This window comes from Opisthocomus hoazin, chromosome 18 (assembly GCF_030867145.1).
Source record: "Opisthocomus hoazin isolate bOpiHoa1 chromosome 18, bOpiHoa1.hap1, whole genome shotgun sequence".
Taxonomy (NCBI): Eukaryota; Metazoa; Chordata; class Aves; order Opisthocomiformes; family Opisthocomidae; genus Opisthocomus; species Opisthocomus hoazin.
In genome coordinates, this window is record NC_134431.1 from 8836623 (window position 1) to 8962458 (window position 125836).

The 125836-nt window shown below is 52.2% G+C and overlaps 6 protein-coding genes across 6 annotated transcripts; 3 read left to right on the forward strand and 3 right to left on the reverse strand.

Moving 5' to 3' along the window:
* The first annotated feature begins 15913 nt into the window (after positions 1 to 15913).
* FITM2 (fat storage inducing transmembrane protein 2) lies at positions 15914 to 21901 on the forward strand. The gene is made up of 2 exons (XM_075438762.1): positions 15914 to 16095; positions 18775 to 21901. Exons 1-2 carry the CDS (start codon positions 15923 to 15925, stop codon positions 19415 to 19417), a joined length of 816 nt encoding a protein of 271 aa, XP_075294877.1. The 5' UTR covers positions 15914 to 15922; the 3' UTR covers positions 19418 to 21901.
* A 7996-nt stretch (positions 21902 to 29897) lies between these two features.
* GDAP1L1 (ganglioside induced differentiation associated protein 1 like 1) lies at positions 29898 to 43555 on the reverse strand. The gene is made up of 6 exons (XM_009933797.2): positions 43064 to 43555; positions 40045 to 40237; positions 36523 to 36696; positions 34416 to 34513; positions 34148 to 34262; positions 29898 to 31292 (listed from the first exon to the last, which is right to left on the reverse strand). The coding sequence occupies exons 1-6, from the start codon at positions 43241 to 43243 to the stop codon at positions 30949 to 30951; spliced, it is 1104 nt and encodes a 367-aa protein (XP_009932099.1). The 5' UTR covers positions 43244 to 43555; the 3' UTR covers positions 29898 to 30948.
* Positions 43556 to 47734: 4179 nt separating this feature from the next.
* On the reverse strand, positions 47735 to 52065 carry LOC104328830 (oxidative stress-responsive serine-rich protein 1). The gene is made up of 3 exons (XM_075438830.1): positions 51796 to 52065; positions 50029 to 50139; positions 47735 to 49358 (listed from the first exon to the last, which is right to left on the reverse strand). The coding sequence occupies exons 1-3, from the start codon at positions 51870 to 51872 to the stop codon at positions 48674 to 48676; spliced, it is 873 nt and encodes a 290-aa protein (XP_075294945.1). The 5' UTR covers positions 51873 to 52065; the 3' UTR covers positions 47735 to 48673.
* A 269-nt stretch (positions 52066 to 52334) lies between these two features.
* On the forward strand, positions 52335 to 59583 carry LOC104328761 (oxidative stress-responsive serine-rich protein 1). The gene is made up of 4 exons (XM_075438568.1): positions 52335 to 52426; positions 55950 to 56066; positions 57898 to 58011; positions 58774 to 59583. Exons 2-4 carry the CDS (start codon positions 55990 to 55992, stop codon positions 59459 to 59461), a joined length of 879 nt encoding a protein of 292 aa, XP_075294683.1. The 5' UTR covers positions 52335 to 52426; positions 55950 to 55989; the 3' UTR covers positions 59462 to 59583.
* A 3644-nt stretch (positions 59584 to 63227) lies between these two features.
* JPH2 (junctophilin 2) lies at positions 63228 to 96887 on the forward strand. Its single transcript, XM_075438696.1, has 6 exons — positions 63228 to 63744; positions 71077 to 71860; positions 87873 to 87991; positions 91367 to 92157; positions 93223 to 93320; positions 94347 to 96887. The coding sequence occupies exons 1-5, from the start codon at positions 63366 to 63368 to the stop codon at positions 93301 to 93303; spliced, it is 2154 nt and encodes a 717-aa protein (XP_075294811.1). The 5' UTR covers positions 63228 to 63365; the 3' UTR covers positions 93304 to 93320; positions 94347 to 96887.
* Positions 96888 to 104002: 7115 nt separating this feature from the next.
* LOC104328832 (thyrotropin-releasing hormone receptor) lies at positions 104003 to 112735 on the reverse strand. The gene is made up of 2 exons (XM_009933894.2): positions 111956 to 112735; positions 104003 to 104499 (listed from the first exon to the last, which is right to left on the reverse strand). Exons 1-2 carry the CDS (start codon positions 112715 to 112717, stop codon positions 104119 to 104121), a joined length of 1143 nt encoding a protein of 380 aa, XP_009932196.2. The 5' UTR covers positions 112718 to 112735; the 3' UTR covers positions 104003 to 104118.
* Positions 112736 to 125836: the final 13101 nt, after the last annotated feature.

Genomic DNA, 125836 nt, shown 5'->3' on the forward strand with positions numbered 1-125836 from the left:
GAGCATCCCTGCACCTGGAGGAGGTTGATGTGGCTTTCCGTCGAGCCGGAGCTGTCTCTTTACTGGCATAAAATAAAACAAAACTAAAGCCCTCTTGGAGCAAAACTCTTTTCCCAGGTAATGCACAAACTCTGTTTCCCTAGTAGAATATTCCCCTCTTATGAACTGGCAGAAAGGCTCATTTTCCAGCTTTGCTGAAAACTGTTCATTTCCCCTAGTCCTGCCCCAAACACCCTGAATAGCTCCAGCTACCCCGGTGCCCACCCTGGCAGGGAAGGAAAGTGGGGCTTTTGATAGCTTTTTGCATTTCTAGAGCCATGTAGAGGTCCACCACATCCAGAGCTTGGTTCCTCCTCACACATCACGAAAGGAGATCTTCCTTTTGACTTAGAGGTCAGAAGATTTGATCGCCACATCTTGTGACGTGAGAAAACCCAGGCTGAACTCCTGGATGTTTATTTGTGACCTCCCTGGAGTGAAACACCCTGTTGAGCTGTAACCCAGCTGAGATCAGTCCTGAAATCTGAGGACTTCAGAGTCATCCTTCTTGGCTAATTAGGACCAGCTCCTTGTAAATATTGAATCCCTTTCTGAACCAAGCTGAGCCTTGGAGGAAGCAGTGCAGAAAAGTCAAATCTCACACTGAACAGGTGGCCTCCCAGGCTGCAGGAACTGGGGAATGAATTCGTGGCTGCCAGTAGAACTGTGGCCTTCTTGGCCACAACACGGGGGCACCACATTGGGATGGGCTTTTTCAAAGAATTCAGCCTTTTCTCATCAAAATTCAACAAGTTTGATAGGCATCGAACCCCTTCTCCCTGATATCTCAGACATCACAGGAACAGGGCAAGTTTCTCAAAGGATATTTCACAATTTATTGAGAAGTAGATACAATTGTGAATTTTAATCATCTGAACTTTTCCTGTGGTTCACTGTTAAAACCTGGGATGGAGCAGAAAGCCAAGGTGCAATGTGCGTTCACCTCACTTTCCCTCGCTGAGGCCCACCAGGCCACCTTCATGCCCAAGAACCTGCTTTCTCCATGCCAGTGCAGTACAGTCATGCCAGGAAGGAGGCAAAACTGAGCATGGGCTCCTAAGATAACCAGTAAATGAGACAGTCTTGCTGCTTTGGCTTTTAGGTCTACCAAGGAGGTCTCTCGCTCCTGTTGCATGCATTAACAGGATGGACTTGGTGATGGACACAGCACAAGACAAGTGTAGTGGTACACTTCGCACCTATAGCTGTAGGCGCTGGGGATCCAGGCGGTGGGAGCACAGGGGACACACCAGCCAGAGCACACCCTCCGGCTGGAGGCTTGCGTCTCCTCCAACAGCTGTGCCACAAACCGCAGTCAATGCCCTGGTCTTTACAGGAGTCTTTGGAGCAAACCTGAAGCAAGACAGCCCACGTGCGTTTGCCAGAGCTTGCAGGACTGTTTATGAAGGGTTCAGTTATTGATTGCTGCCAGACTTTTTCCTAAACCCAGGCCCACGCCAAATCCTCCTCTTGGACACTGGCTCCTAACCCACCTGGGCAGTGACCGTGTCTCCTGGGCAGCATTTCTGCTGTGCGTGGCCAGCTGGCAGCAGTCGTGCAGCTGAGGCCATACAGTACCAGCCCCTCATGGGGCAAACATTTCACCTCTGCCGGGGCTGTGACTGCGGGCAGGAGGAGGGATGGCGGGGGAAGGACCGCTCGAGCCAGCCGCGGGGCACAGCTCGCACCGGCGCACCACGTGTGTGACGCTGAGTGTGCAGCCATGGGAGCAGGGACCACAGCGGAGAGATCAGCAGGACAGGTTGGAGAGGGCCAGGTTTTCTCCAGCCTTTATCTCAACTCCTCAAGGCGTCATGGCCTGCATACAGCAGCAGGCTGAGGCAGCAGTGTTTAAAGCCTAGCCCAAACTCTGAGGTTTAGAGCATTTCCATTAATACACGTGAGATGCTTCACTACTCCCTCCTGCTTTTTCCAGTCACAAAGAGATTGAACACCTCTCTGATTTGTAGGGCTGTTTGCAATGTTGCTGTAAAATCCATGCACAGGATGGTTCCTGTGCCAGGGGCAGGCTCCTCCATCGGCAGGGACAGGCGGTTGCTCTCTCCGCAGTAGAGCCCATGGTCCTGGAGCCTTTCACGCGATGCCTTGTCACTGCCTCCGCTTCAGGTGCGATGTCCTCTCATAACCCATCATTTCCACTTGCATACTTACTAGGACATGAGAAAAACTAAAAATAAAGGTGAAAAAACAAAAACCCTTTCCCACTTTGTATATAGTGATGCTGCAGGGAGCCGGCAGTCGGGAGCGCGGGCCGGAGCCTGCACATGTGGGTCCAGCCACGCAGGCAGGGCTCGGCCGGGTGGCACAGAGCAGCCGTGCCCACAGCCGGGTACTGACCCACTCTCCAAAGGCCACTGCCCCAGCTCTGAATGCTGCGATTTGCTCCTTTTACTGGTGCAACTGGCAGGTCCAGACACGAGCCTGATCCTGGGAGCCTTCAGTGCTAGCAGTAACCGTGGCTGAAAATGCAGCAGTACTGACACTTCTGTGGCACAAAGTAAAAACCGCTTGTTTCGGGGTATTAACTACGGTGTCATGGCTAACAGGATCCTACATGACCTCCTTGGTCAGTAGGTGGGTGTCAGCCGCGCCACCTCTCCCCCGTCCCCTGTAGCACCGTCGGAGCTGTGGTCCCCACCAGCAGCCCATGCCTGCCTGCGAGGAAGCGGCGAAGGCCGCTGGCTCCAGCCAGCATCAAGATATAATTGGAGCCTTTGAAAGGTGAGAAATTTTTTCCACTGGCTCTAGAAATAAATATCTCTGAAGTTGAGCGCTGCGGACAGTAGTTTCTCGCAAAGGTATTTTTTACAGTAACTGGGCTAAGTTTAGAAATCCGCTTAACAAATAGCACGGAAGCTCCTCTCAGCACAATTCAGAAGATAGTTAATTTGCTGTTGGCTGATGATTTTTTTTTTTTAGCCCAGTGCTGTGGGTTTGTGATGGTCTCGCTGCACTCTGCCGATGTGAGAAGAATCTAACAGGTCAACGGGAAGAGGGGCCCATCACACCACGAGTCAGCTGAGACCGAGATGCTCCCAAACCTGGGAGCCAAGCGTCAGCTGCGACCTCCTCACCAGCCGCACCCAGGCTGGGCACTGGGGCCCCCTGCCCCACAGCAGCGCTGTGCCCACCACCTCGCCCCCCCTGCACACCCGCAGCTCGCCCACGCCGATGCAGCCCACACACACAGACACGCGCCGGAGTCAACAGCCCTGGAAACAGGATGATGGCGGGTTTTTTTTTTTTTTCTGTGCTTGTCGCCTGCTCTTCGCACGGCTGCCTTTGAGGCTCAGTGGTGGGAAACCCCACGGTCCCACCCAGGGGTCCCGGTGGGAGCTCCCCGTCCCGTGGGGCAAAACCAGCCCGCACGAAAGGCATCACTGGGGCAAGCGGAGATCATTTCTTGCCCCGGCATCTGACACAGTAACGCTGCCTTTGTAAGGGCTGGGAATGCTGCAGCTCTGGCAATGGGCTGGATCAGCAGCTGGTCAAGGGCTAGCAGATCACAGCCCCCAAAGCCCAGACCCGGCGAAGTGAAGTCAGGACACCCTGGCAGGCTCACCGTGTAATTTTCTTGCTTGGACGGGTGTGTGCCGCAGCTTGACTGCAACCCCTGTGTACTCAGTCCGTTCTCTTTTTTTTTTCCGAGACCAAAATTGAGATAGAAACTGAGCACCTGGCAGCGGTTCACAGGCGGGTTTGTCATGGCTGCACAGGGAGGTCTTGTTCCCCTTGCTCCTCTGCCCAGGGGTGGCCCCGGTGCTCACCTGCCCGGGCAATCACTGTGGCACCCGCAGACACCCTCCAGCCATCCCCACCACTGCACTGTTCACTGTCTCCAGCTGCAAAATGTATTTTTCTGCAGAAAAATGCTGCTGCTGCTTGTTTGTTTGGCTCAGATTACATAATGGTGGGGCTAAAAGAGGTGCTGCTTTTCCTCCCCGGCTCTGAAGGAAGACGGGGATGTTTGCAGTGGTTTATCCTTCCTTGGTATGTTGGGACGGGGTCTCCTGAAGGTGTTGCTTCTCCCCAGTCTGTCTGGGGTATGTCCAGACATGGGCAGAAGAAAAGACACAGCACAGGAGCTCCTGGGGGGTGCAGAGGAGATGGGGAGGCTTTGGGCAGGAAAGATGCGTCCATACGGGCTCTGGATGCATTAACATCTCTTCACAAGGCAGCGTCTCAGCTCTCCCAGGGCTGCCCAGGGAGGCCAGCAGTGCTGCAGTGGGGAGAGAACCTAACTGGGGAGACAGGGGTGCAATCCTGAAGCTTTTGGTCTCCCGAGTGACACTGGGCAAACCACTTGCCACACTGGCGAGGTTTAACCCGGCAGCTGGCAACTCAGCACCAGCCAGCCGCTCGCTCACCCCTCCCCTTGCCCCTCAGTGGAGTGGGGAGGAGAAACGGACAAAAGGGGAAACTCCTGGGTTGAGATAAAGACAGTTTAATAAGACAATAAAGAAAATACTAATACCAACAATAATAATAATGAATATACAAAATAAGCTGTACGCAATACAATTTCTTCTCACCGCCCGACGCCCAATTGCACAGCCAGTCCCCAAGCAGCGATCGTGGCACACAGAACTTGCGGATTTCACAAATTTCACAGAACTCCCAAAAAAAGACTGAAGTCATGGAGAAGTTTGAGCTCCCAGGAAAAAAGGAATAAAGAGAGGATTCCTGCGCCCCGGCCAGCCTTCATTTATAAACTGAGCAGGACGTCTATGGTATGGAATATTTCCACGGGCCACCTTGGGCTGGCTGCCTGGCTGTGCTCCCTCCCAGCTCCTGCACACCTGCTCAGCAGCTGAACATGGGAAACTGGAAAAGGTCCTTGATTTGTAGCAACAACTAAAAACGTCAGTGTTACCAACACTCTTCTGGTACTAAATCAAAAACACAGCAGCTACTGAGAGGAAAATTAACTCTATCCCAGCCAAAATCAGGACACATACATATTTCTGCATCCATCCTATCATGCTGATCACATCTACCAGAGGGCTTTGAGGGTTGCTGATGACCAGCACCACCTCAACACTGGTCCTGCCCTTCCAGGTGAGCAGGGCAGGACTACACAGGATTTCTGTGACATCTGCTTGTTTCTGGCATTGAAGCTGGAATGACCCTCAAATATTTTTGCTCACTTTTAAAATCTCTCACTGTACCTACATATCTTGGGGCTTGCTAACTTCTGCCCACAGAATGGGAGCAGCTTGACGGACACTTTGTATTTTTACCCCTCCACTCTCCCATAAAGATTTATTGTGACTCTTTGCCAAGAGATCTCCCTTTTCTCATGGGACTTCCAAGCTTTCCCACGTCCAGATGGCTGGATCCAGGCCATCAGATTTCTGTCTGCCTAGACATGAAATTTCTCAGTTTTAACCACGGAGGCTCAGATGTTTGGAAGAACCATTTTGCTCAAAGCTGGACAAAGGCTGGAAAAGCAGAAAATGAGGACCTTGGAGTGCTCTTTTCTGCTTTATTCCTTAACCTTTACCTAAGGAAGACTGTGCTACCCTGCAAACACAGCTCACGAGCCCCTGCTCTGGCACACCAGGCAGGGATTGCAGAGCCTGTAGACATACCATCACTGCTGCCTTGTGCCAGACTTATCGTGGCGTCATCTGCTCCTCCTCTGTCTTGGACTCCACGTTTATTACAGCAAAATGTGCATGTTGGGGTCCTGTATGCGCTTGACCGTCCAAAAAGCAACCTCCTGCTTTTTGGATTGCTAACCCGAGGCTGAGCCAAGCACGTATGTGAGGTATAAAGGAATGGAAATCAAGAGCTCTGACTCCAAAAGCATTTGCCAGATGATATAAAGAACGGAGCTCCCTGGCCTCAGCCTGTGCCAGACGCTGCAAGAAGGAGCTGCAGTCCCCAAACTCACTTAGACACCCTGTCTGTCACAAGTGATGAGTTTTCTTGCTCCAAGAATGTAAAAGCCTGTGAGGAACCGTGCAGCTGGAGGTCCCAGCCAGACATGTTGTGTCGGTGTCACAGCAACCCTGGGGAGCTGTGTTGTGCTGCAGAAGCTGGGAGAGGGTCGGGCTGGGAGATGGGCATGGCCATGCTTTTGGGATGAAGAAGCTCAGCAAGAAGAGCCAAAGGTGCCATGATGAGTGCACTGATGCCTCCTTCCCGTGCTGGGCCATCACACAAGGTTCTGAAGTGGAAAATGGGCAGCAAATAGCACAATATCTTTATGGATAATCTGTGCACAGACAAAAAGGGAAGACCCCATGCTTGCAGTGCAGAGCCCATATCAAATCTTCCTTGTCTTTCAAGTGAAAAAGTCTGCTCTGCCGCCAGCCCCGTGCCCATGACCCACCTTGCCCATGACCTGGTACAAGCGTCGGTGCTCGTTGGTGTGTGTTTAGGGGGTCATCACCCCTCTGCTCCGGGTGTTAAGCAGAGTTCGTGTTGTTTCATGCTGGGATGTATTTCCCTGACTGCTGAGAGGTGATGGAGGGTGGGTCACTGGCCACAGCGGCCGCAGCAAGGGTTAGATGCAAATCCCGCCTTGTGCGAGCTGAATGTCAACAAGAAGTCCGTGAAGTCTCTTAAATGGTGGGCTAACCTGCCTGGCAGTGAATTATTCCTGCCTGAAGAGCTTGAAGCACGGCTGTAAACCCCAGAGAGCTTTCCACTGCCCAGCAGCCCAGCCACAGCACAGCCAAGGCTCGCAGTGCCGGGCAGGATGAGTGGCACTGGGTGCCTCACCAGTGCCACCAGCTGATCCCTGCTCCGGTGGTGGGGAGCCGTCCCGGGGACTCCCACCAGGTTCCCCTTTGCTGGCACTGGGGAAGGGGCTGGTGTGTCAGTGCGTGGTCTGGGTTCCTCAGCCAGGACACGTGTGGTGGGTGGACACCGGGATCACCGTCCCAGCAGGGCATGACTCCCTGATGTGCATGCGCTTTGATCTGCCAGGGACAAATGAGGGTGTTTAAAACACACTGGGAAAAAAACACATCTAGGAAGATATAGAAGGGAATCCAATTCCAATCAAAGCCTTGGAAGGTCCAAACGCACGATCTGAAGTTTAACTGAACACACCCAAAATGGGAGAGATTCTCTCCACATCTCTCCCAGCGTGGACATGTGCTTCGCTGGGGTATTTTCTCCCCTGACCAGGGGATGCACTGACATGTGGGTCCCTGAAAAATCTGGAACTGGGACACCTCGCCCGAAGACAGCTCTGGTCTGTGGGTACTCTGAGTGCTGGCAGCTCCACTGAGCCCCCGATCCCCAGCGTCCACCCTTTGAAGTACAGAGGGAGCTGGATGGGGGATTCCTGCAGCTCAGTAGCAGCAATGTCCGTCACTCGGGCTGTGTCCATGCAGCAACACAAAGCTCTGACCATGGCTGGTGCTGGCACATCTGTGTCAGCCTGACCTTGCCCACGAGCGATGGGGAGGGAATGGCAGTGGAGCTGGACACACGCCGGTACCTGGAGCACATACCTACGGGGACCTGGGCTTGTGGTGGCTGATAAGGACCACGGCTGATAAGGTTCATGCTGTCGTGTCCTCCCCGCTGCTGCCAGCGAGATTCAACCAGCCTGTGCAGGCGAGCATGGTACAACCCAGCCTTCCCCTTGCTAACAGATGTGCCGGTGCCAGCTCCCGCTGAGGCACCTGGCAGGTCGGCGGGAGGTGCTCGGAGAAGGAAAGGACAGAGCCCATCTGCCCCGCGGCCGGCGTCTCGCAGGACAGCAAACACTGAGCTCACCGAGACCGCTGTTGCCTTTGGCACGTCCCTCTCCCCGCTCCACTTCCCTGGCAGACGCGGAGTGCAGTTCTAGCCCGGCGTCCCATCTGCTACCCGTGTGCTCACGTGCTGCTGCCGAACTGAGCCCGCCGGGGCGGCTGGGACCCCTGCACCCGGCCTTCCCTGCCTTGAAACCAGGGGAGGTGAGAGTCGTGCGGGGGCAGCCCCGGAGCCTCCCCCAGCATCTTCCCAGCACGCGTCCCAGAGCCAAGGGGACAGACGTCCCCAGGGGCTGCACACAGTTCCCAGCTGGACCCCTTTACAGCCCCGGTGCTTCCTTTTGGGCTTGTCAACATCCAGCTGCAGGCTCCTGGCTGAGAGAAAGGGAGGGTGGCATTGCCCCGGGGGCCATGTCAGAGCAGGGGGGCTGCTGGGTCAGGTTTGGGCAGGGGGGTGAGGAATGAGCCTAGCCCCATCCTTCTCATCTGGTACTCAGCTCTTTCTAGTTTTTCCCTCCCCTTTTTCTTATTTCAGTATTTTCACCCACTTCTGGCATGGGTGGCTCACAATGTCTGCCATTAAACCTGCGACAGCAGGTGGGAGAGACAAGGAGCCCTCAGGCTCTGTGAACAGCTGACGCCCATCTGGAGTAACTGGGATGAATGAAGGGTTATAAAGCTAGAGTAGCAGTAGTGGGAACAGGGCTGGTCTTCTACCTCAGACAAGAAAAGGACTTTCCTCTCTACCTGCTTTAGTGATGGAAAGGATGAGGTGTCTCTACGAGTTCATAGACCATGCTCAGGGGAAAACCTCCAGGTCTCCTCGCTGCAGTGTTTTTGTGTCTACTCACCTCCCGAAATGGTTCAGTAAATCAACAAGGCTCCCCTCTGTGCCTGTCGAAACCCCTCCAGCCGTCTCGCACAGATGACTGTTGAGGTGATGAGGAGGGTTAATTGCCTCTGACAAATATTTACCTGTTTCTCTGGGTTTACAGAAACCTCACTCCAGACCCCGCTTTGAAGTGGAGTTCAAAGCCCCAGCAATGCTGACGTCTTGGGGAGAGAGAGCTCTCACTGGTGTGCAAAAATGCTGCTCTACAATGAGGGGAACCGTGTCCCTCGTCCTTGGAGAGCACTGAGCACAGCACTGGCATCCTCCATCATCTCACAGGGTCCTGCTCATCTCCCTGCACCAGGGTAAGATCTGCTTTGCCAATTGTTTGGAGCCTACATTAAATAAACAGCCCAAAGAAAGGCCTTTTTTCCAGGAAAGTGGCAGAACATACTTCTCGTGGTTTTTTTTCCTAACCTCTGAATGGTGTCAAGAGATCGGGCTGAGTCGCACATCTGTGGTGGACTCATATTTTTAAAAAAATAGCTTGTTTGAACTGTACAAATAAACACTTGTGAAAATAATCCTGTTTCTTTAAGTGAAGCTGGTAAATGCTCTGATTTAGTTAAAGTGCTAGGATTTGGCTTTAATTTTATTTTTCACTAAATTTAAAGCTAGAGGGGGGGAAAAAATGTTGTTTATTCTCAGAAGAGGTAGAGTCCAGGCAGCAGGAGCACAGCCTTCATCACCCACCTCCTCCTCTGGCTGTTGGTGACACCCCCCCATGCACTGTTGACCACCCTCCATACCTTCCTTCCACTTGGTAAGACGCAGACTGGATCGCTGTATCTGGGGAGATGCTCGGTTCCTGGCAGACTGGGATGTGCTACCTCGGCGAGAGCCGCCAGTCTGGTCTACTTCATGTCGGGAAACTGGGCCAGACCATAATGGACCAGTAATGGTTCTGCCAACCTTTTGTGCCTGACAGTAAAATACCGTGAGATGCCTTGGAGAAGGGGCAGGAGCTCCCTAACAAGCACTTCAGGCTTGATCTGCTGTTCAGGAGCATTTGACGCCAATGGCAGCTCTTCAGCTGCGCCTGGTGGGACCCCGCAGGCACACCCAGCAAAGCGCATGCTCCCAAACTCCTGCAGAAGCTAAAGGGGAGAGAAAAGGGTGGGGGGAAAGGGCGACAAACCAGAGCCCAGGCACCAGCACAGCTCCGTGCTTCTCCTTTAGGCAAATTAATTTCTCCACTGCCCTAAACCCGGCGATGGCTGACGCGGGCGTTGCTCAACACGCTTCGCACTGACGCGTCCTCTCGCCTTGCTTTCTGCCCATCTTGTCTTTCCGTTGCCACCCGAGGTTGGTGACCACACTGATAAACCCTGCGGCCTGGGGCGTCCTTGTTTCTTCTGCAGAAGGCTGAGACGTGGGGCAGCCCTGTGGTGAAAGAGCATTGCAAGGCGAGTGGGAGGTGTCAAGCTTGCTGAGCACATGAAATATGTGGGTAAAAAACTGAACAAATAATTTGCAAACAAAATATTATATTAAACATCCAAATAAGACTGTGACAATTTTGAGTGTGCTGACTATTCAGCATACCCTTTGAACATCTTTCGTAATTATTATTTTTTATCTACAGAGCATTTCAGTAGTCATTATGGTCAGGACAAATCCAAATTGCATTTCCAGCCAATGCTTATATAATTAACCAAGCCAGTAAAGTACAGATTAAATATTATGCATGTGTATTTTTTAATTTTACACTTAGTATTTGTGATTATATATATATTTGACTGAAATAGCCACAGCTTATGTTATGTGGCTGGCTATAGCAGTTAGCCAGTCAAGAAACCAGGACTATTAACTGTCATCCCTGCAGCTAATCAACACAAAGTCACTTCCAAATTTTACACCTGAATATATGACTCTGGTCCTTTCCTGCAAACATATGAGCTAAAAATGCACCAGTAAAGTCAGAAAAGTTCATATTCCTGTATTTGAATGAATAAGCACAGACCATTTCCTTCCTGTATTTGATCAGTTCCAATAAACAGTAGTTTGTCTAAAAAAACCTGCAATATTTTTGTACAGTAGCTCAAGGGCCACCCAGCAAAGGGTTTCGTGGAAATCGTTGTTGTGAATGTTGCATGATGTTTAATCCATGACTGATAATCATTACAGAAAGGGAATAAATGGAAACAGCGAACAACACTTACAGCACATGGCTAACGGATAGGTTACTGGGACTGGGCAGGAGTTCCTTCCCAGTGCCCGTGCTGCTCAGAGCACTGCCCACTCGGCTGGCAGGGAAAAACCTACCCAGCAGCCACCCCTGAAAGATAATGCTGCAAGAATCAAATTCATTCAAATACGCAGGTGTTGGGGCATGAGGATTTTCTTTGGCGAACACAGAAGGTGTGAATTATATACTGTGCAAAAAAAAGGAGAATGTTTCAGCAAGGAGCTGCACACGCAGCCACCACAGCTGCTCAAGGAAGTCAGGCAATTATAGATAAACACGATTAATTATTATGCCCAAGCGCATGTACACTTAGATACATGAATTATATGTTTTTTCCACGTGTAATCTCATCCCTGCTTCATCTGCTAATGGGCTGTTTAATTTGTATTGTAGGAAGAGTAACTATTTTACATCTTTGTGAACTCTGGTTGGTTTTTAAGCTCTTCAGACCGTTATTGTATCCCTCTGCAACCCCACAATTATCTCTGAAAGAAATTTAGGAAGGAGGAGAACAGAACCTCTCTGGTATCCCACTCAGCGTGCGAGGATACAGAGGTTAAGGGACTTGCCTATGGCTGGAGAGGGAGTTTGTCAGAGCCACAAATTAAACCCAGCTCCTCCGAGTCTGTGCTCATCACAAGACCACTCTCTCCTCCAAATTAAAACCTGTCATTAGTCCGCTCTGCTGCAATCTGTCTGTGCGGAACAAGAAATGTAAATATTTTGTAGCAGTAGGTATTAATTTGTAGCATCAAGTTTGCACCACTGAAAACTGAATTGGTTCTTTATTATGCTTTGCCTCGTATCCCAAAATATTTTGATCTTTGGATATAACCACCAAATATGCTGAAAATTCCCTGCAGCTCAGACCATACTCTTCCTATTCATCTGAGGAGAGCTGGAGGGGAAATGTGTGACCTGCAGAGGTTTTTAGGCCGGGTCCAGCGATGGTTCAGTCTGTACAAATTCCCTGGGGTTAATTTCCACACATTTTTCCAAAATTCTTGGGGTTTCAGGACTGGGAAAGACCTTTGCCATTTGTTTGGGCAGCCGCACAGGTGGTGAGTTACCATCTTCTCCCTTCTGTCTCTCGACTCAGCATCTCTGCTGTAAATAACACAGCATCCGCTCACAGGAGCGAGACTTAACCTTGGTTCTGCACAGACCAACGACAAGACCCAGGCTCATAGGAAGAGTATCCCTCTGCATCAGAGACAGGCAGCAAAGATCTAGGCCAGTGTGAAGGGAAGGGTGCTACGCCTCTGCCCCAGGCTGCCTTTCAAAGGCATCACTGACACAGGGCAAAAAAGCACATTTTTTTTTTTCTTTGTTAAGCTGACAGTGACTAGAGAAGGCTGTAGAGCTGAAAGCACTAAAGTTGATGGACAGTGTCTCAGCAAAGGGCCAAAACTATCTTAAACTTTAAGCTTAAGCTCCTATTAGGCAAAGAAAATACAGCACAAATTATGCTTATGTAGCACCTCTCATGCAAACATCCCAGGACGCTCCACAATCAAACTCAAACACAATCAATCATGGAGATGTGAGCAGCACTCACCAAGGAAAACAGAGAGCAGGGGAGGCTCGGCAAGAATGAGCGGCACGGCCGCCACGAGCACCTGGCTTCCAAAGGGAAGGGCTGGGGGCTGGCGAGGGCCCCCCGGGCAGGCAGTGGTGGGTGAGCAGGGGCCAGCGGGGTGTGGGAATCGCTGTGAGGCAGGAGGACAAGCTGGGAAGAGAGGACGTCTCCCAGGGCCAAATGAGCCATGGCTGGTGGGGTAAGCCAGTCCTGCTGGGCAGCATGCTCGGGGGGGCACTGGCTGTGCCCCCAAAGCACTCCTCCCTGCCGTGTCGGCGTGCCTGTGAGACCCCTCCTGCGCCCAGGCACCCGTCAGAAACAAACCATTGCTTGTGGTTTGTAAAAATAAAAAATTGAGTAGCTTTTCTCTTCTCCTCCTCCAGGCATCTTTCCTTGGTTGCAACAGAGAGCAGTGGACCCAGAAATCCCACCAAAAAAAAGATTCCTATTTAGCACAGGCAAGAGACTTAGTTTGACTGTTTGGCCTGGGAATTCAGTTCAAACTTCTCAGTCCTGCTCTACAGCGAACCTCCAAACCTTTGCCAGTTTATTCTTCGGTGCCGGGAGGCTCACCTGCTCATGACAGCTGAAGTTTCTGCAGGGCTGAAGAATTAAACTTCAGTAACTCATCCCGCAAATGGCTTCCAGGCACATTCAACTTTTCAATAACAATCTCGCCTTCTTGTAACGTGCAGTGTTTCTGAGCATGTTTAGCAGGAAGAACTTGTGAATTTGGGTCTCACAGCACTTACACCTGAGGCTGTGATGCTGCTGCAGCACATTCACACACAGCATCATCTTCTCAGCGTCGAGGGGACAGCAGACCACAGTGCAGCACCATGAGCCTGAGCAAAACGCCGCTGTCTTGCAAGAAGGTCTAAATTTCTCCACAGCTCATTTTAAGCACCCAAATTAGGCGTACAGTTGCCCTAGGCTCCTGACAAGGGTTCTAAGGTTGTCTCTCCACTGACGGTATGCTGAGACCAGGGTGACTCTGTTTCCTGATGATGATCCTCAGTTCTGTGGAAGGCATCCATACCATAGTCCCACATCAGCAAGACAAACTTCTTTGCAATCAAAGAGATAAAGAGACAATTAACAGACTCATTGGAATGAGATAAATTAATTTTCTAAGCAACTAAATTATTTTAAATAATTAACAACTCATAGTGTCATTGTTCTTGCTCCAATGAACAGTGAAACACCTGATGCAACTGTATGACCAGGAAAGATTTCCCCCAAACTGCCGCAGCTCGGGAGTAAGGATGCTCTCCCCGGGCGTGTTGGATCTTACTTCCAACCTCTGCTCAGGCAGCTGGGATCTCCACATCGCCTGTCACGGAGTAAGTGCCCTAAGCTCTGGGTGACTGGGCCTGCAGGGACGAGGCTCCCTAACCACTCTTCAGCTCTGAAAGTGGTTCTACACCCCCTAACAAATGTACCCCTGCGTACTTTAAAGGCAAAATGTGATTTCTCAGTGAAAGAGAAACAATTTGTTTCGGGCCTTGCTTCAAATTGAACCAGAAAAAAAAGCCAACCCAATTTTTTTTTGTCAAATAATCTGGAATATTTCAGCTTGAGTCAGGCAGTGGTTTGGTGAGGTTAAGGAAAAAGATATGAAGAAGAGAAGGACAGCCACATCTGCCATACCTGACAAATTAATTTAGTTTAGTGTGGTTTGTACCTGTCGCAGCTCAACCAGGTGTCTGTGAGAGCTCTTTGGGAACCTTCTGCAATCCCCCTAGAACAAACCCTACTCTCTGCTTACGAGTAAAAGCATTTTCTTCAGTTTTAAAAGACCTAAATTCTGCTTCTCTGATTCTTTACAGAGGAGCAGCAATCGGCACCTCAAAAGGACTGTTGGCCTTGGCTGGTGCACATGGCAGCAAATACACGGCCCAAAAGTAGAGATTTACTCTAAATCTGCAGGCCACCTGGACCCAGCTGAGCTTTGCTGACTGCACTTTGGAGAATCGGCGATTTACAGAGATAATCCTCAGACATTTCAAGCTGGGCTGAAGATAGACAGATTTCCAGCCCATGCCATCAACTCCATTCATCTGGAACAGGTGCCAAGCTTATGAAATCCTCCTGCCGTGTGGTAGACTCCACAGCACGCTTCATTAGCAACCAGCCGAGCAGCTCGCCACCTCCCGCTCGCCGGCATTGCAAACAGTCTGGAGATCAGAGACCCAAACCTGGGAAGCAAAGGGGGTGAGGTTTCAAAGGCAGAGGGGGATTTAGGCAGACAATGCCGGACTCTGTCAAACCTGCTCCCAGCCCCTCTTATCCTCACTCGTTTGAGTGAACGCAGCTGTCTGTCTTTTCTAATTCAGGGGTACAACGCTGTGGCTGGAAGTGCTAGACATGGCCGTGGCAGTCTTATTAAAAACAACACCTAATAAATTGCCAAATGCCATTTACCCTGGGTAACCTGCTTAGCTGAAAGTCTCCATATCTACCGGAGCTGCTTTGATGTGTCCTCCTGCTCTTTCAGCCCAGATGTTGTCATAGATTTGCTGACGATGGCTGCAAGCCGGCTTTAAAACGCACTCTGGCAAGAAATACTTTCCCACCCTGTCTCAGAGAGGGTCTGTTTTTCCCGCCCCCCCACATTCAGAGTACTGAGGCCATTGGGATGAATAAAGGCTCTTTGTTCATTCAGCCATTTCTCTCCTTGCCGACGTCTTTTTTATCTTTTTAAAACTCAGCTGAAATGAGTGGCAGCAGTTCAACAGATGAAATGGGTCTCAACTACCAGAGCGACGGCCAGTGCTTGGACACCACTTCCAGCTATAAAGATGGACAGTGAAAAGGCGCGGGAGCATGAAGAGAACCACAAATACCTTCTCCCTCTTTCTTAAGCCCCAGGAACAAAAGTAAAAATTCTGAGCGAGGAAATTCTCCGTTTTTCTCTTGACCATTGTGGCGAGGCGCTCTCTCTCAGAGCAGCTGGCACCTCTAGAAGCGGTGGGTGCTCATTTACGGGCCGAGGGGAAGCCGCCTCAGGCTGAGCTATGGGCGGACAGACCGATCCAACCGGTCCATCCAGCAGACGGGTACTGGAGGAACTCCTCCTCCCAGCGGGGTGCCACGCACCGGGACGGGCCGCCCGGGGAAGCAGGGCGGGCCGCGGGCTGGCCACGGGACGCGGTGCTGAGGGGCGCGGGCAGCGCGGTGCCCGCCGCCTCCGCCGGCCCCTCCGGCCCCGAGGGCTCTGCGGCTCCCTGCTGCGAGTGCTGCGGCCCGGGAGCAGCCGGCCCATCGGACGCAGAACGCAACCTGCGTTACGATCGCGACAGGCGACAGCGCTCCACGACAGCCCCCGAGCCGCTCCTCACACAGAGAGGCCCCGCCCCAACCCCCACGACACATGCGCACAGCCAGCCCGGCGGGCGCCGCCAGGGGGCGCCGGCGCGGCGCGGCGGGGGCGGTGCCGGCGCGTGACGCGGTACGGCGGCCGGGCGGGGCGGGCGGAGGCGGTGGCGATGGAGCGGCTGGAGCGGTGCGGCCGGTGGCTGCGGGCCGGGCTGGCCGCCGGGCGGGTCCGCCGCCGCCTGCCCTGGCTGCTGCTCGCCATCGTCCTCCTCGGGTCCGCCCTCAAGGACGGCGACCTGGTGCCCGACACGCCAATGCGGAACAAGCGCAACCCGCTCAACGTGTGAGGAGACCCGGCGGGGCGGCGGGCGGGAGGGTCTGGGGGCGCCCGGTGTTAGCGGGGCTGCAGCCCCGTGTCCTCCCCTGCGGCGGGCCGGGCCGCCCCGAGCGGGCCTACCCCGGCGGCACGGGGGAGCGGAGCGGGCGGGCGGGCGGGCGGGGGGCAGCGTCGGTGCCGAGGGCTCGGGGGGGCGGGCAGGCCGCGGGCCGCGCCAGGGCCCGGCTGGGGGGGGTGCGGGGCTCTGCGGGCCCGCTGCCCCCAGCGCCCGGGGCCGGCGGGGTCGGGCGGGGTCGCTCGGCTCTGAGCAGCCGGAGCTCCGCGCTCCGTGTGCGTTGGCAGAGGAAAAGAAAGGATTTTTTTCCTTCCTTAGCTCCGAGAGAATTTCCCACATTTGAGTAAACGGATAGTTACTGCGCTAACAGCAAGCTGAAGAAAATAAGTCTTCTGGGGTCTGCTGTGAAAGCAGAGTCGCTGCCACCCTTCTCTGGGACTGAGGCGGGGACTCGGCTGGCTCGGTGACTCTTTCAGGCTGCCCTGGGACGTGCTGCAGGGAGGCGATGAGCCGGGCCGGTGCCCGCGCGCTCGGCCTGCTGCAGGTCGGACAGTAAAGCTCGCGTTGCTGGGTTCCCCTGTGACTTGGGGAGTTCTGTGCTTCGGTGGTTCGAATGGTGGCGGGTGGGAGAGGAGCTGCTTTGGGTGTGATTGGAAAGAAGGTTTGGCAGGAACGCTTGGAGTGAAACTGAGCTTACGGTAAAAACGTACCACAGCTCAGTTCTTCCTTTTTAAATCGAGGAAGGTTATCTGTAGTGACAGTTCCTGAAGCAATTTTTTTCCCCACAAATTGCTTGCCTGCTGGTTTGCTGGCAGCAATGATGTTAGCAGCATTTTTTTTTGCTTTTAACTGTCTCAATAAAATGAGGACTTTATTCTCAATTACTATTCCATGGTAGCAGCTGTAGTTGCCACACAGATGCTAGTTCTACTGTAAAATTAAGAGTAAAGGAGGTTATCCTCAAAATCCTGGGGAAGGCCCTAGCAGTTTTTGTTAGGGTTTTAGTGATGATACAGAACTCTCTTCCTACTTGGTTTTGTCTGCAAAGCCGAGGTGATGATTAAATGATGACTCTGTGTGTCTGGCTGTAGCTCAGCCACAGATCAGAACTTTGCTGTCTCTGTTTTTCAGCCCAGGGTGTGGGTAAGGAGGGGGCTGCACGCTTCCCCTCTCCCACCAGCTGATAGGAAGCAAGCTGCGCTGGAAGGTGCTCATGGGAGAAAGAAGATTGTAGGCCATGGTCTCCTAACGACTTAAGTTGTTAGTAAATCCACTTGCACATGCGCCACATTAAGATTTTAAAAGAGCACTAGTTACGCAATATTGTTGCCTGCTAAACAGGATATCAGCACATCATCAGCTGGTTTTCAAGATTTGATAGACATCACAGCAAAAATTTTGAAGAGAGTGAATTTAGAGGTGGAAGGATTTGAGTGTGCCAAAAGAAAGCTCTCGGCAACTGGAGAGACAGCAAAGGAACAAAGCCATTGTGCTTTGTTTATTTGAGTAGGTGATGAGGAAGGGAAAGCTTCATGGGCTGATTAGGGGAAAGAGCCAGCCCTTCTAGCTATCCTATTGTCGAGGTTTAACCCGGCAGCTGGCAACTCAGCACCAGCGAGCTGCTCACTCACCCCCTCCCCTTGCCCCTCAGCGGAGTGGGGAGGAGAAATGGACAAAAGGGGAAACTCCTGGGTTGAGATAAAGACAGTTTAATAAGGCAACAAAGGAAATACTACTAAAACTAGTGATGAAAATAATTATAATAATGAATATGCAAACAAAACTATATACAATACAATTTTTCTCACCACCTGACAACCAATTCACAGCCCCCCCCCCCCCCCCCCCCCAAAAAAAAGTTCAAACTCCTGGCCAAGAGAGGATTCCTACTCCCAGAAAACGGGAAAACCGAATATCTTTCTGTCCCCAGCCAGCCCCCTTCATAAACTGAGCAGGATGTCTGTGGAATATTTCCACTGGCCAGCTTGGGCTGGCTGCCTGGCTGTGCTCCCCCCCAACTCCTGCTCAGCAGCTGAACATGGGAAACTGGGAAAAGTCCTTGATTTGTAGCAACAACTGAAAACATCAGTGTATTACCAGTATTCTTCTGGTACTAAATTGAAAACACAGAAGCTACTGAGATGGAAATTAAGTCTGTCCCAGCCAAAACCTTATTCGGAATTAAGAAGTTGAGGTTGTGAGGGGCTTTGAAAGCAAAGATAATTGAGATTAAGAGAGTCAGAGAAAGGGTTACTGTGGTCAGGGTGGCAAGCTAAAAATACGTTCTTAGCAGTGGCATATTGAGTAGGGTGGAGCTGAGCGGGTCTGTAGGGTAAAAGCGATTGCAAATCTGAACAGCAAGTCTGAGCGAAGGCTCTAGGTCCAAGGGAATGCTGCCTGGGAAACAGTTGAAATGCCTGGCTGGGGGAGTATTCAGGCACTGGGCCCAAGGGAAATAGTGGGGAGAAGGTTAAGATTTTTAGCTATGCTTTACTTTGAGGGAAGGACACAAGTGTCTGGTTTAGACAGCTCTAAACACTGACCTTGAAAACCTACTTCTTCAGGCACCACCACTTAGCTCCTGTGAAGTTTCACACATGCACGTTTCTCTTTTGGCTTTTTTCTGGCAGGTATTTTGTCAAGGTGGCTTGGGCATGGACGCTCTGCCTTCTGCTGCCCTTCATCGCAGTCACAACCTACCAGTTTGCCAAGAGCAAGTTCCTCTATGGTCCCACGAAGAGCATTTTGATGGTGCTGCGGCGTCTCAGTGCGCTGCTGGTGGGCACTGCCGTCTGGTACGTCTGCACTGGACTCTTCACGTATATCGAGAATCTCACCGGCGTGTGCTCTACCACGGGTAAACTCGGCGAGCCTCACCGGCTGTATGCCACCAAGCAGGAGTGCCACCAGGACAATGGGGTCTGGAATGGTTTTGACATCTCAGGGCACTGTTTTCTCCTCTCGTACTGTGCTCTGATGATTGTGGAGGAAGTGGCTGTGCTGGAAAGCTTGTCCATGGACCAGAACTCTAAGCTGCGTGTTGTGATCAACAGCCTGTTTATTTCCTTGTGCTTTCTCACCATGATCTGGGTGTTCATGTTTCTATGCACTGCTGTGTATTTCCATGACTTCAGTCAGAAGTTTTTTGGTGTGTTGATAGGTCTGTCAGCTTGGTACGGGACATACAGATTTTGGTACCTGAAACCCTTTTCTCCTGGACTACCTCTTCCAAATATACCTTTGAGTTCAAAGAAATACAGTTATAGCAGATAAGTTTTAATTTTTTTGGATTTTGCTTTCAGTACCGGAGTAGTTGAATGTAGGAGTGATTACTGTATTTGCACTGTGAGGGACAAGGTGGTGGGCTGGAGGAAACCGAATCTGTACTAGCTGATGGCTGGCAGGTGGTAATGAGCTTCTTCCTCAGGAGAAAAAAAAGTGGTATTGGAAGAGCTCTGCTCTTGTTTAGGAGCTGCTGACTGGCATTCTCAGCAAAGAAATCAGAAGTTGGATCTGTTTCTCTGACTAATAAATGGAGGAGCAGCTCCAAGGCTGACAGAGGCCTTTGCTCTTTTAAGAGCTTGACTGATCTCATATTAATTCTCTCTCTTTTCTTTTTGATTTATGTCAAATATCACTGATGATCCAAACCTCATGCTTCTTTTTTTTTTTAATACTCCTGTTTGATTGCCTTACAGGAAAGCTCTAATAATGACGGTGCTGCTAAGTACTCTGTAAAGCAGTATATAGCTCTGTTGTGAAACTACAACATCTTGTGTTCTGAAGTGTTAAATACACTGACTTGCCACAAATCCTGCTTGGCTGTATGCATCTTCTGCAGCAGAGCAGATCTGAGGTGTGATGTCTTAAGCAGACTATGGCTTTAAATTCATGCCTGCCTTTGAGAAGGAAACTCTTGAAAAACAAGCCTTAAAACTCTAAGTGAAGTATCTGTAGTAATTTTTTGTCATTTTATTCTTGATGCAAAACCCAAACTCCTTCCAATTTTGTTGGAAAGTCTAATATAAGAATTGGGTTTGTTTTTTTCTTTTAAATCTTATGAGTTGTATACTTTGCAATGACGAGTACTTTGTGGTATGTTTCTTCTAGAAGAACAATGAAATTCTGGTGTTACGAACAAGTGATCTTAACCTGCTATTTCCCAAACAGTCTGCTTGGTAGTGAATGAAAGATGTTGTTTATCCTAAGAGCTGTAAAGCAGTGTGCTTGAAGCAGTGTTTATTCTTGCATATGCAGCAATATCAATAAGCTATTTAGTTTTCATGGCACGTAAGGCTGTGGCCACTTTTAATGTGGCTGGGAACCCACTACTGAATAAAACACTGCTATTGTATCATGAATAGGCTTGAGGTGGGATGGCTTTACTAATCAAGCAAACATTTAGCGTGGTGTTTATCTTGAAAAGTTTTTTATTATTTCATAAAGGCTTATGCGTGTCGCAGTTGCACAAAGTCAGTTTGACAGTTGTAATGAAGAGCAAGTGTTTTGGTTTCGGCTGCCGCCGGCAACAAAAGCGCCACGCGGCCGCCCCTCCCCCCGCCGGCGTGCGGAGGAGAATGGGAAGAAAGAGGCAGAAACCAGTGGGTCGGGATAAGGGCAGTTTAACAGAACAGCAAACAGAGGGAAACAGGAACAACGATACAGATAAGGAGAAAACACGACAAAAACAGACCTGCTCTCTCGGACCGCACCGGCACCGCACGCTCCCGAGCCGCGAGAGAGCTCCCGCCGCACCGCCCCCCCCCCACCGGAACCCAGCGTGACGTCACATGGTATGGAATACCCAGCTCTGTTTGGCCAGGTGGGGTCAGCCACCACCCCCCGGCTGTGCCCCTTCCTGGAGTCCGGTGAAAATTAACCCTGTCCTGGCCAAAACCAGGACGGCAAGACAGCCAGAAGGTCTGTGGGCGAGGCTGTAGGTAGTGTCTGCTGACCTGGGAGCGGACTTGGTCCGTCTGTAGCGTCTGACTCCAACGTGAATGCTGCGCAGTGTGATGCACTGGAGTCTAATCTCGGCACATTTCTTTTTGCCATCTCAACGGCTCTCTTCCAGCACGAGAGTGGTGGTATTTGCAATAAATACAGCAGTGTTAATTCCAGACTTGTGGTCTGCCTCTGAGGAGGGCTTAATTCACTTGAACTTCCACTGAATTCAGTGGCAAGTGGGAGCTGTGCATCCTTAGGAAGTACAAATCACCTCACAGAAAGAGTCTGTTTCAGGAGGTTATGTATTTTCTGTAAAGCTGCTTGTTTTGTTTTTGCATTGAATTGCCTTTTAAACTGACTCTGGAAGATATGCACTGATTAACTCATACTGGGTTTAACTAAATTTGTTTAAACGATGCAAATTCATTTGCAGACATTCTTCTGATGTAATGTAAGCCTGCTCCTAATAGAGTTAAGCTAGACCGCAAGCCACTTTCACTGTGAAAAAGGATTATATACCCAGCAGGTTTTCTGATTAATTTCATTAGGTTTAAGTTTCTATTTTAGGTTATCTTTATGTAACTTGGCTATGTAGACAAGGCCTTGGAACAGGAAATGCTATTCATTTAAACCAACTGACTTGCTGAAGTTATCTTCAGTTCCACAGATGTTTTGTGCAATCACTGTATGAATATTTCTGTCCATTTCTAACCAGTGTCATACAAACTTTTTATTATGGCAATAATGTGGGATGTGGATGTTCTCAGAACTTTTATTTAAACAATGAAAGAAAAACATTTGTAAACTTCATCAGCGTTTGTGTCTTTGAGAATCTGTTTCTGACATCTGTAAAGATGCTGCTGCTCTTCCTCACTTCCCTGAATTATCCAGCCTTGCAGTGTTTTTGGGACTACTGAGATGCATGATCAAACTGACATTGATGATTCTGCAGTATTTGAATGAGTTAATATAGTACAGATTCTCAAAAGTGCGGACTGCAAAAAGAAACAAAACAAAGACAGAACAAAAAAGCCATGCCTGACAAAAGCAAGTTTCCTAACATGTGCCTGTTACATCAGGCAGTTGATTTTGTGGATATGGACAGCTGCTTATTGCAGCAAAGTGAAAGCCTAATCCATTGAAATGTACGGGGAAAGTTCTCGTGGGCTGTAATACTGCTCACGAGTGTGGGAATCTTGGCGCACGTGTCTTTCGCAGTACCCAGAGACTGTGTGCCAGCTGTTGGCTTAGAAGGTTCTCTTGTGCTCCAGATCTTTTCTGTGCACTTTTTGACTCTTATTTGAGAGTAATCCTCTGCTTCCTTGTATTTTAACTGGAAAGGTTGCAAATTTTCTGTTCACGTATTTGCCATCGCCTTTATCTGACTTCCTTCGCACCTCAAATACACTTTTATCATTAAAGTAAAGATGTGGCCTCTCTACAACAGATTTGCAGCCAAAGAGAAACAGTGCTGTGAGTAGCTGGAGTTGATGTCCTCTGACAAACGGACAAATCCTTTCAACTGGCAACAGGTAGTACTAATTTGTTCCAAGTTTTTTTTAAAAAAAACCCTTTATTTTAAAGATAAATGTTCACACTTTGTAGTGATATCCAAAAGACAACAACTGTAATTGCAAGAAACATTTGGTTTCTCCCTCTTCTGCTTTTCTGCATTAAAGTATTCCTCATATTCCTGCTGAGCTGTCTTTCTCTGTCTGTAAAATGATTTAGGGAATGTTTGTCTCCAGCATCTTACTGCCATATTACTTATTGCAACATATGTTTGCTAATTTGTCATTGTCTGTGTTTGTTTAGCCTGTTTTGTGGGCTCTCTATCAAGGTAGATTCGCAGAAGTAGTGTTGGGCCTGACTGATGTGGCTGAGGCAGTGCTTGGTCTTAGTGGCTTAAACATTTTCCTTTGCTGGGGCCAGCAAGGAAGGGAGCCTCAGCTAGAGCACAGTGGGAATATCAGCTGGATTAGGATTCATTTCACTCTTCGCTTACCTCTGACTTTCAGATGTTTGCGTAACTGGAGGTGAGATCAGGCAAACGGGAAAGTTTAGTTCTTTTGTAAGAGCTGTCTGAACAGTTCAGATTTTAAACATACTTGAAACTAGGGTTTGATTCTTCATCGGAGTCTTTATTCAAAGCAAACTTGCTCTGTGAATGCTTCAGTGGTGCTGTATGGTATTCTTGGTTTGCCAAATTATTTGTGTGTACTGAAACTTGGGTCATGGAGCAGCTGCAAAAGAAGGATCCTGTTTCCATGGTGAAATGAGAAACACCCAGTTATGCCTTATGGTGTACTTTAAAGGAAGAAACTGTAGGGTCTGCTGTGATGTGTTAAACTGGGAAATCAGGCTTTAGTTGTGAACACAAGTCTATGGTCACTTTTCTTAGTGAAGTAGTATCGGTTTTTGCACTGTAGCTTAAAGCAGATTCCTGCAGCTTCTCTGCAATCAGCGTTTTCCAGCTGTTTCCCTTTGATCAGCCTGCGTTTGTTCTCTCAGAAGCCTCTTTCCTGGGTTTATTTCTTTTCATAGCTTTGTCTCGCTTCCTGAAGCGCAGATTAGTAATAAATGCTCTTTACCTCTGCTTTCTCTATATTTTGTCTTCCCCTCTTTTAAATATTTTGCCAAAGCTAAAGATGAAAGTTACTTAATGCTAGCAAAAAAGGCTGTTGTGGCTGAACTCATAACTAATTGTTGTTAAAACGAGTTGGTCTGTTGCGGTGTTCACCTGGAAAAAAGCACATGCTGCATTTACTGAAGCAGGACTCCGCCTGTTGTGTGGGAACGCATGGAAGGGAAGAGGCAGTGACGTGACAGTGCCACTTGGCGCCTTGGTAGGGTTAGCTGTGTCCCTTTCCTGGGGAGCACGCACTGCGTTTCCGTAAAGAGTAGTTTCACCCAGGTGTTTAGCAGGAAATTGTTAATTCATGTGAAAGTGAGAAGGGTACTTCAGTGCTTAAACAAAGTGTACAGTGAGAACATAGAGGTTACAAGTTGGGAAAGATGAAGTGGAAATGACTACCAGGATTGAGTACTGTCCCTCAAATTTCAGGCAATTATGTAGTAAGATTTTTTTTTTTTTTTAAACTACCCTCTGGCCATCACAAAACACAAGCAATGCCTTGTAACAAGCTGAACAACTTTTCTGTAAAGCTCTGGAACTATATTGTGGCACACAAAGTAAGCAGTAGGTGAAGATCTTTACCAGCCTTTCAGGAGAGTTGAATATCAAGGGAAAGAAGTGCTCAGAAAAATGCCCTTTCTCAATTGTGCTTTTCCTGACAGTGTATCCAATGGTAGAAGATCTGCAGTTGTACTGTGCGTCTCCCCAGTGGGTTAAGGCTGAAGAAAGAAGTGTGTGGAACAAAAGTAAATACAAATGATGATTATTTTTCGTCTCATATCTCTGAAGCCTTTTTCCATGTCCAGTCTGGGTTCATTTTGCAGTTTTAGGTCATATATTCCCTCAGTCATGCAGTTTAATGCATTTGATCTGTGGGAAGCGTTGTTGATCTTAGAGCAATAAATAGGCTTATCCTAAATGTCAGCTCTGTTCTGCAATCTCTTCCCTGAATCCTGCGCTGCCTCTGTTCTGCGGAGCCTTCCCCGTCTCGTGGGGACTGGGGGGGGAGAGCAGTGCCGAGGGGTTACACGCACCAGGACTCTGTCAGTGACAGGCTGAACAGCATGACTCAGTGCTGGGGAAAATTCAGCTAAATAGGTTGTGGCTCAAAATAGTTGACTGTGATGGAGAAAGCCAGGCAAAATTAATTGAAAATAAAGATGATGCTAAGCCCAGACAGCCTATTAGCCTTATATCCAGATGCGTGAATTGTTGCACCCAAACCCAGGAGGATTGTGCCAATTCGGAATGGCACTCAAGGTCTGTGCTGTGTTTTGCAGACGAGGGAAGGTGAGTGTGGATTTAGTATGTGCTTGATAGAGTCGTTCTAGACCACGGCTCTTCCCAGCACTGTGCACTGTTGCTCTAGCTTTGCCATAGCCTGACCTGGCTGGTTTGGCTTTTAGAAGGATGGGAGTGATAGAGGTTTGAGTTTTTTAAGACCTTTTTTTTTTTTTTTTTTCAGTTGATTGTTGTGATTTGGAAGTTAAGAGGAAAATTTATGCCACAGTGGTTTTTGTTCTATTTTGTTTGGTTTGGGGTTTTGTTTTGTTTTTTTTGCTTGTGGCCAAGGATGCTCCCTGTTGCTGTTCTGTCATGGATGGCTCCGAGGGCACGGAATGGAAATAAATTGCTTTTGGTAAGCAAAAATAGAAGAGTGTTCCAGGAGGCTTGCAGCAGTGTGACGTGACCTTGTGGTGGAAAGAGCGTGTGTGAAACAGCGCTTAACTATGTAGAATACTTAGTTCTATGTCAAGAAGTGCCTGCAGTGTTATAAAACACCCTGAAGCCTGGTTACACTCACTTCTGATGGCACAGTAACTCTATTTGGATCACTGTCCTGGAGCTGAAAAGGATTTAGGTCACAGGAAAGAGGAGGTGCTGGTGGGAAAAGGCAAAGACACAAGGCAATTAGAGGGCTGGATGTTGTTGTTTTTAAAGAAAGGCTTCCTAAGGTGTCGTTGGTCTGTGCTGTTAGTTAAGAGCTCTTTGGCAAGACTCCATCTCCCTCATTTCGCTGTTCTTTCTCAGAAGGTGGAAATGGGAGGTGCTGTGTCCGCTGATGCAGAGCTTCACAACCCATGGGCTCCTGACAACAGAGGTGTCTCTGAAAATGGTCATGCGTCCCCGGCCGTCTGCGGCAGGGAAGTCCAGGAGAGAGGAGAGATGTAGGACAGCCAAGAGGGATAAAGAAAAAAAAAATGCTGAAAGCAGATCGTTGTGCAGAGGAGAGAGACAAAAGGGAAGAAAAAACTGCTGCGAGCTCCCAAAGAGCGGGTGGAGGTTGACACTTTGCTCATTGACGCTCTTCAGCATCAAAGTCGCGTGGAAATAGAATCTGCTTTGGCAGCTGCTGTCTGCAGGTAGAGCCTTGGCCTGCAGCACGCAGGTTACCGCAGTCCACAGCCTCTGCTTGCCTTCGCTGCAGCGATAGACAGCTGGGTTCTGACAAAGCAATGGTTCGTCTGAATTATTTATGGCATGTGTGGTATTCTTCCTTTCGCTGTGATGCATTTAAAGCACGCTCCTTTCTCTCTGTTTAATCCTTCAGAGGAAAGCATGTAAAATGGAGAGCGAAAGACAATGATAGTAAATATGTCATTTGGAAATCAGCAGGAGGGGAAAAATAGGAAATTTGTTGTGAATGTGTTTTATCTGAGAATATAAGTTCCAGTGTTTTTTCACTACTGCTTAAAATCTTAGATCCAGTATCAAAAACGGCTTGGTCTGAAACCCTCCTAATTTATCGCTGAAGCCATGCTCTAGGAAATCCTTTAGGGATATGAAATCTGTCCCTGTTCCCACAGTACTTAGCAGATGCTTTTGTTCCCATTCATACCTGTGGGTTTGAACTTTTGCCTGGGCGCTGCCTGCTGAACGTGGGCTGAGGACCTTATTCTGTCCTACCAAGGCAAAAGCAGCTTTTCTACAGACTCGTGTAGTAAGAGGAGCTTCACTGGTGGCGTGAACAGGTGTGAAATTATCCTCCTACCCTCCACAATTCCACAGGTAACTGCAGGTGTGGAGTTACAGTAGTTAGCTCTTAGGTTGTGTGTTGTTTCCTGGTTCTTTGGTTTAGTTTTTAATCCCATATTATCAAATTTTATATTATTCCTGGCCATGTCAAAATACTGTTATGTTATCCATATTACTTTGATCCCATGTATCTCTCGGGAACTTGAGAGATTTGGTTGCTGTCATTGCCCACATTGGGGATCCAGTCTGAGTGGTTTGGACTTTAATCTTAATGATGGCAGTGACTGCCACAAAACGCAACCTGAGGTTAAATGTTTTCACAAGATTTAATGTTTTCTGTTTGCCGTTCTCAGATGGAGAAGTCCTTCATTTACTTTCATAGCAGAAAGTTTCTTATTGCTTTTCCATCACCATCCGCCTTTCCTTCTTAGCCAGGATACTGAAATTGCAGTTGGCTGATGAGGCTGTTTTTTTCATTCAGAAACAGAGCAAGACTTGGCAATTAATTTCTGAGAGGGCCACGAGATGGTCAGTAGGAATTCTTAAGCAGCTCTAGATCTCGGTTTCTTTGGCAACCTGTGGCAGGCATGTGGCGTGTTCCCTGTCCTCTCACAAGCCTGGTTTTGGAATCCTTTATTGTGCATGGCGAGGTCTGCTCCCTTCCTTGACAAGCACAGGAGAAGGCTGCCAGCCAGCTGCGAGACTGACACGAACGTTTTCAGTTTTCATAATCGCGTCTTTTGAGCAAAACCCCTAGGAGTAAAAAGACTTGAGAAGCTGTAGTTCTACAAATCTGACCATCGGGAGGCTGTTAAACTGGAGGTGTGGGAGGGACGAGGAGTGACTGCTCCTCGAGTCCTGGATACCCACAGCTCGCTCCGTGTCATGAAGCTCCATCTCGGAGGTGCTCGGAAGGGCTTGGACTTGACAAGTAGCCCCTGATTTTCTCCCCTCTGATGATTGCAGGTTCAGCATTTTGACACAGATATAGGCCCTGAAGTGCCTAAAAGCATATTTACCTCTAAAACCCAGAGAGTTTGAAGACTAAATATTTGCTTGGGTAAATAAGTATATACAGGATAAAGCTGAAGAAGGGCCCTAGGTGGGGTCGTGTCACGTACACAGAAGTATTTGGTGCAAGATACAGCACAAGCCATTCCCTCCACTGTCCAAGCCTGCGCTGCAGTGATGGCAGTTTGCTAGAGAACTGCCCAGCAGCGAATTGTAACGTGTCCCAGAGCAAACATTGCTCCAGATAGCATCTCTGAGATGCTTCACCTTCCAGCCTTACCCCTTGGGTGCTGCCGTTACCCCACACCTCGCTGAGGGCAAAGTGTAAAGTCCTGGAGTGAGAAATCAGATTTCTGCTATCACTTTCATATTTCTGTGTACCGAAAGCGCCTTGGGCAGCAAACATCGGGCCAATGCCTGGCTTACGGCTGTGTAGCACGGTGGTCTCCCCTTTTAAATGGAACTAGAGCGGAAAAAGCCTGATCAGGTTCAGATCAGCTAGAGCAAGAGCGACTTTTTATGATGACAGCCTGTAATCGGCACAGGGCTGCTTATAGTAGCTCGCTCATCTGGATTGATTGGGGTGATGACATTCATCGCCTGGTTCGTTTCAGCACGGTCTTGAACATCAACCCAGCCTCTGCCTGTCACAGTAATTGTCTTTTATCGCTCTCGCAGAGTGCTTTTCCCTGGAGCAGAGTCCTGGGATTTTGTCACTACCACAGCAGGGAAACAAGGCTCAGCGACAGGGAGTGGCACTGCCTTCACTGATTGGTTTTTTTTAATTTGGTTCAAAACAAAGGCTTGCTAGTGAACAGTCCTACCTGAGGCCCAGTAAAGAATTCATCACTACAGCTGTCTGTGGCCTCCCAGCAGCCCACGAAGGGACACAACTGACAGCTCTGGCGTGTTTGTCTGCCCTGTCCCGTGCCTTGTTCCAGCTGCTGGCTCTGTCCGGCTTCCTTATAATAGTTGCATTGTAACAGTGTGCTCCAAACCAAACCAAACCCCTATTTTCTCCAGTATTTAGAGTTCTGATTTGCTCCTTGATTGCAACTTTATTTTTGGTTTGAGAAAAAGAAAAGCAAAGTGACCAGCAGCAGTCTTCTAAGCAGCTTCCTTCTGCCTCATTCTTGGGGTGAAATCCTGGGAACTGAGCAAGTGTTTGCTCTCATTCTCCCTGGGTTTCCTGGCTTTGTACCTCTCTTAATATTCCTTTCTACACCCGGTGCGTGCGTGTTGTCAGCTCTGGGAGATCACCAGGGAATGTGTGTGCAGGACAATGGACAAAGGTAAAAGGATGAAATCCTGGTGAGGGTTTCATGTCGGTGTATTTTTACAAATCCTTTTGGGGAGTTCAGTGTCAGCTGATGGACCAGGTGAGCTATGGGTCATCATGTGTGTTCTTATGTCTTTCAGATTCGCCAAAAGGGGTGACCTCAGGGGACCCTCTTGTCTCCCGATTAAAAAAGAAGCAAAATAGCTGTTTCTTCGAAAGTCATTGATACCACGAAGCAAGTATGTAACTATATTTGGGGAAACATGTGCCTGCGATGTAGGCGCCTGCTCTGCACGGACAGGAGGTGGATCTGGGTTCTCGCACACCAGTTCTAAGCGTGGCCCTAATCACTGGGGGTAACAGGGATAACACAGCACCTGTGCAGCTACACAGGTCCTTGTATTCCAGAACTGTGTCAGACCAGCCTACACAATTGTGACAAGCATGGCATAAATTTGTGCATTTTGCACTGTCTAATCGCTATGTGCTCATCCCTTGTAATTCCTGCTAAATATTCCCAGCTCCATGGCTGTCAGGTTGTATCGAGAACCAAAGCTCCTGGGAAATCCTGCTGCTTCCACATACATAGAGCTAATTTTTGAGTTGGATGCAAATGCAATTGGTATTGCTTCAGCTACGCTTGGCATACGTTCCTGAGCCTCGAGATGCAGCGTGACTCGCTAGGGAGCACTGGAGTGCCCGGAAAACCAGCCAGAGGAGATCCTAGCAGGCCGAGCGCTTACAGAAATGAGTGCCTCGGAAGAGGGCTACGTATTGCTTCCGTGCAAGTTTTATACCAGTGCAGTACATGAGAAAAAGCACAAACCACCTGCACATCCCTCTGCCCACGGGCACACTTTGAAAGAAGACTAGAAGGGTGTTGAACAGTTAGAAATGTGACGCCGTTACTCCTCCCATATGGTTTATTGAGGATCTCAGTTGTCAAAGCATGAGTAGCAGTGAGGCCTGTTATTCTTTCCAACATGCAAAAGGCACAAGAAAGTCATCAACATGATTCTGTGCAAAGTGTCTCTAAGAAAACACACAGCAAGGAAATGACAGAAAAGAGCCCCCAATGGAAAAGAAAGCCAAAGTGCCTTCAGGAAAATGCTGAAAAGTCCTGAAAATGGTTGTACTTTTTCAGAGTCCAGATGTGCTCAGTCGGTGAAAGATGCTTTGCAAATCCGTGAAACAGAACACAAGACAGAGCCAAAAGGCTTAAAACAATAATCTCCTCCATGTGCCAAAATTCATGATGGAAGTCAAAATTATTTATCTCAGGAAAAAAGTGCGGCTGTTAAAGACAGACATTAAATTCTTTAAAAAAAAAAGCCCACCAAAACCAGACGTAGAAAGTGGATACATTCTAAGAGCAGCTCAATAAAAAATATCCCTTTTAATCAAAATAATTTAAAAAATGGATACTTGAAGAACACAAATCCACCTTGACTGTGACCAACTACTGCACCCTGCTCCCAGGAAAGCCTCCGAGCACGACAGCACAACGCCTTCTAGAAGAAGAAAGTCCCCGCTACCTGCATGTGTGGAATGTGGCCAATGAACAATTCGGAAACAAATGCACAGGACCGAGTATCCGAGTCCCATTGTTGGACTTGGGCGTCAGGAAGCTTCCTGGGGTTCCCGTCTCTCCCACTGGAGCCGGCCGGTGCCGGAGGCGGCGTTGCTTCCCTGTGAGAACGGCTGAGCCCGTGAACCCCTGAGCCTCTCGCTGGAGTTGAATACTTAAACCTAAAAAAAGGCATTTACAAGTTGACGCATTTTGTTGTTGTTGTTGTCTTATTTCCTTGCAGTATACGTTTCTACTTCTAGACTATGGAATGTTACATTAAACAATATAATTATTCATTACCTTGCTTCAAATTTCATTACAGTTACTGAGGCTTCATCATAATTTCACACAGCACAGACACCAAACTAAACACCAGGCAGCCAGCACTAGATATATTTTTTCTTTAAGTACCAATAAGCAAAATATCCCATTCCCCCCAGAGATCCCATCAGGAAGGAGGCTCCGAAGAAAGAGGGAGGTTTCCGCTTGACCAGCCGGAAGGCATTGGGTACCACTGCGGAGAGGAGCGTGGTGTGTATATCTCCCAAAACTTTCCTGAAGGCGAAGCGTTTCTGTATCCTGTCGAAGAAGGACTGTAGGTTGGGTCTGCTGCCATCTTCCCAGTATTTCTTAGAGAGTCCCAGAAACTTGAGGCGGTGCAAGGTTGCTCCTAACAAGACATCTGCCAAAGTAAAGACACATCCGCAGAGCCAGAGTTCACACTTCTGCCCTGGAGAGAGAAGCGACAGAACAGGTAGGGTCAGAAGCAACCCCTGGGTGGACACCTAAAGGCTTGCCCAAAGATGTACGAAGGCAGGAGTGTTTGCATTGGATCTGGGGTGCTTTTTCTCAGCTCTCTGATGTCCCAAAAGATCAGACCCCATCTACCAGGGTACGTGATGGCCGATACGTGGGGCCACGCAGCTAGGAATATGTGACGGTCATTTATAGCCCACATGAAGATACAAACTGCTGTCTGCAAAATGTTGCCTCTCTCCCAAGTCAAGAGCAGCAGGAGATGGCATCCTCCCATGCCCAGGAGGTCCCTGGAAAAGAGCCCTTGGCCCCCCCTTGAAGGAAGGTGTGGTGCAGTGACCCTTTCTGCTGTGTTAGTGCTTGGGGAGAGCAGCAGCCTTTGTCCTTGGCTGCGCCGCGAGCTGTTTCAGGAGTGTCAGGTAACTTGTCCTATTTTAGGGATGTGAGAAATCCTCGGGAATTAAAACCATTTGCTGGCTGGCCTGGCTGCTCTCCCTCTGTGCTGCTGGGGAGGTCCTGCCTCTGTCCTCTCTCCAGCAGTGGGGACACTGCTCCAGGACACCAAAACTGGCAGCGTGTCTGTGCGAGTGCCAGGTTTTGGGGGAGGCAGAGCTCAGTGTGAATGCTGGGCTTGAAGTGTTGATGGCCCCTGGTAGTGAGTGACCCTGGATATAACCTCACCAGAGAGACATCCAGGAATAACCAAGCTGTCACTAGGCTGGAAGAAGTGGGCTTAGGCCAGGATAGTGTTAAATGCTCCCCCAATGTCCTTTAATACTGAGGAGCAGGGCTGGGATGGAGCTAAGGGAGATTGTGAGAGGTGCAGGTAAGGAAGAACAGCAGCAAGGGCACAAAACCTGGCCCCATCCAGCCTGGGCCCCCGGCTTTGCACCAAATCCTTAATTCTTGGGCTTTTCCACTGTCCTGTGGCTGTTAGATCAGGGAAGGAGAGAGCGGCACCTTTATTGCACCCCTGGGCAGGCACTGGTGCTGCCTGCAGGGCCAGGCCAGGGGAATTACTGGTAATTAGCAGCCCTCATTTGTAGCCACTTGGCAGCCTGCCTGATCCTGGTAGAGGCACAGCCCAAGTGGACAGATTGCCTGTTCCTAATTAGTCAATAAATGTTTTCAGTGACTAATGAATTGTGGGGGTTCCACAGCCCAAGCCTCCTGGGTGCTCTGGGGACCCTGAGGATGCTTTGGCTCAGAGGTAAGGGAAGCGGGGCTGAGGTGCCTGCCTCCCCCCGGGGCACTGCTGCGGGGGAAGGAGGAAGCGTGTCTGAGGATGGCGGCTTCGGGAGAGAGCCATGATCCGGCACGAGCCCTCCTGGCTCTGGGCTTGCACCCGCTGCTGAGGTCTGGACCTGGCTGTGGGGCGCCCTGGGGCAGAAGCACGGGCAAGGGCAACTCATCCCTTTGGCATCTGCAGCAGCCCCAGCTCGGACCAGCCTGTCCCAGCCGAGCAGGGTGCCTTGGCAGGGTGTCACCGCGTGCTCCTGCAGCATCTCCCCCCCTCCTCCTGCGCGTCGGCCGGCAGCCGGGCTGCGTGGGAGGAGAGCTGCGGCACTGCGGCTCCTGGGAAGCTGCCAGGGGGCTGGTGCGTGTGCCCGCTGCTGAGATCCTGACCCGGCCGCGGGCGCGGGGGGGGAGTGCGGGGGCCCGGAGCAGAGGGCAGGAGCAGCACGCAAGGACCGCAGGCAGCGGAGCGCCCGGGTGCCAGCCGCAGCAGCAATCCCTCTGCTCCAGGCACCCAGGGTGTCCTCTGAAGGCACCTCATTAGGCTGGATTCTGCTGAGCTACCCCAGCTCTCGGCTCAGTTAATGAGGGTGGAGGCAATTAGGGCAATGCAGAATGCTGCTGTGAATGCATCAGGGCTCTCAGCAAGTCTCCGACCCGGTGCCTTGCAGGGCCCGACCTTGGCACCTCTGAGGGCCCTTTGGGGTGGCCCCAGGCTTGACGCACGGCTCCCCACGGCCGAGACCAGGCCTGAGGGCAGGGCCAGCTGTGGGGCCATCCCCTGATTAACTGCGCCTGGGCTCTGCTCCAGACCTGGCACCGTGGAGCTGGCAGCCGCTAGCCCTCCCAGCGCTGGGGCTATGAGCCCTGCTGGCAGCGAGGACGCGAGGATGACGGCGTCATCCTGGGGCGACGGCGAGACAAGCGATGCCCAGCTGTGCCCATGCATCCCTGTCTGCCAGGGCACCGGGGTGGCTCTCGGCAGGCACCCAGCGGGATGTATTTGATGTTGGGGATGGCTGGTGTCGCTCTCTCCCACCTGCTGGCATTTGACGCAGGTCCTATGAAAACTCCCACCCTTCTGGGGCCCCTCAAATTCCCGTTGGGTTTCCCTGCCTGTGCTCCGCTGGGATGTGCCGCAGCCCCGTGGCCAGGAGGGCTGGCTGCAGGACACATCCCCAGCCCAGCGCTTTGGTCAGTCTGTGCTCCTCGTGCTGCAAGAACCCGGGGCCAGCCTGCTCCTTCCTGAACCAGGCAGGGCATCAGTTACTGGTGGCCACTTGCTGAGGCAACAGGGACCTGCCACTGCCCTGCAGTGACTCTGGAAGTCTCACAGAGCAGCCATGAGGACAGGGGTCTTGCTGTCCCCTGTGGCAATGGGTGTGGGGGCTACCCAGAGCTCCCCAGATGTTGGCAAGACCATGACTGCAATGACATCGGTGTGTTCCAAAACAGGAGAGCCCAGCAGCAGCCCCGGCCCCACCGACAGTCGCCCAGTGGGGGACGTTTTTCAGGTTCAAAGCCGTCAGCCATTCCTGGTGTTGCACCAGCCTCATGCAGAAAAACACCCCATAAATGCAGCCCAGTGCCTACCTTGGTACTCCAGTTTCCTCTTCTCCAGCTCGGCCTCAATCTGGTCTAGCACCATCCCCAGCTCGCCAAGGATCTTCTTCAAGTAGTTCACGTTGTCGTGCTCCAGGATCTTGGCCTGGGTGGAGAGCGGGGTTAGGATGGATGGGTGGATGGATGGACACGGATCCTTGCAACCGTGCAGGGACATAAGGCACCGGCTGCCCGTGGAGGGTCCATGGGTCATGTCGCCCCACCACCAGAGAGAGGAGTGTATCTTTGACCCACTTACCATGAGCTTCTTCTGCTTGGAGAGGTAGGGCTCTGATAGCTGCGGCTCCTCTTCATGGTCCAGCTTCATTAGCTCCGTGCTGGCGTTAGCTAAATGTCCTGGGGAGAGACAGAGAGAGGGGCTGGGGGGCCTGTGTTTGGCAGGGGTAGGGATGATCTTGTATCTGGTAGCAAAGCACCTCGTCCTGCATGCAAAATAGTATAGTAGCACCAAGAAAAACACCCCAGAGAGCTAAAATGGGCCAAATTCATGGCTTGCTGCTGCGATGCTGCCATAGGGCTGGGGCATCGCACACTGTCCCAAGGGCATGGGGCTTCTTCAGCCCTCCCACCTGCTCTCAGCAGGGCAGCAATGGCAGATCTCCTGGCTGTGGCAAGTCTCAGCTCTGTGGGTTTCAGGGAGGGCTTCAGCTCTTCATTTCCTCTGCTGGATTCATGTTAGAGCTGCCAGCAGATCTCTGTCTCTCTCTTACTGTTTTAAGAACACCCCTGAGCTTCCCCATAACCTGCTGCCTGCAGCTCCATCCCCAGCAGGTCCGATCCTTTGGGATGTCCGAGCCGGCTGCCCACACGAGGGTGTGTGCACAGTGCAGCACGGCAGAGAGCGGCACGGAAGGTGATGCTCCCTCCTGGATGAAGCTGTCCTGCCCAAGCTCAGTGTCTGGGAATGCAATTCGGTAGCATGGAGCCCACCAGGAGCACGGGAGAGATGTCCACCTTCCTCCCCCCCAGGGCTTGGGGAGGACGCGAAGGGCTTTGTTCAAGGGAGATAATGGAGGGAAGGGAGAAGAGTAAATGGAAGAAGAGAATGCGAGATGCACCTTAACACCTAGGGACAACATAAATTACCCAAAGGTGGGCTAATCTCTTCCTCTCCCTCCTTGCTCCCTCCAACGAGGGCTTGGCTCTGCTGATGCGTGGGTGTAGAAGGTGCCAGGGCGGCAGCCAGCAGCGGGCTACATGCTGCCACAAAATGGTGAAACTCCCTGTTTTCCACCACAAGCCTTGAAGCCCGTGCTCACTAAGGCTCCCAGCCAGCTCTCCTGGGGCTGTAACTCAGAGGGAAGCCTGCACATCACCCTGGTTTTGTTCCCCTGTTCCCCTCGGGAGAGCTTGGCCATTGGTTCACCCTCTCCTTGGGACACAACTATGTGGCTCTGCCTCAGCACCGACTGCAACGGGGCACCTGAGCCATGGTGTAGAGGATGTGCTGGAGAGGAAGGGCACCACTGGCACTGGGGAATCCCACGGACCTGCCCACAGCCCCTCCGTTGCAATGGCTTGGGACAAATGCCACCAGTGAGGAGGTTTGGACGGGGCGATATTTTTAAGGACCTCAGCAGTGTGCTGGGGAGGTGAGGCGAGGCAGACAGGGACTGAAGCCATCACAGCAGCGCTCTTTGGGGAGGGGACAGGCTCTATGCCCTGCGTCTGTCCAAGGGGGTGGAGGTGGCACTTGATGGCGTGGGGAAAGCCACCTGTGCAGGGTGCCAGCAGAGGCAGGGCAGACCGTGAGATACACCTCAGGAACTGCCTATTTCTCTTTGAGGCTGAGTGCATCCCATTTCAGAGGGAGCCTAAAGGAGGGGAGAGGCGGGGAGCATGCTGGTGCCCTCCTGACAAGGTCAGTTTTCTGGTGAGGGACTCTCCAGGAGCGACCCTAGCCGTGGAGCTATATTAGGCATCGTCAATGTTTCATGAGTGCTTGAAGGTCATGTACGCAGTCTTATGCCGGTTCGCCCACTATCTGCAACTCGATGTGGCTGTAGTCACCCACCTTTGCCCTCAGAGCTATGGGAGGGAGAGGGGACTTGCTGGAGGGGGAGCAAATTCACGTGCTCTAGAAAGAGCTGGGCGAGAAGCACGCATGGGCCATGGGAGCCTGGACACCCCAGGGCTAGGAAACCCCTACAGAGTGCCTGCAGCTCCCAAATTAGCTGTGCTTTGCTGTTTCCCAGCTCTGTCCCTGCCTTCGTTGCTGGAAGGGGGAGATGAGCAAGAGGAGGGTGGCTGGCCAGGCTGCGGAGCCAAACGGAGCCTTAGGGAAGGGCTGCGGCAGCCGTCCCACGGGCACCAGCCCTGGAAGCCCCGCTGGAGAGGCGACTTACTGCGGATCTCAGCGGTCGCGTACTTTGGGATCATGGAGTCGGTGGTGAGCTCGGGGTGCAGGATGCAGCCGTGCGTGTAGGCGTCCATGGGGAGCGAGTCCAGCAGCTCCCGGTACTGCAGCACCCGCGAGTGCAGCAGGCTGCCCGGCTCCGGGATCAGCTGGGTGACGTTTTCTGCCAGGGCAAAGGGAGAGCTGTTAGCAGGACCCTCGTTAGCCTGCACAGGACACCAGTGTGCAGGCCTGGCCTGAGCTACCTCCGAGCAGGGACTCAAAACCATCCTCTGCGCTCAGCCCTGCCCCCTCCCCGCTGCCCATCCCGGCCAGGAGCTCGTCAAGCCCATGCCCGGAGACGGGCAAACCCGCGGGACGCAGGGACGTGTACGCGTGCCATTACCCAGCCCCGCAGCCCCAAGACCCCAGCGTAGCAAGGCCTTCGCCTCTGCAGCCCCTGGATTTGTATGCTGTGGTTTCACATCTCTCAGAAGGGGACCAAAATCTTCCCATTGTGCAGAAAAGAGCTAAAACACGGGGATTTGAGTTCGGAATCTCCTCATTGCACCAGTGGCAACAAGGCACCTCATTTTCTTGGACTTCCTTGAAAATCCCATTCAAAATGAGTGATCAGGGAGTAGATGACCAAAGAAGGACCAGCACATCTTCCCTCTGTGCTCAGCTGACGCCTCAGCTGCAGGAGCATCCCTCGCCCCGGCCGGCTCCTCCTCGCCTTGTTGGGTTTTATTCATCATCTGTGGATAGCAGTTTGCATCGTGCTCTTTTTATTACACTTTCAGCTCAAAATACACAGCAGATGAAAGCACAAGGAGAGAAATGTTGCTCTTGTCTCCCCCAAGAATATCAGGTCCATTTTTTTTTATGGGACCATAAATGTTTATGGCATTTGCAGATAGCAGTTAATAGGTAGTGAGTAAATTTACCACCGAGACACGGCAAAGCCGGCTGCCCACATGCCGTCCGCAGTGCAGGGCTCACCGCACACCGGCATCTCGGGCTGGGTGAAGGCATGTCGGCAGAAGGGCTTGGGCAAACACGGCCAATGTGGCTCCTTAATTAAAGGTCTGAAATGACAGTTCTGCCCGGGCCCGCTGCCGGCGGCAGGAGCAAGGCTGCGGGCAGAGCTTGGTGATACTGGCCCGGCGTGGACGCACAGCTCGCCCTGCCCTGGGCCAGGGAGCGCCTGGACAGGAGCCAGGGAAATTTTGGCAGCTCCTGTATTGCAGACCTCCTAAGAGCTTCCCTTTGGGGCTGTCTCTGCTGGTAGGCTCCACAGAGTTGCTCTGACCGATGGACATCGGTGTTACCATCCCCCGAGTCCCCTGAGCGAGGGGAGGTCATGGTAGCTCCTCCCTGCCCCGCGGGCTGCTCGCTGCCTGGGCTCCAGCCATCCAGGTGGGGATTTTCCATTTAACAAAAGCGACAAATGAAATAATAATAACCAACTTATAGCCTGCGTGCTCCTTCCACAGGGCTCCCGGCCAGCACCCGACGCGCTGGGGCTGAGGCTGGAAACCAGCACATCCAGAGTGACTTCCCTGTCCGGCAGCGAGACAGAGCGACCGCAATGAAATAGCGGCGTGCTGGCCGCCGGCCCGCGTCCTTCGGCACATCCCAGGGAGGCTTTTTGGTGGGCAGGCGCTTGTTTTGCCTTTGCATGCCACAGCAGACCTGCACATACGGGCTGCTGTTGCATATAGTCAGCAAGAGATGGGCCGTGCAAAGGTGGGAGGGGGGGAGGCTCAGAAGGACAGGGCTGGGGGTGCAGCCCTTGGAGGAGCCCCTCGCCCAGGCTCTGGGACACATTGCCGCTGGCCAACCCACCAGTGGTTTCTTGGCGCTACTGGGCCATGCCCTAGAGAGGAGCATGCTCGAAGGTGGCTTACTGGGACTGTTCACTGGTTTTTGGGGAAAGAAAATCATTGCTCGTCACACCACCCTTTACTGATAGCTGATCCTCAGGGAGTGTGTAAGCAGCTGTAAAAGGCCATGCTCCCAGCCCAGGGGAAAATGCAACCCAGTGAATACACCTTCTTATCGAGGCATTTCCAAACTCCACAGGTTTCTGCCCAGTGGGTGACTCCCCTTTGGACCAACGTCACGGCATCCTGATAGTGCTGTTGCCAGCTAGCGTTGGTTGGCGATGGCTTGGGGCAGAGCACGCAGCAGGGAGTGATGCTCTGGGCTCTCTTCCCTGGAGCTTCCCTTCTCCATTTCTCCTTGGAAAGGGAAGAAATTGCACCTGGCTGGAAAATCTCGATGACAGGAGTTTCCCAGTGCACAGGCAGCGCTGTGTCCCCCTCCCGCCGGGGACAGCCTGTTGTCACATATGCCGGACCACCTGCCCTTCGCAGAGACTGCGGAAAGCTGCTGCGCGATTGCGGGGACCACGGAGCGATGCTCCCCGCTGCCCCTTGGAAGGAACACGGCTGCCATTCCCCAGGAGCCGCTGCCGGTGCGGGGTCCTCCTGTCCGATCCCATCCCTGCTGCCCCACCGGCGAGCGAGCATCGTGCCTTCGCCGAGCAGCACCACCGCAGCGGGGCCGGGAGAGGACAGCAGCTGAGCTGGCAAGATGCCCTTGCTTCGGGAGCTATTTTTGAGATGGTTTTGATGTCTCTGTTGCAAGGGGGATGGATGCTGGGGCGAGCGTCGTGACGGCACAGCCCGAGTTGCCAGCTCAGCTTTGAAGCCTCGCCGGCGGAGCGTCCCAGCCTGACAGCCCGCAGGTTTGGGGAAATGAGGGCGAAGGGACGTGAGGTGCCAGGGAGCGGCTGTTTGCCGCAGCGGCCCTGCGAACAGCCGCCTTCGAGCACCATCCCAGCAGCCCGGTGCGCTGGGCTCGGCCGATGCTGACTGCAGCCCTGCTCCGGGGGGAATACACGCTTCCCTCTCCACGCTGGCCCTTCTGCTGGGTTTGTGTCACGTCATCCTCCCATGGTCCCTGGCACTGCTGGCGTTGTGTGACTTGAAGGACGTGGTTTTCTCTGTGGCACAGCTGCACCGGGGACAGCAGGGTCTCTTGCCCATGGCCGGTGGCACAGGGCTCATCGAGAAAGGGGCGAGGGGCAGGAGCACCCCGCTCAAACCCTGCTTTCTCTTGGCAGGGACACTTACGGCAGTTTTCATATCATTACCCGAGGCCCAAGTACAAAGGTGGCCAAGCCCAGAAGCATTGCCATGCGCCGTGCCCCAGGCGCAGCTCTGCTCAGATGCCACCACGCACCATGGGGTTTGGGAGTGTGGCCTCCCAAAAGGGGGAAAAGGGGGGACCCAGCTACGAACCGCTCCCCCTGAGCCCCCCAGCAGCACTTCCAAGAGACGTTTGGGGATTTCTGCTGGAAATCCTTCATTTTCATGGGAAAATGTAAAAGTTTGAGGAGGGCTGGTGGCTTGCTGCTCTTCTGGGGTAAAGCTGCAACTTTAAAAGACAAAGTGGGTGCATTTGGCAAACAGCATCTGCATTAGACCTGGCTTTCCCCGAGACACAGCCCAAAGCCCCCCCTTACCTCCCGTGAAGTTCTTCTCCATGTAGTCGATGATCTGGTTGTAATCGCTGATGATGTTGTCCCTGTGGATGATGACGGGCACCTCCTCCCCTAGGTTGAGCCGCATGAACCAGGGCTCCTTGTGCTCCATCAGGGGCATGCTGACGTCCCGCTCCTCGCAGGGCAGCCCCTTCTCCGCGATGACCAGCCGCACCTGGGCAAGAGGCCGGGGAGAAAGGGCTCAGCCCCGCGCACCGAGCCCGTCCCCGGAGCCCTCAAAGCAAACCAGCCCCACCGTCACACCTCCCTGGCCCCCCCTACCACGTAAGCACAGCGATGTGCCGTGACACACCCTCGTCCTGCAAGAAGCCAAGCAGCTCTTGGCACGGCGCAGCTGCAAAATCCAGGCAGCCAGGCAAGGATTTGCCTTCCTGGCAGATGGGGTGACCCAAGCCCATCCTAACTTTGCGGGATCATGGACCATCCTCCCTCTGGTCGCTGGTAGCCCACATGGCAGTCAGAGGGGTGGAAGGGCTGGTGGGCTGAGGGCCCATCCCTCGGCAGCAGGTGGAGGGAGGCGGCAGCTCCCCAGCTGGGGGGAATCAGTGAAGCTGCTGTGGGTCCCAGCATAACCCAGCACCCACCCGAGGAGGAAGAGGAAGAAGCAGAGGACACAGCAATGTTATTCCTTGCACTCAGTGGGTGCTACTGCCCAGCTGAAGGAGGTCTCGATGCTCACCCAGGTATGTCCCATGCTTGGGGGTGAGCTGTGGTTTCACCGGGCATGTTTTGAGTGGGGAAAATGTTCCGTTTCATGGAGGGTTTCAAGCAGCCCCAGCACAGCATCCATCCTGCTCCATGCTGCCGCCGGCCCGTGAGCACTGCCCACCACCTTCACACCTCTTGTGCCAAACCTGCTGCCTTCCCCTGCCCTCCTCCAGCCCCGGGGCAGCGAGCGGCATCGCTGGGGCAGCACCCACCCGAGTCCGGCGGAGCGGAGGGGCAGGAGGAGGCGGGAGCGGGGCCGGACGCAGGGCACCATCCCCATCGCCCACGGCTGGCCCGCGGGGCTGCTCCTGCTGCTTTGCTCTGCGCTTGAGATGGTGTTGAATATGCACTCAGGGGTGGTATTTTAGGCTTCCAGGTTATAAAAATCCAAGTGTTATGAACTAAGTATGTCAAACAGGCAAAAAAAAACCCTTGGGGGGTGTGAGAGAGCCACACTTTACAGAACCACTGAAAGAGGGAAAAGCACTTGTTTTCCTCCAAGAAGCAGCAGCTAAAAATACAACTTAACAAATATAGGCATTTCTATGAGTACTTCAGAGTTCCTGGGGAATTAGTCATTAATTATTTACAGGGCTGGCAAATTAATTTTTTATTTTAATGTCAAACAAGGAAAAGCCTGGGTCCGTCAACTGCAACTTGCTCTGGGCCTTTTCCTCCCAGCTGACGGACAAACCCCAGCCAGGGCCACCCAGGGCATCTGTCCTCAACCTCCCCGAGCCTCCCCGTTCTGCTGTCAAGAGCAGAGGCCGAGGGCAGTTGCCAGGCCTGAGGCAGTGCAGGCAGGAGGGCTCAGCTCCCGGGGTAACCCTGGTGCCTGCGGGCCATGGGAGCCCCTGCTAGCACCTTGAGGAAGGGTCCCAGCCAGGGGTGACAGAACATGCCTGGACCCCCCGGCTGGTCCCGGCAGCAATGAGGCACCGCGTGTGAAAACCCAACGCTGGCTGTGAAACCCCCCAAACCCCTTTGCAGGCAGGGCCAGACGCTGGTGGGGGCTGAGGGTGGTTCCGAGCTGCTCCCGGGGCAGAGCAGGAAGAGCTTTGCCCGCAGCCGTCTCCGAGCAAAACTCCTCTGCAGGGGGGTCCCGCGCAGCCCCCACCGCTCCCCACCCAGCAACATTCATCACATCAGTTTGTGCTCATCCGCTTTCCAACAAATGCTTTTTCCTTGCAAGTGACCTCAAAACTGAAGCTGGAAGCAGTGCCAGCGGGTGCTGTAGCTCTAGGTGTGCCCTGCCCTGTCCCCAGCATCCCCAGCATCCCCAGTCCCGCAGGGGTGAGGCCAGTTGTAGGCACTTCTTGTGAGGGGTTTCCTTAACCGCTGTCTCCCCGCTGCCGGCGGCCAAATGAGTGAGACAAAAAATAACAGCAAGCCCAGCGCGAGGCGGGGGGGCCAGACAGGAGCATCCCTCGCTGGTGCGGAGCAGCAGCCCATCAGTCACCCGCTGCCGGCGAAGCCGACCATGTGCAGCCGCCCTGCTGCATTGGGCACCCTCCCCGGTCTTTGTGCCCGCAAGGAGGAGCGGGCGGCTCTGCCCTTGGCCTCCCCGCTGGGCTGCGGGCTCGAGGGGGCCATCCCACCGGGGAACATGGTGTCCCCCCTACCCCTCCGAATAGCCCATTCCCCATATAATGCTAATGGTGTGGGAACGACCGGAGGTTTGGGGCCGGGAAGAGAAGGTCGGGTTTGCCACACAGCTGCCGTGCTGCAAAATGAGCTCTTACTATTGCCTGGAAAAGGTGGTTCCTCGCTGTTTAGCCCCGAGAGCCCTGTGCTGCGCTGGGGCACACTGGGAACAGGATTTCCAGGGTGCTGCTGCAATGTCAGGGGCAAATCGTCGCTGCGTGCTGGGGTGGGCTCCCTGGAAGGAGCCTGGCTCAGGGGTTGCCTCCCTGTCTCCCCGCGGCAGGGTGGTCCCGGGGCCCAGCCCAGCCTTTGTCTGCGCTCCCGGCTGCGCGGGAGTGGGGCTGGGAGCGAGCACAAAGCCACGGCAGCTCCCGGTGCAAGGCGCGATCCCAAAGCAAAAACAGGATTTAGCTGAGGCCCCCCCGTCCCCTCCCCAGGCAGATGCTGATAAAACGCAAAACCGCAAGTACAAAAGAGCTGCCCGGCCACACGCTGCTGCTCTTGTCGGCCCTGGGGATGAGCCCCTTGCTCTCCCCACGAGCGCACCCATCCTCCCCAGGCAAGGGGATGCCCTGGGAACTGGAGGTGATTCTTCCCCCGGAACCTGGCCGAGCGATTATTGTTTTACCTTTTGTGAGCTGAAGGACTGGGTCCAGTGGTACAAAACCAGTCTGTCCTGGGATTTGAGAGCTGGGTCTGTCGGGTCCTGAATTTCCTCCCCCTCCGTGGATTTCCCTGCGTCGTTCTCCAGCGCCGAGATGGGCCACCAGCTGCAGTTGGTGGGAGTAACATTATTGGGAGTCGCCATGACAGCCTGCGAGCGAGCGGGGAGAGGACGAGGGAGCGAGCGGCGCTAGCCCAGCATCACATGGGCTCCTGCCAGCAGCATCACTCCCGGGGCAGCTCCGTCTCCCCGGCCGGGGTGGGCAGCGCGGGGCGGTGGGCGCCGGGGTCACGGGAGAGGACGGTGGCAGCGGCGTGGGTGCAGCCGCAGCCCGTCCTCGCTCGTGGCGGGGCTCCCACGGAAACGTGCCGCGCTCGCAGGCATCGCTTCAATAGGCGAGTCAGCAGCGGAGGCTCCTGCTGCCTGCCTGCCTGCCAGCTCGGCAATCCGGGGCAGCTCCAACCCCTGCGGCTCCTTAGGAATATTTTGGAGCAGAGATTTAAGATTTTTTTTTTTTTTTTTTTGACTGGTTTAGGTGTGGCAGATATGTAATAAATAGCTACGTTGATGGATGCTGGCTTTAAAATGTCTAGCAGGTGTCTTGCGTGCTTTGCAACCTTTATGGAAAGAAGAAGCAATGGCTTTTTAAAGGTATTCAGTGATTTTTAGAGAGAACAGACCACTTACAGCCTAACGGGTGTTGTGTAGCCTGTGCCGGGCTACCAGTAGCCCAGCAGCCCTCCCTGTGTACCGGCGCCCGGGGTGCCCAGACATACTGGCCGAGCCCTCCTTCACCAAAGCAGGCACGGTCTGGGGGTCATTTCCAGGATTAGCAAGATGTGTCCCAACTGCAAATGGGCCGGGTTTCCACTGCTCGGAACGCGCTGGGGCTTCTGGAGCTGCTGCTCGCCAGGCACTACGAGCATCGCCCAGAGGTCTGCAGGCTGATGCGTGTAGGCAGCTGACACCTTTCTGGGCACGGCAACCTGGACATCTGGGCTTGTGTTTTATGACACCTGGTTTCGTCACGCTCCTTCTCCAGCAATCTGGCTGCCTGAGGATAATTTCCCACATGTGAGACTTACTGCAAGTGCTGGGGGAGTAAATCCAGCCTGTTTATGGGGGCCGTAGGGGCGGGTTCTGGAGAGGACGGAGGCGAGGGCTCTGCAGGCGCAGGGAGCCAGCCTGCATCTCGGGGCTGCACAAGGGCTCTGGGTGAGAACATGGCTCCTGCATGTGTTGCTCCCATCTCCACCCACGCTGGAGCTGGTGAGGTTGCCCCAGGTGTGGAGGGTAACAGTGGAGGGTTTGGGAGTGCTGGTTCAAGTGGGGAAACTGAGGCACACTTTGCCCAAGAGCACTGGGACAGAGTGAGGCCAAACAGGTACCCAGCTGCACAAGCACAGTGAAAAGAACAATTTTCTGAAGGTTGGTGTCGTGATGTCCTGCTCCCAGGGCTGCGTGGGAGGGCGATGGCAGAGGGGTGAGGCTGGGAGCGCTGTGCCCTGCCCTGCCACCCCCTGCCACCTCCCCCGTAGGCAGCAGCCCCCAGAACCATCCTCCCTCCCCAGCCCAGGGCTTCCCAAGCGCTGCCGGAAACCCCGTGCTGGCCTTGGGGACACCCACCCAGAAAGGCTCTTGCTTGGCTTTGCTTTGGGGCTGCGAAGTCCGGGCAGTGGCCTGAGCTGCTGCCAACTCGAACAAAACTGAGGTTTAGGGAGCGGGTCCCACCGCGCAGTGCCCTCCTGCCCTCCCGTCTGCTCCGCACAGCAGAGCCCTCGCTGCCCGGAAAACGTCTTTTGGGGCTCCCTTCACCTGTGGGTTTAGGAAAGAAGCAGATTGAGCAAGCAGAAGCAGCTCGCTCTCATGCTGTCCAGAAAGCCCCATCTAGTGGCATATTTTGCGATGAATTAATGCTGCACTGCTGGGAATAAAAAATGACAAGTCACTTCATCCCTCTGGGTCCTGCAGGTGCGCAGTGCCTCTGGAGGCGCCTGTTTATTTGGCTGGGTTTTGGCTTGCTGAAGTGAGCAAGGCTTGAGGGGCAGGATGGGTGTCAGTCCCCTTTAGGGGTGTCCTGACTTTGTGTGACCTTGAGATCGTCTCCAGCTTTTGTCCAAAGCCTCCCTGCCTGCAAAAGGGGCCGATACTGGGCTGCCCCACGGGATGCTGTGCGGCCGGAGCTGGTGGCATCAGCAGAGCCCTGGCAGAAGTTGCCATCGGGGCAGGACTGCGGGGGCTGGCGGTTCGGAAACCCACGACCCGGGTGTCTCATCTCAGAGCTGATGCAAACATCACAGAGGGGAGAGAGCAGGCGGCCAGAGTTGGTCATAAGGCTTGGCAAGCACAGAAGAACCTTCTCTGTTTTAGAAGGAGGGGGTGGAAATCAGGCTGTAGGATCAGCTCCATTGATTTTTTTTTTTTTTTTTTCTTTTTTTCCTGGTGGCCTGATTCAGCATCTGCCAATGTAAAGCTTAGCCAGGACTCGGTTTGGCTTCTGTAAGGCGAGAAATAAATTTCATTGACCAGGGTGCCCTTCTGCATCCCGCTTCGGTTGAACTAATCCTGAAACTAGACACGCAAGTAACCTGTAAAATGCTGGGGTGGGGGAAAGCCACTGGAGAAAAAAAAAAACCCAAACCAGCCTGGATCTGCTGAGATAGGAAGTAGCAAAGTGGAATCTGATCTGAGGCAAGTCCTGGGAGCACTGCAACCCCACAAGTGCTTTCTCAGAAATTTTCAGGCCTTTTTTTTGTAGATTGACTGGCAACACGTCCTAGAGCATCCCTGGACAGCAAGAAAATCCCCAGGCTTTTTGGTGCAGGTACAGCAGCGGGCTGAGAGCAGTAAGGCTGGCAGGGCTGCGCTCAGAGCTGCTTGTACCGAGCCATGTCCAAACCAAGCGCTAGCGCTCATCAATCAAGCTAATTGGGCTGTGCAGGCATTCCCAGAGAAGGTGCCGTTTGCTAGTGAAGCTTGAGGTTTCAGGTGAGCAGCAAGCAGGAGCTACCAAGTTATCAGAGTGAAGTGGGTGAGCTGAACTGGGAAGGTTTTGGAGGAAATGGTGAGTTTGGGACTGGGTCCTCTCCGAGCTTGTCGTTTCACCCAGAGGAGGTGGTTTGAGCAAGAATGCCAGCAGCAATGTTTCGGTACGTTTGCTATGAGCCTGACAGTTGCAGTCCAGAACCCAAGACATCTGCCATCCTCTGCCGCAGGCAGCACTGGATATGCTTGAACAGTAGAACAAACGGTAATTCGGGCAGAATATGAAACCGCTGAGTTTTTTGTCTCTTTTTTTCCCCCACCTTTCCCTCCTCCTCCCTCACCACGAGTGACCTCCATCTTGTGTGGGACACTATGGAAATGCACCTGGAGAGCCCGCTCTCCCTCTTCCCCCCCATCCTACCTTGTGGCAATTTGAATTCACTTCTCAGGCTTGTCTCAGACTAGTTTAACTTCCATGATTTCGGTGGTTCCCCCACTCCACCTGGACACAGCAGCCCTGCTGCACGCTGTCCTGCTCCACAGCTAAAACCCGTGCCCTTCCAACACCCTCGGTCACTGCCACCTTTATGTGACACAGCTTGAAGGGCTGGACGCTTCCAGGGGTTTGCGCACGCTTTATTACAGAGAAGCAGGACTGCGCTCCATGGCAGGAACAACTGCTCGGAGGTGACCTTGAGCCAGGCTGCCGCACCACATTCGTGGGGTAAAGAGCCTCGCTGCGCCCCTTCGCAGGGCTCCTGCTGCAGAGGGGAGTGGGGACAGCCGGTATCGGTTTTAAATAATGGTATCTGTGCCCCAGCTTCATACACACCTACTCCAGGTCAACACTCACCGAGGGGCAGGGTAAGTGTTAAAAGAGTCTAAAAGGGAGAAATATTGTATCTAAGAACAGTACTTTCAAATGATTTTCAAGAGGGCACAAAACCAAAACCTGAGCAGACACCGTCTGCTGAAGCAGCAATAGCCCTTGAAAAACAGCAGCAGCACAGATGACTAGTACTAAATATCTACATTTAAAAGCAAAGTATGTATTATACCAGATTTACTGCAGGGAGAAAGAAGGGAAAGTGAAGAAAACCAAAACCGTGTGCATGGGTAGGCAGGACAGTGCTGGAAGAGGAAGGTGAAGGGAAGGGGACAGTAAAGTACTAACCCGATACTCAGAAATCCGTTAAATTTAATTTGAGAGTACGAGCCAATATCGCATAGTAAGTAACTGCATTGCACTTGAGAGCAAAAGAACAGTTTTAGTTGTATTCTTATTTTAAATTATTTTGATTTATTTGAACTCTAAATCTGAACTTCCTGGATTCATAGTGCAAATTTTAGGGATGATTAGAATAAAATCTACAAACAGCAATTATCATCCAGAATGTCTGAGACTTCTCTAGCACAGAATGCAAGGCCAACTGTCTACAGCTGCTATAGTCTATTTTTATACAAGTGCTTGTGACTCCTTGGCTTGCTGACCACTAATTTTCAAGTGTGCAAGTAAAAACTGCGGTATTTGACTCCAACATGGTTGTTTGGTATGTGCGTACAGCTGACACTGAAAGCAGAATTTTGTTTGTTTTAAAAAAAAAATGTCTTGAGCAGAGATAAGTGTAAGTCAAATTATTCAGTCATTAGTTTGCTGGGTTTTGACAAACATTTATTAATGCAAGTCTCAGCAACAAAATTTTTTATTTCAATATTTTCAGCCAGAAGGAAGGTTATAGCTCTGCACCACAAAGCCTGTACGATACACAGTCCTTGTTCACCCTGTTTCCACCCTGCTTTGTGTATCAAACATACTTGGAAACAACCTGTATAGACAGCTCCACCACCTCCACTTCCGAGACAGCATGGCCCAAAAAAACTGTTAGCCTGCTTCACTCCCCCCTAAATTATTCCTTCTGTAAAGCACAAATAACAAAATATATTTTTGCTTCTAAGAGCTTCACTTATCTGCAGAAAAATAGAACTGGTTAAGAGTGAGCTAGTTAGATTATGAAAAGGTCCAAGCACACACCCACACATTTGGGACCTCCCAACAAATTTGTGAGGAGGAAGCATTCACAATTTGATCCAACTAAAAAGGAGCCAGACAGCATTCACGGAAAGGAGATCCATCCTATCCGAAACACCGAATGCCTTCTCATTCTTCTCTCCAGAGCAGGATGAGGAGGATAGTGCTGTAGCTATGAAACATTTCTCTAAGAACTGGGACACATTAAGAATGAACCTTCCAAACACCACAAAATTTCAGAACAAAACCTAAAAGGCTTTTTTTTCCCAAAACATAGTGAAAACAGCATATAGAGCTTGAATATCCACAGCACAAACTGAAAAACAGAGGGAGTTAATTTGATCTACAGTGCTTTTGTTAAGGTATTCAGAGACTTTAGTGCATTCTTTTTAGAACTAAGCTCGGAAACTATATTCCATTTTTTATTTTATTAGAAAACTAAACTGTACGAGGCAAAGAAACATCTGATCAAACACACAACAGTGAAAACATGGCACTGACAAGGCATTTAACCCAACCATTATCGCAAACTCTGATTCGGGATTCTCTATTGCTTCCAGTCAAGTATACATCATTTCTGCCATGTGAGACATTTTCTTGGGAATATATAAGTAGTATTCCATGTATCCCGAAAGATCTTCAATAGTCACGTCATCCACAAAGGCTCGAGCTTGCTCAGAACAAGACCTAGGCGAACCTGACGAGGCCGTCCCACAAGGGGACCTGTTCTGACGAGACCGGGCATGGACTCCCAGGACGGCCTTCTCGCACTCTGACAGGACGCTCCGCAAGCCAGAGAAGGAGTACACTTCCATGGTTCGCCACTGTTTGCACTGGCATTTCTTGTCCGTACAAGGGCACTGCTTGCCGTTGCTAAGCATGGATAAGGACTGGAAATCTGAGGTTTGGCTACAACGCAAGCTAGTTTCAAAGGATGAGGAGAGAGCCGGGCAATCCTCTCTCGACTTCTCCAAAGGCTCTTCGGCAGTGAAAGCTTCCAAAGGTTCAGTTCTATCATCACTGGCCTCAAGGCGAGAACCGTGCCTGTCCTTTGTACCGTGCTCTGCTGTAACAAAAATGTCTGAACTGACGTTACTCTTCGAAGTGTCTGACTGGGTTTTGTGTTTCAGCTGGTTGTTGGCTTTCATGTTACAATATGTAAACTTGGGAGGGTGCAGGACAGGAGACTTGGAGCGTCTGCGACGTGGGACTCTTGCCGATCCTCTGGAAGGCTTTCTCACACACCTGCAGGGTTGTAACACGTGAGCAAGGACGTAACTCCAGAATCTACACCATAGCTAAGTAAGCTCTAAAATATGGCTAAAAAACGTTTTAGATAATTTTTATTTTCTGCTTAAAAAATCAGGTGACTCATCACTTATAATCTCTGACAGAAACAGTGGAGGAGTCTGAAGAAATTTCAGCTCCCCAAAGGAAAGACACAAACCTCCCTCATTTAAAGGTACTTTCCCCTAAATAGTCTGTGTTAAGCAAATGATACTTTGTCATCCCAAACTGAACTGTAGTGCAGAACCTGGCTATCAGTTGGAGCTGCTGGCAGAATTGCACTGAATATCCAGGTACTGCATTACAAAAATAAAATAAGACAAGAAACAGGTAAGAAAGAGTTGCGAAGGTGTAAGACTTGAAGAAAAGGACTTCTGAGGAAATCAGGGGAAGAGAATGTTTTGGGGACCCTCTCCAAGAGAAGAGGCAATATTGGTTTTCAAGTCTTTGATGAAAGCCCCTTAAAAAACAGCATATCAAACAGCGATGCTAAAGTTTTATAATAGAAACGAGAGAAAATACATGTTGAAGCAACTAATCAACAACAACTTTCACTGGAAACGGTATGCAAGTGTTAAATGTCTGAAACCAGAAACAGATGTACGGTGCGGTGAACGGTGTGCTTTACCCATGCCAGGCTTCCTTTGAGCAGACAGTCTGCTGCTTGGCTCCATCCATGGCTGCTCTTACCAGTGGTCTGAGAATCGTCCCGTCGCCCACAGACAGAGCTGCAATACATCTGAGTAAAAAGGGAAATGCCACGTTACAGTAGTGCCTGCACGTACCGCTTCAGACGCCTAGGGTCAGCCTGTTCGCTTTAGATGCTTAGCTAAGACATTCAGGTTTGCAGCCTTGACTTCCACTGCAGTCGGTGGTTAGAAACAGGATATTACAGAGATTTATCCAACCACTCTTACTATATTGACCGCAGTCAAGTGTCTAAAGATAGGTGAGATGAAATGAAAGGAGGCTGAAATGCCCAGAGGCTGATGTCATGCCCTATTTGTGTACCAAAAGGACACGGTAAAGGAATGCAAACTCGGGCTCCAAATGTTGTTGTTAGACAATAGTTGTTAGACTCCCACTCATCTGAAATGCAAAGTCAGGAACCCCGAGCAGCAGGCTGAGGAGCCGTCAGTGGAGCAGTGCACAAGGTACAACAGACAAGGACAGATTACTAATTTATTTCTCATAAAATTTCTCATTAAATTTCCCAGATAAACATGGGATCAAAAAAAACCACATCTGGCCCTGGAGGTCCAGACAACAAACAAAAATGCCTCGGCACAAGAATCTGTATTTCTGACGGCTGTACGTGTGATTTGGAACACGGGGTAGGAAATCGTAAGAAATGAGGGTGAAATTCTAGCAGAAGAGCCCAAGTACTCTGCCCAAAGTTGGTCTTAAGGGATTAGTCACACGACTTGAGCTGTTCAAAACACATGCCGGCAAAACAAGACCTTTTTATGCCTAAGACGATACCATTGGGAATCAACCAGAATTCCACGCAGTCTGTCACTGGTAATACACCAAAAGTGGTAACGCTTAATAAGCACAGCTTACTTGTCAGAGAACAGCTGGGGTTTTTCCCATGTTTAACAGAAGACCTCTTGAAGTAGGGGAAACAAGCAGCGAAGCAAAATATATTTTAACAAGCAGAGGAAGTAATGAGCTCGCCGTATTGATGGCTGTGGAGATGAACTCACAAGGCAACATGAATTATCAATGCAAAGCTCTCTCGTGTGTCTCTTGTGAACTCCCAAACGACTGCAAGGGAACTACTTCACAGAGCATCAGGCTGCGTCATTTTACAAACTGCTGCTTTTGAGGAAGATGCTTATGCTCTGCATTATCGGTATACCCAGTGTGTTATGGAGTAAGTTTTTAGTATAAAAATGCCTGTAAGACATTTTACTCTACAAAAAGCCCCTGAAATCAGAAACGATCAGTGCTTATATTTAGCCTGATGACTTCCAGTGAGACGAGGCTCTCCAGCTCACTACGAAGTGTTGGCGCTGCCCTTCAGACCCTTTCCAAGCACTACAGTAAAGGCTGGCACCGTGGCCGAAGACGTCAGTGTTTACGTGAAGGGACAAACAAGCTCGGTATCACACAGGGCGGCTTCGGTGGCGTTCAGTGCTTTGGGCGAGTCATTTCGCGTTTCCACACAGCCACTGTGTAATTTCAGTCGGGCACCGCGCCGCAATTAGGCGGTAATCAAGTCCTGCTTTGCCAATTAGACCGTTCTAACGGCTGCATCTCATCTGAAGCGACGCGGCCGTCCCCTCTCGGGGAGCGAGGAGCCTTGCACCGAGCTGCGGCGCTTGTTTTGGGAGCCGAAGTGACAGAAAAGAGGTGCAAACGCGTAGTGAGGAACGGACGAACGCCAGCTTACCCTGCTGCGTCCACCCTCAGCTTTTTGAACGCCGTCTGCAGCCGCTCCTCCTCCTCCTCCTCAGCCTCCGCGTCCATCGGCGGGCCCTCAGCGCGCGGCCGGCCGTGCCGTGCGGAGCGGCCTGAAACGCAGCCACCGGGGCCCGACGCCGGGGTCCCCACACGCGCGGCCTCCGCGATAACGGGGCCCGACGCCGGGGTCCCGACGGACGCGGCCTCCGCGATAACCGGACCGGCGCGCGCCAACGGGCGCCCGTCCCCCCGCGGGCAGCCCCGCCGCCTCCCCACCGCGCCCCGCCCCGCGCCCAGAGCTCGGCGGCACGGCCGCGGCCCGGCCCGGCCGTCACGGAGGCTCTCCCCCCGCTGACAACCGGCCAGGGCAGGGCCGCGCCGCCCCCGCAAGGCCTCGCCCCCCGGGCCCGCCGCTCACCGCCGCCTCCCGGCCCGGCCACCGGGGAGGGCGCGCGGCACAACAGGAAGTGAGTTCACAGCCCCCCCCGCCTTGGCCGAAGGCGCGTGCGCGAGCGGCCGTGGTCCCGCCCCCGCTTCCGGTCGGGGGGGAAGGACTCATCCGGTCGGCGCGGCCCCGGAGGGAGGCGGCGGGGCCCGGCCCGCGTCCTCGGGTGGGCGCGGTGAGTGCGGTCGGGCGCGCGCCTGTCCCCGGTCCCTCCTCCCTCCTCTCTCCCCCGGGGCTGGGTGGGGGTCTCTCCCGCGCGGGTCTGGGAGCCGCCTCCGGTCCTCTGGACCCAGCGGAGGCCTCTGGGGAAGCCCCGGCGGGCGCAGGGCTGTGCTGAGTCACCCCCCCACCGCCCTCCGCCGAGGGTCGGGGCCGAGCGCCGGGCAGAGCCCCGGGAAGCGCCCGGCAGGCGCTGCCGCGCGTCCCGCGGCCCCGGCGGGGGGCGGCCCCGCTCGGTGTCCCCGCCGGGCGGCCCTGTGCCGCCCCGGGCCTGCGCCGGGAGCGCCTCGGAGCCCCGAGTCCCGGTACGGGCCCCTCTCTGGGCCCAAAAGCGCGTCTCTGCGCGGCGGGCCGGGTGCGGGGTCCTGCGCCGCGGGGAAGTGGCTGGAGGGCGGGCGGGGGTGTTTTGCTGGGAGGCAAACCGCCTGAGCGCCGGTGCGGGTTCTGAGGCGGCGTTGGGCTCCGGTTGGCTTTGGCAGTAGTTGGTGTTTTCGCGGTGTCGGTGCGAGCTGGCTGGTGCGTCCGAAATGGTTGGGCCCATGCAAGATTATTGCAGAGTGAGTGGGGTTTTGATCTGGGTAACTTCTGCATCCTTTTGAGGGTTTACTGTGATTTACAAGCTTTCTACTCTCACCTGCTTGCGAAGGTTGTATAGTACAGGGGTTTGGTATTTAAAAAAAAAAAAAAAAGCTTGTAGGCTGCATTTTTCATTTTAAAGAATTTCCTTTCCAGGTCAAGGAAAAATCTTTCATAAGTAGGGCCCGTGTAGTATTTAAGTGTCTAAAGTAATCACGTGCTCAGATGAGCGTCATGTTGTCATTCTCTGTGCTAGTTTCCTCCTCTCGTGTTTATTTGCTGTCTGACTCACTGGACGACGTATGCCTTGAAGCTGTTATGATACATTATCCTCTGCGCATGTCATACTAGCTGTCTGCAGTACAGGGCGTCCAGATGAAATCATAGCAGAGCGAGCAGCCGGAACAACAGCAGGGAGAGCTGCCACCTCCAACTGGAACAAGGTTGTGAGGGAGCAGAAATTACTACTCTGTATCTGCACAAATAACCGAGCTGCTGACGTTCAGATTCCTCCTCTCTCTTCACCAAGACCTTTTCTCTTCTGTGCTACAAAGAAGCTGATGCTTAGTTGGTAAAAGTAGTACTAACATAGGCATTATGGCTGTGTTATTAGGCAGAGATGGTGCTCTGTGTAAGTGTGTTCTTGTTACGGGAGCTGTTATCACTTGCTGGGTTTGGGTAGTTACCTTTGTCATGGATTCTTAGAAGCAGAATCACAGAACGGTTGAGGTTGGCAGGGATCCCTGGAGGTCCACCCACCCTGCTCCAGGAGGGCCACCTCAAGCCGGTTGCCCAGGGCCGTGTCCAGGCAGCTTTTGAATATCTCCAAGGCGGGAGACTCCACAGCCTCCCTGGGCAGCCTGTGCTGGTGCACAGTCACCCTCACAGCAAAGAAGTGTTTCCTTAAACCCAGACAGCACCTTCTGCATTTCGGTGTGTGCCTGTGGCCTCTGGTCCCGTCTCTGGGCACCACAGAGAAGAGCCTGGCTCTGGCCTCTTTGTACCCACCCTTCAGGTATTTATATACATTGATGAGATCCCTCCTGAGCCTTTTTTTCTCTTGGCTGAACAGTCCTAGCTCTCTCAGCCTTTCCTCATAGGAGATGCTCTAGTCCCTTCATCATCTTCATGGCCCTTCACTGGCCTCTCTCCAGCACGTCTGTGTCTCTCTTGCAGTGGGGAGCCCAGTGCTGGACACAGCACTCCAGCTGTGGCCTCACCAGTGTGGAATAGAGGGAAGGAGCAGCTCCCTCGACCCGCAGCCCAGGATGCCGTTAGTCCCTTTGCCGGAATGGCACGTTGCTGGCTCATGTCCGTCTTGGTGTCTGCCGGGACCCCCAGGGCCTTTTCTGCAAAGCTGTACTGGCACATGGGCTTGTTCCTCCCCAGGGGCGGGGCTTTGTGCTTCACCTCGTTGAGGTTCCTGAGGCTCCTGTCAGCCCCTTTCCCCAGCCCGCAGAGGTCCCTCTGGATGGCCGCACGACCCTCGGGTGGATCAGCCACTCATCCCAGTTTGGGGTCGTCAGCAAACTTGTGGAAGGTATGCTCTGCCACCAGACTGTTAATGAAGATGTTAAACAGGACTGGACACAGTATCAGCCCCCCGGGCACACTGCTGGTTACTGACCTCCAACTCGACTCCATGCCACTGATCACAGCCCTCTGGGCTTGGCTGTTCAGCCGGTTTTTGGTCCATCTCACTGACTGATTAGGCTACACTTCATCACCTTCTCTGTCAGGGTCTTGTGGGAGACAGTGTCAAAATCCTTACTGAAGTCCAGGTAGAAAATATCCACTGCTCTCCCCTTCTCTGCCAAACCAGTCTCACTGTAGAATGTCGTCAAGTATGACAACGTTGTAATTTTAAAAAAAAAAAAAAAAGAGAAGATGAGCTCATCACAAGCCCCACAGTGTGGCCGAAGGCTCTTGCAGTAATGGCACTCACACCAATGGCTGTGTTTTCCCAGAAGTAGTCAAGGCAAAGGCATTAGATGAAGCAAGCTAGCCAGCCAGGTCCAACAGATGCTGAGCTTGAGGTAGTCTGGAGTAGAACTGCGATGCTGCTGTCGGTGGTTTCTGCTCAGCAGAAGCAAAGCCCGTGCTAAGGAAGCAAACCTTTATTGAGTATTTTGTAGCAGAATCATGGCTGGTGTAGGATGTGCCTGTGACTGCAGAACTATAAGGTACCGAAGAGCATCGCCTTTAGAAAGATTGGAGATTCCTGGTAGCTGGATTGTGGTGGCTGGGGTAGATTTAAAAAAAAAAACTGGTTTTTGTCAGTTCCTTTTTTCTTTAAACAAGGCGTACTCTGTGCTGTTTGTACTCTCATTTCATTTGTAATTGTTCAAGAGCTGATACCAAAAAGTTTTAATGGCTATTTGCAGTCAAAATACCACGTTCTCATAGGATTTTGTGACTCTAGCTGGGATCTAAACATAAGATCAAAAAATTTTCTTCACCTTAAAACTTTATCTTACTTTAAAAAAAATCTGTTAGTTTTGGGGTTTTTTCAAGTTGCAAAGTTGGAAATAGTAGTTTTAGAAAGCTGACAGTTTCTAATGGTGTTGTTCCTGCTCGCCTTTCACATCCTCTGGAGTTATTCTGGTAACACTGTCAGACAAATAGAAAAGTCTGTCTAAACTGTAATGGATGTGCAAGATGCTGTTGACACCAGATTTTACTTTAAATTGCTAATTCACCTGTGCAGTTGTACAAGAGACTGTTCTGTTCTTGGGTATCGTAAGGCTCGTTCTGAATCAACTCTGAAGAATGTTCTACTAGAATGACATCAGCTTTGTGCACTCAGTGTGCTATTTTGAGTTTATTTTCGTGTATTATGATGCTGCTGGGCAACTAATGTTTTTGACAGGGTTCTTACATTCATATGTCCTTTCTGCTTGTAGCAGTGCGTGGTAACTCTGTCAGCTTCTGGCCGTCCCAATAATGAAAACGGAAGCTAAGTATGGAGAAGAGGAAAGCCTGCAGACAGCATTCAAAAAGCTGAGAGTTGACACAGCTGGGTAAGTAACATCAGGGAGGTAGGGAGTTAGCATTCTACAAATGGACTCGAAGGGAACACCTGTGCTGCTAAATATGAAGGAATGAGGTAATTGCTGAAGGTTAGGCACTGAAAGTCTTCATTCTGGTTAAACAAACCAGAATAAATTCACTAACTGTAGACTGCGCTTCTCAAGAAATTGTAATTTCTTTGGTTGCTGCTAGCTCCCACCAGGCTTGAAACAAACCTAACGATAGTCAGCAGTTGATGACATGCTTGAAACGAATTTTGGCATGAATCTGGCTGCCAGAGGTTATATCCGTAGCGCTAGAACGCTGCTACTGAAGTCAGTGTATTGTCATGGCTCTGAAGGCCTGTTATGAGAATAAATTCCCATCTTTTCCCAGCAGCGAAATGTTCTTTCCATGTCAGTAAAGGAGAGCGTTGGTTTCAGTGCATGATTCCCACACAAATTATTTTCATTGCTGTCACTTACAGATTTCCTGTTTATAACCTAAAACACTAAATGAGCGAGAATGCTTTTTGTGTTGTCTTGTTTTGTGGGAGATCCGACTTGTGGCACCTACCCTCCCTGTCCCTGGTAGCAGAGCACAAGCAGCATGTGCCTTCTGTTGATTCTGTTGGTGATGATCATTTTTATCTGATATGCGCGGGGGGGGCGGGGAAGGCTTTTATATAATGTTTTTTCTGCTGGAAAATGTGCACCATTCCATATTACTTGTGTAGTACTGTGTTTCGGTAAGCTGTTGTCAGTGGTGCAGTTATGCCTGTAGCTGAAATGAAAGTGTGGGTAAGGCAGTATGTAAGTATCAAAGTGTTAACTAGAATTACTACAGAACTTAGATCATGAGTAGATGGGCTTCTAAGTTATCCTTCATTTAAGTCATTAAACTTACTAGAAATGATTCACCATGCAAATGTCTCTCATTTCTTCAGTATCTCTAGTCATACCCCGAGTCAGACGTAATTACTTCGGAGTTTTTACTGTCAGCCTTCAATTTTCTGCTCCATGTTCATTGTCCTTTAAATGGAAAGCGCAGATGTTTGACTAACAGTTTGGACTCTATTAAATATCACTTAACCCTATCCTAGGTCAGGGTGTGGGGACTTATTTTCACTTTTCAGGGAAACCACCCTGCTTACAAACTAATACAGGATTTGGAAAATAATTTCCTTGTGAATTCCAGGGTAAAATGTGAAGTCACACCTTGGAAAAATTGTTCTTGGGATTATTACAGCTCCTTGAAAATGGGAGTTTAGGATGAATTTATGGCACCAGAAAAACTAGTAAATCTTCTAAGGTCCCTGGCTTGAAGAGAAATCGAAGATCTGGTACAACTGTGTTGCTTGAGTGATTGCATTAGTATGAAGAGTTTTAGCTTATGTTGTCCTAGACAGAGCGTTAAGTGTTCTTCAGTTAGACAAAGTCTATTTATGTCCGAAGAGCATTTATTTTTAGGAAAGAATGGCTTATTTGTCTCTGGAAAAAGAAACATGTTTCTTCAGTGATGGTGTTTTTCCCCTCCCCTCTCCCGGGAAACTGAAATTTAGCCGTTGTGTGTGCTTCGTCATTGATGCGTGGCAGTTGGATTTGCAGTCTAGCTGCCGAATGGCATCATGTTTGGTGAGAGAGTCTGGTATACGAACTTTTGAGATGGGAATGTGTAAACACTGTCTTTCTGATTTGGGTTTTCTTTGTGGGCAGGCCTTTTAAGGCATATTGTAAATGATTTGGAGCAATCTTTTGTAGGAAAGAATACCAATTGGGCTTTTTTTTGTATTCATAATGCTAACCGGTCTAGGCTGTTAACTTTTCATTCTCTCTTTCACAGATCTACTGCTGCTCTCTCCGTGGGTGAAGGAACAAGTCCTAGAGCGCTAGGTAGAACAGTGGCAGACGAAACCAAACCAAAGAATGCATGTGCTTGTAAGGAAACCTGGCATGGGTAAGAGAAGCTTGGGATTATCAGACTGCTTCAAATGATACTGCATTGAAAGGGAATTTTTAAATAGACAAGGTTTCTAGCAACTACACCCCTGAACAAGGGACCCAAGTTTTCTTTATTGAAGGACTATTTACAATACTCTTCACCGCCTTTTTCTGTTCATATGTGACTACTGTTCTTCCTTACAGTTACGTGAGGGGAAAGGAAATGCTGTTCAGCTGTAGGTTGCTAAACATTATAGATGTTTCTTAATATAAATGTGAACTGCTGTTTCTGAATTAGACAACTGTGAATTTCAGTCTTTCAGCTGTTGTTTGACATTGCATAAGCTATCGGTATGCCTTGAGCTAGATTAAAATAAAGAATTGGTTTCTGGAGTGTCTGTGCAGAGCTTCACACTGAACTCCTACTGAAACAAAACCACCATTTGCCCTTGATTCATTAGTTGTGTGCTGTCTTCTTGGGCTTTGTACTTCTCTTAAAGGTTGTTTTGTCATGTCTCGCATGCTTTACTCATTTTCTAATGTTAAAAGCATGCACTTTTGGTTTCATTTCTCAGGTGTTCCTTTTGTAGTTTATACAGCTGCTTGACTAGAACAAAGTCAAATTCCAAGATGGCAGAATCCCCTGAGGATATACTCTGAGCTTAAAGCTCTTGCATGCAATATAAATGCAGTAGAGCTTTTCCCCAGTGTTATTTATAATCCAGCAAGAAGTAATTTTTAGTGAATCTTCACTCCCTTTTCTGTCTTTCCCTGGTAGGTCTATGAAGAAGCCTTCAAGAGGAGTTGTGAGAACCCAGCGTCGTAGGCGTTCCAAGTCTCCAATTCTTCATCCTCCGAAGTTTATGCATTGCAGCACAAAGTCACATTCCACGTGCAAGCAGCTTGTGCACAAGAGCCAGATCGATGCCCAAGAGGACAGCGGTGGGTTTGGGATGCCGGTCCCAAAGGAAGCTTGTGCACACGAACGATGCAGTGTTGCTCCTGGCCAGAAGGGAGCTGATGTTGAGTCTTTGGGAGCTTCTGTTAGACAGTTGGCATCAGAGAACAGACAGGAGAACTTTCCAGCTGCTGCTTCTCTAGTATCCAAACCAAGCTTAAAGACCACAGAGCTTTCTGACTTTGAATCTGTGTCCAAGCTGAACACGAATAAGCCGTGTGCGTGTGCAGATAAAGCCTGTCAGTGTAAACGATGGCAAGATATGGAAGTGTACAAATTCTCTGGCTTGCAGAACACCATCCCGTTGACACCTGATAGAAGAACAGTTTCTGAGGATCACTCCCAGTCTTTGCCATCAAGAACTCCCTCAAGTTCTCCACGCTCTTGCTCTGAGCAAGCCAGGGCCTTTGTGGATGATGTGACTATTGAAGATCTTTCGGGATACATGGAATATTACTTGTATATTCCAAAGAAAATGTCTCACATGGCAGAAATGATGTACACCTGACAGCAATGAGCACTAAAAACAGAAGGGTGGGTGGTTTAAATCTGCCCTCCATCCCACTCTTGTGAGATGAAACCCACTTCCTGCTCACTGTGCTTACAATAAAAACACTTCTTTGCATCTTAGCTAATGTTCGTTATTTAAGCTGGGCAGACAGTTTAGCTTAAGCATTGGAGTTTAGGCTTGGAATAGATAATGAAGTAAACACAGTGAACTACTTTAGAGTGTACCTGCCTATACGTAAGAGACTTAACGCTTTGGAAATTCTACTTTGTTTCCAAAATACTGTTGTTTCAGTTTGTTGGAGAAGAGTCTCTAGATTGCTTGGTGATTAGAGCTCTTATTGTGAGAAACCTGGTGTAATTCAGCTTCTCTGAAATTGCTTTGACCTCAGGCTGTAGCACTTGCACGTGCGTTTTTGGACACTTGTGCCCCTTGATTTTATTTCAGAAATGAGTGTAACCATCTCCTGTCCCCCCTTGGTACTAGTATCACTCTAGGGAAATTCAGGAGACGCAATCATCTTTTCGTGGGCAGAGGCATTGTTACTTATTTGTGCATAAAGGGGCTTTATTTCTGATCGACTGAGCAGGCATCCCCCTTCCCTATCCTTGATAATGTTAATGTAGCCAGATGCTATTAGGTTAACGTAACATTTGCTTGCTAGGCTGTCTGAAGAGAAAAGAAACTTGGACGATCAAAGCAAGATTGTTTCACGAGGTTATTCTGATCTCTGTAGTGTTGGTTACTGGAAAATGCAAAGCAAGCATAACTTTGTTGTGTGTCCAGTGGGCCTCAGAGACCTGTCTGCAGCAGGAGAAGTACCCTGCTTTCTTCAGGGGTGTTGCTCCTGCAGGTAACCAAAGGGAAAGTGAGATGATGGACTCTGTTCGTTGTGTTTTTTATGAAGGCCAAAACAGCATATGCTCACTTCAGTGGTCTTAATTCATGCACTCTTGTGGTGTTTTGGGGTTTTTTTAGCTTTGTTCAGCTCTCTGTAACACCAAGTAGAACCCTTCAAGTGTGAAGACCCATAGACTTGAGCGAACAGTTGTCAGCTGCACAGTAAGGATATCTTGAGCAGTATGTTTTCTTTCTCCTCCCCTCCAGTCTTTTTACTAAACCATTGTCACTTCAGATGCCTTGTCCAGCTTGGCATTCTTCCCGAAGTTCACTACTTCACAGTCAACCAGCTTGCCATACTTTGTGTGTATCAGCACGATCTGCCTTTGTAAACATGTTCCTAGCAAAGGAGCATCCCAGCAAATAATACAGTTTGTTAAGGGAGAGATGAGTTGTGTTAAGTTTGTCTTCGCTATTTGGAGTACCCAAACTTTTCTGACCTGTAAGATCTGGAGAAGAAATGGAGACAAACATTTCCCTGCGAAATCCTTTGGTGTTACCTTCGAGTTTTTTGTCATTTCTGTGGCAGTACCTAGTACCTTAGAACTAAGTGGCCGTGCAAATTTACCTGTTCTGCCACTTCTGAAGTGTCATCTACCCCTTGTAGATGGTACTTGGGTCCCACATCTCCCTTCCGTTTCACTGCTCTTGGCTGTATTTCTGTGTGCTGAATTCAAGGTGATTGCTTGGTGGGGTTGTCTGCTATAGCCTGGGCTGCAAAGTGCAGGATGACCGTACTTCTCAAATAACTGTTCTTTGCTGTTCCCAAAGGCTCGCAGGCAGCAGCCACAGCACCGTTGTGGGGCTGAGAATGCTGGGCAAAGCCGTGCTGCTTTTTGCTGTCTCTTTCATTAGTGACCACAGACCTGTGCCTGCGGGGCTTAGGATTGCGACGTCGAGTGCTCAGTGTTGCGTTACAGAAAGCGGACTGGAACCACGAGGTAATGTAACAAAAAAAAGAAAGCGTAGAAGGATGTGAACTGGTGCAGACTGGGAAGGGAAGCGGTGTGAACTGGTGCAGACTGGGAAGGGAGGCCAGCGGTGCTGGGCCACTAGAGGTCACCCCCAGGCCGGGTGCAGCGGCTCCTCCACCCCTCCTCAGCCTTCGGGGGAGAATGGGGCTGCTTTCTGCCAAAATGGAGAAATGGGGCCAGCTCTGGGTGGTGCCTTGGTGCACAGGCAGTGTTGGTGCTTTCCGAAGTGCCATTGGGTGGGTATGTTCTGCAGCGGTCAACACGAGCTCTTCAGTATCTGCAGAAGTTATTAACATTGAAACGAAGTGTACCATCAGTTCACAACTGTGCTATGTCATTAGGAAAAGTTGCTAAGTAAGTAACTGCATGGTCCTGAACTTGGCATCTTCTTAGGGCTCCTAAGTGCTGGAACACCATGGGTAGCTGCAACTGCTGCCTTAACGCTTTCCCTTCTGTTACTACAAGTGTTTTAAGATGCTTTGGTCTACCTGGAAAGCACAAAACAAAACCCTCCAGTTTTGCTTTGAGAAAACATGAATTTCCAGCCCTTAATTGTGCAGCAAGAACCTTGAAAGCAAGCCTGAGTAGTCTAGAAGCTTAGCTTTAAAGAAAAAAACATCCAACTTAAGCCAATTTCAAGATTTTTTTTTTTATTTTTTTTTTAAGAAAAAAGAAAGCTGTAGAGAGCTGGTTCTGGCAAGTGGCACTTCTGAGTCGTGTTGGAGTCCCTTGCAGAAGTGCCCCTTCCTTTCTGTGGATGAATGAAAATAAAGCCTTCTGTAATTAGCTTCGTAGTGGGCACTTGGTGCTTCTCACCTGTGCCTTGCAGGTATTTTGTAGTTTGTGCTGTAGAGACATACGTAACTTTTCTTGTAGTTATATATTGTACAGGTTTGTTCCGTACCTCTTCTTCCTAGAAGCATAGAGGGGGAGGTCGTCCAAGTTGTAGAACGTGCATTGTGTGACTCAAACTCACTGCTGTCTGTGGCAGCTTTGCCCCCGAGCTCGGCGTGGTTCTCAGGAGCTTGTCTGGAGGGCAGAGCACAGCCTGCCAGAGAGCTCCAGCTCGCCCCACGGCGCTTGCAGCTTCTCAGCAGCTCGTGGTCAGTGAGAGGAAGGTCAGCTCTTCACCATCGTCTTCAGGAGATGGGACAGGGGTGGGTAGGTTAGCCTGTTACCTGGTGGCTGGTTCCTTGTCCCCTCTCTACCCCCTATGTTTGATGACACGAGCTGTTGTTACAAGCAAGGTGGGCTGTCGCTGCTCCCGGGTGCCGGCAGCTGTCCCAGCGGCAGCGTCTCACCTTGCTTTTCCAAACACGGCGAGATGAAGTTCTGCTGCCGGCTGTTAAACAGAACGAGATTTGTGAAGTCTGTTGTTCTTCGGGGGGGGGGAATGACAATTTTTGGGGTCCTTCTCGCTGCAGCGGCAGCAGCCAGGGTGAGTCAGACAGGCGCTGTGGCCTGTGCAAGGGCTCCACTCCTGCTCTGCCCAGTCCCGGTGCCCGCAGCCCGCCCCGGGGCCCAGCTCCCCCCGGGGTCCGGCGACGCGGCTCCTTCCCAGGCTCCGTTTTCCGCAGCCGCTGCCTTTCCCAGCCTGTCCTCCGGCTGGATCCCTGCCCGGGCGGGGGCCGGGGGGGCGGGGAGCCGAGGGCTCTCTGCCCTCCTTCCGAACAGGGCCCCCCCCGGGGCGGAGGCCGGGCTCCGCGGGGTTATTTTTGGGAGCAGCTCCTGGGATCCGACGGCCTTGTTAGGGCAGCGCTGACCTTTCTCCCGGCGGGGGCGGGGAGCGGAGCGGGACGGGACACACCCCCCACACCCCCCCCTCCCGTCCCGTCCCCGCGGCAGCGGCGGGACTCGCTGCGCCTCCCGGGGGGGCCCGGCCCGCCCCTCTCCCCTCCTCCCGCTCCCCGGCCCCTCGGCCGGGCGAGGCGAGGCGGCAGCGGGCGCGCCCGGCCCGGCTCGGCGGGGATGCGGCGGCCCGGAGCGCGGGCCCGGGGAGCGCTGCCCGGCTGAGGGGCCGCGGGGGCACCATGAGCGGCGGCAGGTTCGATTTCGATGATGGAGGAGCCTATTGCGGGGGCTGGGAGGGGGGCAAAGCCCACGGGCACGGCATCTGCACCGGCCCCAAGGGCCAGGGCGAGTACTCGGGCTCCTGGAACTACGGCTTCGAAGTGGTGGGCATCTACACGTGGCCCAGCGGCAACACCTACGAAGGCTACTGGTCCCAGGGCAAGAGGCACGGCCTCGGCATCGAGACCAAAGGGCGGTGGGTGTACAGGGGCGAGTGGACCCACGGCTTTAAGGGACGGTACGGCGCGAGGCAGAGCATGAGCAGCGGAGCCAAGTACGAAGGCACCTGGAATAACGGCCTGCAGGATGGCTACGGCACCGAGACCTACGCCGACGGAGGTAGGGGTGACGCCGGCGGGGCTGGGAGGGCGGTGAGCGGCGTGAGACCCGCGGTGTCGGAGGCAGCGTGTTGTCCCCACGGAAGGGGTGACCCAATCCCATCCCCACTAGCGAGACCCAGACGGGCACAGCGGTCTGCAATGGGGTGCTTCAGTCAAGAAGCAGGGCTTGGGGCGCAACCGCCTCATAAATGTGTGTGCGTGCCCTGATTTTCACAGGCGGGCGCAGCGTGGGCGGCTTGCTGTCTGCGGACACGAGGGAGCGGCAGCAGGAGCACGGCCGCCGTCCCTCCCTCGGGAGCCGCTCTCCAGCGCCCGTATCAGTAGGTGACGCCGACCAGCTTGGTTTAGTGTAGGCTGTGACTTCTGGTTCCCCAGGGACCGGTCACTGCAGTTCGTCGCCGAACCAAACCAGCAGCGCTTTGCTGGTGCGCGACCGCAGCGAGCTGTGAATGTTTTCACGTCGGATATAAGCCGCCCACGGCATCATAGCACGCTGTGTCTCTGCATTAAACACTGCTTGTGCGCCTCGGACAGGCTCCCTGGACATCTGCTTTGCTGAGCCGTTTTGGTTGAGTTCATCTAAGCTGTTCAGAATATGTACTCACACGCCTTTCCCCAAAATAAATCCATTCGATCACTTGGAAGCTCTCAACCCCCGCTAGTACACAAGTGCACCGCGTAGTCAGATATTTGTTGTGCTCTGTAAATGCTCAGTCTAATTGTGTTCTTGCATTAGTGGCAATTTTGGGGTTAGAAATATTGCAAGAATTTCAGTGCAAGTAATTCTGTAGCCCTTTAGTACTGTAATGTTCCAGGCTGCCATATTTAGGATAGCTAAATAGAGAGGGTGATTTGAAAGAAATACTCTTCAGAATGTGGACCAGAATTGCATCTATATTTATCTAGGACAGACAATGCAGTTAGTTTGTAAAGAAAAATAACCATAATGGTATAAATCTTCAGATGAAAAGTACTGGATTTATAAAGATTAGAAAAATGGACTAATTCAAGACTGGCTGTCAGGGTTATGCTTTTACATAAATATTTCTCAAATTAATTGCCTGGGTATGTAGCTAACTCTAAGCCTGGGTACGTAGTCTTGAAGTTGGCTCATTTTCTTTGTGCCCTTGGAGGTTGTAGGTGCAGACACAGAGAGATGCGTATCTCCAGCTCCTTAAATTTTCTCCCCCCTCTGCCCCGTGGCCGTGGAAGGGTTAAACGCTGAGCTGTGCAGGTTGCAGGCAGCAGCAAGAGTTCAGGCCAAGGCACGCGTGTGCACTCGTGCATTGCAGAAACTTCACGTGCAGCCGTGAGACGTGCAGGTTATGTGCAAGGTGTGCTCTGAGTGGCGAGCAGCCATCGGGTAACTGCCAGCAGCGGCTGCCGTTGGGACCTTCATTCTGGAGATGTCAAGGTCTCCTAGGAATTTGCACAGCCACTTCCTCACCGCTTCCAAAAATGCATCATCTTCCAAGGGTGCACGGCGACTGGATTTCGAGTTAGTGGTGTAGAGGAGAATTTCGAGAGGCAAAACTTGACGCAGGAAATTGAATTTTATGAGATAATGGGCTGAAAGCTCGGGGCAGAAGAGGGGGAAAGATGAATCAAGTTTTTCTGCTGTAAGGTATTGCGTCGGTCAGCACAGCGCTCACCGGGGTGTTGTCCCGCACCCGAGAACGTGCCGTCTGCGTGATCCCCGGTGCCACCCGAGGCTGGCAGTTTAGCCCTGATCCGTGGAGACGTGCCCTGCCGAAGCCTCCCTGAGCAGCGCTGAGCTGAGCCCCGAGCCCCGGCCAGACCCGGCTCACGAGGGCTGCACCGTGGGGCCCAGCGGCTGCTCCTTGCGCTGGACCATCACATCCCGGCTGGTGCGAGCCCGTCGTTCGACACGTGAACTTCTTTGATGGCACAGGAAAGCGTAGAACGCTGCGTCCAAAGCCAAGGTGGGAATCGCCAGCCAGCGCCGCGTGTGTAGGACTTGCAGGACCCGCTCTTGTTTCGTCTCCTCGCATGTACGCTGTAACCACCTGCAAGATCCAGATGTGACCAGGCTGCTGATTTGGCCTGTTAATGTTTGAAGCTGAGGTTGCAGAGATAAACATCTGGAACGGCTTTGGAAATCTGTGGTCCCTCAAGTAAGGGGTGTAATTCCCAAGCCCCCTGGAAGCCAGCCACGCGAGGAAGAGGGCTCTGGGAACGTGTGGCGCTTGCCAGGTTGTTAGAAGCTTCAGGTCGTGGTTGGGCTGCCTGTGGATTTCAGGGGGATGTAGCTTATTCTAATGTTTTCAAATAGACTTTAAATTAACTTTTTATATATGTATAAATATACATGTAAAACCTTTATACTTTAAAATACACTTACAGATCACAGACAGCCCTGTAAGTATATTTTATCTTGTGTCTGGCTGAGGTTGCTGGTTAAATAAAGCTCATGTCTGGAGTGAAGCTTTTTGAATCCCGTACAGATTTTCGGTGTCTAATAAGAAGCGGACTCATGGTGTAGTTTAGCCCAGGCGCCGTATGGGTCGTTTGCTTTTGCTCTCAGCTAAGAAGTGCCCATTTTTGTGAAAGCTGTGGGAGACTGATGGCTTAAAGAGCTTGCCTGCTGTAGTGTTGATTGGAATCAGCCAAGGGGTTCAGAGCTCCTGGTGTGGCCAGGCAGAGGCAGCAACACCCCAATACATTTTCTTAGGTATCCAAGCTGAATATACGCGTGTGTCTGCTGCTGTCGCCAGCAAAGAGCTCGCTCGGAGCCCTTGATAGGGGCGGGATGCGCTAGATAAAGCTGACGGTGTTTGGGGTTGTGGAAGGCACAGCATGAAGGAACTCATCATTTTGCAACCTAAGCTAGAAGTGAACACCTAGTTATTTGGCCTCCACCTGTGAGTTTTGTCTCTGCTGTAAGGAAGGCCTCATTTTGTGGATGCTTTTGTGCTTTTGACTCTGATTGCTTGACCCAGTCAGATCTCACTGCAGAAAAAATCTTGCTGCCAGTGCAAAATCGTGCCGCGTACAAAGGAGCCGGGCCCAAAGCTAGGCTTTGCTATGCAAACAACTATTTATATATATCTAGGAGGGAAAACTCACCTGCAATCGAAGCAGCATAAAACCAACTTATTTTTGACTCTGCAGTGTGGTCTCTAGGGCGCTAAGAGAAACCAGTGGTGTCAATTAACTGCGTGTGGAAACCATTAGACCATTTGGCAAGCACAAGACGGGGGAAGAGAAATGCAGAAGTGTGCGTTAGCGGGAGAGATGAAATGGGGTGATGTGGAGCAGCGCCGGCTCTTCGGGTGCCCGGGGCAGGGAAAATGCGGTGGGAAGGGGCCTGGGCTGGGGCAGAGGGAGCAGCATCCGTGGGACTGCGGCCAGGGAAGCAGGAACGGGCTCTGGGCGAGGCGAGGAGGTGCTGGCTCATGTCTGCTGCCTCTGTAGCAAAGCTCCTGCATGGCTGAATTTGACCCATGAATTAATACTGTGAAATTTTTTTCGCCTCTCTGCTATTTTCTTTTCTGCCTTTCTTTTCCAGCAGAAACCAATCATAAATACTGTTGGTACCAAAAAGAAGCACTAGATTTCTGCTGGCCTGTCTTGCACCTGGTGCTGTGCGTTGATGCAAAGTTGCTGGCGTTTTACACGGAGTTCTTCTAACACATCTGTCATCACAGTGTCCGGGTAACACCAGAGGATCGTAGGGCAGTGATATGATTTGAGTTGTTTGCATTATTTACCTGGTTGATTGTATTATTTACATTTATTGCTAAGTACAGTAGAGCTTAGAGGCGGGCTGGGAAGGGGAGATGTGATGCTGCTGACAGCGGGCGCTCGCTGCCGGGCTGGGTGTGCACCAGGAGCTGACGCTTTCGCTGTTGATGCAGCTGGGCACCATCCTGTCCTGCTGCCGGGGCGAAACGGAGCGTGCTGCCACCCCGTCAGTGTGTTTGGGGCTGAAAGCTGCAGGGATACCGTTTTTATCAATCTCACAATTTAATCCTCCCCATCCTATGAAGGGGCTCAAGCAGGACCACCCGCCTGCTTTGGTCGGGGACAGGCAGAGGTGATGAGCTGTGTACCTTGAGGGCTTAGAGGAACCAGTGTTTTTGGTGATTCTGACAAGAAAAAATGCAGGCAACAAGGGATTATTTGGGTCCTGTCCCCCAGTAGTTGAACCGCGATGGGATTAAGCAGCTCGGTCCCACCTTGGTGAATCAGACAGGAAAATGGGGGTCTGTCCCATTTTCAACTTAGAGAGAGATTGCTTTTTTGCACAACCACTGCTCTTTGTATTAATTTTTACAGAACCTGAGATGTGTGCGAGCACATGGCTGCCTGTCTGGCAGCTCTGGGTCCTGCCTGTCCCCCCTTGGCCAGGCTGCTTTGGTGTGCGGGGGTAGCGATGGCTCAGGGACATGTAGCCCTGCCGAGCGACCGCCCGTGGTGCAGAGGGGTTTGCACAGCCCTTCTTCTCTCTTGAACTGGCTGTGCTGGGATGTGTTGGTGAGCCAAGGCTTGGCTCTGCTCAAATCTTGCGTGCCCCGACGCACGACCGCCGGTGCCTGCAGCCGCTCTCAGCAGCCTCTGGCTCCGCTCCAGGGGTGGTTTATGGCTCTGCCCTGGCACAAAGCCTCAGCCGGGCCCTGAATCGCAGCAAGACAGGGACACGGCCATGCCTGCTCACCCCTGCGTCGGTTGGGCAGCGGTTGGCAGCCTGGTGTGTCGGCGCTTTCCCGGTAAGATGCGGTTGGCAGGTTAGAAACCTCGTGTTGAGGGTAGGCATGTGTGCCCCCAAGGAGTGACACCCCAGTCTCTGCTCCTTGAAGACCTCTGTGCCATGTGGCTTCTCCCATCCAGGTGGCCCCGGCGCTCCTCAGGGGGATGGAGTGGGCTGAGGACTCGCTGGAGGGCAGCAGCTGCTCTGACCTGGACCTCGAGGAGCAGCTGAGTCCCCTGAACCAGTGAGACTTTTCCAGAGTTCCTCTTCCAGGGGGTTAACACGATGGCACTATCAGCTGCAGCTTGCTATGTGCGAGGCTGTGCTGTCCTAGAAGGAGGTCTCCAATATCACCCCGATCGTGTGTCAGCCCTGCTCACTGGCTGGGCGGGTGGGAATGGAGCGCTGACTTCACCAGCCCTTGGTGGGGAGGGACATGGGGGCACTACGGGGCTCTCCATAACTTTGTTTTCTGCTAGGAAGACTGCTCATTGCTTTATGGAGAGGGATTTGGGAGCACGGCAGGGTGAGGAGCTCACCCAGGTGCCTGGACATCTCCAGCGACGGTGCATGGCTCCCAGCTCATGCCCAAATCCCTAACCCCTGCTGCCCACCTTATTTTTCCTAACGGAGCTTCAAGCTCTGCCAAGAAACTGGACAGTGGCCGCTTGCTCTGGCCGACCGCTCCCCATGGCTGGCCACAGCCTGCAGATGCTCTGCGGTACCTGAACCCTTGCGATTTTTTAGTAGGGGACACAAAATGTTGCAGGGAGCCCAAAATGCCATGTGCCGCAGGGTGGGCAGGGGCTGGCGGGGGGCGGCTCACCCCGGGGCAGCAGCTGCTGCCCGCCTGGGCACTTCTTGTCTTTCCTGGCCCCCGGCGCTGTAAGTTAACACCCCACAGGCGGGTCCAAAGAGGATTTCAACGAAACCTGAAGCTTGGGAGGAGAGATTATGCTGCAGAAGTGGCCTGGGAGACTGTAAAATATGCACTCCCACAATCGCCAAAGAAGGAACTGGATTTGCTCCCTGGGGAGCAGGGTCATCCCTGGTCTCAGTAACGGCATCTGAGGGGGGGAGATGAATGCCTTGAGGACAGGTCACCCCCGTCTTTCTCAGCCTGGCCCTGCTGAGCCTCCCCGGGGACCCTGGGAGTGCGTGCTTTCCCAAAATCTGGTGCCTCCTGGTAGGTCACTACTTGATGAAAACCAGGTTTAGGATAAATGGTCATGAAAATGCCCCCAGCACGGCTGGCCCTTCACTTGCATGACACAGCACCTGGGAGAGTAAAGAAACGGGGTGGCCTTCCCAAGGGCGTCTGTGCTTTGCGTCCGCCCCTGCACCTTGGGAGGGAGGGCTGCTAGTGGCCTCTGCCATGCAGGGTGCTGGTTTGGGCTGGGATGGCCCGTTCCAGGTCCTTTAATGCCAGGAGCAGAGCTGAATGCTGCTTCTGTTTGCAGTGGTTTGCTGGTTTCTGAGGCAACCTCATCTACAGATGGAGGAGAGCCGGGCTGGGGAGATGGCTCATCCCGTCCCACGGGCTCAGCAGGGACGCTCCAAGGGGAAGCCGTGCTGGCATGAGAGTGCGCGTGCTGCAGGCAAAGGCTGCCCCGCCAGCCCTCCTGTCCTTCCAGGACCTCTTCTTGCAGGATGCTTTGATGCTACTAATTTAAATCTCTTGAGATCATAGTGAGAAAAATCAGAGTGGTGGTCTCCACTCTTCTGGAGCCTGCGAAGATGCGGACCTGGAAGGGGCCTGGAGAGGAGTGATGTGCTTTTCCCACTCCTTCAAGGTGTCACTGCCAAGGTTCTGCTGGCTCTTAGCAGGGTCCTGCACCCAGGGTGCAGCCCTGTCATGGTGAGCACCATCCTCACTGTGTCCCCCCATCACAGACGCTGTGTGCCCTCTTGGGCTGGGTCTGAAGGAGTGTGGTAGGACAGTATTTTTTGGGGCAGAGGTGGAGGAACACTGCACAGAGCTGCTCTGCTCCTCTTCTTTTTTGCCCATCTCTTGCTTCATGCAGTATTTGCACAAGCCTTGGTTGTGGGATCATGGACAAGCTGTATGTTAGGGCCAAACAGATGTGGCTGCAGGTACAGACGCAGTCCATGCTATGGGCAGGCACCCATCTCGGGGGTCTAGAGCCAGTCCTGGCACCCTGTGAGTGACAAACTGCAGAATTGACTGATACAGACTGTCCCTAAGCCAAGGAGAGCTGTGCCACCACAGCTTGTGTGTCCTCTGGGGCTGCTGCCACCCTCAGCACAGCCCAAACTCCAGCCCCGCAAAGATGCCTCTCGCTCCGTGCTCCAGGATGAAAATCCAGACCCCGTCTGTTAAGTGGCTTTGGGTTGGTACCAGTGTCCCCTGTTGCCCAGCCCCTTCCCCGTGAGCTGTCACCTGCCAGCAGTGGCTTTCAGGCTTGTGTCCTCTGCCCTCCGCTCCCTGGGGATGGCTGCTTCTGCATGTGGGTGAGCACTAGCGGAGCTGGGGCTCCTGTCCTTGAGGGAAGGTGGGTACGTCTGCTCTAGGGCAGCGCTACCCCACACCCCACCTGCCTTTGCCGGCTCACCCAGAGGAAAGCTGCCTTTTCACCCCGTCCCTCTTCTCTCCCGCAGGCACGTACCAGGGCCAGTTCACCAACGGCATGCGGCACGGCTACGGCGTGCGGCAGAGCGTGCCTTACGGCATGGCCTCCGTGGTCCGCTCCCCGCTGCGCACCTCCCTCTCCTCCCTGCGGAGCGAGCACAGCAATGGCACCCTGCCCCAGCAGGACTCCTCCGCTGCCAACCCCGAGAGCCTGCCCCTCTCGCCCACCATCACCCGGGGGGGCTTTGCTCTCAGCCTCTACGCGGAGGCGGAGGCTGGCAAACCCAAGAAGGGGGGGCTCTTCCGCAGGGGCTCCTTGCTGGGGAAGCTGAAGAAGTCCGAGTCCAAGTCATCCCTGGCCAGCCAGAAGAGCCGCGTCAGCTTCCTCAAGAGCGAGAGCGGGATCAGCTCGGCCGCCAGCGATGCCACCTCCACCGTCAGCCTGGGCGAGGGTGCCGAGGGCGAGGAGTACCCTCCCTTCGAGTCAGACATCGACGCCACCACCACGGAGACCTACATGGGTGAGTGGAAGAACGACAAGCGCGCCGGCTTCGGCATCAGTGAGCGCTCCAGTGGGCTGAAGTACGAGGGCGAGTGGCTGGACAACCTGCGGCACGGCTACGGCTGCACCACGCTGCCTGACGGCAAGAAGGAGGAGGGCAAGTACCGCCACAACGTCCTCATCAAGGGCATGAAGAAGCGTGTGATACCCCTCAAGAGTGCCAAGATCCGGCAGAAGGTGGACAGGAGCGTGGAGGGTGCTCAGAGGGCCGCGGCCATTGCCCGGCAGAAGTCGGAGATCGCGGCATCCAGGTAGGTGCTTAAGGCTCTGATGCGCAGGTCCCCATGGTGGTGGTGGTCCCCATCCCACACGTCCCTCTGGAGCAGTGCTGCATGCCTCCTCGCCACACACCAGCAGTGGGGTCAAACGTAGCTCCTTACAATTTCCACTGAATTCTTTTTACAAACTGCTGGCAGAGCGGGGCCGAGGGCCCTGGTGGCAGCTCGGGGGTGTTCAGGACCTGTCCTCTTTCTTGCCCACTCTCCTGTGCCCCTGCAGCCCTGGTCCAGGGGAGAGCTGCTGGGCAGCAGGGATGGGGAGCATGAGCTGGTGAGATGGGGAGCACCCTGGTGCCATGCCAGGCTGCTGCAGCTGCTGGGCATCATTGACGGGGCAGGGTGACAAACAGTGGGGTTTGACTGTGGTGAATCCACCAGGCTCACGAGCAGCAAGCGAGACGTGTCCCAGATGAATCGGGTCTGCAGCAGAGCACGGCTCAGCTCTGGAGCCCCCGGTGTGGCTCTGTGGGGAGTTTATGGGATGCATTGTGCCTGTCGCTTAATTTTAGTGGCTTGGTGTAATGGGCTCGCTGGGAGAAGCACTGCTGTGCTGGGATGCTGCGGACTGGTAGGGAGGACCTATGGCGGGTACCAAACTGAGGAGGGGGCTGCCTTGGGGAGCCCCGTCTGCCCCCCGAGACCCATCTGCCCTCGGCCAGGTTTTGAGCGAGTGTTTCTGCCATGAGGGAGGTGGCGGCCGGAGCCAGGGCGGATGGCTGAGCCCACGCTGGCCGGCTGAGCCCGACCCCATGGCACACAGCCTGATCCTGCAGCCTGGGGTGCTTTAGGGTGCCAGGAAAGGAGGAAACGGGGAGGGCTCAGCTGGGTTTGTCCCCTTTTGTCCTCCCCAGTTTCTCCTGGCCAGACTCCAGGAGCGGGAAGGGGGCTGCGGCAGCCGGCAGCGTGCCTGGGGATGCGTGTGCAGGGGCGTGCGAGGGGCTGCTGCGAGCACGTGGCAGTCTCTCGTTGCACCGGTGTCCATTGCGCTGGCAGACACGTGGCACTGCCGGGCACTGCGTTGCCTCTACACTGCCTGGTGCGTGGGGACCGGACAGGTGGACTCCGCTCAGGATTAGCTGCAGTAGAAATTAGCAGGAGAGGAAAGTGCTAATTGCTCCATCGTCCTTCCTGGAATGGAGGAGGGAGGATAAAAGAGGCGCTCCAGGGTCTGCTTGGGAAGGGCAGGGGAAAAACTCCTTCTCCTGCTCGAGTCCCTGCCTGTGTCCGAGCTGTGGCAGCAGCACGCTCCTCCTCCCGCAGAGTTCCTGCCGGTCTCGGAGCCGTCCTGGCAGAGACCAGAGATTGTCAGGCAGGGTCGGAGCATTCGCTCCTCTCCTCTTCCTTGGGGAAATGTGGTTGTGACAGACCTCGAGGTTTCACCTTGCCTCTCCATCAAAACCTCACCCAGCACAGGCTTTGCTCAGCTGCTGGGCAGTGGCTACGAATCCATGGCTGTCCTGCCTTGCTGCTTTTAAGTGCTGTTTAATTATCAGTTATTTCATTATCAAGCAGAGGTTGGAAATAATGGCAGCAGGGAGGGGGCACCTGTTCCCAAACTCCATCCCTGTCCTCCGAGAAGCCCCGGCTATACTTTCCCGACAGCCGCTTCTGCTCCAAAGTTTTGTCGGGACCGTGATTGTTTTTTGGTAAAACCGAGTTGCCTCGGAGACTGGTGGAGAAAAATCAGCGGGATTGCAAGTGAAACACCGTGCGGGGCCAGCTAGGATAAAAATAACAGGCTGGGATGGCGTGGGGCCCGCTGGATCCTCTGGCAGGGCCAGCTCAGCCTGACACCAGCTCCGCTGTGTCCGGGAAAAGCGTGTGACCACAGCGCTGGGCGCCCGTAAATAAGGCGGCCGGAGTTGCAAAAGCTGCTCCCCGAGAGCTTGGCCAGTTTACACAAGCTTCTTTTTATTATACACTATTTACACTTTGGATCAAAAGCGGCTCTGCAGTGTTTTCCATCAGGGACTGGAATGCGCCCGCTGCCCTGACGGGGGACTGCATCCCTCTCCAGTGCGGCTGGGGAATCATTTCCTATTAAGGAAACCTCGGAGCTGGAGGAAATAAGACGTTAAAGCCGTTTTCCTCCAGGGAGTCCTCCCCTCGCAGACCCTGCGGTGGTGTGGCTGTTGCGGCAGCTTTCCCCGGCAGCGCGGTGCCCCTGGTCCCGTCCCTGCGCTGCTGCCCGCAGCTGAGCTGCACCCGCTGCGAGAGGGGAATTCGGGCTCCTCCGTCCTGTAAACTACAACTCACCATTTCCATCAGTGTTTATTCCTGGCGTACGTTGCTCTGGGCAGAGCCACCCTCTCTACCTGCTGCCTTTTGTAAATCTGACTCGTGCTCTCCTTCCTTCTCCTTTCAGCTCAGCTTTAGGGTCAGACGTAAATACAGAGAGAACAGTGCCTCGAGAGGGTCCTTAGGTTAAATTACAGCTCTGCCACCGATTTTCTCTTTGGCCTTGAACCTTGCCTCAGTTCCCACACACAGGACAGGGAGTAATTGCAGACAGATTGTGAAAACTGATTATTATGGTTTATAACAGGGCTGTACTATCATTAGCATCACCCTAGCTCTTAACTGCAAGGTGGAGTTTTCTAGATGGAGCATTTCTATTTCTCCTCAGATGGCAGTGTGTACCTTACCCAAAGACATGTCTTTGAGGCCACACAAATCCTTTTTTGGGGGAAGATGTGACATACCTGTATGTAAGATGATTGCTAGGAGCTAATTAGCAGGACACAGCAGCCAGGCTGCACAGACCCCCTGACTGCCTCTGCTTACCTGCGCTGTTGTGTATGGATGTTGGAGTTTCATTTGCTTCTGGCACTCTGGGGGGAGCTAACAACTATTATCTTATCCAGCCAGCCGCTGTCTGGGCGTGAAACATCAGGAGAAGACCAGATTTCACTCTTTTGCACCATAAAAGGCTCTTTAGGGATAGAAGTCCTGAGGGAAACAAGCCGAAGGGCTGGAAGCTGCCTCGGCCAGTTGCACGGCCGGAATCCCAGGCACGTGCCCGAGCTCCGGGGGTGCACGGGCAGGAGGCTGCCGATGGGCACCCTGCCAGCGACCTGCCCTGAGGAGACAGGCGGGAGAGCAGGGATGGTCGGGGCGATGGTCAGCTGTGGTCAGCAAACCTTCCTCATCCTGCGCTCTGCTCCGAGGGCGTCCGAGGCACCAGGCTGCTTCGCAGCCGCTGCCCCACCTGCCTGCTTGGTTTGGGTGTTCTGCCCGCTGCCGCAGGCAGTGCCAGCTATTGCCTGCCCCGCTGCCTGTCCTCCCGAGCAGCACTGCCCTGGCCCCCTTGCCTCCAGCCCAAACCCTCCCGGGGTGGCAATCCAGCTGCTTTCCCCATTGTGCAAGAGGCTGAGGATAGAGCTGGCATTGCCACACTGCTGGCTGAGGGAACAGCAATATTTTTTTTTTTAATTCTTTTTCCATTATTTTAGTAAAAATTGTTTGGTATGACATCACGCTGTCCTAAACTGTCCCAGCTCAGCAGCTGCCCCCTTGCCCAAGGCAAAGCCCCTCGGTGCTGCTCAGCCGTCAGGCAGAAACGCGGGGCACATCTATCAGCAGCGCTGGGGTCAGCTAACGGGATGGAGCTAATGGGAGTTAAAGGACACCGAATCCTCCCCCAGGCTGCTGTCACTCGGGAGAAGAGTTGTCCTGAAGCACAGCCTCTGCGGCAGACGGTGGAGATGGCTTTACTCCCGCGGAGGGGAAACCACAGATAGGCATAGGGTTAACAGGCACCGTGTGATGTTCACTGGCCATGCCCTGCGCTCCTGGTGCCCCGGGACTTTCCCAGCCACCATGTCAGCGGGCCTGGGTTAAGCCCTGTGACCCCAAGGGATTCCCATTGGAGCTGGAACACGGCTGTTCCCGTGGCACCAGGTGAAGGCACTGGCTGCATCCCTCCTGCCTTCCCCTTTCCCACCCTCTGCCCTGTCTGGGGGCTCCTTCAAAAAATGCTGGGGTGGGTGGGAAAGGAAGTTGGGTCCTGGGATTGCAGCCAGGACATCATCTCCCTGGTGCTTAAGGAGAGAAGCTGGCTCAAGGACAGCCAGCAGGTCTGTCCCCTGCCAGCCCCTGCAAGGAGGGGACAGCCACCACCAAGCGGTGAGCGAGCCAGTTAAAAGCCGTCGGGAGGTGTGTAATGGCTGCTTTGGCGTCTCCTGGGCGTGTGGGTTGGTGCCGAACAGGGTGCTCTGCACCCCTGGGTGCATGGGGAGCAGCAGCACCCAGGAGTGCTGCCTGTGCAGTACGTGCTTGCCTGTCACAGGGGGAGGAAGGTCCCACTGAAAGCAGAGAGAAGGAGCATGGAAGTGGTCAGCTTTCATATCTCAGAACTGATTCAATTAAAAAGCAAGAGGAGGGGCAGGATCGGCTGCGGTGGGAACCTTTGATTTTTTGAAAGCTATGCACTCAGTAGGCAGACAACTCATACAGGGGATTTCCTTCTCACTGGCACTTTTTGGGGGAGAAAATGAGTGTAAATACTGCAAATCCCACCTCCATCCCGCTGCACTTGTCTGCCGTGATCTGCTTCTGCACAGGGCTGTGCTTCCCAGTGACTTGGACCAAAATCAATGGAGCGACTTGGCCGTGTGTCCTGCAAGGCACGGGTCTGGCCACGCTCTGAGATCGTTTGGTGGGCATTCATTCTGTTAGCAGCACCTCAGATGTATCTGCCAGATGTCCCGGGGTCAATAGGAAAGCAAGATAATAGAGGCAGTAACGGCTGCTATGCTTCACCTGTTTGTTTTCAGACCTGAAGCCCCTGTGCAGCTGGAGTGTTTTATGCCTGCAGAATACAACTAAAAATTAATACTTTTTGGATTTATTTTTGGTTTTAATGTAATATCTATGGAGGTCCTGCAATACTGCTGCTTGCATAGATACCTGTAAAAATTTCTAAACTGCATTCTGAAATGTTAGGCATTAATTCCTGTAGGATTTACTCATCATCTGGGCTGTGTTAAAGCACCGCAGAGCTGCGGTGAGCGCTTGGCATCAGAAACCACATCGGTGCGGCTTCCCTGACAGCACTGTGTGGGCTTCGTTCATAGCGTGAGCTGTTGCCTGGTTTTGAAGCCAAAGTTGTTTCTCTGTCTGCACACATGTCTTCGGGGCACGTCTTAGTTCTCCCTTCAAATAACAAGAGTGCTTGACGGCTCCCGTATCGCTTACCGAACCTCCCCTGCCCGGCGGCGTTCCCGGCAGCGCTGCCGCTGTCTCCCTGCGCTCAGCGTTTCCAGCCTGCGTGGCCAGGCGGCAGCGAGCATCTCCTCGGGGAACGCGAGTGCGTGGTGCAAATGACGTCCCGAAATCGCTGGAGTCAGCGGGGCCTCCTGGCTAAATAAGGGCAGGCAGAGCAGGGCTTTATCAGCACTGCCCGAGCACAACAGCGGAGAGCCGAGGCCCACGGCAGCCCACGCTGCTGGAGCTCGGCCGCGCGCGTCCAGCGATAAGGTGCTTTATTTGGCACCGCTCTGCCTCGGTGAGCTGCCCTGCCCTCCCTCCCCGGCGCTCGGGGGTTTGTGCTGCCGGCGGGGAAGGTGGGCAACCAGAGCAGTGTCTATCCAGTGCATGAGGCACGGCGTGCGTCCCGGGCAGAGCTGGGCTGGCCCGATGGCTGCGGTGGCCTTGGCTGTCCTGGGGCTGATGGCGCAGCTCGGCTACCTGAGGCAGAGAGTTCAGACCTGGGATTTTCAGGTCTATCAGATCAGGTGTGAGGTTTGCTCTGAAAGAGTTTTAGGATTTTTTTTAAATGTCCTTTGCTTTCTGCTTTCCTCAGGCTTTTAGCCAGAGGCGCGGATGTTAGACACATCAGGAGACCAGTGTGTCCCCAGACCTTTTGGTCTGAGACTGGAGGGCAGGCTGCTCACGGCCGCTCTGCGAGAGCGGGCAGCAGCAGTGGTTCAAGGCAGTCCCAGCCGGGCGGGCTTTCTGCTCAGGAGAGCAGCTGATCCTCCTCTGCTTCACCATCTCTCTGCTCCAGGAGTGCACGCTGCCGTGTGATGGATGGGTGTGTAGCGAGGAGGCAGGAGATGGGCAGAGCTTGCGCTGGCCCTGGGTGAGATATTGGCTGTGATTTGCCTCCAAGCGGGAGCTGCCAGGGTGAAACGTGGGAGTGGGGAGCAGCATTTCTGCAGCTGTACGATCAGACACTGAAGATGCTGCAACCCAGCTTCTCAGGAGGCTTAGAAGATAGGTGAGTGCAGGTGGAGGGGGGGCCAGGACTGCCCCAGCTCCATTAAAATCCCCCCAGACTCCCTGCAGAGCGCAGGGGGAGGCTCACGCTGAGCAAGGTGCAGCCACACCTGGAGATGGTTGAGTGGCAGGAGCCAAGGGCAGGTCCTCGATGGCTGGGTGTCCTGGCTGCCCCACAGCCCTCAGAGTGGGAGTGAGCATCTCGGTGCTTCCACAGGCAGGGCTGGGAGAGAGCCAGCGCGCACGTGGGCAGGCAGAAATGAGGGCAGCCGCGTGGCCCGGGCCACAGCTGGATGCCGGGACTCAGCAGTGGGGCGATGCTCCTTGGTCCTGCTCTCCCAGCAAAGATGTTTCTCACAGAGCTCAGTGTGTTTATAAAGAGGATAATCTTGTTTCATTCATTCTTGGTTAATAGAAACCTAGTTGCTGGCATCTATTTCTACACCAACCGAAGCCCGGGGCTGGGACTCTTCTGCTTTCTGTGCGGTGCTGGGGCCAGCAGTGCTTGCTCCTCCCTGTGAAACCAGGTGAATAAAGACCTTTTCCCCTTGCAGCTCCTGAGCAGGCGTGACGTCCTCTGCATGGCTTATCAGCACAAACTGAGGTCAGTATCGAGGATAACCATCCGCGGGGACAGTGAGAGGAAGCCTGCCTGGCCCGTGCCACCACAGCCAAGGACCACTTCAGCTCAGGTTTCCCTCAAAGCTCTTAGAGCAAGAATGCCCCCGGCTGCGATCTTTTTAGTAGAGACAGCAGTGACAGGACGAGGAGTAATGGTTTTAAACTAAAACAGGGTAGGTTTAGCCTAGATATAAGGAAGAAATTCTTTACAATGAGGGTTGTGAAACACTGGACCGGGTTGCCCAGAGAGGTAGTGGAGGCCCCATCCCTGGAAACATTCAAGACCAGGCTGGACAGGGCTCTGAGCAACCTGATCTAGTTAGTGGTGTCCCTGCTCGCTGCGGGGGGGTTGGACTAGATGACCTCTAGGGGTCCCTTCCAACCCAAAACTTTCTATGATTCTATGGTGTTGTGTTGTCACCGCGCGTGGTTCGGTTAGGGGGAACACTTCCACTTGAGCCTCCCCACACCCTGCGTTGGGAGCTCAGGGACTTTGTGTTACTCAGGTCTTTGGAGATGGGGGACACCCAGCTGGTGGCCAGGGCTTGGTCTTTACAGCCTCGTGATCGGGACTGAGCAGAGCTGGTTTGGGCTTTGTTGGGCTGGTTTTTGTGGTTTTGCTGCCCCAGAGCACCAGTCTCCAGCTCTGTAGAAGCATTGCCTGTTTCAAAGCACTGCCTGACACTCATCCCCCCAAAAAAAACCCTTGGGCTCACCTCTCCTCTATCTCACCCTTGCTGTCCTGGCCACTGGAGCCGGGCAGGGAGCAGGCTGCAGGGTATGGCTGAGCTCCTCTCCATTCCTGGTGCTGTGTGGCCGTGGGGACAGCGAGCCCCAGTGTCAGGGTCCAGCGCCAGGATCAGACGCCTGCCCCAGCTGTGGGACCCCATGGTGTGTCCCCACTGTATGCGGGGCTTTGCAGGCTGGAGGGGGTTGGTGCCATGAAACGAGTGATGGCGTGATGCCTTCACCCCGTTCCTTCACCCCTTTCCCGGAATGGCCTCATCTCTAGTCCAGGCTGGCTGCAGCTCCAGCACTGACACATTTTTGGCCCACCATGCTTGTTACGCTGATGCGTTTAGACTCCAGAGGAGGGTGCACATGGCTTTATCTGTTTTCCACCCGCTCGCATGAATTTCTTTAGGCACTTTCATGCCCTATTAGGGTAAGAGGGAGCGTGCACTTTCAGCAGCTCCAAGGAGAAAAGCATCTGTTGGGCAGCAAATTGCTTTCTCCAGAGCTTCCCAGGTCCTTGGGGTTGAAGTAAGTGGGGCTGTGGCTCGCAGAGATCCCGTCAAGAGGAGCAGAGTCGGGATGGCATGACGTCAGCCCCAAGGATGGGGGGTACGACTCAGATAGCTGGCCAGGCAGGGGAGGGGGAATTAATGGGCTGTTCATTCTGACCTTGTGGGAAATCCTTATCTCAACAGCTTACAAACTCAGAAAGGGAAAAATGAAGTGTGACTTTAATCTGCAAAAATGACTGTGGAAAATGAGACTTTGTTGTTCAATTGATCTGCTGCCGCGTGGAGCAGGAAGACTTTGACTCCCATCCAAATGCTTGAAGTCAGCCGGCGGGGAGCAGGGCTTTAAAATCATCTGATTCAGTCAGGCTCTGCTCAGAGGTTATTGTCATTTCAGTGGAATGCGAAATAGGCTTATCTTGAAAACTAAAAAATATTTAAGTGAAGTGTCCAATTTAAATACAAAGCCTGAGATACAGAAACCCTCCCTCCTCCTGGAGGAGAGGTATTTTTTTCAGCTTATTCTGGTGCCAAGCCAGACCCCTTTGGCTTTTTGAGCCCAAGTTTTTGTCATTTCGCTCCTCCGAGGCCTGCTGAGCCTTCAGCGAGCACTGGGAGGGACCTGGTGTCCCATCCGCCTGGGTCCCCTCAGCAGCCTTGGGTGCAGGCGCAGAGGACACGGGTGCCTCAGCCCTGGCAGCTCTCGCAGCTCGCTGCTCCCTCTCTTGTTTCTCCTGGACTTCAAGTCTGTGAATGTCAACTCAACAGACCTATAAGGCTTGGAGAAAAATGCTTCTGCCTTAAATTTTGATGAATAATTGGGCTTCTGGCCAAAGGCAATATTTTAAGATATCTGCCTGCTTTCATTTCCTCAAAAAAAAATTCCTGCTTTTCTTTTTTGACTGAGGAAAAAAATGACAAAACAGATACTGCAGTTCCTCACTCTTTCTGTTTGGATTGCTGAAATCTGAAAAACGAGTTAGAAGTTGCTAAAACTTTTCATTGAAAAAAACAACAGTCTTCTAAAGAAAACACATACTTTCTGACCCATTTTAGTGCTGGCGGGGCAGGCAGTCGGGTAAAACACCCTCGTATTGTGAATGCCACCTGCTTGGCAGAGCTTGGGGCTGGACAGGACCTTCTCGGTCAGGCTGGGCTCCCTCGAGACAAATGACTGCTGCAGCCCTGGTGTTTTCTTGGAAGCAGGAATTCATTCCCCTGGGCAGGGACCAGCCCCTGCCCGCTCGGTGCAGGTACAGGCAGGGAGGCCGGAGCGCGTCGGGGACGAGAGCCTGGAAAACCCTGATTGCGTGTGTGCTGCAAAGAAATTTTGGTGCGCTGATCAGTGGGGTAACCCGGCTGCTTTGATCTTGCTGTGGTAGCTAGTTAAAGAAGGGTCTCCAGAACATTCGCTGAATCCCTTTGGTAAAGGTGTAGTGGAAGCTGGAATAAATCAGTGATGTTTGTGTGTAGTCCATGGCTGTGCTGCTCTGCGGGACTCGATCCTCTGGGCTCTGCTTGATCTGCGCCCAGGGCAGAGTGAAGAAGAACGGACCTGAAAACCAAGGGGAGTCCAGTTGGCAGCTGCAAATCCCCCTGTTTTTCCCCAAAGATATCTGTGGATGCTCTCAGGAGCTGCTCCCAGCCCGGCTGTGCTGGCGGGACAGGCTCTGGCAGGGTGAGGAGCAATGGCCCCGGGGCCGTGCTGCCGTACCGGTGGCCGGCAGCCCTTGGAGCTGGCAGGCTCTGGCTTGCACCGCTCCATTTAGAGCCGGCTCTGGGCAGCTGCCGGCTGGCATCCGAGGGTTGCGGGAGAAATGGAGAGCAGCTGTGGTCTGTGCTGGCCCCGCCAGCTCATCACAGCCCACGGGCTCCCGTGTGGGCTGGCATGGCTGAGCCCTACCGGCTAGCCTCCCACCCAGTCCCGCTCGGCTCGCGGGGCGGTCGGGGTGGCGGAGCAAATCTCCCGCACGCAGGGTGGGGTGCGTAGGTTGTCGTCTTATTGAAGACAGCTGCAGATCTGTCTGCTGTAAGATTAATATCACTTTAACTGTTCCGAGGGGAAGTATCCCTTGGTGAAAGATGCAAGTGGCTCTGAGCTATTTAGAGCTGAGGATAATATTTCGGTATTTTAAAAATTCACCAAGTAATCATAAAGGCTAATGCTTGCTGAGCTCATTAGGTGGCAGGGAGCTCTGCCAGGCCCATGTTCCTAAAGCACGGCACAGAAAAGGATGCTTTCCTCCTGGCTGAAAGGCCTATTCATGCCCTTTCTGTGGAAGGGAGGAGAAAAGGTCCACTTTATCCAGCTAAGCAGCCTGGGCACGTGCATAGTGCCACCATTTCTCTGGAAGCTCTCGTACCGTGGGTGAAAAGCCTGGGGCATCTCATCAGCTGGCTGCAAGGGCAGGGAGGCTGGAGGGCAGAGCTGCTCTGCAAGGTCAGGCTGGCTTCTCTGCTTGGATTTCTTGTACAGTGATATGGAGATGTTTCCTTTAGGAGGCAGTTTGTGAAAGGGGTGAAAGGTACACCTCTCAGGGCAGGACACCTGTGGGGTGGGACACACAGATGGGTTTGACTGTGGGCAGGGAAATTGGCACGAGATGCACAGAAAATGGATATTCAGTCCCATGGACTGGTTACAGGCAAGCGAGGGGAGCAGAGCTTTGCTGGTATCTGCGTGCACATGGAGGCAGAGCGAGAGGCACAAAGGAGATGGACTGGGACTGAGCAGGAAGAAAGGGATGCTCCAACTAGAGAGGTGACACAAGCCCAAAGACGATATGGAAAACGGAGAGGCCGGAAAGTGTCTGTCCTGGTCAGGTCATGTCATAGACTCAGAGAATAGTTTTGGTTGGAATGGACCTTTACAGGTCACGTAGTCCAGCCCCCAACACAGGTCTGTGTTGGTCAGCTCTGGGTGTCCTTGCCCTTTGTGATGTGAATGCAGAAGGGACCATGTTGCCATCAGCAAAAGCATTTCTACAGCTTTCCCTGTATCCCTGCTGAGTGCTGCAGACATTCCTGCCAAGACAAACCGTTATCTGAAGTTTCTTCAGAAGGAGAAAATGATTCCTGCTGGATGCCAGAGCAGGGATTTGGCTGGGGGAGGATAAGCCAGTTTCCAGGAGAGGAGAGTTTAGCAGAATTCTTCCTTCCTGGAGCTGAGTGATGAATTTTATTTGCTTAACGACCTTTTTTTGCAGCTTATTGTATTGAGAATGGCAAGAAAAAGGTGTTCAGTTGGTCCTTCTTCAGGGTTTGCTGAATCAATGAGGTGAGGGAAACCCTGGAGAAGGAAGGAAGGTGCTGGATGGATCTTTTTTCCCTTAATAAGTAAATGTGTGATAGCTTGGGCTCAGAGAGCTGAGCTCTTCCCCTATTTCTAGCGACAAGGTCACTGCTGCACCTGCAGGCGCCCCAGCCCTGTCTGGTATTTGCAGTATTCTCTGCTAATTCCAATCTCATTTACAGTCTAATCCGATGTGGATGTGCAAAACCGCATAAACTGTCCAAAGAGACAGGCATGCTGGCTTGGTTTGGCATGTCACCTGTTCGCGCGGTGCTCAGCTGTGGCTCGTGTGTCCGCAGGGGATTTTAGTAGCAGTCGGAGGAGTGATTCGGACAGTGTTTCTGGGAGACGGCCAGGACAGACAGGAGTGGTGCTCTGTCCCCGCACTAGTACAAAAACAATTAGAGCATTAGAGCCAGGCCAGAGGAGCATATAAACCAGCAGATGCGTTTAACCCTCCCTCTCCCACCCGCCCAGCCGGGGTGCACAGCCTCCCTGCCCAGAGCAGCCGCCGCGCCCCAGCTCAAACCTCCCCTCGGCTTGGCACAGGGCTGCCGCTCCTCCTTGCGAAGAATTCACCGGAGCTATTTTTAACAGCTCTGCCTGGGGAGATGGCTCAGGGTGAAGCTGGGAAGTGCTCGTCCCGGGCGGTACTGCCGCGCTTGGGATGGGGAGCACCGGAGTTGGTTTGTCAAGGCCCCACTTTGCATTTCTTACCCCCAGTTGGATGTGTTTAATGTTTGTGGTTTGTTTTCCAGCTTTGAAAAGGGGGTTTTGAATTCTGCTGCTGGGTGCTATAAAATCCTTGGGCCTCTGTTTCAATTTCACCCCAACCTCCACCATCTACAGACTTCCTCCTCTGCTGGTTTTTGCTCAGGCTGCTTTCTGCAGAGGCACTGGGAGCTGACAGCACAGCCAGCAGTAAATGAAGAACAGTGGCCCTGATTCAAGTGCTGCCTGAAAAGTACCAAATTTATATGCATAGAATAAAACGCTTTCATTTTTGTGAAAGCAGATTCGAGCTTTTGAGCAGATCTTACCTTGGGAGAAATTTGTATTTATAATTTATAAATTTATATTTAAATTTATATTTCTCATATATTTCATGTCTAAGGTTTGAAGATCGCCTTCCTGCCTCCCTCAAACCTGCCTGTGCTTTTTTATGTTTAATCGCTGGACCTGGCAGACCCCGGGCCGCGGGCTGGGAGAGGCTTTTGCACTGCCGGCTGTGTGCGCTGGGCTCTCCCAGGGCGGCTGGTATTTGTCTCCTGTTTTGCAGCCGGGGCCAAGTTTGGCTCTGCGTTGAGCTCCAGGCACTGCCAGCCATGTGGATAAATAATAGATTCAGAAATACTCTAGGCAAGTTAGTTGTTATTGTTGTGGCTGGGCCCTTTCCTCCAGGCTGTACTTTGTTACGGTGTTACTAAACCCTCAGCGCAGCTTTTTGGAGGGCTGCGAGCAGCAGTGCCTTCCCTTCATGCCCAGGGATGCGCAGCACAGCCGGCGGACACGTACTTAAAACACCGTGCCGTGTCTCCCTAAGCCAGATGTTTGTCACCTGGCTGCTGCTGCTGTGAGAAGTGATCTCAGCGGGAGCAGGACCCAGCGCAGGGTGTCAGCATCCCTGCGGGGCTGGGCTGCTGGCGGGGGGAGAGCAGCCCCCTGCCTCGTGCCACGGCCTCCCCGGGACGCCGCAAGGGCCAATGAACGGTGCGCCAGAGCTGCCGGGGTTGAAGCTGCAGCTGTGTTGATCTCAGTTGCCCCCCCCCCCAAACCAAGCACTTCTGGATGACTTTGCAAGCAGGGGGGCAGGAGCAGAGCTCGGGCATGTGCCACAGAGCAAGGGAGCCAGGCAAAGCTGCCATGCAGTTCACATCCCGGGGCAGTGGGGATCCCGAAGTCGTGCTGTTCACCTTGCTGTCACAGCTCTGTGCGTGGAGCTCGGGAGCTGCCCCATGGCCTCCCTGGCTTCATGCCCCTCTGTGCCCGGGAGTGCTCGCTGTAGAGCCCCAGTAGCCTTGGGGCTGCAGTGGCTTGCAGCGATGGCACAGCCCAGCCCGCTCAGCTCCTCAGCACCCACAGCATCCTCACTGCAGCCTCTGAAACCCAGGCTGGATTCTTCTTGGCATCGCCACCTCTTTGCCCATGGGCATTGCAGTACTCAAGCCCCACGCAGCCAGAAAGCATCCAGCAGCTTCTCTGGAGAAAAGGAAATCTCCATGAGAGATGAGTGTAATTGAGAGCTGCCTTGTCACCTCTGACACCCCCAAGCTGTTCCCTGGTGTTGTCCGCAGTCGCTGAAGGAGAGCTGAGCATGTGGGAGCCACCTGCACTGTTTGATAATGCATCGGCATGAGCCCAGCTATGTCCTTCCTAGCAGAGAGTGCAGACCCTGCTTCCAGTCCACTTCCAGATTACTTTTTTGGAAGTTACCTTTAGGAAAGTGTCCACCCGCTTGCCAGGAGCTGCCTGTTGCTCCCGCAGCTGGGGCCAGCTGGCTGGTTGTCTGGCTGGGATAGCCTCTGCCTGCCCAGTGCACGGCTGAAAGGGAGAATTTTATCTTTGTATGGTGAATCCTGTCCTCCGAGAGCAGCAGGACAAAGCCAGGGGTCAGAGCACATTCTGCCACAGTGAAGAGCTGGATGCTTGCTTTTCAGGCTTCTTCCCAGGGCTGGCACTGGGCAGGTTGTGTGCCCCACGCCCAGCACACCCAGCCTGCTCTGATACCCCAGGCATGGAGAGGACAGAAACATCCCCCTTGGCCCCTGCCAGATTATAGTGGAATTAATCACGCTGATTATATGCTACCAAAAAAGGAGGTGCTTTCTCTGTTCAGAGCTGCCTCAGACCTCCTGCTTGCGAGCAGCAGCTTAAAATTGCTGTTTTCTGCCTCATCATGTCTTGTCTCTGGGTTTTTCAGGAGCTGTAATAATTTTGGATAAAAAGACCAAGAATGGCAGAAATCCCAAGCAGCTCAGCCTGCAGAGAAAGCAGGGAGATAACATGTGAGTGTGGGCAGGGAGGTGAATCATCCTGTGGCAGAGCAGGATGTCGTCCCAGGGAGAGACAGGCTGACCCGCAGCAGCTCTGCACCCTCTTCTCTATCGCAGGGCCCTGAACAGCGTTTTCGGCTCCCCGTCAAGTCACACTGTTGCCTGTATCAGTTGGGATTAATGCTCTACATTTAGTTCTTTCCCAGCAGCTACTCATAATGGGGGGGGGGGGGGGGGGGTGAGGGTGTATGTGTGTGTGTATATAGATATCTCTTCTACCTTCTGAGGGTCTCAGAACAGCATTTCTGTCACCTTTTCATTGCACCTATTGAGTATTCGGAGTAAAGCTAGTTTTGTCTGCATGCTGCATCTCAGTTTAACGGGAAAGAATTAGTCCTGATTTCATGACTGACAGTCCAAAAATTCCTCTGGAACATTTTCACTGCAGGGATGAGAACTGCATCTTTCCTCATTTTTTTGTCCTAAGACATGACCAGATAGCAACCCGAGTCTGAAAAGGGTTCATAGACACCATAAGACCACATTAAAGGTTGTAATTTGTAGTGAATTGGTGTTTGAGGGCTGCTAACTGCTTATCTGTCTACACAAAAATATGTGGTTTGCATGTGCAGCCAGTGTACGCTGCATTATGTGCAGCAAGGGAGATATGGGGAGCCTTGGCAAACATGATAGTGAGAGCGTGGGGAAGCAGCTCTCTGTAAGCCCTCCGTAGAGCAAAGCAGCTGAATATACAGTGCTTCACTCTCCCTTACTTTTAAGGTGCAGTTTCGTTGTTTGAAGTCAGCTCCTTCCCAGACTGTGAGCAGCTGGGTTGTAAAGCCAGCCCTGCTTTTAGCATAAAGATCACAGGGCTCCGAGCATGAGGCATGCGAGGAATACGGCAACCAGCCAGCAAAATAACTCTGATAGCCCTATGGAGCAAGGAGGAGATGTGCTAGGAAGGAGTGGAGAGCACTTGGGAAGCCAAGCTGTGAAGGAGGCAATAGCTCTGCCTTTTCTAGCATTGGTGAGAGCAGCCACCCAGGCTGTAGCGAAGGAACCCCTTGGACAAGCTGTGTCGTTTGCTAGCGAGCTACAGGAGAGGCATTTGGGATGAAATGTGTCTGGTGTGCTGGGCAGGGGCACGCTGCCATGGGCGAGGTGCAGCAGCTCAGGGCTGGTGAAAGCGTCACGGTGTTCAGCCATCATGTTATTGTTCCCTTATGCTCCAAAGAGATGCCTGTGGTGATGCTTTAGGCGTTCCTCTGAGTGAGGTTTTCAGTGCTTCACAGCATGACGACAAGCCCATTTTGCAGCACCTGCTGCCTCGCTGCAGCACACGAACACGCTCGTGTTCGCAAATACACCTGCCCTGTTCCCTTGTGTGGGTCACTGCAACCTTCACACTTTAGCCTCGAGCATCTGTGGCCCTTACTTGTTGAAAATCTGGTCTTTTCTCCTTGAGTGCAGGGTTTTTGGGTCGAGTGGGCAGGCTCTGAGTGCTGTGTTATGCCAGATGGACTGCTTGGATTTTGTTGCTGGACAGGGTCCGCTGCTCGAGCTGGACTGATCTCAGCTCCAGCGGTGCCCACTGTTGTCCCCTCTTCTTTGTGCAGGACAGCCCATGCCAAAGCCAAGGCGGAAGGGTCTGAGCAGGCAGCTCAGGCAGCTAACAACGAATCGGGCATAGCCAGGATGATGGCCAGGGAGCTCTCCCCAGACTTCTACCAGCCAGGTAAGACCAGAAGCACCTTCTAAGAGGGATTTTGCAATTTCCTTGGGGAATCTGTTCAAATGCTTCACCTGCTTTATATAAGCTGCCCTCCCATCTAGCCTAAATCCTCTTTGGCGCAAGTTCAGCCAGCCCCCTGCCTTGGATGATTTGCTGTCCTTACACCGCTGTTTTACCTGCTAGAATATGTTACTATAGCCAGGAAGGAAAAACCCACAGTCCCTCAACTTCCCCTCGTGTCTCTCCACGTGCTGAAGCCCTCCCAGCAGCAGGCAGGGCAGGCAGCGAGCTCAGGTCTGTTTGCAGTGCTCCTGTAGATGTATCCCTCGTGGCTTTTGCTTGGAACAGCTTTGCACATGGACTCACAGCACATACCCCATGGGGCCCCACACTGCACCGGGGTACCGTCAGACTCAGCTAATTAGGGGCTGTAATATCCTATAAGAAAGTTACTAATGCAAAATACTACTTCCCTGATTCCCTATTTATTAGCATTGCTGCTGATTATTTGGCTGGGAAAACACTTGGGAGGTTCCTTCTATGAGACTGAGCACTGAGGATTAGTAGATAGGAAATGTGAATGCTGTTACCTTTCCCTAGACCGAGCTAGCTAGAGGTAAGTAAGTTCTTCCTGGAAAGCTTTCCTTTCCAGAGAGGGAAGGTAATAACAGAGCAGAAAACGAGAATCCAAGTGCCTACATTTTTATTCTGTTTTTCTTATTATCCAGCTTTTTTACCTGGAACAAGTGCCCCAAGGCCCCTGAGGCAGGGTCCCAATAGACCATCACAGTGGCAAAACTGGGGGTAGGAGCTAAACAGTGACTCCCGCTCAGCAAAACCTGCCGCCTGCTCCTGCCCCAGGTCTCTGGTGCTACACCCTGGCACAGGGCACGCAGTGGGAAAGCGGAAAGGCTCATACCTGGCACTTCGCCAGGGAAAGAGTCATGTTGACAGATTTGCCAAATTTCCTGTACTCCCACCTGCCCAGCACCCACCGGCTGGGATGATGCTGGGCTGCCTGTTCCTCCCCGCAGCCCAGCGAGGCCCATCGGAGCTGGCTTTGAGTGGGGAAACACCACAGCACCCAGGCATGGGTGGGAGCCAGTGTGTGGCACTTCATTTAACAATAGCTAAACGGTGCTTGATCCTGACATAAGCCCCCCAGCTGCCTCTCACAGCTCCACATTCACCCTTTGCACACTGGGGTATTTATAGCTCAGAGGCAAAGGAAACTGGAATTCCTATTGGGAGGTTTTTGACATCTAGCTAGATTATTTTTCCACCCATGGCAACTGAGACAATTGAAACGGTCCCTGCAGAATGCCTGAAGCGGCCTGGCCTCTGCTCCTGGCTCCTCGGGTGCTGAATCCTCTCACTGCTTTTACGTATGGTTTCGCTTGGGTCCTGCCCTCTCTCAGTGGCCTTGTAAGCTGCTGATGTGTGTTTTTCTTCTATGATTCTTTTTAATCTCTAAATTCCGTAAGTGCACAACAAGGGGCAATGTCTTTTCTTGCACGGCTACACTGTCTAGATTCTGCTAGGAGTCGGAGCTGCTGGTCACACGGCCAGGAGAGCCCGGCAGTGTTCAGCAGCTGTGTTTCCCCCTGCTATCGCTGGGATTGACACAGGGCAATCCTGCTCAGCAAGCCTCACCTCTCTAATAGGTATTTAGTCCTGCGTTTCATTTAGGATATCAATCTTAATATTTTAGAGGAGAGTGATGTAAGCCAAAGCCCTTGGTGAAATGTCATGCTGGGAGGTGAAGGTGGGGTGGGGAGGTGAGGAGGACTGGGGCTGTGCAGCGCCCTCCAGGCAGCTGGGTTTTTCTGGTATGAATTATTCAGGAGGAGAAGAAAGCAGCAGGAGAGAGCAAGGAGCCTGGAGCTGCACACAGCCTATTTTGAGGAGTCTAAACAACTGTTGAAACGGCTTCCAAATAATCCACTTGCAGCCAGAAATAAATGGCCCTGGATGGGTCTCCTGCTGATTGACAGGAGCGTGCAGGCACGGCAGAGCAGCTGAAATCAGTGCCCTCTCTCCCCACTGCCCCCTCTGAGCGCAAGCATCGCCTGCGTGGGCAGGAGGTACCAGCGTGCAAATCACACTGCTCATTTATTAGAGGGAGAGGAGCAGCAAGCCCAATTTCCCAACCAGGCTCAAGTCTGCATTAGTCCTGGGGATGGAGGGGACGAGGGGAGGAACCGTGAGGCAGCTGGGGACGGAGCGGCTCCAGGGTCTGTGCCGTTCAGGAGCACAGGGCAAGCGCTGTACGTCTGCACCCCTCAGCGTCGCTCGGAGTCAGCAGAATGAGGCCAAAGTCACTTTCCAAAGCAGGCGCTTTGCTTTTGAACAAGCTGCTTTGCCACCTCGTGCTGCCCATGAGGAGCATGCTCTTATTCTCACTTGCTGTGAGCATCGCGGTGATGTGTGGAGACCCGTGCCCCAGTGCAGGTCCCAGCGTGCAGAGCACTGGGCAGGGTTGTTATTCCAAAAGGTAATCCCAGTTGTTCAGTGGTGGATTTTGCTCAGCCAGCCGCCAGCACAATTGGTATCTTTGGTGTCAGGCTCTGGCTGACTTCCCCAGACCCTACCTGGGTTGCAGTTTGCTTTGTAGACACGGCCTAGGGTTGACAAGAAGTAAAGATTTAAGGATGGGTGAATAACTGAAGCGAAGGCAACATTGCTAAGAGCTGACAAGTCAGCATGGGAGAGGAGCCCACAATGAAAGCCAAAGCCCTGAGTCACATTGTGTGATGGTGCCAGGTGATTTTGCTGCTATTGCGGGGCTCGGTGCAGAGAGGAGGGCTGTGAAACTGCCAGCCCTGCTCTGTGCATGAGAAGGGTGTTTTTCCCATCACGAGGGATGACAGGTAGACCATCTGGGAATGCCTGTCTTTCCTGAGGAGACAAGGCACCTCCGTATCACTTGTGAAGTCGCCACACTGTTAGACACCAAAGAAGCCACGTGGAAGAGTTTCCTAGCCATTTAAAATTAAAAAAAACAAGCTTGGATGGGTGCTGGATGATCTTTAGCTCCAAGATAACTCATCTGTGTGAACGCAAAAAGCTGGGCTGCGGATTTTCACTGTTTCTTTACCCTCATCTGGAGCTCCCTGCCGGCTCCTTCGGCTCTTCCCAGCCAGACAGCACATGGCGAGGGTCCTGGGTGAAATCCCTCCTGGAAGCAGGCTCTGGTTTGGGAGCAGCTCCTCTCCTAGCCCCAGTGGCTCCAGGCCCGACCCTCTGGCGGTTGTCCCCAGCCCCACTGGGGCTGAGGACATGGCTGTCAAAGGCGCGATGGCGGCACGGCGCTGGAGCGCTCTGCCGTCCCTCTGCCCCCCCGGGGGCAGCTCCTCACGTCAACCCCTCTCTCCGCAGGCCCCGAGTACCAGAAGCGGAAGCTGCTGCAGGAGATCATGGAGAACGCGGAGCACGCTGTCAACATGGAGGAGGAGGCGCCGCGGCCCGAGGGCGCCCCGCCGCCCCCCACGCCCCCCGAGAGCCCCCAGCTCCACGAGCAGGACGAGCCCCGCCGCCGCGCCAGCCCGGCCCCCAGCCCCGCCGCCACCCCTCCCGAGGCCAAGCGCGCCAAGGCGGCCCCCCGCCAGGACGGCGCCCTGCGGCCAGGCAGCTGGGCCGAGGCGGGCGGCCGGGCGGGCGGCGGGAGCCCCGTGCCCCCCGAGGGCGAGGGCCGGCCGGCCTCACGCGGCCGGGGTCGTCCCGCCGAGCAGATGGAGATCGGGCCGCTGCAGAGGATGGCGCGCGAGCCCGACGTCGAGCTCGTCAAGGGCTACCACAGCTACGCCGTCCGGACCTCCTCGGTCTCCCCCACCGCGGACTATGAGGAGGAGCCACTCCCCGAGCCCGAGCCGCCCTCCTTGGAGCCCCGGGGGGACCCTCACCACCGGGCGGGCACCCCTGCCCCGCCACAGAAGCAGGAGGAGAAGCCGGCGGCCCGGGCGGAGGCCAAGCCGGAGCCGCCCCGGCCCAAGGAGCCGAAGCAGCGCCCCAGCCCCGAGCGCAGGGCCGCAGGCCGGGCCGAGCCCGCTGCCGACACGAAGACTGAGGCCAGGGCGCCGGGGCGGACGGAGCCCAAGGCGGGGGCCAAGCAGGGCCCGGCGGCGGTGGCAGCGGTGGCGGCAGGGCAGGAGGCGGAGGAGTACGAAGAGGTGACGTAGGGGCAGCCCAGAGGCACACCCGGGAGCCGTCTTTGCGGGTTTTTTTGTTTTATTTTTCCCCAGGAGGTCAGAAAGGACCCAGAGGGACGCAGAGCCCATGGCCTCGGGGTTGCAGCGGGTCCCCAGCAGTGCCCAGAGGCTCTTTTCGGGGTCCCAGTGCCTGCTAGAGGAGGGTCGTGGTTTCCTCTCTCCCGCCGTCCTCCCATCCCGGGCTGGCGTTCATAACCCTGTTACGTTAACTTCCTCTGCCCCAGGGCAGATTTGCTTTCAGACAGATCTCTGTTTCAAAATTTGAGGAAAACAGGCATTTTGCAATACATTTTTTATGCTTTTCTCCCTTTCCTTTCCCACCCTCTTCACTAGCCAACGTGGATCTGGAAAGTTGGGGGACAAATGTAGGACAGAGAAAAAAAGCTGAGTGGGCTTTCACTTTTTCCCGTTACTTTTACTCTTTTGAACTAGGGGTACCTCATGAGCTGAACTGTGGTGTCGAATGACCAGCTGATTTCCCAGGTTTAAAATACAGAAATTCAATTTTGCTGTTAGCAAACACAGCTGTAAAACCAGACGTTTTATTAGCCTGCTACTTCTCATCTTGCAGCCCTTTGGACGTGAACAGTGCCAAGGTGACTTTAAAAAAGCACAGCATGGAAATATTTTGGTCTGAAATTAGAGCAATCTCCTATGGATGCGTTTTTTCAATTTAGACATGCTAACTTTACAAAAGTGGGTGCTGTGGGTGGAGAAAGGAACTGGGAGGAGCAGCTTGACATGTGCTGGCAGTGTGAGTGCCTGTGGTCAGGGTCTCCTTTAATCTGCTTGAGCCTGAGAAAAAAACGTGATTTAGCCTCCTTAGGAGGAGTTTTCAGGGGAGAAGTAAGAATAGGGACTGATAGATATTCAACTAGTTTGAAATTTGGGCTGGTTGCTAAATGCCAAATTTATGTGCGTCAGGAGGGGATGTTTCTGGTTTTTTTGAATAACAGAATCAAGCTGTATCTGTCTCCTCACCTGGAGTTGCGGTGTATAATACTCTGCTTTGGGTTTTTCCTTCAGGGACCTAACACGATCGTGATCTGCATGGTCATCTTATTGAACATTGGTCTGGCCATCCTATTTGTACATTTTTTGACATGATGTGCCCCTTGGACAAGGTAAGACAAGCAATGAGATTTTATCCTCAATTTGTAGACTTTACTGTGGACGGTTTAGGGTTGACTGGCTTTACTGCCAGCACAAATCATTCACTAACGGGTGCCCTGGCAGTGAACGGGCATGGGCATTTATTCAATACATGCCGTTGCCTTGCATAGAGCGTTGAGATTCACAGTAACCCCTTGACTGTTCAAAGAGTGATTTGTGGAGTAATTTCAGTGGATAATTCTGTAGTCTTTCCATAAAATAGTTTCCTCCAAGTTAAAAAATTGAACTGTGTTGGTCGGATGCAATACCACAGTATAGTTTTGGCTTCCCACTTGGATGGACGTGATTCATGGAGACTACCAGTGCAAGAATGTGTGATGTTAAATTTGAAATTTGTTTGCTGCAAGTAAGCTGCAAGAAACACTTTCAATTTGCTGTTCTGTGGCCCCTGCTGCCAAGTACCTCGTGTGTTGCAATATTTCTTGGCACTCAGCCCAGCAGGAGGCAGGAAAATGTGAAGCTTTGAAATTTGCAGCTCTAATTGCACCAGTGCTCGTTCTGCCACAGTTGTGTGGTTGTGTTAGCAAAGGTAAATATCAGCTGAGCTGTGCATCTGACTGAGGTTCAACTGGAGCTCGCTCAGGTCTTCCGCTTGAATTGGGATGAGAGTTTTCGTTTGGATTTGGTGGCAATAAGATCTTGTGAGGTTACTTGTGCCTGTGGGGTTCCTGCACACAGGAATGTGTCATGGGATTGCACAAGATTTCTGTTGCCGTGGGCTCGAATATTGCAAAAAAACCCATCAAGGCTGAACATGAACGTAATGCGAGAGGCACCTCCCAAGCCTCCGTGAGGGTGTCGGGCTGCCTTCCCTGGGCCTCCCCGGGAACAGAACTGCTCTGCTGGGCACTGCTTTCTGTGGTCTGACTGATCCCTGCTCAGCCTGCCAGATGAAAGCCTTGCAGAGAGCTATGATTACGTGTCGGTCATGTGTTTTGCTCCCCCTTGACTCTCCTCTTCGTCTGTGTCTGGGACAGGCGTTGCTGCTGATGGAGACCACAGACCTTGGCAGGGATTAAATCTCAGCCACCTGGAAACACCTAAGAGGAGGACTTGAGATCCCAAGGTTGCACTGCAAACATTAACCTTAAACAAAAGTGTCTGAAGATCAGTTCAGTCTCCCTGCTCCCAGGCTGTGACTGGCCTCTGCAATCTACCAAGGAAAAGCCAGGGTTTCTGCAATTCAGCCTCCTTCTCTTCTTTACATAAAATAGCAGTTGCCTTAAATTGTTCTCACCAAAGCCATCAACTGTGCTGTCATGCCAGGGATGAGGGATTTATCTGTAGCTGTAGGAAAATGAGTGAGAAGGTCTCATCCATGCGCACAGATGTGTTTTGTAACTCCCTTGGTTGACTCAGTGTCAGAGATTTCCCAAAGAATGTCAGCCATGGCGTGGAGATGAAGCAATACACAGCAACCAAAATGACTCATGCTGCACCATGGCTGGGAGTGGACAACATCGCCCTCCGTGCTCAGAAGTCATCCAAGGGGACGAATACAAAGTCTTTCCTTTCCCCGTCGCCTGGAGTCGTTTTCCACGTATGGAGGACTGAGAGGGGGAGCAAGTTGAAATTGGGCTTGTTGAAGTGTAACCGGCGTCCTGCCCATGCCTGCTGACATGCCGGGGCCGGGGCCGTGGGGTGGGTGCGGGCGGCTGGCTGATCCGAGGCTGGTTGTGCGTGCGGGGGGTGCTGCGGGGGGAATGGTGCCCATTTCAGGGCCAGGCACCATCCAAGCGTTCTCCCGGCACCAGCAACATTCTGCATAGAAGTGTCCTGCAGCGGGCAACCTCCCGCTGTAACACGAAAGGAAATAGGTGTGCTGAGGTGTGCTGAGTTTGTGCCTTTACCCCTTTTTTTCTATGAAAATGGTGCGACTTACAATGAAAAGGAGGTACTTACTGAAAAATACCTCCTGTACGCCCACAGGTTCCTCCCCTTGGTGTGCTGGGCTGTTGGGGGAAGCTCCTGTGTTCTTTTGTTGCAACAGAGTGAACAGACTTTCCAGCCAGAGGATGCAGGGTGGCTATCGTGGGAGAGGTTACGTTATTCCCAAAAGGAAAAAGGTGCAGAGACCTGGGCGACTCCAGTGTATTTGGGTGTTAGGCTCAAAAATACGCAGCAGCCAGACTTTCAGCAGTGGTAGACTACAGAGGGGCAATTCTAGCTGTTGTTCTTGTGTGCGAGGCTTAAAGGCCTGGGCGATTTGCACCGAATGTTCCCAAAGCTGTGACAGAGAGTGACCTTTGGAAGAAGATGATTCCACCATGATCTGCTCTGATCCTTAGCAGTGCGAGCTTAGAAAGTCGGCACAGATGAAGTTACAGTTTAGTGTGAGGCTGAGTGCTTGGACATGTTTCTTCCTTCTTTTAAGAGCAATATGTATTTTCTATCCCTTTTTAAGATAATGGGAAATCTTATTTATAGTTGGTTGTGCACCTCTGTGTATCCTGAAGTCCCACAGCACAGGACTGGGTGGGAAAAACTGAGGGACTGGAAAGAATGGGGAAATGATGATTAAGGGAAAAAACAGATGCCCAGTCTGCTCCAAAGGTCAATCTGAAAGGATTTCAGAGCCGGGGTGGCAGACAGGCAGGGGTTTACACTGGCTGGAGACACAGAGCGAAACCTGCCTAATTTATCTGCTCTAATTATGACATAAGAGAGTGAGAATAATTCAGTACTTTTCTTGGTGAACCAAATTTATTTTTTAACCTTATTCAGCTCAGGAACGTTGCCACAGTAGCAAATACGTGGTGTTAACTGTGGGAGAAGTGAATGTGATCCCTTTCTAAAAGCCATGTGGCTGTACCAGTCCTGAGAAAGCTGTGCAGCATCATCTACACTTCCACAGAGCATAGTTTAGTAGCAATTTGCTTCTTTTTTTCTTTTCTTCAGTATAAATGTATTGCAAACCCCAGGCTCTGCTGCCTTTGACGTTTTATCTCTGTTTGCTGGCACTCATTTGCCAGCTCTGCAGTTTCAGTATGCCAACTGCTTTTATAAACCACCAAGACAATTTCCATAGAGAGACCTGAGGGGCTTTTATTTATCACTAAGCACAAAAAATGGATATTTTTCAACACTGCTAAGGTAATTCCGTGCCCCCCCCCTCCCAGTTTTTTATGCATGTGATGTGCACTCGGTAATGTGCTTTCCTCTTAGTAACCTTCTGCGAAAAGTAGGTAGATTTGCTTTTATGTGACGTATAAATATATCCATATTGTGCTGAGATATGGATATATATACATATATATATAGCCCCTTAGGGATTTTGTTTTCTTAGATGCAAAATAACAGATTTACCTCAAACTGCATGCTTTCAAAACTGACTAGGATATTGTGTTATACTTTTCAGGTCTTACAAAGATGCAGATACGTTTCACTCTTCACACAAAAATACCTTCGTCACAGATTTTGCAAGCTGTTTACTACAATCTGTGTACTACTGTCCAGAGTTTTCTGTCAGTTGTTCTACTGGATTACGTGCAATAATAAACAGTTATCTGCTCACTGTATCCATGTGGATCTTTGCAAGGGAATCTCCAGGTTTCTTTTCAGGTTGACACATCCACTCCAGTCTTAAAGGAGAGTTCATCAATGTGTAGTGCAGAATTTCATAGGTGGCATCTGGATGGTTTTTAGCTTTTTCCCAATATCTGTTTCAAAATCTTGCATTTTATGTTGATGGGGGTACTTTGCAAAGAGAATTGTTTTCACTTATTGCTTTTTTTTGATGCCAGATGTTTGAGGACACCTCCAGCTCCCTGCACAAGCTCAGTGTGTTACCATCACGCTGGTCTCTGCCAGAGGTTGCATGAGGCCAGGAGGAAAGGCGGCTCGCTGGCCCGAAGCCTGCCCGGGTGATGCAGAGGGCCGCTGACAGGTCCCTTCGCTGCCTCCTGACCCCAGGGCTGCTGCCAAGTTTCTTCCAAGCTGTGTGTCGCTGCCTGCTCCTCGGCACCACGGTCCTCCTGGGTTGGAGAGGAGGGATTCTCCTCTGCCCATGGCCTTCCTCTTGCTCAGACTCTTGAAACAGCCAAAGTGAGAGGAAAGCCAGGCACGAGGGACAGGGAAATGGCAGCCAGGGGAGAAGTGATTTACAGGGGAGGATGGGAGAGCAGAGCCCAGCACCAGCCAGGGGCAGCGGGGCCTGGGGGACCAAGGAATCCAGAGTAGCCGAAACCTTCAATCCCTTTTCTATTTCTGGAGCATCTCACATGAGCGAGGCTGGGCTGTGCGGAGGGGCTGGTGGGACACGGGCTCAGCCTCTGCGAACAGCAGGGCCTCCTCTGGCTTCTGTAGGACGTAAGGGGTCTTGTGGCAGGAGATTTTGTGCTCTCATAGGGACTTAAGGAGCTGAGTTTGGTGGAATGATGGCTTTACTCTCCTCTGAGCTTGTTTTTCTTCTGGAACGGGAGGAACCAACAGCATCTCATTCATCCAGTCTCTGGGAGGAGGCTGGGGGCAGTGGCGTAACCGGAGCCCTTTGCACCTCATAAATCTCAGGCTGATGAATGGAGCAGGTCTTTGGCCCATGTGTGGCGGTGGCAGCAGGGAGGCAGGTGGGTCTGCTGTTAAAGCAATGATGTATTGCTTCAAAAATATTAATAAAGGCAAAACAAAGAGCCTGTCCCTTACCCAGTGTAGGGGGGACAGTGCTGGGTCTCTGCCTCGGGAGCTGCTGGTTTCAGAGGTAACATCCCCCACACTGCTCCCAGCCGACCGTCCTTGGCTGCAGGCAGGGAGGTGTCCGATATGCGAGAAGCGGGATGAAGGCATTGGCCCAGTCCTGTGACTGAAGGGAGCAGCCTCAGCCTCCACCCGTGCAAGGGAAGGTGCAATCTGAGCCCCGGTGTCCTTTGAGCATGACCTACCCAGGCATCCAGGGCCGGCCACGCTGCCCTCCACCATCCTTGCTCATAGGAGCAAAGCTCTTTCTTGGCCTTCATCTTCATGTGAAAGGAAGGGCCAGAGCTAGGGCTAAGGTGGCCCCGGCAGTGAGGAGATGCTGGGAAGTGCAGAGGGGTTACTGTGCTCCTCTCTGGTCCAGGAGACAGGAGCAGGGCTGGCTTTGCTCTGGGACCCTTCGTGGAGGAAGCAGAAGCGAGGCTTCAGGAGCGTTAATGCCTTGGGGAACAGCCACTGTTAGCAACTCCAGTGAAACATTTTCCCATGCCTGCCCTCGGCTTCGTCCCCAGCCCCGGCTCTGAAGGTTCTGGCTTTCCCCTCTCTCCCACCTGGCCAAGCCAAGGGCACACCATGCCCAGCTCTGGACTGGCAGCGAGGGGCCCCATGGTGCCCAGCCACTCCTGTCCTCTTCTGCCAGAAGTGCTGGCACTGCACGGCTGGAAAAAGTTGCTTTTACTCTGAGCAGACACCCACACTGTGCCCACAAGGACAGGCAGGATCAGCCAGCATGGGAAGACAACGGGCCCTCGCTGACCATCTCAAAATCATATTAGCACCAGAACCACCCCAGGACCTTCTCCCTGAGAGGGGAAGGCTTTTAAAGGCTTCCCAGCTCATGGCTTCGGGTGTTCCCTTTCAGAGGAGCAACCGCTGGTGCACTCGGAGCATCCTCTGTCTCTATAGAAACAGCACACTCAGAGCACAATTCACAAAGTGGTTATTAAAGAAAATTCAGCAATTATAAATCACAAATTGTCCTTAATACTTCTGCCCATCACCCACAGCACAGGGGCCCTGTGGGGTTGCAGTCGCATTCCCTCTCTCAGGCAATAGCTGGGAAAGTGGTCCCAATTCCGGGCAGTGGGGATGCCAGCAATGCCTTCCCATCGGGGTCTGCACTGAAACCCCTGCCGTGCAGAAGTGCACAGGGCTGGTTCGCTGCTAAACTGGGGGTGTTTTAGTAAGTTACAGTCATCCCTGCAGGACTGGCAAGCTTCAATCTGCCATGTGTCACGGTACGCTCCCCGAAATGGATGCCTTGGGTTGCAGAGTGCTGATGAGCAACCTCTGAGTGAGCGGAGAGGAGGCATCTCCTGGGGCAGCACTGGCCAAAGAGCTCTCCAGAGGCCTTGGGAAACATGGACTGCAAAATAAACAATTAACTGCAAAGTGATTACATTAATATTACTGTAGAACTAACTCCCTGGCTTTATTAGCATCTCTTTAATTGAGGCCTGCTTAAGCTTACTAGTTCAAAGAAGCAGCCGGAGCCCATACCAGATTGAAAAGGGGCTGCATTCGATACAGTCATTCCTTAATGGGTGGTCCACCCTCTCTTGTGTCTCTGAAAAATTTAAGCAGTTGCTCAGCATCCTTGTTCTGTGACCTGAGTATTACTACTTTAAAGGTACCACTGTTTTAATTTTAATCATGTGCTCTTTGCAGGATTGTACCACAGAGCAGAAGCCAAGTTGCTCTGGTTGCAGGAAGGTGCTGGGTGCCCTCGTGGTCGTCTTCTTTAGGGAACTGCTGGTGTTTCTTGGGTCGCAGTCTACCACGGTCCTGGGGTGGGCTGGCTCCCAGGGCGCTGGCCAGGATCACAGGGCTCTCCCAAAGAGCTGTCAGCACGGCCATGCTCTCCGCTGGCACAGGCTGGCATGTATGCCCGATTTCCTCCCTGAAATTCTGTTTTCTACCACCCAAATCTAGACACGATGTAAGAAGAAAAACTGACTGGGGTTTAAATTGAAGGTTTTGTCAAGTTATTTAAACTTCTGTGTTTTGCAGGAGTAAATAACCCTTGCTGTGCACTGCATAGAGGCGATTACTGATTATCATCAATGCGTTGGGACCAGCCAGATTCCTGTAAACAGGCTGGACGTGGTGTCTCCTCCACTGGACATCTCTGGTGAATGCCATGAGCTTCAGCCCACCCGAGGTTCTCCTGGCCCATAAGCCTCACTCACCCCTCTCCCACCAGCCCTTCCCCAAGGCGCTGCCTCCTCCATCCCCCTCTCTGCACTGCTCACAAATTCATCCCCCTCCTTGGGGCTCTGCGACAGTGCCAGGTCCCCCCTCTCCTGCCAGAGGTCTTGTTTGCTGGAAAGCAGATGGCATTTTACCAGATCAACAAGCACTGGAAGGGCTTTAATTAAGAAACCAACAGGTTAGATCAAGTTGAGGAGTGGCTTCAATGTGGTAAATTCTTTAGGAGTAATAGGTTCTTTATTCGGTGGCATATTTATAAACTCGCAGCCTACAATCACGCTGTTAAGAGTAAACAAATGCCAAGGGTAATAGTCAGCTTCAGACTTTACGAGCAGCCTGGGGTGTTGCAAGGTACAAGGTAATCCAGGCTTAAGCATGAAGGGGGCTCTTTGATTTCTTATAAGGAATGAAGGTTTTTATTGAGACCCTGGATATCCAGAGGGAGTTACAGTGATGGGTTACTTCTTTTAGTTCCTTTCTGCTGGTGATTTATTTCCTGACAGCACGCAGCTGCCTGTCCTCTCAACCAGCATCTCGTCAGCAAGCTGAGTGCTGATCTTCAACCTCCACTTCCACCTAAAACCTTCTCAAATCCTCCTAACACGTCGGAATACATGCAGCGAGAAGAAGCAGGAACTATTCTTCATCTACAGAGTTTAATGCTCTGGTGCATTTGCTGGAAATCTCGTGGTGCCAGGGGAGTTTATCTGCCAATTTCTTCTCAAAAAATAACAAAGGGTCATGCAGTACTTGGCAGATAAGGGCACATAAGGGAGAAGAGAACTGGGTTTTAATTGGATCCCAAGTATGTTGAACAAAAAAATTTCAGAACCATCAATTAGCTGTTGGCCTGGGGCTAAAATTTAATTGAGAGAATAGTGCTTTTAGGATGTCTCTGTCAGGGGTGAAAAAAGCATAAAGGGAGACTGGAAATGCAGTGGGGAGTCAGAAAAGATACTGCTGGAGATGCTTCAGGGTTGAGCTGTTACTTGGGTTCACAGAGGTCAAGGCCTTCTGTCAAACCACACATCCCATGCCTGAAATACACCTCAGGTCAGGACGGACGTTGGTTTCCAAGCTCAGAGAGTAAATCTTTGCCATGTGGTCTCAGGGAAAAGCTGGCTTTCCTGCTGCTCCCTGCACCCGCAGCCACAGGGTGAAGGGCTGGGGAAGCGGGCAGCCCGTCCCTGAGGAGATGCTGCCTGTTCTTGGTGCCCCGGGGAGGCACCATCCTCCACAGCCCCGTGGCACGGAGGGCAGCTGGGCTCTGCTTCGCTGCCGTGGTCTGTACCAAAGCAAACTGCATGGGGTTGCAGAGTCCCAGTCCCCACTCTTCCTCCTCTCCAGTCCCACTGTGCTTGCGGGGTGTTACCAATTTACTGCACTGCTAAGACAGGTTAATTTTCTCCTCTCTTCCTTCCTTGCCATTCTCTTACAGCTGTACAGGGTGGTTGGCTGGAGAGCAGGGAGGGAAAGGGGAGAGGATGGGATGGGATGCTGCTTGCTGTATGTCTCCAGCTGTCAGGGCTGGCTATGGCACGTGTGCACCCAAAGGTGCCTGCCAGCTCAGGGCCCTGCGCCCCAGGGAGCTGCAAAGCCACAGTTGGCTGTGAAGATGAAGAAAATGAATTCCTGTGCAGCGTAGACAGCACATGGAGTGGCTTAAGGGGAAGAAGCTGTTGTATTTAGAACAGAAAACTCATTGGAAGAAGAACTCATTAGCACAAGAGCCCAGCTTAGCTCGGGGCTATGCCATAAGTTGTTCCTGTTGGCCTCAGCCCAAGAGCTGATCCATCCAACAGCAAGAGCTGAGACATTCAAACCTCAGCCCTGGATTTTGCCATGTCCAGGGGACCAGCAGCACACCAGGGCTCCCCTTCTTTCTCCTACACCTTACCTGTGTGTGACTTCAAGGCACCCTGATCCTTACTACCCTGGTTTGTCTGCGGATGCTTTTATCAATGGCTTGTTCTGAGCTGCTAAGCAAAAATTTGTTTTAAGGGGAAAAAATATCTGTGCTAGAGAAAAGATTGTTGCAAGCAAATAGTTTCATTTCGTAGCTGCTTTTGCTAAGTGGAACAATTCTCACACCGCAGAAGAACCTCTTCCATTTTCTTCAAGAAGCAAATCCCAAGCCTCTGTGCAGAACTACCTTAACAACAACAAAGAGGAACTTTGTTCATAAATTCCCAATGTACACAAAAGAGCACAAAAAGACACAAATCCTTAAACTCCAAACACACACATTTTCAAATAATTGCAAACCCCAATACTCACTCATCCTACAGTTATTTTGGGGACAAAGTAAATACTTTAATAAGTCACAATATAATAATCATACATGCAAAGCCACCCTACACCAAAAGGAAATCAATCCTGGACAATTCCTGACGCAGCAATGGGAGGTGAGGTCTTGTTCTGATTCTCCCAGGGAAGTGATTTCCCGTATACACAGAATGGTTACTTCATATCTTGTGCTCTTAAAAATATCACACAGATATTTTCCAAAGTGTATGCAAAATTCTAAGATCATTTAAGGCTATAGTTTAGCAAAACAATGGTGTTGAAGAGTGAATTGGCTGTTCAGAGAATTTTTTACAGTCACTGCAGGGTTACTGGTGGTTGACATTTGTTTTATTTGGCAAGAGCCTAAGGGTTTGGCTCATGTAAAAATCTTCTACATTTTATTCCTAGTCTGGATAGTCTCTTGAAAGTCTGGGGCAAGTGCCCTTGGGCTGGTTTCTTGGATGCCTCAGCTTATGAATATCCATTTTGCTCATGAGATAATAGCAGCAGTGAGTATTGTTAATGTCTCATAGTCAGTATGGCACTTATCACAAAACACTTGATGGACTTCCACAAATTATATTTAGGAATTAAGAGAATTACTTCACCTGCCATTGCAATGCAACTGTCGGTGGGACAGCGAGCAGCGCTGCTCGACAGTACACAGCTGCACCACACCGGGGCTTACAGGACAAGGCTACAGTGCCCAGTGGAAACAACTAGAGGAATCTGAACAGAAAAGGTAAAATTATCCAAAAAATTATTAGATGACAATGTTGGAACTATTACTGTTACCTTAGGGAACGCTCATTATCAGTTTGTTCGTTTTTCTGTAGCAAATCCAGCTGATCTGGACCTTGGGTTTATATGCTACTAGCACAGCAATATTTCCAGAAGAACAGGGTGAGGTTCATGACACCCAACTTTCGTTATTCCTAATGTAGGAGTCTCCACCTGAGAGAGTCCCTTTACAGTCAAGGGACAGAAATAGTCACATCTCGGGTGTCATTCACCTCCTCCATAGGTATGCGTATTCCTCGGAGGACTACGCTGAGAGGAGAGGACTGCTTCCTGGAATTGCCTAGTTGTTCCCATCAGCTCTAAAAGGACTCTAGAGGAGCAGCTCGCATGGGGTGGCCGTGTTACAGGCACGTAAACTTGGGTAGGTGAATCATGCCCTGTAAGAAAACTGGTCTAGCAAAAAGAGGGGTTTTTTTTCCCTTGACTGCCCTTCTCTTCCTGGATTTCCTTTCAATGCTTTGGCCCAACTCAACAGTCACACTTGCAGGTAACACAAAACTGTGGTGCACTGCTATATTTAACTACAGATTCTTTAAAGATGCTAAACATTGACCTGTGCCTAACACTTCACCAAACAAGAATAAATTAGCATTAAGGAAAAGCAAATTAATTTTCCTCTAAGAATCTGTTTTGTTAAATGCCCTGGAGAGGTATTAAATTAAGCTTGTTGCAATGCCAAAGCAATTTCTATTGGCACCTTCCCAACACAGCGCATCCAGCCACACAGCTCCCACTGCCTGCATTGATTCAGGGTCCCAGGATTTATTTGGCAGGCTTGTTCTTCCTTGCAGGTGCAGGGAAACTGTTCAGATCTTCTTGTTCGGTGACATTGTGATCGGAGCTGTCATGAGAATAGTCCTTCATAACACTGTAGTACACCGGGGCGGTGTAGGGCGCAGGGTTCTCAGCACCTTTCTCTTCACACTTGCATAACTTCCGAAAGGCAGCCCTGAACTTCTGTGACATGAGGTTGTAGATGATGGGGTTGATGGCACTGTTCAGGTAGATGCACATGCGGCAGAAGAGAAGGAACCAGATGTTCAGGTACGGAGGGTCCATGAAGGAGTTCACCACAACCAGTGTGCGATAAGGCATCCACAGAAGGGCGAAGAGGACCACCACGACAGCCAACATTTTCGTCACCTTGCCAGTGGGGAATACACAAAAAGAGAAATAGTCAGATGATGCTAAGTCTCCAGCAGATCTTTCCCACCTGGAGAAACGGTGCAGACAGCTACTTCAGTCTACATATTGCTTATGTCGCTCTGTAAGTGTTTATAATAAGCACCCAAACCATGGGGCTGTATATTACTCTCTGAATCAATTTTGTTCATGAAACAATCTTGCATAAATAAACCCCTTAAATGACAGGTTTTCACCTACCGTTGAAGAGCTTTTGAAACTCTTCAGAGCAAGCATCCATCACCTTGGAAATGGGCTGGGATAATCATGGGAATTTCTGAACCCGAAAGCAAATTTGAAAATTGCACATCATAATAAACCAATGGGGAAGCTAACTTGTGCAAAAGTGGGGTCCTAAGTTTTGGGGGTGCCGTGGGGTATATCTCAACTCCTTGCCTGGGATCTCCAGGTTTCCTACACCAGCTATATTGTTCCAGGGACGGGCTCCCGGTACAGAGCAGCACTGGGAGCAGAGGAGACTGCCTGGAGTCTTACACAAATTCCTACTTGTGCTGATCTGGGAGTTACTTAGCTAATTGGTATGGGTTATTTTAATTTTCAGCACACTAGGGAAGTACTACATTAACATATTAGGAACAAGGAGATATTGAGAATTCAGAAGTGAGCAGTAATTGCCCTCAGCTCGACTCAAGCTTGTTTAAGAAAATGGGTTTTTGTACTGAAACTCCAGTGATTCTAATAATTTCGACAGCTATTTCTGGTAGGTGACAACCATCCTCCAACATATACTTACAGAATACATGTGTCCCCAAGGAGGAAAGTATGAGTAAACACTGATGCCTCACGCATATTAAGGCAGTGGTGTTTCAAACGTCAGAAAGGGAGTTGTGCAATGACTCCAGTTCTCGGTATGGAAAGAAGCACTTGGATCACGCTCACAGTCTCTCAGCTTGTTTTGGAGTGCTTTTTTTACTTAGTCACAAGCAACTCCGCCTCCCTGTAATGCTGTGAGTAGAAATCAGGGGTGGCTGGTAGCGGCAACAAAACTTTCCCTACAAGAAAGGGACTATTGTCAAGCTCAGGCCAAATTAGAAGTGTTTTGCTGTGTGGTTTAATGGGAATGTGAGGACACTTCCCAGAAGAAGATCTTGCAGTGATATGGTGAGTGCTTGAGGCTGTTGTTCAGACTGCAACATGTTTGCTGCTGCAGTCTGTTGGCTGTTGGAAAAGATAGCAGAGATAGTACAGGTTGTGTCAGTAAAAGGTAGCTTCAGGGCTTTTCAATGCCTTTTACTAGGGCTGCCTGGATCCAGAAGTGAGCGCCATCTCACAAGCTTTTGGTTTCAAGCCACTTTATCTAGTGTGCACTGCTAGGGTGATAATGTGGTTTATAGAAATACTCCTGAACAGATAGGCTGGGAGTGGACAGCAGCTTCTTGGCACACAGCTGACCATGGTCAAAATCTCGACGTAGCAGCATGTTTACGACTGTTGCCTCCTGCCAAGGCTGGCAGAGCAATCCAGGCTTGAGCACCCCTTACCAAGGGAAGGAGCATCCTGACAGCAGTGCTGAGACCATGTGACTGTGGTCTGCACTGCAAGACCCGGGAGCAGAGAGCTCCCAGATACCAGATCATCCCAGAAAGGAGAGGTTTTGCTTCAACACCATATGCCACATGAGCAGTGCATATGGGACCTGTGTTCTCTACTGTGCTGAGTATCTTTATAGCTAATAGACATGGCAGTGATGGACGGTCAGCCACCCTGCTGCCTTCCACAGACCTGCTTCTCAGGTTTGCAGAGAGAATTGCTTTTGCCATATTTTTGATGCAGATGAGGTTTATTTCCCAAGAATCTGAATGAAGTTGATCTGACCAAAACTGTGCTAATAGATGAACCCTACAGCAAAATGCAACCAAGTCCTCACTTAAGTGATCCTAAGTACCATTTCAGTCAGAATTTCAGTGGTGCCCAGTGACAGGACAAGGGGCAATGGGCACAAACTGAGGCACAGGAAGTTCCGTCTGAACGTGAGGAAGAACTTCTTCCCTCTGAGGGTGACGGAGCACTGGAACAGGCTGCCCAGGGAGGTTGTGGAGTCTCCTTCTCTGGAGATATTCAAGACCCACCTGGACAAGGTCCTGTGCGGCCTGCTGTAGGTGACCCTGCTTCAGCAGGGGGGTTGGACTAGATGACCCACAGAGGTCCCTTCCAACCCCTACTATTCTGTGATTCTGTGATTCAGTAATTTAATTCCCCTCTACCAAGCAGTTTATTCAGACTGATGCTCCTGGGAGATAAGGGCAGGTTCTTCGCTTTATCCATCCCATGCAGAGACTAAGCACGTCCTGGTCCTGCCTGGAAAGGTCCTTGCTAAAGGGCTGTCTCTGGGGGTGAAGCCGGTAGGAGTCTTTCCACCAGCTTCAGCAGTCTTAGACAGCAGGATCGCCACAACGTATGTCCTGGCAAAGTGAAGTACTGCACCTCTGCAGGTCCCCACTGAGACAGAGGCACTCCTCACTCAACGGTTGTCTTAGTTCCTGAGACGCAAAGTTAACACCCGCAGGGCTGGGCAAAATAAATCCCTGAGCTTTAATACACTCAGCTCTGCTCCCTGGCAGGTGTCCCTTCTGGCCGGGAGGTTTCTGTATGGCCAAAATGTCTCCTTTAAAGCTAACGCATTAATACTGCTCATGTGCTGTCTCTTGAGACTGAAACATCTTTGGCTTTTCAACTGTTATAACCCTGTGCCTTGTTTTACTGTTCAGGAACCCACGATGGTTGTGAAGAGTGATCTGAACTCTGTATCCGAGTGACAACACCAAGGGGAGTGTATCCTAATAAGGCTGGAAAGTAAGCTCATTCCACTCCTTTCTGAGACCAAAGGAAATGTAGTCTGGAAAAGCACCAGTGATTCATCTGCTTTTTAGCCATAACTGCCCCTGTTTTTCGGCTGGTTGTTATGGAAATGCTGGCGGTCCCAGCGAGTGCTCGCCCAGCTCCTGCCCCAGCAAGCTCCCAACACCTCTGTCCAGACCACAGAAGACCACAAAGTGCTGTCATCCAAAGAGCGCTTCCCACTACGCATCCTACAGCCCTGAGAAAAAGCTGTCTTTGTCCTGGGACGGGAAACCGGCTGTAGAAAAGGCACCACAAGGATTTGTTACCTCCGTCTCACTAAATGCCTTCAGCAGTCCCTGAGGACACTGCATCCAGAGCACAAGCTGGGACGGGCAGCCCTGCCCTGAGCTTGCTGTAAGATTGAAATTTGCCTTTTAAAGCCAACCGTCCGTACAGACCGTGTTCTCCTGGGTGTGACTTTAGCAAAGTTGTGTTGACACAGGATGCCTTCTCTGGATAAAACCTAATGGTCTATCCCAAACTCACTCTCATATCTCCATCGTGGGGAAAGAAAGCTCCAGCATTGTCTGCATGCATGGCTGAAGCCTGTCTCCGTGCCTTTCCTCGCTCCACCTTGCTGAGGCGAGTAACTATAGCACAGTTGAGGTGCTCTGAACTTACTTCAGATGCTCCTGTGAAAAATGAACCTAATCAGCACTGAGGAGAGTTTGGGACATTTACCCCTAACTGGAGCAGTCCTGAATTATGGCCCCAGAAAACCAGCTGCACTTGAAAAAGCCAGAGCTTTGCTGTAGCCTCAAGCATCCCTCAGGAAAGCACCAGCTCAAGGACAACAACTTTTTCCGACAAGTGTTTTGCAACAACTCCGTTGTACATAGTCAGTGCACACAACAGCTGTAAAGGAGCTATGGATAGAAGCAAGGCAAGGGTTTGTAGACAGAAGGGGAAGTTTTACTAGGACAGTTGATACTTAGCTGAAAACCACTTTTGAGCACGTAAGCCGGTGTCATTGCTGGATGGCCAAGGATATCTGCTGTACAGACTCCTGACTACGACCTGGCTCCCTAAGCTAAAGATAAGGGCCAGCTCATCTTCCACTACCAGGGGCCAAGCCCGGTGTAACTCCTTGAGCAAATCCACTGTGAGCATCCTTCTTGCTCCATACCAGATGAGCATCCTGCATCCCCGCACAGCCCTCCCAGCCCATCCCCTCTCGCAGCGCTGTGTCCAGCCTCTGCCCTGTCCTTGAGGCCACAGCCGCTTCTCCCCAGCCAGTGCCACCCCTCCTTGTCCAGGACGGCCATCCTGAGCTGCAGCATCCCTTTTTTAGGAATCCCACTCCCTCTAGTGGTCCCTCTCCGGCCGGTGAAAACGCGCTTGCAGGGGCTGGTGGTATCTGTGGCCCGTTCTTCTATAGGTGAATACAGATACATACAGCAAAACTCACTCCTTGCGTTGCCCTGCTCTGGACTTCGTGCTTTAGAGGCACCGGTGTGGGAACAGGAGCATCTTCGTACTCTGAAAAGCAAGCAGTGCAGCGCTGGGGCTGCGTAGGAGCACGTCCGCAACAAAACACCCCCAGCCATCCGGGCTCTTTAGAGCCGCGGGAGAAAAATGGGCACCTCTGGGGTAGCCCCTTTTGGTCATCTGCCAGGGGAGGTCTCCTTTACTAAAGGTCCCCATGGAAATTCCTGGTGACGTTTTCAAGGGCTGTCAGCACTTCTCAGGAGAGTATGAGAAGTCGATGGCATTACCTGTCAGGTTGCCCTTTCCTTTCCACCCTGCCCACGGGCAATTAATCAGCAAGGAGACCTGCTTATGAGCTCCTCAGCCAGCATCAGCTATTGCAAAGCAGTGGCCAGTGGTCCAAGTTGAGACCCATCTGTGTTTCTTCTTTCCTCAAGTTTCCTCTGGTTTTGAGGGCAGTGATGGCATGGCTGTCAGAGAGGAAACCTTTCTTCTGGTGAAGACAACATAGGACACCAGTGTCCAGGCTGCTTCTTTTTAGGGCTTGTACCCGGCCATTGCATGGGGGCTTTATGCTGTTGATTTCCTTGGAGGGGAACCTCACCCAGAGAAGACTCAGGCTCCTTCTGTGCCTCTCCCCCACCTTTGCTAAAGCCAAGTTTTTTGAGTGGGGTGGCCCATGGACCCACCGGAGTCTGCCCTGCCCTTTCACATGGACACATGGACCTCTGTCCCCATCGCCCACATGTCCCACTATGGGTCCCCACTGACCACGGGAGTGCCCTCCTCTCTGCTCACATTTAAGCCCCTTCTCCTATCCAACATCTCCATCTGCCACCTCGGCTGGCATGCATGGTTTCTGCTACCTTCTTTCTCATGTTAAAATCCCTTTCTTAATGATCTGCTTATTCCCCAGCACTCTGCCTGTCCTTTCCCTCTGCTGTGCCCCCAACACCCCCCTCTGGAGTCCTGCACGCTGCAGCATCTGCCCAAAAATGTAATTCCGGCTGCCCCCGCTCAGGAAGATAAATTGAAGGCAGAATCCAGTGCTGACCCCCCGGGGTCTCTGGAGGCCTCTTTCCTCTCTGAGTGGTTGGGTTGTTGGCTTTTCCCTCATAACTAGATGCAGAATCATGACTCACTGCAGCTTCTGCTCCTCAATCCATTGCACCACCAGTAAAAACCTCTGTCTGGATTTCAGTGCTAAGGTAGATGCTCTGACAGGACCTGGGCTTGTTACGCTTGAAGCACTGCCCGAAAGGCTCATCAAAATAGCTGTGTGGTTTTACTTGGCTTTGCTGCACAGATAACTTCTTTCTACACTGAGCGCCCAACAAATCAACCCCTCAGCAATGAATAAAATGGTTAAAGTTGAAGTCCCAGATCCTGTTTCCACACACCCCCCCCGATTTTATGAACAGTCATATAAATGTCCCTTTGATTATATATAAAATGTAGCAATCTTGTCCTATGCCACATCAAACTTCTAAAAGATGTTTATGGAAAAACCTGGACTGCAGCCACCCCTGGGACACAGCACTGCATCCACCTGACAGCCACCAGCCCGTGGGTCAGCCCCCCGGCCCACATGCCACCCGCGGCACAGCTGGGCTTCCCTCCCCCAGCACGCCCAACACAGCTTGCTTTGAAGAGCTGCTGGTGTGGAATCAGAGGGAAATATTCAATAAAACATAGATGGAAGCCCTGGGAAACTGATTTAGAGTTTAAAAAATCAGGCCAGCCAGGGAAAGTCTTTGCAAGGTAAGACATTTCAGGAGGTAATGACAATCCCAACAAAACTCCTGGTGTAACAGAAAAGAGAGTACAAGATGTTTCCATGGGCTGGAGCACCCATCATCCAGCCCCGTCAGGACTAACGGCCTCAGCCACTCATCCCGGTGATGCAGGAGCACTGGGTGTGCGGCATGGCCACCCCATGGCCCAGCACCGTGGGGGGAGCGGCACAGCCCCTGCAGCGGTGGCTCTGGAAGGAGGGGTCCTTTGACCTGCACCTTTGGGAACTGCCTTGTCATACCTAGAGACCTCGCTGCCAAACACCCTGCCTGAGGCTCCCACAGCAGCCAGGGACCCTGGGAGAGCGGGCAAGTAATTCTGCAGAAGTCAGGACTTGCTTTAAATCTTTCTGTGCTGGAGCAAAAGGGAGAAAAAACTGAACTGGGAAGACTTAGAAGTTCATGAAGAAATACACGTTCTCTCTGGGCTGTTTGCTTCCCCTCTGTGACTGAGTCGTCTCTCCTGGAGAATGGAGGTTCCTGTGCAAGTCACGCAATGAAATACTGAGTTGGAAAAACAAGGACTTTAAGACAGGCTGAAGCCTATTTCAGGCTGTCTGGAAATCAGGACCTGTTCACTTAAAATCACAACAGAACTGGTGATTTCAGGGACTTCAGTCAGAGTCCCAGATTCATTTTTTTCCTTTAAAAAAGCCCATGTCTCTGCCGATGCGACGTTTGAAGCCAGAATGGGATGGCCAGCAAGCAGGCAAGAGCATCCCACGTCCAGATACTGACCTGTCCAAGGAGATGGGGGGCGAGAGACAGTAATTGTCCATGTGGACAAAGAAAGAGGGGGAATGAGGGCAGGAGGTGGGAGGACAAGGAGATGGGGAGCAAGCAGGCAGCTGAACAAGAGGCGTCACCGAGAGGCAAGCACACCACTATGGCACTGAGGTGCCTTCCCCAGCTGCCGGGGTCGGGGGGCTGCAGCGGGGGCTGGGCTCACAAGGCAGGCGTTCATGCCAGCTCTCCCCTTCCTTTGCCTCTCTATATCTGAGGTCACCTGCCCAGGTGTGCCGTGATGTGACCCAGCACTCCCCTCCTCAAGGAGGCAATTAGTAATTATCAAGCAAACATCCCTGCACCCCTACCTCTCCCAAGTGATGTTGGAGCCCTGTCCTACTCCACCGAGCTCAGCCAAAGCAGGGGCAGCCCTTCTGTGCTGTCAGACCCCAGGTGGGCTTGGGGCGGGGGCTTCTGTGCAGCAAACCAACCCTCTCCACTCCCCCCACAAAGGGAAGCAAAGTACTGGGCACCCCATCCCCTGGCAGAATACCCCCGACAGCACTGCCTGCCGCCCAGCGTGCCCGGCCCCTGCGGGGAGACCCTACCTGCTTGCGGGAGCTCAGGGCCCCCTTGTTGCCCCGGCAGGAGAGCTTGAGGGAGCCACCCTGGTGTGTGGAGCCCAGGCAGGAGTGCTGCGGGGTGGCGGGCAGGGGGCTCATGAAGAGGATGCGGGCAATGAGGCCGTAGAGGACAGTTGCTAATCCCAGCGGGATGACGTAGAAGACAGCAAAATCCAAGAAGTAAATGGGCATGTAAAGGCTTCTGGAGACCCGGTAGCCACAGCTGACCTGTGCCCCGTCGGAGAAGGTCACCTGGGTCGTGTCCACCAGGAAGAACCACATGAGGCAATAGAGGGAGGTGAAGAGCCACAGCGAGGAGATGATGCGCTTGGCGCGGGAGACGGTGCACAGGAGCTGCGCTTTGATGGCGTGGCAGATCGCGATGTAACGCTCCACCGTGAAGGCGGTGATGGACCAGGCGGAGATGTTGATGCCCAGGTACTGCAAATAGGTGATGCAGAGGCAGCCGGCGTAGCCGTACACCCAAGAAGCCACCACTTCTGAGATGTTGGGCAGCCCGGCCGCCAGCAGCACGATGAGGTCGGCCACCGCCAGGCTCACCAGGTAGCAGTTGGTGGGGGTCACCATGTGCTTGGTGCGCAGCACCACCAGCACCACCATCACGTTGCCCGCGATGCCCACCCCGCAGATGAGCAGCACCAGCAGGATGGTCACCACCTGCAGCTCCAGCGGCTGCCGGGGCATCCTGCCCAGGGTCTGGTTGCCGCTGGCCGAGCCGTTCTCCATCGGCCCCCGAAGCCTTTCCCCGGCGCAGCTCCGCGCCCTCTGCGCGGGGAGGGGAGGGGGGAGCCGGCAGCAGCGCCGCCGAGCCCGGCGCCCCCCGCCCGCCCCGCCTCCTCCCTCCCCTTCGTCTCCACCGTTCACCCCAAGCCCTGCAGCCGCTCGGCTCCCTGCACCCCCCCTCCCCTGCAGACTCCCCCGCCGAGCGGGGGGAGCGGCCGGGACCCCTCCAGCTCCCGGGACCCCCGCGGACCACCCGGAGGCACCTAGGACCCCCAGCTCTCGGGACCCTCCAGGACCTCCCGCAGCCGTCGGGAGCCCCGGGAACCACCAGCACCTCCCGAGGACTGCCCACGACCCCCCCGGGGCTACCCCAGCCCCGGGACCCCCCGTCTGCCTCCCGCCGGCGTCCCCCGCCCGCGCCCGCCGGGTCCTAGCGCACGGCTGAGCCGAAGAGGAGGAGGAGGAGGAGGAGGCTGGAGACCCCGGGGACAGAGGGGTGCAGGGGCTGAAAGCACCCCAGCAGCGGGCGAGTCCGCTCCGGGACCCGGGGCTGTGGGTGCCTTGTGTCCCCAGCCGAGCCCCATGCTGCACTGTCACCCCCGGGGAAGGAGCCCTGAGGATGAAGCGTCCTTCCTTCCTCTTCCTCGGGAGGATGGGACCAGGGCAATGCCACGGAGAACCTTTCCCATCTCCCTTGGGCTGGGGCAGAAAAACCTCATTAAACACGAGGTAGCAACCTCCTCTTTCCTGCAGCCACCCCTGTCCCAAAGAAGCACACTGGTGTCACTCCCTTGGGGAAAGCCTTACCCAGTCCCCCAGTCCTGGACTGGGAGATCCCGTACCACCCCAGCGATGAGCCTGGGATATCCAGTATCTCCCCGACGGTCAGGCTGGGAGATCCAGTATCTCCCTGATGGTCAGCAGTAGCCAGAATTTGCTGCCAGCTCCTGACGTCTCCGCAGTCTGTCAGAAAACACATTTTCAAATTGAAAGAGCAATTATGTTTGCAAAGAGAAAGTGCTAAGGGTCCCCTAACCTGTGGCGTGGAGAAAAGGACAAGGGGAAAGCTCGCTTTTTTATTAGATTAGATTTCAGTTAGAGGCAGAGCTGCCCCATTAATCCCAGACACTGAGGCACATACCCAAAATGTGAAGGATCGTCCTGACGCTGAGTGAGTCAAGTCCAGGGTTTCACAGGCAAATTCCTAAGCCTGGGCTGTCTGGGTGGATAAAAATGCCCTTTGCCTCAGCTCTGCTCCTCTCCCAGGGAGCTGCAGCCTGCCCCAAGTTCTGGCTTGCTGTGGCAAGTAATATTCTCACCTTTCCTCTGGGAAAACTTATGCCTCTATTTGAGTCCACAGTGGACAATCCTGGTGGTTTTTCACTCCCTCCAGTGACATTTCATTCACCTTTGGGTCAGGTACACAGGACAAATACTCTCCTCTTCCCATTTGCTTTCCTTGGGGCTCTGCTGGCAGCCTGCACGAGGGCCTGCCCATGCCTTGGCCAGCCTCACACCTCTGCCCCACAGCCTCAGCCTGAGGACACATGGCAGGTCTCATCCCTGCCCTTGGAGACCTCCCCAGGCTGCACTTCGCTCTAACTTTCCCCCTTTTTTAAAGTAGACATACTTTAAAATCCCCCTAGAAATTACATGTTTAGTGGTACTATTTAGGCTGCATTTGCCTACTGACTTGGCAGTCGCCTCTCCAGGAGCCAGGCGATGCTCCCTTCAGTCACCGGAGAGCCCAGATTCCCCTGCTTCTCTCTCTGTGCCACCCTGCAGCCTCTCACCGGGGGCCTGCCACCCAGCGCTCACACTCGCAGCCGTTCCAGCACACGTTACACAAACACCTGCCTCCGCGCAGGAACCAGTCTGATGGCATCCGTCACACACTTTTTTGCAAGGCTCGAGGAGCTGCCAGGCAAAAGGCATTACAGAATCACAGAATCACAGAATAGTAGGGGTTGGAAGGGACCTCTGTGGGTCATCTAGTCCAACCCCCCCGCCGAAGCAGGGTCACCTACAGCAGGCTGCACAGGACCTTGTCCAGGCGGGTCTTGAATATCTCCAGAGAAGGAGACTCCACAACCTCCCTGGGCAGCCTGTTCCAGTGCTCCGTCACCCTCAGAGAGAAGAAGTTCCTCCTCATGTTCAGACGGAACTTCCTGTGCCTCAGTTTGTGCCCATTACCCCTTGTCCTGTCACTGGGCACCACTGAAAAGAGCTTGGCCCCATCCTCCTGACACCCACCCTTCAGATATTTGTAGGCATTTATAAGGTCCCCTCGCAGCCTTCTCTTCTTCAGGCTGAACAAGCCCAGTTCCCTCAACCTCTCCTCGTAGTGGAGATGCTCCAGTCCCCTCACCATCCTTGTAGCCCTCCGCTGGACTCTCTCCAGTAGCTCTTCATCCTTCTTGAACTGGGGAGCCCAGAACTGGACACAGTACTCCAGATGAGGCCTCACCAGGGCAGTGTAGAGGGGAAGGAGAACCTCCCTTGTCCTGCTGGCCACACTCTTCTTGATGCACCCCAGGATCCCATTGGCCTTCTTGGCAGCCAGGGCACACTGCTGGCTCATGGTTAACCTGTCGTCCACCAGGACACCCAGGTCCCTCTCCGCAGAGCTGCTCTCCAGCAGGTCCACCCCAAGCCTGTACTGGTGCATGAGGTTGTTCCTCCCCAGGTGCAGGACCCTGCACTTGCCCTTGTTGAACCTCATCAGGTTCCTCTCTGCTCAGCTCTCCAGCCTATCCAGGTCACGCTGAATGGCAGCACAGCCTTCTGGTGTATCTACCACACCTCCCAGTTTGGTGTCGTCAGCAAACTTGCTGAGGGTACATTCTAACTCTTCATCCAGGTCATTAGATGTAGTAATTGCATTACTACAATTATCGATAATAATCAGCATGGCTGTCCTCTGGCAAGAGCACAGCCAGGTTATTACGGGTGCAGCATCCTGGTTGCTCTATCCCGTGCCATCAGCAGAGCTGTGATGCATTATCCCTCTCTGAAGTTGGCCCCCCGGTCCCGCTACCGCTCCCATCTGCCTTGGCCCTTCTCCAAGCTGAAAAAAATACCCTATTCTTGCATATTCCTCACTTGTGGTTGACACACAGTTATTTCAACAGATGGGAATCTGTCAGTGCTGACAAGTCCCCGGGCTGCGCCGGCCGTGGTGGATACCACCAGGAAACACCCAGGACTGGGTGGTCAGAAACCGGCCCGTGCTGCTGCATGGCACTTGCAGGTAGCTGTGAAGCAGCACATATCACGAGATGAGTAATGGCAAAATTTAATCTTCTTGCATGTGTTTATGGGAAGGAGAAGGAATGTGGGCATGTGTATTTGCTCACAGAATTCAAGAGTTTGCACACTCTGCTGCTCTGGAGCAACTCTGACGCAGACGGGCTCCCAGCAGTTCATCAGACTGCTGCTGTATCGTACCAATGCTGGGGGTCCTCCAGATGCAGACTGTGGCAGAGACAGCTGAGGCCTCAGAAATACAGTCGTTAGTGCCTGCTTTTCATGAGTGCATGGAAAACGAGGTTTATTTCAAATAGGGGGAAAAGGGGCATCTTTTCCCAAATGTCTGCCCTTCCTCTCCTATTTGCCTTCCTCCCTCCTCTTTACAGAGGGTTGAGGATTCTCTGTCCTGTAAATCCTGTCCTCTAACGAGTGGATGGACTGGCTGGGAGCTGGAGGGGGAGAAGACCCCACTGTCCCCAGGATACGGCCATGCCTTGGCCAAAGCCACCCGCTCTGAAGGTGCATTGTTCCTGCTCAGGTCCATGCCAGACAAGGTGCCCCACTTCCAAGCACAATTTCACCGCAATAAAAGCTCCCAAAAGTTTTAGGGATACACCGAAAGAGCTACAGAGAAATGCCTCCCAAGCACTGAAAGACAAGTCTCTGCATCTTACTAATTTCAGCTCTGAGGGGACAGGCGCTCGCGGGACAGCCACATCCTTGGCTTTTTCTGCTTTTAATTGGGATTCGCAGCCTTCCTCGAGATTGAAATCTCTCAGCTGAGCAGGAGCAGAGCTGAAAATGAGACCCAGATTCCGACTTCGTCTTCTCCTTAAAGCGCAAGATGATGTTTCCCCTTTCCTCACCTTAATTTGATGCATTGAGGCACTAGGTGTGGCATTCAGCAGCATCTCATGGCTGCGCAGCCCCACGGAGCCCCAAATCTGATGCCTGTCTGTTAACAATCCTGCAAGCCCTGAGTTGTGCCCAGCAGCGGAGCAGCCATTCCAGATGCGCAAAGACCTGATTCCTGGCACATCGCTGATGGCGAAACACGGGCAGGTGAGCTGCTGGCGTGGTGGCACTGCGCATGGGAGGGGGGAAGGCACTAACCCTGCATAAATGTCCTAAGGAGGAGCTTGGGGTTCATCTGCTTCCTCAAACCCATTTCAGGAATTAGCTTTGTGGGGTCAGGAAACAAAAATAAAACAAACTCCCGCAGAGACTGGAGAAAGTTTTTGGTTTGGTTCAAACCTGGAACATTGTGTAGGGTTGTGGCGGATAATTATTTCCCTTGACGCTCTGCTTTGTGGCACTGACAATTCAGTAGCTTTTAGCAGAGCAGTAACAACAGCATTAAATCACCTGGCTGAAGCAGCTCCTCCTGCCCAAGTCCCTGAGCTAATCTGTGTTCCCATCGCAAGGCTGGGTCTGAGGGGGGCTGTCTATGCCCAACACACACACCTGGGTGAGATATCCTGAGTTGTCCACACAGTGAGGTTTGCCCTGAAGGCTGGTTAACTTTGCCCGTTATAGACTCCTTCAGCAGCTGTAGCGCTCAGGATGTGACCGTGGCGTGTATTAAAGACGAGGCCTACCAGCTGAGAGCAAAGATTTTTTGACACTTGCGTAAAATATCTTCTTCCAGCTGGACTGAAATCCAAATATTTTGATGGCCAAAGACATTGATTCTTTTAACTAACATTTCATGTTAGGTTCCTTTAACATATTTCTGCTTTTCCTTCTCCACCGGCGTCTCCTCGAGCTGCCATCCCCTGTGAATACCTGGCATCATCCACCGCCCAAAACATCAGGAAGAAGGAGAGGTCTTCATTTTCCTGCAGGTTCCCAGATGGGAATGGCCGTGTCCCTGGGTGCTGTCTGTGGCAGGGCTGTTTCTGGGCAGGGGTGGTTGTGTGGCTGGGTTAACAGCACTGCGCCCAGGCTGGATGCTGGGGAAGTTCAGCACCAGCTTCAGTATCTCCCCGTGCTGCTCATGCAGCTCATGCCCCTCACTCAGCCTTGCTGGGCAGCTCATTTATTCCTATGAACAGAAAAGACCTCTGAGGCTCAGCATATTTAATAAACAAAGCTGGGATGAAGTGATCCTTTTACCCAAATCTGTGATAGACAGCTCTCTGTCCTCTGGTGCTTCATAACCTACAAATATTAAACCCATAAAACTGCTGTTAGAGCTAGGGCACAGCAGCTGCATCCGCAAGGTGCTAGTGAATGTGGAGAAGCTGAATCACAGAGGCCACAAGTGGTTTTCAGGACTGGGTTACAGGATTTTGGGCCCTGGGGAACTGCCAAATTTTGGGTTGTGAGCGACCGACCATTGGGAAGGGATTCCCACCTCTGCACCCCTGCAGCTCAGCATGGAGCAGGCAGGAAGGTTCTCAGGGGCTCAGCAGAGGCTGACAAGTGCTATCAGTGACGGGGTATGAGTCAGTCTGTTAAAAGCAACAGCTATTGCTCACACTGAAAGATGAAGGAGGGAGAAGTTCTGTCAAAATTGCCTTCACCTATTCCAGAGTCACAGCCTAGAAGCAAATCGCTTTGGGGCTGCAGGGGTTAATGCCCTCAGAGATCAAACCCAAGCAAAGAGGCAGCTGTCAAGGAATTAAAAAGATACAAACTTGACCTGAGTATGTGCTACATGCATGTAAAAATGAACTAGCTGGTGGTTTTCTAATGATTCTTGTGAGCACGGAAGCATCCCTGGAGGGATGCAGCTCTGGAGAGCTTCACAGAGACCAGCTCACGGACCTGGACTGCATCACATCTGCACCAGTGATGTGGAAGGGAACTGCGTATGGTCCCTCTGGAAAACCTTGTGGATGAAAAGAAGGATGAGGGCATGGAAAAAGATCAGGAGCAAGGCAGTGATACAGATTTCTGTGGGTGAAAACCAGTTCAGGCTTGAAGACCACAAATATCTTTAGGTTCTTAGATCCAGGAACGGGGCAGGCAGCATGTCCCATGGGGGCAGTGGGTGCCGGATGGACGGATAGGAAAACCTGCCTGGTGCTGCCAGGCTTAAGGAGCTCCTTCTATTTACTGTAGCACCAAACTTGGGGCAATGCTATCACGGGGAAACGATGTTTCCCCAGCCCCAAATGAGGGCAGGGATGGTTTGTTATTCCCAGGCTCAGGGAGGACAGGCAGCTCTGCGGGTCGTCTCCAGCACAGAGTTGCCTCCTGGCTTTTGGGTACCTTTCTCTCTGGTTTGTACAATCTCTTCTAAAGATACGTTGTTAAATCTATGATGCACCATTTCACGGAAATGCCTTCAGGGCACAGAGGAACTTGGTGATTTTTCTTCAGCTAAGAAGTATAATTCAAGATTTTAAAGAAAGCAAAGTGAAGCCACTTTCACAATCTGGGGGAAAAAATCCCTTCTCCCCTCCTCCACTTACCTGCTGCATTCAGAGCTTGGGTCCTCAAGGAAAAAGCCTCTCACTGTGCAGAGATTAGCAAACAGATGAAAACATATCACAAATGAGGAGCTTGGCCAGGGCCAGCCATTCCTGGGCCTCTCGCCAATGGCAGGTAGCTGAAACGGCTCACATCGGGTGTTTGCAGTGGTTCAGCTTCATGGCAAAGCTCCCTGCAGAGCTGCAGTGGGGGCACGAGTGCAGGGGAATGGGGAAGTTTCAGCTTTGCTTCCCCCGCCCCCAGCTCTGGTGTAAAAAACTGAAATTCTGAAGCAGGTAGCTGCTGTCTGAGTAAATTTTCCCACTGGTGGCACAGGCAATGGGGAGCAGGCTTCTGGCAGCATCCTTCTGCCAACAGCACTAAGCTTTGCCAGATGAAGAACAAAAAGGCAAGAATTTTTAATACAGTAATAGGTGATATTTTGCTGATCTTTCCCCAGAAATATCACCACGGAGTCATTGCAAAACTAGATTCATCCCCTGGAGCCTTAAGGAAGGAGGTAATCTGTTACCCTTTGGACCAGTGACCGCAACGCCTTCTCTCGGCCAGCATTACGTAGCTGGTTTTTAATCAAAATACTGCACAGATGGACTAATGCAGCAGTTGTTCACTGATGCAGAAGAGCATGAGGAGATCAGCTTTGGGTCACAGGGGTTTAATAACAAAAGAGGAACTAAGCTGCTCTTCTTTAGAGCTGTAAATAAGCGTGATGAAACGTTGCCTCCCCGTGCCGCAGGCTTAGTCCTCCACATCCAGCAGCTGCCTTGTACAGCCAGGAGCATCCCAAATTAAGTCATTGCTCCTGAGTATACCTTATTTGTGAACTGCTCTATTAACATTTTAATAGGTACATCCTTCAGATGCTGTTCCAAGTAGCTCCTGGAAGGGCTGAGCTTTTAGATACGCAGGATGAATAGTAAAAAAAAAAATCACTCTGCAGTATTAAGGAGTGGACTGATTTGATAAGAGTAACGAAACAAACTACTGGGGATTTTTTCAGCTCTGCAGAGGACAACGGCATGGGAAAGGGTGCTTTGTGAGGCTCTCAGGGTGCCACTTTCCCCTCACTCTTAAACCCCCGTTGCTGCAGGCGTTTGGCTTGAGCGAAGCCAAGCGAGCGCGGGGCAGCGTGCCTTTGCAAAGCCTGTGAAAATGAACGTTGTCATCCTGCACACCAAGGGATTCCCTGCCCTGCCCTGCGTCACCAGCAGCGCTGGCTCCAGGACAGCTGCAGGCACCGAGAGGGGACTCAGCCATGGGAGCAGCAGCCCAATGTGCCCCTTCCCCTCCCACCGAGCCCAGTACCCACCTGCACGCTCCATGGCCCCTCCAGGCATCAAGGCATCGCCCACAGCATCGAGTCGGGGTTCACCACCCTTGCTGCCGCCGACAAGCTCTGCTGCCTGCTCCAGGGTGGCCAGTCCACCAGGAATTCCACCTGGGCGAGCAAAAAGCCAGGTGGAGGCATTGACTTCCAGGGCAGCACGATGAAGGGGAAGCCCCCAGAGTCCCGGCTGTTCCCAGGTCTCCCACTCAGCGCAGAAATTGATGGCTGTAAGAGAAAACAGTGGTGCGGGCAACCAAAGCTGAGCCTTTGCCAAAACCAGCATGACTTGAACCCGTGCTGAGTGTCAAAAATGACACAGCTTCCGATGTGCCTTTTGGGCACGGGCTGCGTCACATCTGACCTGAATCACTCAGCCCAGCGCTCATCCCGAGGGCAACACGCAGGGTGGGATATGCCTGGGGCAGGGACACAAATGAGCAGTTCCCCAAAACAGTAATCAAGGTGGAAGAGGTGCTGGAGGGGCATCCTGGGGGGATAATAGCAGTGATAATGGTGAGAGGAGACAAAAGCACTGCATGCAATATTATGAAAGAAGAAAACCCTGGCAGAAAAACTGGGCTGTAATTACAGGTTATTTCAGATTCTGTGACATCTAAATGTCAACCCCGTAATGCTGTAGCAACAAGCACTCAGTACCGCACCGCGCTGCACGCCTGAAGAGTGCAGCCCCGGGAGAGGCACAGCAGCCTCTAGCTCTGCTCCCGCTCCCTCTGCCCCTGGCACGCAGAGCCATGATGTGCATCTGGAGACACAAGGCCACCTTTGCTTGGCGTCCAGGTCCAGGGGTCACGCCATGACCGGGGACGGGGGGAGGTCACACCAAGCAGACTGCCCTTCGCCTTTCCCAGCAGAAATGCCCAAGCAGGGACAGTACATCCACCACAGGAGTGACAAAATGCTCTGAGTCTTTAGTGCTGATGCAGATACTCAGGAACCCACTTAAACAGCTGTCCATAAAGTTCTCCATCACTGAATTCTATCACTGAACTCCATCACTGTGCCCTGCCTAACTCTCTAGGGCTTGAAAGTACAGAAGAATATCTGGATGAAGGTCCCCTCTCTAGTTCTGCTGCACGGATGCTCCCTCCAAACAAGAGTCTCTAATCCGCCCACCTTCACACCTCAGTGCTGTACGGATCATGCCTTACCCACTAATTCTGCCAATATGATTAGTCCCAAAGCACAGTGGGTGAAATTACAGCAGCTCTTGCTGCTAGGCAGCCTTCTCCACCCAATTAGTGGTTTCAAAGCGTTTCAGCTGATTGTGGGGTTTGATCATTTTTCAGTTGTTCCTGCGGGCACTGCTCATTGCAGAGTCCAGCCAGAGGTAAAAACTCTCCCCACTCTGAGATGAAATTGTTTTAATGCTGGAGAAAGCTCCTTCCTCCTGTCAGCCCCATCAGGACCACTGTGCCCATTTCCCACGAAGCCCAGGACCTCGTGTGCAACATCAGCTGCTCCTGAGAGATCAAAACCCATGCTGGTTTTAGGTAGCATTTTTTTTAGGGTAGGGCTAGATGGGACAAAAGTTCCCCCCACCCCACACACCCACCTAACTGGGGCTGTGAACTTGGTATGGCCGATGCCCTGGTAGTGCAGAGCACAAAGCAATGGGCACATGGAGCAATATTTTCCCCTCCCCTGGTAAGAGGAAAAGGTGACTCAGTGCAGCCCTGCTGAGCCCTTGGCTATGAGCTGCTCCTTCCTGTAATTTGCCAAGTTCTCGCTTCATTGTCTGAACAGCCACAGCATATTTCCCACTAACACAAGAGGAAGCTTTCAGCCTTGCAACTTGGCCATTTCAGTTTCTCAGCCTACTTCAAAGGAAAACCTCCCATCCAAGACACGGATCATCGCTGACTGGTCATAGCATTGTGCTTTGTTTTTAAATCACTTGGGAAATAAATTCACAGAATTGGCTTCTCTCCCTTCTCAGATATGAAAGCATCTCACCAGCTATTTCCAGGTAGGATGAGAAATTACAGAAGGTTTGACTGGAACAGCATATAAATAAGAAATATGTGGAAACTTGGTGCTTTTCTCCACCTTATGTTTGCATGTTGAAAACGTCTCTTCTGGTAAATTCATTTCCTCAGTTGCTCATCTGCAAAGAAACCCAGAACTGCTTCTGCCCCAGTCCTTGGGAAGGGCTGCAAAGCGATCGAGGCAAACCTCTGGCTAACTCAATTTCCTCAGCATCTCCTCAGCATCCCACGACATTTCACATCTCCCATGAACCACTGGAGCTGCTGGCTGAAATCATACATCTTGGGGTTTCTCTAGTGCCTGGAAAGTGAGCTGGTGGTCAAATCTCCCACCATCTTTGGAAATCAGTGATGTGCACATGGTCTTGGAAATCAGGGGGCTGAGAAAGGTGTCTGGAGGACTGGCTTCTGTACTGACATCACAGCTTTTAGCAGCTTTCTGGGATGACCAACATTGCTTCTTCCTCATTTCCACTCTTTCTCTTGCAATCTGAAGGCCTGTTGCAATATGTGAGGCACTGAGTTCAGGGTGAAATCCTGACACAATCTGCATTCAAAAGATCCAGGACTAGCGAAACTCTCCCTATGAATTGCAAATCTCTCCCCATCTCTCTGCAGCTGTCTCACATCTCCAACTCATTTTGACAGATTTTGGTTCCTCCTTGGAAAAATTGTTGGCCTCTAAGAGAATTTGCTCAAAAGAACAAGAACCAGTTGTGGTGACATCTCCCCATTCACATCACATCTCCCAGCAGCTGCTTCAAGATAATTATCTGGTATCATGTGAGCGCAATGGGATGACTGGTCATCAGCTACTGGTCCTGACAGTCCTGGATTGCATCTGCCAGCCCAGTGCAGATGCCAGACACTGCAGGAGCACAGAGGGCCTGAGGGTTTGTGAATTTGTGCTTTCAGCCCCAAGTCAGGAAACAGTCACTTACCACCAGTACCGGGCATTGGTTCAGGATAACGCAGTGCTGACATCTCTTTACTGCTTCAAATCTGCCTCTGGCAACCTTTGCTCTTAGATAGAAGTTTGTTTATCACCTCTTACCTCTAAAGATAATCTTGTCTCTTTTCCCTACCTCTTGTTTTGGCACCAGAACCTCACAGCCCAGCCAAGGCCCTGGAGTAGGCTGTCTTTACAGGAAAGGCAGGGAAAACCCCATCCGAAAGAGGCTTTCCACCTCACCAACTGTCTTTGAAGAATTTCCTCATCACTCCCACCCTTGTCTAAGAGGTAGATGCCTTGGGCCAGAGCTGCCCTTGCTGGGTTGCCATCCGCTGCCTGTGCAGGGCATAGAATCATAGAATCAAAGTATCACACAACAGTTTGGGTTGGCAGGGACCTTACAGGTCATCTCGTTCCAAGCCCCTGCCATGGGCAGGGACACCTTTCACTAGACCAGGCTGCTCAAAGTCCTGTCCATCCTGGCCTTGAACCCTTCCAGGGAGGGGGCAGCCACAGCTTCTCTGGGCAACCTGTGCCAGCACCTCACCACTCTCACAGTAAAGAACTTCTTTCTTACATCTAATCTAAATCTAGCCTCTTTCAGTTTAAAACCGTTACCCCTTGTCCTATCACAACAAACCCTACTAAAAAGCCTTTCTTATAACTCCCCTTTAAGTACTAAAAGGCTGCAATAAAGTCTCACCGGAGCATTCTCTTCTCCAGGCTGACCAGCCCCAGCTCTCTCAGCCTTTCCTGACAGCAGAGGTGCTCCAGACTTCGGATCATTGCTGTGGCCTCCTCTGGACCAGCTCCAACAGGTTCATATGTCTGTCCTGAGCTGAGGGCTCCAGAGCTGGACGCAGGACTCCCGGGGGGTCTCACAATTCATAGCTTGATGAAGTTTACTGCTGACATGGGGAAGCTCAAATCAGAGATGCAGACTCGTGGAGAGCATCATTACTGAATCACTGCTGGGAGGTTTTGCATATTTCTATGGAAGCTGCAGATGGGATTAACCATTCGGGACCATCTCCTGCTGGGCACCAGTACTGCCAGCAGCACCTTGCGGGTGTGCGGTGCCAGCTGGCGCTGTGCCACCAGCCTTGACTGCAATGAGCTGCTCTGGTGACACAGAGGGCAATTTTCTGCAGCCAGCAACAGCATCAGCTTCTGCAAAGTAAGAGATTTCAGACACCAAATCAAAGAAGGATAAGATCTTCCCATCTAGAAGGCTTTGCATCAGCATTTTTTTGCTTTCCTTCACTGAAGTCACGCTTCACTCCATGCTTTGGATTGTGGTACAAACCACATATTTTATCTATGAAAAATCCACAAAAATACACCACAAAACCCCAAGGGAATCAAGAACTTCAGGGTGGATCCTGTCCCATGTATGAGGGCCTTTCTGTCCCCTGGGCTTATTGCAATGGTGGAGGAAAGAATAATCCATGGGCTTTTCTCTATTGTAATTAACACTTATGTCTAAGTAATTAAAGTATCTCAAACTTCAATAAGTGCAAGGAGGAAAACAGCAAACAGCCCTGCCTGAGCCACTCCTGTGTGCCCTGCCAAACAGAGAGGTCCACAGGCAACATCTGGTGGTGACTCCCAGGAGAAATGGCCTCAGGGCAACCTGGTGGGAGAAATGACTCCGGACAGGGTCACCTCCTGTCAAGGCCAAAATAAAGGATTTCACCCCTAGCAACGAGCCCCACTCTGATGGGAGCTCCAGGGGAAGCTGCCAGCTGCAGTTGCAAATCCCCTGGCCAATGCCAGCCCTCCAGAAACCCCTGCGGTTCCCATGTCCTCGGTGGGTTATTGTGGCATCCAGCTCTGCAACATCAAGCAGCAGGGAAGGGCAACTGCAGACACAGCGGGCTGCTCCGGCTCCCCCCAGATCAACTCCCCCATTTCCACCGGCAGCGGGTGAAGCAGGTCTGAGTTACAAAGACAAGCCACTGACAGCAGGGTCAAGGCTGGCATCAACAAAGATGTGGGCTGGCATTGGCACTGATGAGCAACAGCAAGGAAGTTTGGTACCCACCACAAAACACTCCCCAGCCCCTTCCAAGCCCAAGCACCCCAGCCCTGCCTCTGCCTTATTGTGCACCAGCATCTGACCCTGAACTTTCATCTTCACGAATTTCCAA

Coding starts and splice junctions, on each gene's coding strand:
- LOC104328832 (XM_009933894.2), bottom strand. CDS start 112,717: ATGGAGAACGGCTCGGCCAGCGGCAACCAGACCCTGGGCAGGATGCCC. Junction 104,500..111,955: donor CCCTGAGCTCCCGCAAGCAG/GTAGGGTCTCCC, acceptor CCCACTGGCAAG/GTGACGAAAATGTTGGCTGT.
- GDAP1L1 (XM_009933797.2), bottom strand. CDS start 43,243: ATGGCGACTCCCAATAATGTTACTCCCACCAACTGCAGCTGGTGGCCC. Junction 34,514..36,522: donor CGCGACCGCTGAGATCCGCA/GTAAGTCGCCTC, acceptor GTCTCTCCCCAG/GACATTTAGCTAACGCCAGC. Junction 34,263..34,415: donor CCAAGCAGAAGAAGCTCATG/GTAAGTGGGTCA, acceptor CTCTCCACCCAG/GCCAAGATCCTGGAGCACGA.
- LOC104328830 (XM_075438830.1), bottom strand. CDS start 51,872: ATGGACGCGGAGGCTGAGGAGGAGGAGGAGGAGCGGCTGCAGACGGCG. Junction 50,140..51,795: donor CTGAGGGTGGACGCAGCAGG/GTAAGCTGGCGT, acceptor CTTTTTACTCAG/ATGTATTGCAGCTCTGTCTG. Junction 49,359..50,028: donor TCAAAGGAAGCCTGGCATGG/GTAAAGCACACC, acceptor ACAACCCTGCAG/GTGTGTGAGAAAGCCTTCCA.
- LOC104328761 (XM_075438568.1), top strand. CDS start 55,990: ATGAAAACGGAAGCTAAGTATGGAGAAGAGGAAAGCCTGCAGACAGCA. Junction 56,067..57,897: donor CTGAGAGTTGACACAGCTGG/GTAAGTAACATC, acceptor TCTCTTTCACAG/ATCTACTGCTGCTCTCTCCG. Junction 58,012..58,773: donor TGTAAGGAAACCTGGCATGG/GTAAGAGAAGCT, acceptor TTTCCCTGGTAG/GTCTATGAAGAAGCCTTCAA.
- FITM2 (XM_075438762.1), top strand. CDS start 15,923: ATGGAGCGGCTGGAGCGGTGCGGCCGGTGGCTGCGGGCCGGGCTGGCC. Junction 16,096..18,774: donor AAGCGCAACCCGCTCAACGT/GTGAGGAGACCC, acceptor TTTTTCTGGCAG/GTATTTTGTCAAGGTGGCTT.
- JPH2 (XM_075438696.1), top strand. CDS start 63,366: ATGAGCGGCGGCAGGTTCGATTTCGATGATGGAGGAGCCTATTGCGGG. Junction 71,861..87,872: donor TCGGAGATCGCGGCATCCAG/GTAGGTGCTTAA, acceptor TTCTTTGTGCAG/GACAGCCCATGCCAAAGCCA. Junction 87,992..91,366: donor CCCAGACTTCTACCAGCCAG/GTAAGACCAGAA, acceptor CTCTCTCCGCAG/GCCCCGAGTACCAGAAGCGG.